Source organism: Adiantum capillus-veneris, chromosome 2 (genome assembly GCF_014529385.1).
Source record: "Adiantum capillus-veneris isolate H3 chromosome 2, ASM1452938v2, whole genome shotgun sequence".
NCBI lineage: Eukaryota > Viridiplantae > Streptophyta > Polypodiopsida > Polypodiales > Pteridaceae > Adiantum > Adiantum capillus-veneris.
In genome coordinates, this window is record NC_140932.1 from 107,215,217 (window position 1) to 107,359,395 (window position 144,179).

Genomic DNA, 144,179 nt, shown 5'->3' on the forward strand with positions numbered 1-144,179 from the left:
AAATTTACCATTCCCAAATGTGACTCTAGTATTACTAGCTTGTAAATGTGTACAGCATTATAGATGAGCACCATCTCAAGAAAATTCCAATAAAAACTTATTACTCTTCGACGATCCAATGAGCCAAACATTCAAAAAAGTAATCTAGATTAGCATCCAAATTTTATTGTATTGTTCCTTGTCGAGCTTAGATTTATTTTCCCCAAGGGGATAAATGCATCAATCTCAAGGTCAAGAACAGGTGTGTCATGTAGCCAATACTAGTTTTATCTTTATCAAAAGCTTGAAATTACTCACTTAAAGGAAGGCAACCTAAAATACCAGAATCTAGGTTTTTCCATATGAAGTATATTGTGAACATTCTTCTGAGTCATAAATGACATAGCAAATAGTTTCTCATTACTATAGATTCAACACTTTAGGAAAAATGAAAGGTAGTAAAGACTTAATGACCCTACCGATTCCAGAGACATTATGGTTTTTTAGATTAGAGAACAGTTCAAAGCCTCTCAATAGAATAAGTAACAAGAATAGAGCCATCTTAATAGCAAAAGACCATGCTAATCAGCCTGAGGAAGTGGTTGAAAACTTAGTTCAAGTTAGGAGAACAAAATCATGCCCTTCAATCAATAACAAAAAAACAATTACTTAGTATAATCAAAGAGAAAAGTTAATCACAAAAACATAGTCAATATCTTAGGACCAACAAAGCGGGAAAGTGAGTAATCAAAAAACCAGGTCAAAAGCATCTATCAAAACTATACAGGGCTCAGTTATGAGTAAGCCATAGGTATTTCTTAGGAACCAATTGAATACTCAGTAATAGAAAAAATAAGTTAAAAGCTAGTAAGAGGCAAACAAGCAGCTTTGGAGGATTATATCAACTTGGTTTTACATAAATGAGGGATAAAAATAAAAGCCACTTATGTCAGCAGATTTCAATGTAAGTCTTTAGTCAATAAAAGATTTTATGAGCACTAAGATCAAGCAGTGACCCTATCTATCAAAAACCAGTGAATTGTTAAAGCCATATTAGCAAGACGAATTAAAACATGAAAATACATGAAGATTCCACTGAGGTAATCAATCCATAAGTAGTGACTAGGATGTCTGGAGTAATTCAACTAAAGTGGGTAAGTAAATGATCAAGAACCAGTATGAGGCAACTACCAAAACCTAAGCAAGGCCCTTATGCTAGCATAGAAGTATCTCAAGGCTAGAATCCACCAGATTTCTTATCACGAGTTGAGTCTTAAATCACATACCAAAAAGAGGCATCAAAGCATCCATAGCCAATGAGAAAATCCAAAGATGCTCGAATTTTTTTTAACAAAATTCAATTAGAGATAAGAGCCAACATGGGTGTATATCCTCAAGGTACAAAATATCAAAATATCAGCAAAAAATAAGAGCCTCGGCAAAATCATCAAGGCTTAGAATATAAGTTGGGATTGTTATGTTGTTATAGTGCCGCTATGAGCAACTACCCAAGAGAGGGTTTGGTCGATAGCTCACCACACATTCATAAGAAGAATGAGTTTCCATCATACCCATACTGCTACTTATAGTGTGGTCTACCTATCCACATTGGTCCACTCGCTCAGGCACTACGCTCAGGCGGCCTCCCCTACTGCTTCATCGTCTAAGTCTCTCCGCTTAACTAGTACCTCCTAGTACACTATATGACGTGTTTTTCTATCTCAACACCCTAGAATCCTTTTCAATTCATGCAATACCTTTGGTGGTTCTATCAAGTCAACCAATATCTCTGGAGAAACTATACGTTCTTTAAATCGTAAACTGATTTGTTCAATTTACTGACGTGGAAGACAGGGTGAACTTGAGAACTCTCCGATAAATCAAGTTTATATGCAACATCCCCAATCTTTTTAGTAATTTAAAGGGGGTCCCATAGTATCTAGGAGAAAGTTTGTCGCGCTTACTCGTTTTCATGGGTTTCGACTTTGCAGGAACGTTTAGGAATACAAGGTCACCTTCTACAAAGGTAACTTTTCTTCATCCTTTATCAACATATGTCTTAGCACGATCGTGTGCAATGTAGATGCGTTCCTTTTCTGCTTTCAATATATCATTCATAGCTTTAAGGAAATCCTTGATGGATTGAATCTTCTCCTTCTCTAGGCCTACAACCATAAGAGATCCTGGATGGAAACCATACATCGACATGAATGGTGTAAATCCAATTGCTACATATTTGAAATTGTTATAAGAAAATTCCAAAATGGGTAAGTACTCTTCCCATTTACATTGCTTCTTACTTACATAAGAACACAACATGTACTCTAGGATTTGGTTAGCACTTTCGGTACCATTTGACTACGACGATCTACTATACTCATACTCATAGTAGTATCCACGTTTTTAAAGGCTTCCCTCCAAAAATGACTATTGATCTTCCTATCTCTATATGACACTATATCTGTAGGTAGGCCATATAGCTTGTAGAGATGTTCAATAAAGAGTTTTGCCAACTCTGATATTTTAACTGCTTTCTTTGTGGCAATAAACTTGGTCATTTTGGTTAACACTAGGTTTGTATTTGAACATTCAAGTGTCCAATTTTTCTACCAAGTTTGGGAATTTTTTTGTGAAGCTACAAAAGAGATTTTGACCCATTTCTTCTACCATAGGCAGATTATGAGGCAAAAAACATGAGAGATTTTTCTCCATGCCCAATTACTTTCTATATTCAAAGATGAATCATAAGTTCTAATTTGAAAATATCATTGATTGAGTTGTTTTGTCAAAAATCTCTTAAAAATGCTTATAACTTCTTGTAGCTTTTATGTTTTAAATGTGTGTAAATGTGATTTGGTAGATATTAACATTACCAAACAAAGTATTAATATTCAAAGCTTAGTTTCTAAGCCCATTGCAAGTTATTTAAAAAACATTGTAATTGAAAAATGTTGACATAGAGGCAAAATTTGGCCTTCCAAAGGCCCCCTATTAAACTTGAGCATACTTTAGTGAAATTTTATGGTTGAAATTGAGTATATAGGTTAAAACCAAGAAACTACATACTTTTTGGGATTTCAAACTCACATAAATCTTGGTATTTTGATTCCTTTCTTAATTTTATAGTGTTCAAAATTTCTTGAAAATATAAAATTCTCCTTGACAACCAAAATGTAAGGATTTTAGTGTCTCAATTGTGTTCATCAAATGTATTCTGATGTATTTGGTTGACATTCAAGAGAAATTTTGAGTTTATTAGCAATTATATCGTTCATTTCTTGAAAATTATAAATGAAAGTGCAGTTTTGAAATCGTGAAATAATCCACTATTTGTAACCAGGGATTTAAAATTCACGTAATCACTCAAAATGACATTAGAGTGAACATCTAATTGCTAAGGTGAATCTTTTGTTAACGTTGACAAATTCATGCATTTATACTATTGGATGAAGGGGGAAGAAACCAATTTTGAAAAACTCCAATTTATGTGGTTGTTAACATTAATTAACACTTTGTGATCACGTAAAATTTTTGAGTGATCACGCAAATATTAAATCCATGTTAGATTGTAACTTATAAAAACATTCAAACTTACTGTCGTATGTGCCAAGAAGATAGAGTAAGTGTATGTAGGCTTATAAAAACAAAAATTTGCATCAAAAACATGTTTTTCGATTGTATAAAAATGAATGCACAAAATGTAATGCCGAACCCTCACAACTTCACATTATTAGAAAAACCATCATATGAATTTCCTTGTGCGTGAAACTTATAGAAGTGTGTAGCAAAACTAAAAAATAATGGATCTAGTCATTTTTTTCTAAGCCTATGTGTCTAGTTCTTTCAAAATAGTGACTGCAATGTTATGCGGGTACTCTTTAATATGTGTGTGTGTGTGTGTGTGTGTGTGTGTGTGTGTGTGTGTGTGTGTGTGTGTGTTGCATGCATCTTTGTGTGTGTGTGAGAGAGACAGAGAGATAGACACACACACACACACACACACAAATATTTTGTAATGCACTTTCTAGCCAAGGCTTTTTTTGGAGAATGGTCCTTTAAATAAAACCTAATTTGTACTAAAATCGTTGTATGCTTCTCCGGGTCGTAGATCACTCTCATGCGAGCTATCAATCTAAAATTTCTTTAGTTCACCTATCGTGTAGATCCTGAGGTTTTCAATGTGCCAAATCTAGGAATTTGACATTTTTATGTCATGCATTTTTTTTGCTAGCCTCTCAATCATAGTTGACTATCCAAGCATATATAGTGCAGATTCCATGCTAGCAAATGTTTGGGGCATGTTAAATGCCACATTCAGCAATCTACAAAGTGGGCACACTTGATCTTGCACTCACCCAACATGCCCAAGATGGACATGCAATTTATTATCCCTCCACCTTATAGGAAACATGAACTTTTGTGCTCTATCAAGGGCATCTTATTTGAATCTTAACTTGCAATGCAATTCCTTATTCTAGCAATGCTTTACCTCACTATTTCTTTCTCTTCTTGCTTCAAATTCAAGATCATAGCGAGGGAATTATAATTGATCCCCATTTTTGAATGGGGTTTAATGAAATCTAATGCCAAAACCACATAATCATAGAGGATACTTAATTGCCAAGTTTGGAACCAAGATGCAATAGTTTCCTATAGGGTCAGTCCAAGACTTTGGATGACTATGTGTGGGTCTTTAACTTTCTTGTGAACATAAGGGTGACCTACCCATCAAGGTGACCCTTATGAACATAAGTGTGATGTATCCCATTAAAACATCTACACGCTTTCTTCAAGTGGAACAATCAAATATCCCTATGTATTAATCTATCTTGTTTAAGCTACATTAACGTGTAGATGCTCATAGCACTACCTCTTGGCACTTGAGCCTTACTATAAACTATTGGTCTTACTTAGGCACTCTCGTACTTGGAACTACCAATAAGATGAATTATTGGGTCATAAATAGTTGGACATGTAGGAGTAGGTATAACAATATACATTAGTAGGAGTGGGTATACCAATATACATGTGTGTCCTCCTATCACCCATATTCAAATGTGAAAAGTAACTATGGAAGTGATAATTTAGATGGAAAAGTTTCTTAGAATTTTGAAAGAGGACCCATAACTTGGGGCAACCGTAAGTATTCACGTGCCTACTCATCAAAGTATTAAAAGCTAGATGATTTGCCTAAGCTCTCATGTATGTAAAATCTTGTAACCCAAGCCTACCCAAATTCAGCTAGTTTAGAGATTTTTCATTAGACCATACTCTCATTATTCATTTGCAAATATATACACTCATCATTGTTGGAAACTCTTTGTACAATAAGCTTGCAAACATATCCAGAAATTGGCTTTCCCTTAACTTTGTCTTTGGACTACTATGAGTTTACATTGGTGTTTGTGCACTAATGTTTCTAAGAAAAAGATTGGGAAGGTTGGGGTTTCACAAATTTTCACATTGTGCTTCCTCTTCAGCAAAAAAATCCATCTACATAGAAATTGGAGTAGAATTTTTGTTTGACTGTGCTCCTCCTCAAATGGGATCCAATCAAAGATGCACTTTGCCTCAAATTTAGTGGCTCACATGAAATCCAAGAGGTCCTCCTTTGGAGTTGAGGTTTGTTTTGTGCCCTAGATATCTTTTGGGGTTTCACAAATTTTCACATTGTGCTTCCTCTTCAGCAAAAAAATCCATCGACATAGAAATTGGAGTAGAATTTTTGTTTGACTGTGCTCCTCCTCAAATGGGATCCAAGCAAAGATGCACTTTGCCTCAAATTTAGTGGCTCACATGCAATACAAGAGGTCCTCCTTTGGAGTTGAGGTTTGTTTTGTGCCCTAGCTATCTTTTGTACAATTTTTCATTGCTACTAGGCTTTTGCATCCCTCATTTGCACAATTGACTATTTCGGCATGCAGGGAGGGAGGGAGGGGGGGGGCGGGGGGGGCGGGAGGGGGAGGTATATGTATTTATCATGTGGGTTCAATAGAAAGCCATTTTAATTTCCAATATTGTCACATTTTTTTTAATAGAGGGGTATCATTAAAAGAACTTCAAATTTAATAGAAAAAGGATATGTTTAATTGTGAAAAATTCACTAATAAGTGAGTTTTATAATACTCTTAAATTCATATGATATAGTAGTTTTACATAGAGTGAATGCCCCAAGATTTGTGTCTAGATGCATAAGTCTGCCATGAGCATGGCATGTTCATAAAGTAAATTACATGCAGGCTCATTAAATGTAAGGTCCCCATCCTAGTGATTGGGGTGACTTGATAGCTGGCCTTCCTTTATTCTCAAGTTCCATCGACAACAGCTTACTCATATTCAAAGAAGCAAAGATACGAGCAATAGAAGAGAGCAAGTCCTCTATCCTTCACGGTCATGGATGTAAGGGTCATACACCACAAGCTTGGTCAATAAATCAAAGGTTATAATGGGAGTTAATTACTATATGGCTAAAATAAAGTCTCATTTACATACCTAAGATCTATAAACGATGCCTTTTTTCCACGTTTAAGAGGCATGACTGCCATTCATAAAGTCCTAGATGTTACATGAGACTTATCATTAACCAACAAGCAGACCTGTGAAAAATGCCTAACTAATTGGGTCCACCCATCTATAGACATAGTTTCGTTTGAATACTAGTCTCCCACTTTCCACACCGTTCCTTGTGTTTTTTAATTACTACCACATTGTTTTACATGTACAATTAGGGTTTCTTCATTAGTTTTACACATAAGGCTCTTTCATGCAGCCCTTAAATATCACCCAAACAATTCTTTCTCAAACAGGGTATAGTGAAAACAGTCCTACGTTTTAACAAAAAGAATTATCCAATTATATGGGTTTGCCGCTACCCGCATAATTTTTTTGTCTGACCAATAGAGACTTTGCAAAGGTTTTCTTATTCGCTAACCGCAAAGCCGACAATCAAAACTTTCCCTATTGCTAACTACTACGGATACTAGCTCACAGTGAGATGAAAGTGTTGCTAACCATAGCTTATTCTCCGCAAGTCATAGTATTTCTCACTAATTGCGAGCATTATTTGGCAAGAGTATTCCATATCAGTAACTTCTTTTTCTAGGGATAGCTTTCCATAGTGATCAAATAAGTTTACCCTATATCAAAAAATTCTTTTGCTAAACAATTCTTTCAACTTAATTTATGAAAACACATGCTTGTCTCTTGTGATGATAATCACATTCTTGGTCAGTTTAGGACATCTTAGGCTTCTTGTACTAAGGTCACCTTATGAATGAATGATGCAAAAATTGACAATTGACTTACCAAATTAGGAGCGGGTACAACAACAACTTGCTGTTGAGGATGTCCTCCAACAACCTCATTCACTGACACCACAGGTTGAGGATTCACTAGAGGTTCATGCACAACATTGGAGCTTCACTTTCTCTTCCTTGGTGGGGCCATCTCTCTCACGCAGTACACAGAGATGATAAAAGGGTGTATTACTAGAATCAATCACAACCAAATGGTTGTTGTTACAACAAGGAGATGTATTTATAAACCATTCATAAATTAAATATGAATACGACTCTAGTGCAAACTATATGCATCCGTTTATTTAGGATCACTTCCTAGCATGTGCCCACAATAAACCCACATACATGCGTGCTTAGCTAATCCTAGATGTTCCTTCATATGCTTATTTTTCACATGGTTTAGCTTAGGTAGACAAAAAACTCAAGCTTAGCCCCATATTCTTTTGAGGAAATAGACAATAAGGAATTAATTGAAATGGGTGAGAGATATGCTTACGTTTCTTTCTTTAAATTGAAATCCTAGCTTTGGAACCTCAAGATCCACACCATAGGTGAACTAAAGAAATGGAATTAATTGAAATGGATGAGAGATGAATTTATGTTTTTTTTTTAAATCAAATATATTTTTCTAAATCTGTGACAACACTTGAACCTTGTGCAAACATGGAGACATTTATTTCATTTGCCCAACAAATAACAATTTCTATGTTATGTTTCGCACATGGAGCACATCATATAGGTATTTAACTTTTTCATTTTTCATAGATAATGGCATGTCACTTGTATGATAAATAGGATGCATTGTATCATCCCTAGTTTCTACATAACTAGCATGTTGCATTATGCATATTCTTGAACCATTCACCATGATAGGTCATATGGTTCAATGCAACAGAATCCACACACCATACATTATCATCACATGATAATGTTTGATATATATTGCATGACAAACAACCCTTTTTTTGGGTGGATGCATAGTTGTTCTATTGCCTTCTCTTGTTGCCTCTGCTCCATGTATAGTCCATGCATAATATCATGTCCTTCTACATCTCCATCATGAATTTTTGTTGCCATTTTTGTGCATCATTTCTCTGTGACATCCTCGAGGACTGCTAGTGCCTCAATAAATTCCTCTACCATGCAGAGACCTCTACCCATCAATTTGTTACTACTAGTTTTGATGTTGATGTTGTTGTTGGCCTGCCTTGATTACCACAATCACTTCAATATGCACTACGATCTCTGCCTCTTCTTGCGGATGTGTAAAGAGCATGTTCAACGTTATTATGGCCCGACTGGAGAGCTCCATCATCAACGAGACTCTTTTTCTTAACAACTAGCAATGACATTCAAGAAGTTCAAGATGTTCTCTCAAATTCAAATACTAGTCTTGAACTATTTGCAAGCATTTCCAAGACCATGCAAACATGCCTTTGCCTTGTCATCATCATCCATTGTGACACCAATGGATGTAGGGACTCACATAGACGTTTGATCATCAAGGTATAGTCATTCACAGACATATCACCTCGCTTTATAGTGTTCAACTCATCCATGTGTAGTATGTTCCTCACTCTTATATTGTTAATGTTGAATGCAATAAGGTAGATCCATGCTTCCTTGGGGGAATCTATATCCTATATGTGACCAACAATGCTATCTAATACATTGGTAGATAGCCAATACATCACCTTGATAGATCCTTGATGCCGATCCATTAGTGACTTTGTTGCTCAACGATAGCACTGCTCTCTCACAATCTCATGGGTGCTTTATTAGCACCCTTGTTGTAGTCCCAACAGCCTTTGTCCTTCAACTAGTTAGTGATTCTAAACTTCCAAGCATGGAAGTTGTCCTTCGTCCACTTCTCACTAACAACCTACATGTTTCCTTTTGAATTTTCCATTTTTTGCGAAAAAACAAAAATGTGCACAAAACCTATAGTGGTACCAAATAACACAAAGTCTATCATAGACTCGTCCACAGTATGCATACATACACCCCAAAAATTTCTTTTCACCCTTGTACAATAACTAGATTGTTTGTTGCACAACTTGAAATTTTTGCCATGAACTAGAGGTTTACAGAATGAGAATATGCATGCAAGTGCATTCCAACTGAGATTTACAAAATTGCTACATAATGATAATATGCATGCAAGCGCATTCCAACTCAAAAATGAAGCTTGAACCACACCTAAATTTGAAATCTGGCCACAAAAATACAATCCTAAAGACTACATAGAATCTTGGTCCACACAATTTCCCAAAAAAATTGTCAAAATTGAAGATTCTTACCGATGCTTCCCAAGGATCCCAAGGGTGAGTGTCATACGAGCACACACAGAAGAAGGTGGCTACTTCTTGCCCTTGTATGGCTTCATGCGTTTGTCTCTACTCTCTCAAAGGCAACCAGTCTCTGATGCAATGACGAGAAATAAAAGAGAAGAGAGCTCAAGACGTTGTAAGCACACATACATAAAGAGAAGAGAGACACATAGAGATGGAGCCTTCCAAGCTTATTCTTCTTCTTCACTACTAGAATCAAAGATAAGGTCTACAAAGCATAAGTGACATAACATGAAAAAAGGACTTTGTACAAGTCGTCGTAGTGAGTAGCCACTAGTGAGTGAGTGGAGGATAAGCTATCACTCTTGGTAGGTAGAATGAGTCGATGTAGTCCAATTTTCATATCATTGGCAAAGATCCTCATAATAGCTCACATGTTCTAGTGATGAATGATGTGCAACAACAATCAACCAAACATAGAGCTTGATATTTCAACACTCCATGTGTAGAGTCACATGAAATAATCCATATAATCCATCAGAGTCCGAAATCCAATCTTGGGTAAATGAGCCACTAATAAAAAATACATGCGATACTTAAGAGGAAATCAAAACACCATTTTCATTACAAGTGTTTCCAACTTTAGGCTTACCTTTGTTCTCTTTCTTGCCATCATCATGCTTATCTTATTTTCTTTCTTCTTTCACTTTGAAATTCAATCATCTTTCATAATGTGGCCTTTTTTTTGCAACAAAAGAGTTCATCGTCTTTCTTGTCTGGATATGTGCTACTCTCAAGTGACTTCTCCTTTGACGTTATTTCTACCCTATCAATTGTAAGAGTTGTACTTTCCACAATTTTGTAATTAATCATTGGGAGAATGACCACTTTAATGGATTTTGTCACCAAATCATTATTGGAGAAATCTATGAATCTATAAAAGTGAAATGCACAAAGGATTAGGGTTTCTTCTAGACATTTCATGGTGCTAACTTAGAGAGGTGAAGTGAGCTTTTGAGGTAAAGATTCCATTATCTATTTACACCTTCCAAAGGATCTTGCCCCCTCCAAAACTTTCCATCCTTGAGAGATGGTGGCCATTGATAGAAGTTTTTGTTTCCTATCTATCTTTATTGTTTGCAGGTGCATGCTTGACTTTTTCATCACTTTATACATGATGCAAGTTGCAAGGTTTGGGCATGTCCAATAAAGCATAAAGATGGTATCACTCCCAAAATGGTTTTCATTTGTAAAAAATTATTCAAAGAAGAAGCTTAAGTGCTTATAAACTAATAATGGTGGAGAGTATGCCCAACACTTTCCAAATTCTTTGTGATACAAATGGCATTAGGAGAGAGCTTACCACTCCTCACACACCTACCCAAGATAGAGTTGTTGAGAGAATGAATCACATGATTATAGATCAAATTTATAGCATGGTATCTCACACTAAGTTGTCAAATGGCTTTTGGGTTGAGGCTTTTAAGCCCCCAAATCATTTTATCAAGTGATCACCATAGAAGACACTTGATGGTGGCATTCCAAAATAAGCATGGAGTGGATGTAAGCCATCATATAATCATTGCAAGTCTATGGTTGTGAGCCATTTTTTCATGCACCCAAGGAGCTTAGAAAGAAACTATACCCAAAGTCTACAAAGTGCATTTTCATTGGCTATGGAGAAAGTGGTGAAATCGGTTATCACTTGTGGGACCTATTCTCTCATAAGGTCATTCATAGTAGTGCAAACCTTACTGCATTGCAAAGTTCAATGAGAGATTTTAGGCTACCTAAACCAAGCCTAGGCTACATTACGTTGATTGCTTTCAAAGAGTCCTCTTGCTATGATGAGGGTATGTTATGAGATGACAAGCTTAATTGGGATAAGTCGTGCAATTAGAGATGGAGTCTTTGAATAAGAATCACACTTGGGACTTAATATCCATGTAAATGGGTCTACAAGTTGAAGATCACACCAAAGGATGGGAAGCCAATGTAAAAGGCTATATTGGTTGCTAAAGGTTTCAAGCAAAATTAGGGCATAGATTTGCACGAGATTTTCTTCACTTGTCAAAATGACTACCTTGTAGACAGTACTTGCTTTGGTTGCCAAGGAGGACATGGAGTTAGTCCAAATGGATGTTGAGACATCATGCTTACATGATGATCTCCATGAGGACATTTACATGCAATAGCCAAAGGTTTTTGTAAGCACTATAAATTGAAAGGTATTGGCCATAAACTATGTTTCTCTTAGATAATAATATGAGTGTTGTGAGTTTTGATAGGTGGAAGACAATTGTATTTTAAGACCTCATAATGCTACAAATTATTCGTGACCAACATATGGAAATGGATATGAAGATCAAAAGTTTGACTTGAGATTGTTAACATCTTTGCAATAAAAAGCTCCAACTATACCTTTAATGTCTATTGATTTTGTCAAGGAGCGACAAGGGATTATCCATAGCTTTGCCTCCCTCTTCCATGCCACCAGATTGCAAGGAGCTCTCCTAGTGGTGGACATTTTTGAAGGCATAGTTGGTTCAAGCTTCCATCACCAAGAGAAATGCACAAGTTTCTCCTCTTGCCTCAAATTAAAACCCTCATGGCATTTCTTATCAAAATTATAACAATAAAAATGTCAAAAATGCAAGGCACGTGAGTGTGTGCGGAGCACGCATGCGGTGAATGCAAAAAGGAGAAAACACACAACATGTGGTGGAGTGCAGGATGAGAAGAATACTCATCCACTCCTTATTGTTCTATCAAACCAATAAGTGAATTATGCTAGTGGGTGTCCGATGTAGTTGCCCTAAAACCCCAACACACTTACTTTGGAGCACTACGAGTGGTAGGAACATCACCAATAGATTTGAGCTGTCAGTCTAATGCTAGTTGAGGCTACCTCTTTGAGTCTAACTTTTCAATATTCCACCTCTTTGTTTGATAGGTTTCTTGTGCATCTTTGATTCATTGAAGATAACATCCGAGCTTTGAATTACTCATCAAGATTTTTGATGCCAAAGATGGTATCCCATTTCTCCATTGACATAATAACCAATGAAGATGCATTTTGTGTGATTTGGGATTTAGATTTCTGCATAGATCTTTAGGCGCATGTGAGAATGCCTCACACCTATATACACAAAGTTTGTCATAGTTTGGATTCTTGCTAGTCCACATCTCCTGTGGAATCTTGTAATTTGATGGCATACTAGGCAATATGTTGATAATGTAAACCAATGTAAGAACAACCTCTCCAAAAAACTTTTTGGGTAAGTTTTCCATATATAGCATGATGTGACTCACTCCTATATGGTTCTATTTATACCTACACCATTTTGAACAGGTATGTATGGTCCAATGTACTATCATCTAATGCCTCATTCGCTCTAGACATCTTTGAACTCTGTGGAGACATATTCTCCCCCATTGTTAGTGAGTAAAGCCTTAAGATTCTTGCTTTACTGGTTCTCAACCAACACAAGGAGTTTCTAGGAAGTAGCAAAGACTTTGTCTTTCCTCTTGATTAGGTAGGCCCACACCTTCCAAGTAGAGTCATCTATGAGCTTTAGGATATATAGTGCAACATAGGCCCACATAGGTCACTATATACCAAGTCTAGAGGCTCCCTATCTCTTTATCCATGGCATATAAGTAAGCCTAGTTTGCTCATATGGCCTAATTGGCTATGCCACAACTCAGTAGATAGCAACTCGGCTGTGGATATAAAATCCTCTTCTACACACACACATAGAATAGAGTGTTTCGTGCCTTTAACCTCTGAGAATAATAAGGTTTCCCTTCATGATCATCCATGAACCATTCCCAAAGTTTGTCATGTAGCCCAAGTCGTCAAGTTGAGCAATAGGTATAAAACTCTTTGCTAACTTGGGGACATGTCTGGCATTCTTCAGTATGAACTCCATGCCATTTTGCAAAACTAGCTTAATGTCTCCAACATCGTGTATCTCAAGTTTATATGTATATCTTCATAAGTAGAGAACCACTCCCTGTGAGGTATCACATGGAAACTAACTCCATAATCTATGACTTGATCTTGATTAAAGCTGGCATCTTTTGAAACAAGAGCATCTAGGCTAAAATCTAAAGTAAAGACTATAACATTTGAGGGAGGTAGGACCTCGGGCACATCTAGAGTCTTAGGAGACGCTACCATGATGAGCTCCTCAATCTTACCTTTTTCCTTCCCATCATTGTCAAATTCTTATTGTCTTGAGACTTTTTCTCGTCTCTTTGCCATGCACAACAATCTTTCTTTAGATGCCCTTTCTTGTGGCAATGATAGCACTCAACATTGTGCAAAGAACCTCTAGATTTACTACAAGAGTTTTCATAATTCTTGATTTTTGCACGACTATGGGTGTATCCCCTCTATCCTTTGCCACTAGCAACATACACATCACCTTGCTAGTAGGCTCCATAGATTTCCTAGAAATCTCTTCACTAAGCAGATTGAAAACCACGTCATAATAGACCAATTTTCCCTTAGGTGCAGAGTTGCTTATGGCTCTGTAAAAAATGTCCCATGAGGAAGGTAGTGAGCACAACAAGGAGATAGATTGCACCTCTTCATCAAAATCAAGTCCTTGTGATGCAATGTTACAAAAGAACATTAATCAAACAAATAAAAAAATTTGGGCTATACAATTTATAGCAACTATGAAAAAATTTGTAGTTTTGTGGAATTGTAGAAAAAAATCACAAGTAAAAACCAAAATGCAACAAGTGCATTGTAACTAATTATAGGTTTTTTGTGAATGTTTTTGTGACGTCAATTAATTGAAAAGTACTTAAACGCATTTACGTGTTCAAAAACTATGTCACCTAATTTCATGCAAAGATCGAATATCTTCTTCATCGATTAAACCTTGTTACTCCGCTTTTGCTCTTATACGTATTGCACAACTTTTCCCATGAGGTTTTAGCAGTAGCTTCATTGATGATAGTGAATGTACACAAACTTTGTGAGGTGTAGACAAATAGTTGACTTAGCTTTGGCATTAAGCATTTTCCATTGTGCAGTCGTGTAGCCATTTTCCTTTGGGTGCTCAAACAATGGCTCCAATTGACCTTTTTGGATTAACATGTTTCTGAATCTACTCTTTTCATATATAAAAGTGCGTGCCATCAAACTTCATTATGTTGTAAATGTTTTTTTAGAAGAACAGGCCATAGCTATATGACTTGAATATATGGCAAGAAGATGAAGAGACTATGGTGAGAAACTTGGGGAAATTTTGACAAAATATCCTCTGTAACAAGAGTGAAATTCCATAAAACGCATAAACTAAACTCACCGGAAAACTCCAATAGAGTCTCCTCCGCACGAGAACAAACTCTCAACCCAAATAACGTATAAAATCAACCACAGACTAACAAGAAGATAAATTGTGTATAAAACAAGTCAAAACTGATCCAAATAGACCACCAACATGATGTCAAATGCACCTAGCCTTCTCTATACATAGCCTATGGTGAGGCCTTGTAAAAGGGGATCTCCAGTAAACCTATATCACCAAAGGTATTTCAACATTTGAGAATACCCTAGCTCAAAGAAAACCTCCCCATGACCCTACAAAGGCTCAGCCAGCATGACTATAGTGGAGCTCAATAATTACAAACTTTTGATCGAGTTTCAAAAACGATTAGGACTCCAAAATACTAAAATGGCTCCACAAGTGTTATACAAGGGCAATGTTTGCAACTCAACATACAGAAGTGATCAACATGTAAACATGTATCAAGTTGATGCAAGAAGTGTAGGCAAAATACCTGTGGGGATACTTGCTCTCAAAAGAGCACGTATCACTTCAAGTGCTCACAGAAAACACATCTGTCTCAACATAAAAAAATTGCAAACCAATTCAAATTTGCCTTTGTAGACATGTATCCTACAAAATACTTATAAATTTGTGTCTATAATAAGCCAATTAGGATGTATGCATTTAGATCAAAGACTCGAAGTCTCAAATATAAAAATTGACCACAAATGTCATACATCAAATGCTAGACACATATGGCATAACATAACCTCTCTGAAAAATGCAGAGAACCTATAATCCATAGTAATGCATACACAGACTATGCTTCTTGTAAACATGTGAGCTTGCAAAAGAAGCTTGCATGTTAGTGTAGACACCTCGTCAATGGCAAAGTGCCAAATCCGAATGCTAAGAGTTCACCGATGCCAAAAGTTGAAGCCAAAGAGTTGTGCATGCACAAAAACAACACAAATTTGAAAGTAATGCATTCATCGAACAAGTACCAAAAGTTATATGTCAGTGTAGATCCAAAACATCAATGCCAAAACAAACTTGATGTCGATGGTCAAAGTACCTCTATGTGTGCGTATGCGAGCACACTACCAAAGACGATGTCAAAACTTGAACGCCAATGTCGAAGGCTTGCGAGGAGAGCTGATGCCACTCTTGAATAGACCATTATTAAATCTAAATCTGAAGTAGAACGTTAATGAGGGATGTCAAATTGTCAATGCCGATGTCATTGATGTCGATGTTGAAGTGGGAGACGTGTGTGTAGCAGTTCTAAATCTATATATATACGCAAACGAACACTACCTGTTCACAGACCAACAATTATAGAATAATACAATGGATTTGTACATTAATTTAATTGCAGTTGAAAATAAATTATGTACAAGGTAATGAAGATAACATAATATATTGCGGGAAACCGCAATCCCAAAGTCTGGGACATTTTGCTTCACGTTAAGAGATCCGCCATTTGTTAAGTACAGAATGTTTTAATCAAAGAAGGTAGCCCTCACCTGCACCCATAGCCACAAGAAAACAATTCGTTAGCACGTGACTGTACACAGGTGATGCTGGGCATCCCGGTTGTTATCCATGTCACAGTAAAAAAAACACACAGTTCTTAACTTGTATCTTGTTTTTTTAAGAAAAAATGTTCCTTGGATTATTGCCAATCCGATAAGGAAAGTGAAATCCCCATAGAGAAGCTATATAACTGTTTATTTCTCGATTAACTTTATAAAATTTTCCTTGCCCAACCTTAGTTTTAAGTAGTTTTTTAGGAAGATTATCAAAGCTGAAAAGAACTACTTCCTTAATCAGATAAGAGAGAACTTCATTCTATACGCCATCTCGAGCCAAATATCAGTTTATTAAGGACAACCCCTCTTTTGTAATTTGAAGTATAGAAAAATCAAACTTTTGGACCAGTTCCTACTCCAAAAAAATTTATATATATATATATTTATAAAAAAAATTGAGATATCCCAACAACATTTGATTAATTACTGATTTTCAAACTAGAGCCCTTTCTAGTTATATTCACAACCTTTACCAAATAGTACCTCTGTTATTATGTCATGACTGACATACTTTTGTACAAGCCAGTTATAAACCAGATTTCATAGTATAATATCTTAGAAAACTCAGTTCATAGAGCCAACCCAGACAGCTTCCAAGATAGAATAGAAGTAAGAGTAACCAGCCAAGATCAACTTAAGGGAAATTGATGACATTCTTTACATTATCGAGACACTTTTAAACCAATCACCTAGAAACTTTTCTTTGTATATATTGCAAGATAGTAGGCAAAGAAATGTTCATATATATTAGAAAGAGAATATGAAGCAAGCAAAATGATGTCAAGCTTATTTTATTGAATTACTTGGGGTCAAACCAGCCATGGCTAGCAGAAATCTATCGATATGCTCAATCAGTGATTAGCCACAAAAACCTTTCACTAATCTTCCAATCTTGTGATGTAATATGGTAAAAACAAGCGAGTAAGAAAAGCTATTTACCACCATAATAGGGTATGTGATGCCACTAAATACCTACAGAGTGTCAGTCGATATGGAAACACATCTGAAATCAGATTTTAGTGCATTCAAAGTCTCTTTAGACAATTCAAAAAATTAGGTACCTGTACTATGAACTGAATCAGTCTAAGGTCAGCCAATGTACCCAGAGTACTCTGAACTACTAGTATTACAACTTACCCAGGTATCCGACCATTACTTCTCACAGTTTTGAGCTTTTTTTAAATTTTTGTGAATTTCCGGCTCTATTCAAAGACCTGCGATATCATATTCACACGTACATTCCTGCTATCAAGTAGATTTTTTAAAAAAATTAGTATCATCCACCAGATAGCCTTACCTTTTCGTATTAAACATAATGTAGTCCAATACTCAATACAGCCATACATTTAGAAATACTCGAGACCTGGCATTTCTTAGCCGATAGGGTCAAAGTTATCACATCCAAAACAACTGGTTTACAGAACCTGGTTTTTGTTTCCACAATCCGCTTATTTGACGGAACCCTACATCATTAGTCAAAGAGAATCACAACTTCCATCTGTCCTAAAGCAAACATATACTACCACTCACATTTCACCCCATAAACCAGAAAGAGCAGTTTCCAGAACAGGGTTTTTATAAATAAAAAGTCTAATTACTGGTTTTTCAAAGCCTTTCAAAACACTTTCAGCATAGCTTCACAGTATCTTTTGACAGTCTCGAGAGCAAGAAAGACTTTTTGTTAACCTGTAGATTAGGAGACGAAGAAGCCTCCACAATCTCCTTCCCATTCTTTTTCGGCATGTTGAGCAAATAGTAGTAAATAGCTTCTAACTCACACAGTTTAGAATGCACACACAGGTGAACACACTTTTTAGAATGCACACACAGGTGAATACACAGCACAATGCTAAGTGAGTATGAGTACTCACCTTTAAAAGGCTTTTATATTTGTTGATGACTATCAGAAGAAGATACGCCACAAACTCGAACAGGTTACCCACACTCGAGGTCGCCCATACGGGCCATATTCTCAGGGATTGTCCCCAGCTAAAGATCCGGTTGTTCCAGACCAAGTCGCACCACATTTGCTGTTGCATTCACCTGCAAACCAAACCCTAGCACACAGGCGGTGGCATGCAGCAGGAAGCACGAAACTAAATGCAAAGAAGACTTTAAATGCTACTCAATATTCTTATGTGTATACAGCAGAGATATTTTTAAGTTAAATGCAAGGTCAAGTCATATTGTCCCAAGTTACACCCTGGCAACCGATAATAAACCGCTCACACGGTCGATATTCGGTTCGTAAACCCTTACGTGCTTATTGTACCTAGCCCAGGTTGATCATGCACAACCCGTTATCTATTCAACAGAACCCTACAATGAGCTTATGTCATACAGCTATTCACTAGGGTAAAGTATACATGCCCCGATCTTAACAGTGTGAGTTACTCTACTTAGAGACGACAATTTTAGGTAATCATTTATTATTTCCAATTTTGTCTCGAAGTCATAAGGTGGGTCTATAAAAGACAGATGACATTTTTACACAACCAAGTCCATAGTATCAGTATGGAGTAACATTCCCGAGTTTAAGATATCAGTTTATTTGCTCCTCAGGTGTATCTATCCTATTATGGCTTACAATCAAGAACCGGTTTTTGCCATAGCAATAGCTCATCTTCATCAATCAAGTGAATCTACTCGGAGAGCAACTTCACTCCGTTATGAACTTCATCTATTCCCGCAATTAGAAACCTCTATTTCCCAAACTAAATGGTGGACATATCAGGACCGAGTGACTCGTGTGACCCTTTGGGGTTGCGAGCATTTTAGGAACAATATCAGATTGGCGATGGTAACTGAGGCTCTAGGCCTAGGGCCACAATATTATTACATAGAACATTCACTGAAGCTAGGTTTTTCTGAGCGGTTATACCTGCTAGCCCAGTTCCTACCACCTCATAAGATTTTTTTGTATCGTAGTTATGGTCATCCACTAAGAGGATATTTTAACAGTACTCCACGCACCCGGGAGTATGGGGTAGTCTTGGCGACTCGTATCTTACCTTTAGCTGAGCATCCAAACACATGTTTTTACTACGACAACTGTTTGTGTGATCATGTAATGGGTGGCTTAATAGAGATGTAGATGAAGGGATCCCAAAATACTTATCAGTCAGGCTTTTTGTCAAATTTAAGAGATGAGTCAAGTGAAAGACCTCATGTAATTTTGTGTGTGTGTGCACATGTCAAGTACACACACCTTCCAAGGTAGTACACACACACCACTTATCCTTCTCCAAAGCTAAAGAAGAAGCCCAATCTCTCTCTTTCTCTCGAATTGTGTGTGGATCCAAGTGCCAAAGTGGGAGATGTGTGTGTGTGTTTTAAGTACACAAACCTTCCAAGGTTACTTTCTCTCGCACACCCCCTTGTTGCACTATTATTTTTGGCTTCATCACCTTCCAACCCTACCTTGTCTTTTTGTTTGCACTATTGCTTCTTCTAGCTTGCGTCAATTTTTAAAGCTTGTCCTTGCTTTGATTCCGCTAAGTTTCTAGCGTTGCCTTGCTTCTTTACTTCAACAATATGTTTGATTTAGGGTTGCAGGGATGCACACACAACTTGGAGAAGATGAGGAAGTTGAAGGAACACAACAGAGAATATATTTATTAGTGCACAAATAGAAAGAAAAGTAAGCCCTACAGTGATGGACACGTATAAAACATACGAGGGAAAAAACCTTGTAATGAGGGAAAAAGTGCTCCGATTGTGACATAATTAAGCTAGTTTCCTTAATTGTAGCAAAATTATGTTAACAAGAGAGAGTGTTTCATTAAGGAGATTCATTAGGAGCAAAAGAAAAGTGCTTGGTTGGAGTCTATAACAAGAAACAACATAACTTGTTAGCTTTGCATACAAAATAACTTGAAAAAGAGAGACAGATTAAGACCAACAACACTTGAGGACATGATTTACTTGGAGCCGGTCCCCCCTCCAAAAGGACTTTGTATTTTATCTTCTCCCATTCAGAAAGAAACTTGTTTACAATACAATTTTTGTGTTCTTCAAAGCCCAGTTTTGATGCCATGAAGATGGAAAGCTTCATGCACCAAAATTACACATGGTAGGGCCTCAATCCCAAGACCTCAAACACCTTCAAAGGTGGAGAGAGCTATCGGGGAGTGAGGAAAGAGAAGAAGAAGAAGAAGAAGAAGTATTCTTACAAGGGAGAAGTATTGTTCTCACATTAGTTCACTCATAAATCATAGCATAGCATAGTAATGGAGACGAATAAGGAGATGAACATGATTGTAAGCTTGGCACTTGCTTGGATTTGCATTCCATGGTCAAGTGTTGTTGGTGTAGGCTTCTCCACTTCTCTTAGACTTGAGAAGGAGTTTTCACATTGTTAGAATGAACTTTCTTGAGGTGCAAGAGAGAGAGAGAGACCCATTGACCCCCCATTCTTGGCATGCTTAAAGGCTATTAAACCTTACTGTGGCCTAGCCAATGAAGGGCTCACTTCATTTCAAGCAAGTGTCCTTTATTTCCTCTTTGAGAAGAGAGCTTAATTCTTTAGTTAAATAAAGCTAAATTCTCATTAAATCTCAAGGTAGGCTACCCAATAGGATCAAAGCTTGCTCATGGGGAACTCTATTCTTATTGGTTCTCTTTGTAGGCTATGCAGTGAGATCTAAGCTTGTTCAAGGAATGCTTAATTCTCGTTGTTTCTTCAAGATGAATATCCAATAGGACCAGGCTTGCTTGGGGGAAACATAACTAGGTGCTTGACATGTGTCATTTATACCTTAAGTGAAAGGGGTGAGTTCTAAAGTGTGTGTGTGTGTGTGTGTGTGTGTGTCTTCTCTCTCATCTCCCTACAAGAGGGGCTCATCCTATGCAAGTGGGAGGTGCAATGTGGCCACTTGAAGGTCCATAGCAACCTTAGAGATCATATTGAATGGTCTAAAATACCTAGAGCTGGCAATAGACTTCCCCATTAATCCTAAGCCCAATGGAATCTAGCACTACCCTTTGGAGGCTTAATGAAGCTTACCTTAAGGCCATTCAAATCTATATCGAGCTCACAATGGTCTTTGATAGACTATTTCTCCTCTTGGACCCCTATTGAAATAAGTCCAGTAGCACATATTAATATTTTAACTCCTGCTTTCTTTATCTTTCCATGTTAAATGGCTAGTTTAATATAAGAAAATCAATCTGGGAAAGTTAGATATTAGATTTTATGGCACCTATGGTCCTAATTGTGTTCACACACATCACTACCACATATATAGTAACAAATCCCCCCTCTGGGGGTGATGCAATGAACAAGATCTAACACATAGTGTATAGGAAGTGCCATGGCCTAAGAACATGATCAATCCACAAAGGGAAGCAAATGTGTTGACTATGATTGTGGCAGTGTCCCGTCCAACACCCAAATCAACCATAAGGCGTCTGAGTCATACACACTCAGCCATAGCTATGAGAACTGCCCTGTACTCAGCTTCACAACTGGAACTGGCTACAATAGTTGCTTCTTGCTGAACAATGATATGCATGAACTATCGAGCATGAAACAAGAACCAATTGTGGACACTCATGCATCATAACAACCAACCCGATTTGAGTCCAAAGAAGCATGCAAAATTTATAGCAATGATCCCCCCTTGGGATAACAACCAAAGATGTAAAGTGCCACTCGAGTAGCGAAATATCCTTTTAACAGCTTGCCAATTCTTAGACCTCGGGCTATGCATTAACCTTCTAACGTGTGAGAGTGCAAGGAGAATATCCATCCACATATTGCATACATAAATAAGGCATCCATAAAGAGTGACATTAGCAAGATCTCCAGCATCATAAAGACTTAGGTTTAAACATGTTTCCATTGGACAAGGAATGGGTTTGCAATCCTCAAGTCCAAACTTACATAGTAGTGTTTCTTGTCCTTTCTTGACAAAATCGCAAGGGTACATTACATATACTTCCTCAAATATATCACCATTCAGGAAAGCAATAAAAATGTCTAATTGATGTACATTCCATCCAAAATGAGCTACCAATGCACATAGAAAATGAACAATAGTCATACAAAGAGTGGGAGCAAAAGTCTCTTCATAGTAGTCGATGCCTTTTTGTTGTGCATAACTTTTTGCAACGAGTTTAGTCTTGTAGCGATCAATCTCACCATCCAGCTTACGTTTCAACTTATAGACCCATTGTGTACCAATGGCCTGTTTGTCAAAAGACAAATCACACAAAGTCCGTGTATCATTCTCTATAAGTGCATCATATTCTAATTGCATAGCAGCCATCCAATTTTCGTGATTCATCAAAAGAAAGTGGTTCCTCTTCATCACACAAACTAGAAACAACCAAAGCATAACAATCGGATGCATATGATGCATGGAAAAAACCTGAGCAAGTACCATTAGACATAGGTACATCCAATTTAATGTCTAGCAAAGTATGCACCGGTCTAGCCTCTTCATTCTCAGCCCTTCCACATCAAGTACATCTGCATCAATAATAGGCTGATATGTGACATTTTTGAAAACCCCCATAGGTTGTACATTTGCCTCATTGGAAATTACATTTAAGTTTTCACCACTAAGAAGAGGTAGCAAGATGTCATAAATATCATGTGAGCTTACATTACTACCTCTAGCAAAGGTTGAATAGAATCTTCCAGAAATACATCTCGTGAAACTAAGATACATTTTTGTGTGGATGGTATAACTTGTAACCTTTAATTCTAGGATTTTAACCAACAAAAATGCATTTGAAACCTTATCATCCAACTTTTTGCACTCCCTTTGTGGCACCAAAGCATAAGCTAAACAACCAAAAACATGCATGTGATCAATAGATGGATTCTTATTATGCCATGCTTCATAAGGAGTCATAGACTGCAAGGCTTTGGTAGTACACCTATTAAGTACATAAGTAGCACACATGACAGCCTCAAGCCAACACCATTTTGCTGAGGTGTATATAGCACTATGCATTGGTGTTTTATCCCACGGCTAGCCAGAAATGCATGAAATTCATACACATATACTCCCCCCCTCGATATAAACAGAGGGTGCCCATAGTACATTTAGAGACATTTTTTAGCCATAACCAAAAGTTGTTTGAAACACATGAACACTCTGACTTGGCTTTAAGCGGATACACCCATGCATGCCGGGAGTAATCATCAATGAAAATCATGAAGTACAAGTAATTACCCATGGATAGAGTTTGCATACCACAACTATCACTATGAATAAGTTTCAACCTGCATGTAGCCTCTACTAAACCATCCTTTGAAAACTTTTTATGTTGCATCTTACCCAAAATATAGCCTTCACAAACATGCTTAGAAGGTGCTTCAAGAGACGGCAAAGAAGCAAGCATATCAAATTTCTACAGATGCAGTAAACTTGCAAAATTCAGAAGCCCAAAACGTGCATGCTAAAGTTTGGCATCTGAAATAGCCTTTGAATCCACAACTACATTTGAAAAATTTTGCACTCACTTATCATACAAAGTGAGCTTATATAGCCCACGACACAAAATGCCAAATGCAACAATTTTACCACCAAAATTGAGATCGTGAATTGTACAGCTATCATCCACAAATTTGACAACAAGACCAACTCTTGCGAGTGCAGAAACAAACAAAAGGCTCTTTTTGATCCCTCATACATAAAGTGCATCAACAAGTGCGAAAGAATCGATATTTGCATTAGTTAGTAGAATCTTTCCAACTCAATTGATCGGATAAGAGGCACTGTTGGTACAAGTGATTGTATTCTTGTGGAGGACATCCTTGAAAGAGGTAAATAAGTCACGATGCAAAGTAATGTGCTTTGTAGCACCACTATCAAAGTATCAAACATGTGAATTTGTAGCAACTGACATACATACATCATGGGAAGAAGGATCATAAGTACAGTCTGCACTAAATGCCCACTCTGCATCTACATCAACAACACAATCTCCATTTCCAAAAGATTCTACAATAGTTGCATTTGGTAGTGGATCCAACCACTTTCTTTTGACACTGCTTTATCAAGTGATCATTAGCCTTGTAAAAATGGCTACACATTTTCTTCTTGCCTTTTTCACTAGAATTCCTAGACGAGTTGTTGCCATTAGAAGCATTAGATGTGAGTGATCCGCTATTCACTGAAGAACCATGAGAAGCGGTTGCATTGCTATTACCACCTTTTCTTTGAGTAGCAACAAAAACATGTTCAACTGCATGATGTTTAGCCCTATTCTTTCTTGAAAGTGACTCCTCTAAGAGCAATGTTCATAATGTATCAAACTTGACGACTCAAGGGTTTCCTTGGGTCGTAAGTCTTCAAGTACTAGCAAAAGTCTAGCAACACATCAAAAACAGTCTCCACAAGTGAGTTGTAAAAATTAACTTCGCCTGCAAAAATGATATCCTTGATACCGGCAATAAAAGTGTCCATGTTGTCTTCCTCTTGCATAATCTTTGACTCCAACTCTTTATGCAGCAATGCAAGCCCCATTGTGACTTGCATAAAGACCAACCAGAGTATTCCAATCTTATTTTGTTGGTTTTGTTGAGTGAATGTGAGGAGTAATAGTGCGCTTCACAGATAATGCAACCAATGCATGAGTCTACACATCTCTAACACCCCAACGAGATTGCTCAGTTGTAGACAAAACAACTCTAGCAATAATAGACCTGCTAGAACCTCCAATGTCCTCAACATAGCTTGCATTTATAGAAGGTGAATGCACATCAATACCCTGTACAACATTCCGAATTCCCTTTGATACAAGAACATGCGTTATCATGTGAGCCCACATTGGGTAGTTGTCCCCATCCAATTTGTCCTCAACAACAAACATCTTGAAAACATATGTGGTGTTGTCAGCCATGGCGAGTGGCTGCACCTGATGTGAAAACTACTTCAAAAGAGGAAAAATGAAGTAGGACTAGCATGTGTTATGTAACACATCCTGAAGAGGGTTGTAAGGGACCGAGTCTGCAACAAATTGCACTGACAAAAAAATTTGCACAAAAGGGTGAAATTGCATGCGTAGTACTACCTCTAACGGAAACAAAGGCCGAAATGAGCTCGAATAAAAATTCTAAGTACACCTAGATCTATGAGATACCCTAAAGTATTACTCGACCTACTAACACTCACGAAATCTCACCCAATTCAAAGAACATGAGCAAGAGAGTGTTGGCAACGCTAGAAAATATGCCCAAGAGGACATTGTTGGATTTAGGGTTACAAGGATGCACACACAACTTGAAGAAGACGATGAAGCTCAAGGCACACAATAGATAATATATTGCTAATTGCACAAATAGAAAGATAAGTTAGCCCTAGAGTGATGGGCGTATATGCAATGCATGGGGGGGGGGGGGGGGGGGGGGGGGGGGGGGAACCTCCTAGTGAGGGGAAAAGTGCCCAGGTGGTCCTAAGCGTGTTCACACATATCACTACCACATATATGGTAACACAATGTCTGTTTGCAATCTTGATTTAGTGCCACCTTATGGATTTGATTTGATTGCATTTACTTGTGGAGTAATAAGTGATGCCTTCAAAAACCTCAAGCTTTCTATTGTGGCAAACTACCAAGCTGCTTTTCTAAGATTGAAACTGCATTATTTTCCAAGCTTTACCTCAATGTTGCTTCAAGGCTTGAATGCACTTGCACATGATTCCAAAAGCCCCCCCTTTGCTTCCTCATATGCAAATCTGAGAACGTAGCTCCTTGTTTTCACGCACACAATCAAGATACCCAAGCTCTAATAGCAGTTGTAGAGTGGTTGTGCATGATACATGTGTGTGGTGTGAGAAGAGGAGAGAGATAGGGTTTGGGGTGGAGCTATGAGAGACTTACTGTTTCTCACACCTTATTCTTCATTATATGCAAGAATGAATTAATGGGTTAGCATCAAGAGTTAGCAAGTGTAGGAGGCATGCCCGTGTTGGCCTTTACCCCAACACATGCACCATTTGAGGATACCCCTCCACAAGTGCTGCCTGAAATAACTCAAGACATGGCTCAACATGAAGACATATCAATCAGAGTCTCAATGACTAGCACTCCAATGCTTAAGGAGTTAGATAAAGCAAAACAAAAGCAAAAAATGCAACATAAAAGCATTGCAGAAGAAATAGAGTTGGAGACGAAAAAAATGGCTCAAACACCTACTAGAATTATAGAGGAAGCTTTTAATTTCCTTTCCATTTAGAGCTAAAAGTCAAGGGACTGCAATGCAAAGAGATCAAGAGATTGAAGAAATGGAAAGGGCAAGGCTTCCAAGGACCACCATTCAAGAAGTGAGCAATAGATGTTGAAGCCAGAAAAGTAAGGCCATTCTCCATTGGCACATGTCCCATAATCAAAAGAGTACTTTCCTATGCTCAACTTGAGTTGGTATAACCTAGTCCCATCCAGCCACAAATATTCAGCAACCCAAAGAGCTTGAGAAGTTCTTTTTTACTTTTAGCATGACTAAAGATGTAGTTGACCTAGGACTAGCTAGAGCAACCAAGTTAATCAATGAGAGCTTCCAACATTGGATGTGGATTTAAGAGAGAGGTCACCAACAAAGAGAGCTATTAAGATTAGCAGTAAACAAGTATATCAACAAGGTAGCCTTGCTATCCACTCAAAAGGAGATGGCTATCATTCAAAACGAAAAGCTTCAACTGAGAGAAAGATGGAAAGAAGCTCGTTAAAACTTTATTGAGGAAAACTTGGAAGGGTGAACAATATTGAAGAACGATAGAAGCAAATAACAATCGACATCGTGTATCGCGTTTGAATCCCCTCCTATTGCTCAGAAAAGACAAGTGGTAGAGGCAACCAAAATGGGAGATACAACGAAAGATCTAGCCTCTACCCACTAGAAGATGATGCACTTTGCCTGCCCATGAAAATTCTTCGGAATAAAACCAATAGACAGTGGGAAGATTGTGAAATTGAGCACACCACTCCTACCTACGGCGACTCGAGCGTGGAGATTTACGGGCTCCCTGATAACGCAACTAAATGTTCACTAAAGAGTTCACAGATGGGCAACCACACTAGCGAACGGATTGTTTCAAGAGATTTCTTGAATTTGAAAGGATCTACTATGACTCTTCAAGGGAACAAAGGGGTGGACTCCATCTATTGCCCCACTCCACACAAATACACTTAGGATGAAATGTAAGTCTTGAGAAGGAAATTGGGCATTCAACTGAAAATTTCCCCAAGTTCCCTTATTTTCTTCCGGACAATATGTTGGTACGAGGAATGGCTCTTGGATGTTGCTACAGATATGATGAGAATGTATAGTAATGCCGGTGTTTGTTGTATAGCTCATGATGAAGTCATTGCATCTACTTACAAGGCTTATTAAGGATGGCAATGAACTCACCTTGATGCACCCCATGAAGTACAAATTAAGTGTAGCATGGCATGGACTTCGAGCCAAATGATCTTTTTCTAGAAGAACGCATTGTGTAGGGCTTTTTTTTGCAAGGGCATAGTTCTTCCCTAGGAATTATCTCCTGCCATTTAAGAAACGGTGCAAACGAGTTTCTTCCAATACTTTGGTTCTCATGCTAGAGATTCCATGCCTATGCATCACCTGGAAGCACTATGGCAATCAATGATCACTTTACCCATAGCGGAAGGGAAATGAAGCTTGCAAGTGCTATTATGATGAAATCCATCGAGCCTTGGTGGCCCTTGAAGTTCAAAGTATACCCCTTGCCCAAGTCCATACAGATTTATCTCAAAAGATTCAAAGCCACTTGAAGCACAAAGCTCACATGGGCTGTTTGGTGTGTCGACTAAACTGTCTTCAAAGCCAACTGCTGTTGAGACCCAATCCAACAAAAAGCCAAAGATGTTAGCCATACCACCACCTCCTCCACCCAAAGTGACCTCAAACCCCAATCGTTGGTCCATTCCCACTTCCACAGCCAACACTAGAACCAAAAACCGAAACAAGCTCCAAAAGGAGGACTCGCAAGCACAAGGTTCAAGACACTTCACCTCCACTGTAAGGACTGATGACATCAGAGGATGGAGTGCCGACTCAAGGGAGAGTTGTGTATCCGTGAGTGCACACCTGCTAGAAGTGTATGTCAAAGCTATGGAATGGTGACAAAAAATTAAAGTGAGAACCAAAGAGGAGAAGAAAGACTCAAGAGGAACAATAGAGGACCAAGGAGAGCCACCAATTTTGTATCATTTTGCCCATAAAGCCACTATGTGGTTGTACTCAATTTACCCCTATTTATTGAGGACCCATGTAATTTGGAATATGTAACGTCCATTTTTTGGCGTAAATAGCCTTAGGAGATGATCATGAAGCTTGGAGATTTTTTCTGTAGTCAATGGCGCTCATAGAGCCCAAAAATTATGTGTGGGGACAATAATCAACCGATTTTGGCTGGTCTAATGTGAACCCTAATATGAGAAATAGCCTTTTTTGCTTCATTTTGAGGGTTCCAAATTTGAGGAGCTAGTTAGATGAAGTTTGTAAGCTTTGAGAATGCCAAGGAGGTCCATAACTTCTATATCCTCATAAGGGATCTATCTGCCTATATTCTTCTCCTCCCATAGACTCCTTCATGCATGACTGTTGAGCTTTTGAATAGAACCAATGCTTTTTCCTATTTTCGCTTTGTGCAGTTGTGTTTGAAGTTACTAATCAAGATTGCATGCAAATTTGAGTGCTTGATCCTTGTGTTGTGCTCTTTGAATCACCAATCGTGCTCTCTAGGTTGTGCGTTCAAATAAGTGTAGAGTAGGTGGCATGATTGGTGCTTCATTCTTTTCACACACATCATCTTCTTGGTGCGCACACATGGAGTAGCTATATCACTCAATGTTGCATTGAGTAAAAGTTCATTAAGCATTTGAGCTATTGAGCATTGCACAAGTAGGAAAGGGCAACCATATAGTTCCAAGTAAGTAGGTCAATGAGTAGAAATGGTAGAGCTTGTTTACACACTTTACATCTTTCGAGACCACCAATGTAGTGGTGTGTAGATAGCTTCTGCGCTTTACGCTAAACTAAGCTTCCTTGTTTTCCGGATTGACATATTTAGTTGGTTAGTGTGCACGCTATACTACCATGGCCGTACACTCACAAAGTCCAATAGGCATGCCCTTGACATCAATGTACACATGGAAAGTTTTCCATTTACCCTACAAGCTATGTTAATGTGCTAACTAATGTCAATTGTGTGCATAGGTGTTTCGAATCGATAATTCCACCGAAGGGTAGAGGCAATTAGCAAGAGACGCAAGTGATGTTATCACAAAAGTGTAGCAATTTCACCACAAAGATGTTGGGGTATAGGCGCGTGTGCCTTGCCCAGCCGCCCAGAGTCTGGGCGCCCACTGACTTGTATACCTTATACATAGCATAAGTGTATAGGGGGCTGCTCACTCTTTTGAGTCTCCCCACCCACATCGTGTGTGTGTCTCCTTCTCTCTCTCTCACTCTCCGTCTGTGGTGCTCCCCGATCCCCTTCAATTGGTATCAGAGCTTATGCATGTATGTTGAGTGTAGTTTGATGCGCATTGATTGCTCGTTGTATTGAGCTTGCAGGACAATGGTTATTTTGTGTTGATAGCCATTGTGCGTCGAAACTCTGGCGAAATTTTCCCAGGAGTTTTATGCGCATCATTTATGCGATCTAGGTAGAGATTGCGGGTTGCACTCAGCATTTGCGTGCGGTGTTCTCTGCAAGTGGGAGATTTGTGTGTGTGTATGCATCGATACCGCACAGTGTGGGCTTGGTGATTAGCTCACAGATTGTAGTGTACATTAGGCGTCGATGTTTCAGGCGTTTGAGACAACGGAGGCGACAGATGCGTGATGTAGATTTGGGCACGATAGATGCTAGTGAGATCAGTACGGTGGTTACTGAGTATGCTTGTGACGGCGATGTCACATTTACATCTATCTTGTCTTCAGACGATCTTATGTCTACGGATTGCATATCGGATTGCACATTGTCTTCACATTGGTTACTAGATTCAGATGCTACTTTCCATGTCATGTCGCATCGTGAGTGGTTTAGCACGTTTTCTAGTGGGAGACTTGGTTCTGTGCACATGGCTGATGGTGCTGTGTATGACATTGAGGGTACAGGAGACGTATGTTTGTCCTTGCCCAGTGGTATGAGATTTACCCTGCGTCATGTGCGTTATGTGCCAGATCTGAGACGGGATTTGATCTCAGTCAGACAGTTACGGGATAGTGGATGTCAGATTTCGCTACGAGAGCGAGATTTTGTGATGCATTTGGGTTCGCTAGTGATTGCGAGAGGTGCCAGGAGTGGTACAGGTTACCCATTGCATGTGGATCACGCGAGAGACGGTGTTGTCTCTGTGATCATGCAGCCAGGTAGAGAGCGAGAGAGCAAGCGAGTCTCTTTTGCTCATGGGTTGCAGGGTACTTTGCATGGAGTGCAGAGTAGTGAGTTCGTTGTGCACACAGTTGGGGCACGACTTGAGCAGTCACACAGAGAGGTGACAGAGTCAGACATGCATGCTTTGCTAGTGACTGAGCAAAGCAGAGAGTCAGTTGTGCGAGATACTTCTATGCAGGATAGACAGGTAGAGCGGTCTTGCTCTAGTGAGTCACGACAGGAGGACGTTGTGCAAGAGTCTATGCATACGGAGTTAGAGCATGAGAGCTCTAGTGAGTCACAACAGATTGAGTGGTCATGTTTGCAGTGGATGATTGCAGAGGAGGCTGAGATGTCAGCGATTATGCATTCATTCCTTTCTATGCTCGACAGTGAGCATGGGGATATAGTTGTGCAGGATATGTCTTTCAGCAGACACCTAGAGCAGCTGGTTTGCTATGAGGTTGCACGACAGGTTGATGCGTCTTTTGTGGACAGTCAGGAGATGCATGTGGCTGACACGCCTTGTCAGTCAGAGATGCCTATTGCCAGGGAGATGCTCCGTAGAGCTAGCAGGGCCCGCTAGCATTGCATTGGCATTCGGTGGTCTCATGTATGAGATGTTGATCTTGAGACCGGATATCGCAGCTGCAGTGGGAGCATTTGCAGTTGGGGTTGTCAGTCGTTTGTTGACTGATGATGGCATAGTGCACGAGGGAGATATGCAGGTATTGCGTACATACTTGCAGTACGTGTGCGGTACGTTTGGTGGTGTATGGACTTACACAGGAGCAGGACAACCGGATGCACACGATCACAGCCAGCCAGTGGGCATCGGTTGAGAGTGGTTTTCTCTCGCCTTTTGTAGTCTTTAGACTAGGTTCTCTTGCTTAAAGGCACAATCGCCTTTAAGTGGGAGGTTGTTGGGGTATAGGCGCGTGTGCCTTGCCTGGCCGCCCAGAGTTTGGGCGCCCACTGACTTGTATACCTTATACATAGCATAAGTGTATAGGGGGCTGCTCACTCTTTTGAGTCTCCCCACCCACATCGTGTGTGTGTCTCCTTCTCTCTCGCTCACTCTTCGTCTGTGGTGCTCCCCGATCCCCTTCAAAAGAGTGCAGTAGATCCACTCGCCGAGAGTGAACATATAATGTAGAGGAGCCAATAAGTGGAGTGACTTTGCTAGCAAGTTGTGGACTCTCCCCCAATATAGGAACACTCTTTGACTAGCATTTTAGTGAGACTTACGCGATCAAAAGGCTAGCCCTTACAATCAAGCGGTTTGATTGAACATGCCGATGGTTCAAACCTTTGTAGAAGCCATGGGTGAAATGGAGCCCAATTTTGTTGTTCATGGTTATGAAAATCATGCAATAACCTTTTAGAAGCATTTTGTTTCTTTTGGCCCATGGAGAGTCTCCTAAATGGAGCCTAAATTTGTTACTCATGGTTATGAAAATAATGCCATAATCTTTTCTACGTAGCTTCGAGAATCAACACCAATGTCAACAGAATGCTCTCGACATGGATTCCAACAAGCTCACCATAGCCAAACATTTTACAATGATGAGACGGATACATACGTCCACATTTCGTCGTTATCCAAATTTTTGTCCCTCTACAAGATGCATCTATAGTTTCTTTGTCTCTTTGAGGGTTGTAGAGCATGGAAGTGTCCCATATATTATTCAAGGAAGTTCCATGAGAGAACACAGCCATACAATTTGCATAAAATTACTCTATACCCAAACATTCTCTGCCCATCCCGATTCCTCACCCCCTCCTTTTCTCTTTGATATCTTTTGCTTTATGGATACCTATATGTCTCCCTTTCCTTTTAGACCTAGACTAGATACCTCTAACGGTGAAGCTTGAGACTTGAAAGGTATTCTCTCTCTCTCTCTCTCTATAGCAAAGTCCACTAACTATTGAAATTTGAGCTTCTCTCACCATCTCAAGCCAAAATCACCTCCTAGTAGCCTACACCCAGAACCCACCTCGCCATAACCACTCACATTGTCCCCTCCTCAATGTGTATTTTGCACCTTCCTCCTCCCCCTCTTTCTGATAACATGTGGCCATGCACATACAATGTCACACATGCATGCATACCCTCTCTCTAATTATACACACACAAACACGTTATTGCCAGTCCCTTGCATCATACTCTCGCTCTACAGTGTACTACTCACCGAGACGCAAGATTCTTTTTTACCCAAGAGGTTTTTCACACATCCGCACACACATTCTCTCTCTATATCTTTCATCACTCTCCTGCTTGAATTTGCTCTCTCTCTCTTCCTCTTGCTGTCCCGCTCTTTCTCTCTCTTATCAATTTCGTATTGCTAGACAGTAATGCGAGAGTAGCTGGTTTGTTTCTTTCCATCGAAACCATCTCATGTTTCTGTAATACATTCTCTCTCTCTCTCTCTCTCCCCCCCCCCCCCCGCGCCCCTACCTTGCGTCCTACTGCCGCCTCTTGCATTTCGGCTACGCAGCTCCCGTCCCCTGCCTCGTTGGAGGAGCTGCAGCAGGATTCGCCATTCTTTCTTCGGAGATCATAGACAACATATTGTTGTTCTCCTTTTTCCAGCTTCTGCGTAATGCCACTCCTGCAGTGGGGCGGCCTCTCTCCCTTTCTTCCAGGGAGGCTTCTTTGCTCTGTTTCAACGGAGTTTTATTCGAGGCTCTTCACTCTGCTTTTTATGGCTTTCTAACCCCTCAAGCACTTTGGGTACGTTATTTAGAGCCCAAATTTTGCACTCCTCTCAGGCAAGCTAGCTGAAGAACCTTAAACTCATTTGAAACCTACCGAAGCAGGAATTCTTGAACCCTTCTGAGAATACATTTCTTTGATGGTGAGCTTCTCATGGTGCTCTACGCCTTACAGTTTTCAAGCTGAAGCAGACGATCAACTTCAGCCTCCATCAGCACCATTCTAAAAAACAGGGGCTTCTCTCTAGCTAGACTACACTCTTGCAACAACGGGGACCTAACTGCTGTTGTGCGCACCTTGACCAAAACGAAATCACTCTCAAGATCCCATTTTTTGGAACAAAAGTAGCATCCAAGGTACTAAGTGGGCACTAACTCATCAGGTTCTTACAATGGCCGCCAAAGTTGAGGAAATTTCCCACCCTCCTGCAGAGCAGCTCCTCGGATTCGAGTACTGCATCGACTCAAATCCACCATGGCGTATGCTCTCCTGTCTATCAACATTGCACCAGTCCAGAAATCCTTGTCATGTGTTTGGACAGATCCTTTGTACAGATTCATTATAATGCAATGTGTGATCCCTCATAGCACCTTAATGATTGTCTAATGCTCTAATGCTCGCGGATATGGACACTCCCTAAAGAATTTCCACTTGTTATAAGCTTGCATTTGTAATTTATGGAGAACGTGTCATCCTATATCTTAGATTCTGCGTAATTTTGCATAATTAGTTTGGGTTTATATACTTTTGGGTCTTGTTTATCATTCTGATTTTGGCTTGGTAACCATCTTTGATTTCCATTCTTCAGTGGTTTTTACACACTTGCTGTAGCTTAGGCTCTTAATCGTTGCTCATTGTTGTGTTAATACTTAGTCTGGATGCAATTGATACGAATGCTCTTGTAGGAGCTCAGTCTCTTGATGTGGAGGTACATTCAATGTTCTCTTACCGTAGGTTGTCCACTCTTTCATTTTTGCAGCGGAGGCCATTCTTCTTGGCTTCCAGCATTACATATTAATGCTTGGTACGACAGTTATGATACCCACTCTGCTCGTACCTCAGATGGGAGGAACTGATGTATGCGACCTCTGTTCTTATGAAGTTATTTTTGTACAATGCATAGATACGACATCTCTGCTACTATACAGGTGCTAACTTTGTTTATTGTTTTCTTGAGGACTTCTAGGGGGACAAAGTTCGTGTGATCCAGACTTTATTGTTTGTAGCGGGTATAAACACACTACTGCAAACGTTATTTGGCACACGACTACCAGCAGTCATTGGTGGCTCTTATGCTTTCCTTATACCTATCATGACAATCATTAATTCAGAATCATTGCAAAGGATCAACGACAATGAGGAGGTATGACGCTTCTAAAAGAATGCTTTCTGGTATCTTGGACCTTTTGCAATTTGAGTTTCTGATGATTGTTTGTCAACATATGTTGTATCTTGGGCTCCTTGAGCAGAGATTCTTGCGGACAATGAGAGCGATACAAGGTGCTTTGATTGCTTCGTCAAGTCTACAAATAATTCTTGGCTACAGCGGGTTATGGGGAATCTTTTCACGGTGCGTGAAGTTATTTACATCTCTTTCCCTGGATTGAGTTTATGATTCATAAAGATGGAAGCTGTGCTCGCTGGTTGTTATGTGCATGTGAAGGGGCTCCTGGAACATGATTTACTGATAATTATTTTGTGAATGTGCGCAAGTGCACATACTTATTGCTAACTACTGTATATGGTATATATTTGAACTGAGCAGTTTTCTCAGCCCACTGGGGGCAGCACCATCGATTGCGCTGGTTGGCCTTGGTCTTTTCGAGTTAGGCTTTCCAGGGGTATGTGTCTTTTTTCGCTTTGCATTCATTATGCTGAATTAAATCGATGCCTTGGAATCCTTTTTTAAGCATTTACTTGAGCTTGATTATGTGTGAATGCTCATGCCCTATATTTGTCAAATTTGCATGTGTATGGAAAACGGTGCAGATGGTGCTGTAAGGAGAAGTATGTAAACTGTGTGCACGTATGGTGAACATACTGTGTGATGAGCATACATGCTACACTTGAGGTCCCTTGATAGAAAAATTTATTGGACAAGATTGATGCTTGGGGTGAATAGATATTCCCCTTAAGGATAAGCGCACAACACTCAGAGAGGCTGTTTTTACCTTTGACTATTCGAGTGTCTTGTACATGCCTCTTCTCCAGAGTTCCCAGCATATTTTTGACGTTGGTTAGATGCCTTTCTCGCTTACCTCTGCCTTCATTACGCTTATGCTGAAGAAGGGAGATCACACTGCTTCGTCAGTGGCGTCCCATCACTCTCCTTTCTTCAATGTCGAATATTTTTGCTTGTATAATCAGTGCTAGCCTCTGGACTTTCTTACAGATTTGATATGTGCATCTCAGATGGGTTTTGTGCCGGATTGATGCACGTTCTAAACAACGTCTTCTCATTTTATGAGGGAGTGGTATATGCTAGACAGCCAGGATGGTCTTTGGCAATCCTCCTCGACTGTGAGAAGGCGTATGACAAAGTGGACTGAACTTTTTGGAGGGCACTTTACATATAATGGGCTTTTCAGCATGATGGATTCGTGGTGTTTGAGCATTATACCCATCTGGCAGTAATGCGTTTACGAGTGGGGAGTCTTTTGTGTTTTAAACGAGCGGGGAGTCTTTTGTGTTTTCATGATCGTAGGGTTGTCCTCGTTTCCAAACCCATTCTTGTTCTTTGCTGAGACCATGTCCTCTTATTTGAGATGCATGCTCTACAAATTAGAGTACTCAGTTTGCCCCTCCCAGAGGTTGATTAGGAGTATGCGGGTGATACTATCCTTTTGTTGAGTAATCCTTGCCAGTCTTGGATTCTTTGCGCCAGTCCTTAGTCAGATTTCGTGTGGCTAGTGGTGCTCTCATCAATTGGAGCAAGTCGCATGGGACTGCATTGGAGTGCAGGATGAGTACCAGTGGGGGCAAGCAGATGCTTTTTGTTGGCTCGCATCAAGGCAGACATATTGAAATTTGGGCTTTCACATTGGGATTGATGTCTCTCCTCATCATCAGTTTTGGCCAGGGTTGTGTAGTTTATTGGTTGCAAGATGCATCATTAGGCATCGTCACATTTGTCATTGGCAGATCGTGCTTTGGTGGCCAACCAGGTGCTTTTGGCTACAGCTTGGCTCATAGCTTCATGTTGGATTCTACATTCAAAGAGTATTTCCAGACTGCATTGTCTCATCAGGAATTTCCTTATTGGAGGTTTAAATATCTCGTAGGTCATACTGACAATTCTATTAGAGCGCATATTGAAGAGCATAACCACAAAAAGAACTAGAGATGGAGTCATGTAGCCAAGTGCATTCTTTGGGGTTTTGTTTTTCAACTTTTTTGACAGGAGAATTGGGTTGGGCAATTCACTCAAGGGGTATTTAAGAAATCCCAGCCCCCATCGTAGTTATTATATGATGATGCATTGCCAAGTGCGTTGGTTCGGTGGACCTCTCTCTTTGTGTGTGCTGTTCTAGTTCTTTTGTACCCAGACATGGTATCGGATTCATTATTTTGTATCGGATTCATTATTTTGTAACAGATTGGTCTCATAGTTCATTTTGGCCTTTTGAAGACGTTAATATAACATTTCATTTCATTTCATTTCTCTCTCTCTCTCTCTCTCTCTCTCTCTCTCTCTCTCTCTCTCTCTCTCTCTCTCTCTCTCTGCGCTTCAACATCGTATACTTTGATATGGTAGAAGAGTTCGAGTGCGAATGGGAGGGCCAACAAGGAGGAAAAGCTTGTTGTGTAGCCAACACAAAGGAGGATTATCCAATGGTGAGAGAACAACCGGAAAACGCAAGGAGCATAGGAACAAACATTGCATAGCATGTGTGCGTTCGTGTCTTATGTTACACCTGCGTGGTTCACCTTCTGGAGTTGCCAAGCGCATTTCTCTTGCTAGGTGTTGAATTTGGGCTGTCTATCAATCTTTCATTATACTCCTCCCTCTTAGCCCTTGTTCCGACACGATGAAGGCAGACTCTTTACCTCTTGGTTACTACAGTCACTTCCCACGAGACTTCGATGCCAATGGCTCCATCGTGTTGAATGCTAGCGACAAGCTTATTGGAGATAGCTGTGCTCAATGGATTTGCGGTTGTGGTTTCTACGTTAAGGCCCATGGGACATTGTTGATGGCTTTGAGACAAGACTCGTGCTGTCCAACAACAATAGGTGGACTTGACTTGAGGATAACAAGTTTCTTCAATCTTGCGTCGACTGAGATGTGAGTAATGCGAAGGCCATGTCTGCCATTGTTTAGGTAATCACGAAGGAATCTTTCCCGTGGTACAGACTTTGAAAATTGTCGGTGTGCTCAAAGCTTGGAGATATGTTTGATCAAGGCTCTTCGATGTGAGTGGTTATCCTTCTTGGGTAGTTACTTTCACTCTTTGAAGCGTTGACTTCCATGTAGTCAATTTTTATGAAGACAAAGGTTATCCATGATCAAGTCTCGACTATGGATAGTGCATTGACTAGTACTCAGTTAGTTGCTGATGATCTCAACTCTTTTCTCAACTAGGAGGAAGTTGTCTTACTTTGCCAAGGCTAGGTTCAAAAGTGATGAGTTGGCACATGTTACATTGCAAACTAACAAAGATGTCCTAAGCCACATGAGTGGGAGAGAGGGGCAAGTGGTGCTCCCAATACTTGAATTGGACGAAGTTCAAGTCATCGGTGTTTGGACCTGTGTGTTAGGAGTTCAAAGCTCATTGCATCTTCTAGGAACCAACGTGACATATACCAAACACTATGGATGTTATGCACACAATCCATTGTTGTTGGTGAGCTTATGGACAAGAACATGCTTGTACTTTAGTTGGGAGTAGGCCCTAGTGAGCATGTTGCGGCCCCAAGGATCCTTTGTCCACAATATATAGCTCCAATTTTAGATAGATAGATAAATAGATAGAGAGAGAGAGAGAGAGAGAGAGAGAGAGAGAGAGAGAGAGAGAGAGAGAGAGAGAGAGAGAGAGAGAGAGAGAGAGCATATTTTTTTCGCTTGATTTCATTGGTTTCTTTATTTCTTTGTTTTCTTTCACTGTGTTCCTTGTCTTCCTTGACTTCTTGTGTTTTTCGCATTGTGTTGTTTTGGGTTTGCTGTTGTTGGCTCGTTGCTTTGCTTATGCTCGTTCTACCAGGTCTCTACAACAGGTTTGCGAAAGGCTTTTTCCTTTTAACTGCTGGTGGCTTTTGATGGTTCAGGTTTTTGATTTACAGTAGCAGAGTATTCTTTTGGTGGAAGTGCCTATCTTTCAGGGGTTGCTATCCTCTTAGCTTGCCAAGGCACTTTTTCCTCTCTTTAGGAGAGTTTTTGTTGTTAGATTTACACCACTCTATTGCTTCAGTCATGTCTAGGGCATACATGTACGGCTAGTATGTCTCACCCAACGCATTGTCCGACCGCCCACTTCTGGGCCGGTTGCCCACCTTGTATGGGCACCCTATATTTATTTTTCCTTGCTGGGTTGTGAGGCATCTTCTCTGCATTGCCCTACCTCCCCTTCGGCACCTATTTATGGGGCGGGGGGTACCCACTTCCACAGATCACAGATCTCATCTGGTTATTGTATTAAGGGTCTTCTGCGTTGGTAGTCAGTGGGGGGCTAATTGCCCCCTCTTCACCATCTCTCTCTCTCTCTCTCTCTCTCTCTCTCTCTCTCTCTCTCTCTCTCTCTCTCTCTCTCTCTCTCGCGCTCGCACACGCGCACTCACATTGTATCAATAGCTTCAGGCTCTCCATGGTCCGGGCGCACCTTTTGCATCGGGTACTCCTCTCAAGGCGAAGATCAGCCAGCGATCCAGCTTCTGAGGCCTAGCGCTAGCACTTCTACAGCATTTTATCGTGAAAAGTGCAGATTTTCAGCCTAGCGTTTTTCACCGGGCAGTGTTGTTGCAGATCAGGCTAGCATTTTTGGCTCTGCGTCGCAGGTCTGCATCTTCTACCAAAGGCACCCCCCTTTGCAACAATTCGCACTAGATCTGCCTAGCGTTTTTAGGCCAGATCTGCCTTTTTTGGTACAACTTTCATTTTTGTAACCTTGCTGCGTTTTTCAGTGGTTGCTTCGTTTTCTGAAAATGCTAAGCCCTTGCACCGTGCGGGAGCGGCCTACACTTGTCTGGACTCTATTCCCTCGCCTGGACCCTACAGATCTGTCGGGAGCGTATGAGCACGTGAAAAATCGCTTTACAACAGCGTTTCATCACCTCGCAGTTGCGTTTTGGATAGAGAGCAGCCTCTTGGCTTTTGTTTTTAAAGAGGATGAAGTTACCTCCTGCTAGGACACCATCTTGTGGTGGTCCATGCGATCTCTCAGTGACTGTTGCAGTACACGGTATTTTCGACATCGGCTTGATCATCTACGGGCGTACGATCCTTGGGAGATCCATTCATTCGAGCCATCGTTCGGCGGTTGCGCACTCCAAAGGGGTGATGACTTGTGGTCTGTTATGGACACACCTATGCACTCATCAGAGGAGTTCTGTCACGTGACAAATCCAACCCTATGTGTCCGTGGACAAGCTACAACACGACAAGGGTTTAGTCAGTCCAGTCAGTCTAGATTTAGAAGTGATCTGGCACTTTTGTGAGTCTATTCGTAGACCGTGCATGTCCAGTCACTTAGTGTAGATGCATATCCTCTGGTTGCACATAGCATGATCATAAGCATTCCCATCAGGATCCATCAAAATCCATTAGGGAAATTTTCCAGTGCATTTAGCCTATTTTCCCTATTTTTGACATTTTTCACTTATTATTTTTAAGTGACTTTTGTTGGAAAGTAGGTAGGGCAAATTGAGTAAGTTTGTATATAAGCAAACCTAGACTAGCACTAAATGGCAGAAGAGGCAAAGGGAGCCAAGCTCAGTAGGCAACTTCTCAAGCAAGACACTTGGTGGATTTTCCTCCAAGCAAGGACCTTCTCTTCCCTAGCGTTTTCACATCTAGCATCATCGCTAGGAGTTCCCTCAACTAGCGTTTTTGCAATAGGTAGTCACCGCAAGCAATCCCCATGCCTGGCGTTTTTCCTCATGCATAGCATTTTCAGTTTCAGCATCTCCGGCAAAGCTGCAACACATCAGCGTTTTCAGCCATTGCCATCGCGACAGAACCCCCCATGCCTAACGTTTTTGATCCTAGCAAAAGCAGCTCCAGTTTTCAGCCTCTGGACATTTTCAGTAGGTGATTTTCAGCCATAAAAGACCATCAATTTTTTAGCCCTAAGACCTACAGAAGTTCAGCGACAAAGACCTACATAATCAGCCCCAAAACCAGCCTTTTGGATTGTAGTAGATTTCAGCCCATAGCGTTTTGGGACAGCAGATAAAAGATTGCAGATTTCAGCCCTTAGATCGGTGTCGCCATCCCCGTCGTCATTGTCGACATAGCCTATACTTGCATCAGTCACATGCATTCAGTTTGTACCAGTTTGTGCAATCATAAGTAGACCACTCTCGCCGACGAGAGTGGGGCCTTCGGAGGAGGGTTTTACGTCGTCTCTGGTGTCGTATCTCTCTTCTCTCTCTGTCTCTCAGTCTCATACACTTGCACGCACAGTGTCCACTCACTTTGTTCGTGATCATAGCACTCTCTCATTAAGAACGGCAGGCTCTCCCTTCCGTAAGAACAAAAAGGAACCTTGAGCATAGTTCGGAGCACTCATCTTGAGCAAAGTTCAAACATACATTTCGCTGCACCTTACAAGTTCACTCGAGATATAGCCATGCTCATGGCATATTGGATTCCGACATTCATAGAGAAGACACCACTATCTTTGGTGGATAGACACTTACCACTTGATCTCGACACGTCAGATCACTTGCTTACATAGGAGCATCTACATAGACTTAAGGAGAGGATCTTGGATCTCTTCTTGGACAGGTTTATTGCTTGGATCTACAGATTGGAGTGGGACTTCAGTGCTTTGGTCTCTCTTGGAGAGTTTACCCACGAGATGCGGGAGATCAGTCATCATTCCGCGACTACATCCGGAGTCACCCAGAGCTTGGCTTGGATGGTAGTGCAGTTACTCTTCTACACTCCCGATCATTTGGATTGCTACCTTCAGAGTTGCTTACACTCACCCGCGGTAACCTTACACTAGACTTATCCCTTGATCTGCGCAGTAGGCCACTCCCAGCTCATTCACATTGAGAGCCACACCAAGATGCAGTTTGGTGGCATTGTTGGTGTGGATTCTGTTTTGGTTGACACCGGAGGATTGGAGGCAGGAGATACATGCAAGACGGCACAGAGAGATTGGTTTGGCCTTTCCTCTTCTCAAAGATCTTCACAGCGCAAACTGCTTAGTATGGCTTCCCTTCTTCATACAAGATGATTACGGTACAGACAGCTTGGTCTGACCAGACCCTTTACAATGCAAAGTGGTGAGTCTTCCTTTTCCCTCATCTTGGATTACCCTACCTACTGATAGGACACCATCCAACTTCTACAGTGCAGACTGTTTAATCTGGCTTTCCTTGATTCGGAGGACGTTTACGACGCAAATTGCTACATCTGGCCTTCCTGGAGTTTTACACAGCTTAGTCACTTGGCCACATTGGGCTGCAGGTTTATGCATTGACAGGCTTTCGGTCATTCTCATGACGGTTCCTGGGCTTTCTCGATTTTGTCCAGACGGTTTGACTACAAACACCACATATCCTATTGGGCAGGACACTTGCATGTCTATTGGCACTTCTTTTACGACAAAAAGTTGTTTTCACACTCAGTTCGGGACCTTCACGCAGTACCTTCACATTGCATTAGCGGAGTACAACAGTTCGCTACACTGCTCGTGACGGCACTTTACCATGGAGATTTCTTGGCGGTTGGGACACCTCAGGCAGTGGACGTTGTAGTAGACATCTTCATCATTTACCTCACATGTTCGGCTTCACGCGGTTTGTTTAGCATCAGGTGTTGAGAGGGGGTGCTAGATTTACGCCACTCTGCTGCTACACTCAGGTCTAGGGCATACATGTACGTCTAGTATGTCTTTGGGCTGGCCACCCATTGCATTGTCCGGCCGCCCACCTTGTATGGGCACCCTATATTTATTTTTCTTTGCTAGGTGGTGCGGGACATTTTCTCTGCATTGCCCTACCTCCCCTTGGGCACCTATTTATGGGGCCAGGGGGGTTAACTTCCACAGATCATAGATCTCATCTTGTTATTGTATTGAGGGTCTTCTGCTTTGGTAGTCAGTGGGGGGCTCATCGCCCCCCCCCCCCCCCCCCCCCCCCCCCCCCCCCCCCCGGCTCTCTCTCTCTCTCTCTCTCTCTCTCTCTCTCTCTCTCTCGCTTCTGCACACGCGCGCACTCACATTTTTACCCTGGCTTTCAATTTTCTACAGTTTTCCATGTGGCTAGTTATATCCAGTTTTCACAGTTTTCAGATTGTCGCCTTCGGGCTTGCTTTTTAATAAGTGATGTACTTTGCCCTCAGAATTGGCACCATTTGCACATTCCAAGGGTTTTCCAAGTGATAGAAACCAGCCTTTTTCTGAGAGAGAGAGAGAGAGAGAGAGAGAGAGAGAGAGAGAGAGAGCTCGTTTTTCAGGTGGCCAAGTGTATAGAAATTGGGCTGTTGGAGCTGATTCTCATGGTCTTTATTGCTCTGGTAAGTAGGACCTAAATCTATTCGGTTAAGCAGCGTACAGATGGTTTGCAATCATGTACTATGATTTAAAATAATTTTTTGCTTGTTAGTCTATTCATGAACTTCCATAACAGACCGTGAGGAAAACAACTTGATAATATTTTGAGAAAAACAACATTTGTATACATGTTCCTTGTTGGATTGTCAATGTTTAAAGCTCTCTTCAAATCAATCAGCCAGTTCACATCTACATACAGCTCTTAAGTAGATGTTAAATAAATTTTCTGTTTGCCTGTATTAGACTCTTTAACAGTTTCTTCAGAACTTCTTGTTTGCAGTATCTCAGTCAATTCAGAGTGGCACATAAGCCGTTATTTGAGAGATTTCCGATTCTTCTGTCAGTGGTGGTTATTTGGGCATTCGCCTACCTTCTTACTCTTAGTGGAGCCTATAGACATGTTTCACACAAAACCAAGGTGCATTGCCGAACCGACCAAGCTGATTTGATATCCACCGCACCATGGTAAGCTAGCACCTTGCACTTTCACTACAGCTTGCAATGTTTTGTGATAGTCACTGCTTTTATCCTAAAAACTTGGCATACGTGTCGGCAATGGTAATTATGTCTCCACCAGTTTGGCTCTTAAGGGATTAATTTATGTTTTATTCAACCTTAGGTGCTGTCAGTTGCCTTGCTATTGAAATTTTGTCCATTGTCTGTGCGGTTGTTTCATCTTCTATGTGGTGTGTCATACAGGATAAAGATTCCCTACCCTTTACAATGGGGAGCTCCCTCGTTTGATGCGGGTCATACCTTTGCCATGATGGCGTCAGTTTTCGTCTCACTTGTGGAGGTAGTTTTCCCATATGAGAATTATCTGTACAACTGAACACTTTTTCAAGTGCCTGCATGACTGCATGCAAAGATATTCTTTTCCACTTTGAAAGCTGAAGGCAAGTGAATTGTCCTTACCATGCCACTTGTGGTTGCATTTCAGTCAACAGGAGCCTTCCTTGCTGTGTCTCGACTTGCCAGTGCAACACCACCGCCTGCTTTTGTCTTGAGCCGCGGCATCGGCTGGCAGGTAAAGTACTTCATGTTGTTTTCTCTTTATATATACGTAGGGTTTGTAATGGCCAGATTTTGTTCGTGATATGACATGCACTAATGGTTTCTAAGACCCCATAGGAAATAATCCATGTATCTCTGAAACATGAATGATTCTCCCTCTGCTCGCTAGGTGGTACACTTTATTTGCTCTGATCATCTTTTGAGAGTTGTTCCAGGGTGTCGGGATTTTGCTTGATGGATTGTTTGGAACCTCAACTGGCTCTACAGTATCCGTGTAAGTGTTCTGAAGCTCTTTGTTGTGAATTGTTTGCGTGTTCGCTTGCCCCATTTTGATGGTTTCAGGATTGCTTCTCGCATCTCAGTGAAAATACAGGGCTTCTAGGAATCACGCGTGTTGGAAGTCGCAGAGTTTTACAAATTGCTGCGGGTTTCATGATATTCTTCTCTATTCTAGGTCAGATCTGCTATCAAGTGTACTACTTAAGATGGTTAAGTGACTGGATGGTAATCATTCTCTTTGTTTTAACGAAACGATGCTGATAAGACCAGAGAGCAACACTGTTTGTTGTAGGTGCTGCCCCAATTCATTTCAATTGTAGAATTCTTTAGAAGTGAATGACCAACTTTTTGAAACCTTAGAGGAAAAATACTTTGCAAAATGTAAGTCTTCTCAAGAAAATAGATGGGCTCAAGTGGAAAGTCAAGAGTGTAAAGGATGTGGAAGTTAAGAGTATAGAGGAGATGAAGGTGAAAACATGAAAAGTCAAAGAGGAGATGAAATGAGAAGTCTCAATAGCCTATAAAAGGAAAATCTTACACGCCATAAACCTTTTCATTTACATTTCTCTCCCCTCCTCTCTCTCTCTCTCTCTCTCTCTCTCTCTCTCTCTCTCTCTCAGATATTTACATTCCTAAGGTGTTTGGTGTGATTTAAATGTAAGCCATTGGGTAGAGGGTATCATCTAACAAGTTAATTTATTTTTCAAGAATAGAGCCATTAGTAGCCTAGTATATAGTATAAATTCTTCACTTTTTAATTTTGTGTTTTTTGCAGGCAAATTTGGTGCCTTTTTTGCGTCAATACCTTTTCCAATATTTGCAGCCATCTACTGTGTACTTTTTGGTATCGTAGGTAAGAATCATTTCTTCTTGTTTTGGCGACTTTGTATGATTTATATTCTTAGATTCAACTTCACCCTCAATAAGCTACATGACAAGTCAAGGGCTATTGTATCTCTTGTCAAATTGGTGGTACTTGTTGGTTGTTTTCATATGTTATGTGATGAATTACATTCGATACAATTCTAGAAGGCATGTGAGCAAACCAATCGTATAGGTTGTAAGAGGACTTGCTTGTGAAGGGCCTTGTTGGTTTGAGCAATAGTTTGTCAATTACCTGAGCAATGTTGTATTCCCTCCCTTTGGCATAACAGATTAGCCAAGGGCATCGGAAGTCATAGGAATGTGCAAAATGTAAAAATACTTTGCAGACCATGTAACAAAGGGGCGAAGCCCTATTAGGTTCTTCAACAATGGGAAAGCAATAAGCTAAAGCAAGGAAAGGCAATATACCACCAATTTAAGAGGGATGTTGTCGAGCGAAAAGCTTTGAAAGTAGGGCGGCATTGTAAAAGTTGTTGTCACAAAATGTGATGACATGGCTGCCCATGTGTACACACACCTGCATGGACAAGCCGGGGAAATGCAGACAGGCTGAAAAGCTGACGTGGCAGCTTTCGTGTTTTGCGGCGTGACTTCCGGGCTGACTCGTGGCTGGTTGTATGGACGTCCGTGTTTTGCGGAAGCAGGGAGAAAAAGCAAGCGGCAGCTTTTGGACATTGCTTTTTCCTACGCAAGAGATGGGAGAGAGAGAGAAGCTCTTGCTTTATTTTTGGGGCTCAAGAGAGAGAGAGAGAGAGAGAGAGAGAGAGAGAGAGAGAGAGAGAGAGAGCTTGAGAGAGAAATCTCTTCTGCTTTATTTTATGAAGAGCTTTTGATTTTCAGCTTTTGGGCTCTGCTTTTAGCATCCCTTGTAATCTTTGAATAAGCGGGTAGGCCTCTCACAACTCAGAGCATCTGGACGCAGAGTCTGAGAGTGAGCGCCTGCCTACACTCTTGTACTTTGAACACAGATTAATACAAAAAGAAATGCCGAAAGGGGCGCCAGTCTTTGGGGCCAATATCTCTAGGCATGGAACTCCGCCTGCCCAGTGTCGAATCAATTGTGAACTGTGAACTGTTTTGAAGTGATTATTTGAGCTGTCGTGGTAGATTCTCGACTTGGAGTGTCCTTTTCTACCCGCTTCTTCATTTAAGAAGATCTCGTTTAAAGAACAGATTGAGCGGTTTACCTTGGGACTTCCTAACGAGATCCGAGATCACTGCTTAGAGTAAAAGTCAGATTCTATTCAAGAATTGATGAGTCATGCGACACGGGGCTTTGCCATACACTCAGGCAATTTGACCTACCCCACATATGAGATCATAACGCAGAAAACAGAACAGACTTCTAAAAATGAAAGTAGAAGGAAGAAGAGCCCCCAAGATCAGAAAGATAAGGATGCACGACCCCGGCTCACTCCTCGGGAGAGAGCCAACTACATCAAAGAGGGGAAGTGTTTGGATGCGAGGAACAAGGACACATCTCCGTGAAGTGCCCTGAAAAGGCATAGAAAGAACAAGATAAAGACATGCGAGAGAGTTCAAAAGCAGCTGAGGAACGTGGACGGAAAGGCAAGATGAAAGCAGGACTGGTTCCAGATTGCATGGGTACTGACCCAAGCACGATTGATGAGAGTACAGAACTTTGCTGAGCTTGGAGCAAAGTGAAAGATCAAGAAGCCCTAATTTTCTTTGATGGAGGAGCCAAGGCCAACTTCATTTCACGTGAATTGGCGGCTCGGCTCGAGATTACACCTGATCAGATGGGACCACAAGCAGAGGTAGTTCTAGCGGCACCCGGCAAGGACGTGCCATTATACTTGTCATTGGCAAACTTTGGTTGCATAATGCCCTTGGAAGGTTGTGATGTTCTCTTGGGAGTCCCTTGGTACCATAAGAACAATGCCGTGGTCGACTATCAAGCAAAGAAAGCGACACTTACCACAGAAAAGGGCCAAATCATTGTGCTTGATGTAAAGCTTAAGGGCGAGTCTGTCCCTATTGTATCGGCTTCGGCCGTTTCAAAATTAATGCAATCCAGTCTGTTTGTTTGCTTGATCTTTTTGAAAGAGTTGAATGATGATCATAGGACAAATATGTCTGATCTAGAAAAAGAACGCCAAGATTTTCTCCACACTCATGTTGATTGCTTTTTTGAGGGCTTGCCAGGCGAGTTACCACCAGCTTGTCCTGAGGATCATACCATTGATCTGATACCTGGAAGCACACCACCGAACCGGCCACCTCACCGTGTGAGCCAAGCTCAAAATGAAGAAATTATGAACCACGTGAAAGACCTCTTGGAAAAGGGTCTTATCTAGTCGAGTACTTCACCTTACTGCTCTCCGGTGTTGTTAGTTTTGAAGAAAGACGGATCTTGGAGAATGTGCATTGACTATAGAGCTCTCAACAAAATCACCATCAAGAATGGATTTCCGATTCCTAGGATCGATGATATTCTAGACCGACTACATGGATCCTCTTGTTTCAGCAGGATTGATTTGAAGAGTGGATATCATCAGATCCGAATCGCGTCGGGGGTTACCGCTGTTCGCAGATTTCAGCATCTGCGTTTTCAGTGCATCATCGTCGCGTCGTCATGATCGCCATCCTCGCTGACATAGAGTCAGAATTCAGCAGTTAGAAGATTTGCAGATTTCAGTCCCTAGCGTTTTCAGATTTCAGCCCGTCTCGTCATCATCATCATTGTTGTCAACATCGTCGGCAAGTCCATTGCATCTAGACCATTGTACCAGATTTGTGCAATCAATAGTATAGACCTCTCTCGCCATAGAGGGTGGGGTCCTTGGGGGAGGGTTTGACAACATTCTGGTGTTGTATTCTCTTCTCTTCTCTGTGTGTGTGTGTGTGTGTGTGTGTCTCAGTCTCAACACCTTCATTCACAGTGTCATTCACTTTGTTTGTGATCACTTGCACTCTCTCATTAAAGGAACGGAAGGCTCTCCCTTCCGTAAGTAAAAGGAACCCTTGAGCACAATTCGGAGCACTCATCTTGAGCAAAGTTCAACATTCACTTTCGCTTCACCTTACATCTCTATTAGACTGATGCCCTATACTTGGAAGATTCACAATGCATTTCATGCGAGTCTATTGAAGCCTTTTAAAGGCGATGTGCACGATGATGGGAGCCAAATGAGCAACCCGAAGTGGAGGAAAGCAAGGAGATACTCGTTCCAGAACAGATATTGGCATATAAAGACAGAAAAATAAAAGGTAAAGTGATTAGGCGGTTCTTGGTTAAGTTCAAGAACTATCTTGCATTGGATGCGAAGTGGATGGAGGAGGAGGACCTAGCAAATACTCCTCAGATTTTGAAATTTTACCTTGAAGCATTCGGTTTAGCATAGTCTACTCCGATAGAATCCCGATTTCAGCAAGGGTGAATCTAGTGCAGCAGGTTTGCACAAAAGGGGAGTCACTCCGCTCCTTTGTCAACGGATTACCCCGATTTTGGAATAGAGTCACTGATGTCCCCTTTGGGTTTTAGAGATACTAAAGGGCTGAATAGTATTCTGCTGTATGACTTTATAACTGGAACTCCCGAAAATGAAAATGATTGATTTGCACTTGAATTGTTTGAGTGCATGAACTAAAAGACGAAATGACTACAGCATTTCGGTCTCATAAATCTCTATAGACATGATTGCAATAAGGATTAGTTAATCGGGCATCCGTGAGGTCCCGAATGGATCTAGATGCGATTACTAAATACCTTACCGATTGATCATGGGCTGAGATTTGGAATGAATTTGTATGTGATTGGTCATGTGATGTCTTGTGATGTCCGGTGATGTGACTGTCGTCTTGTACAAGTGCTAGATGTGTTGTGTCTAGTGCGTCGGTACTAACAGTCAGTGTCTATTAAGACAGTTTATGGCCTCTGTCTTTTTTGCAGGCGTTATCGAGGGCAATTACAATTCTTTCAAGAGGGGGATATGTCACAAATTGGTGACGTGGCTGGCCCTTGGACACACATTGTAACAGACTTGGACACTCCAAGTCAAGAATCAACCGCGATAGCACCAAATAACCACTTCAAAACAATTCACGGATCACAATAGATTTGCACTGGCCCGGCGGAGTTCCGTTCCTAGAGATATTGGCTCCAAAGACTGGCGCCCCTTTCGGTATTTCTTTTTATATTAATCAGATCAAAGTACAAGAGAGTGGCTAGGGTTTCACTCTCAGACTCTGCGTCCAAATGCTCTGAGAAGTGAAGCCCTCACCACTTATTTAAAGGTTACAAGGGATGCCCAAAAGCAGAGCCCCAAAAGCTTCAAAATCAAAAGCTCTGAAAGCCCAAAAGCATCTGCTCTTTCTCTCTCTCTTTGAGAGTCCCAAAGGAAAAGCAAAAAGGCTTTTTCTCTCTCTCTTTTTAAGAGTCTCACTGAAAGCAAAAGCATCCTCTCTCTTTCTCAATTGCGTAGGCCAGAACGCTGCTTTTCTTCAGCGCAGATTCCGTCGCAAATCACGGAATTCTGTACTGCTGTTGCCACGTGGCACCCCCGGCAGAAATTAGCGTTTGCTGACAGAAATTAGGGTTTCAGCCAGAATTTAGGGTTTGCTGCAAATTAGAGTTCTTGGCAGTTTTTAGAGTTTGCAGGGATTTTAGGGTTTCAGTCTGAAATTAGGGTTTGTCCGTAGCCACGTCATCACTTTGTGACATACCCCCCTCTTGAAAGCATTGTAATCGATTGCGATTACGCCTGCAAAACCGACAAAAGCCATAAACCGTCTTAGCAAACACTGACTGTTAGTACCTACGTACTAGAAACACACATCTAGCACATGTACCAAATCGACAGTCACATCACACGACATCACAAGACATCACATGACATTCAACATTCATTCGAATCTTAGACCATGATTTATCGGCAATGTAGCTAGCAATCACATCTAGGTCCAATCGGGACCTCACCGATGTCCGATTGACTAACCCCTATTGCAACCATGTCTATTCGAGATCAATCAGACCAAAATGCTGCAGTCATTTTGGCTATCAGTTCCTGCACTCAAAAGAAGTCAAGAACAAATCAGTATCATTATCAGGAATTCTATTTCATAAAGTCATACAGCAAAATACTGTCAGCTCTCTGTATCCCTGAAGCTCAAAGAGACATCAGTGACTCTAGTATCTAAATCCAGGCATTTGTTGACAAAGGAGTGGAGTGACTCCTCTCTTGTGCATCCCACTGCACTAGATCTCCGGCCAAGCTGAATTCTAGGTTCCGTTTGGAGTAGACTATGCTAAACCAAAAGCATCGAGGTAAAGTTTCACAATCCGAGGAGTATCTGCTAGGTCCTCCTCCTCCATCCACTTCGCATCAAGTGCACGATAATTCTTGGACTTAACCAAGAACCGCCTTCGGACTTTACCCTTATTCTTCGTATCCTAATGTGCCAAAATCTGTTCAGGAACAATGATCTCCTCGTTTTCTTCCACTTCGGGTTGCTCATCAGGCTCCCCATCATCAGGCACATCACCTTTAAAAGGTTTCAAGAGACTCACATGAAATGCATTGTGAATCCTCCAAGTATCTGGCAGTTTCAATCGGAAGGAGACATCATTATCTTTTCAGTAATCTGGAAAGGGCTGTAGTATTGCATACTAAGCTTTGGAAAAAGCCTCTCCTTTCCCTTTTTCTTTTGTAGGCGTGCCTTCTCAAAACGTAATAGCAACCAATCATCCTCCTTCAATTTCATGTCGTGACGATGGCGATCCGTTGCCTTTTTCTATCGTTCTTGAGACTTCTGCAAAGTCTTGCGAACCTTGGCAAAAGCCGTATCCAGATCTGGCGTATATTTATCTGCTTCAAAGATCTTATGTCACAAAGTGATGACGTGGCGGACAGCAAAAACCCTAATTTCTGCCAAAAACCCTAAAATTCCTGCAAACCCTAATTTTTGCCAAAAACCCTAAATTCCGGAAATTGCGGAGGCGGATTATTATTTTTTTTAAAATTTTTTTTGGAAAATGATGAGCAACGCGAATTTTGCTTTTGCTTTTTAAAAAAAAAAAAAAAAGAAAAGACTCTCTAAGAGAGAGAGAACTGATGCTTTTGATTTTAAAAGCTTTTGGGGCTCTGCTTTTGGGCATCCCTTGTAACCTTTAAATTAGTGGTGAGGGCCTCACTTCTCAGAGCATCTGGACGCAGAGTCTGAGAGTGAAACCCTAACCGCTCTCTTGTACTTTGATGATTGATTAATATAAAAAGAAATACCGAAAGGGGCGCCAGTCTTTGGGGCCAATATCTCTAGGCACGGAACTCCGCCGGGCCAGTGCAAATCTATTGTGATCTATGAATTGTTTTGAAGTGGTTATTTGGTGCTGTCGCGGTTGATTCTTGACTTGGAGTGTCCAAGTTTGTTACAGTGGTATCAGAGCACGGCCGATTTCTCTTCTACGGGAAATCCGATCCCCGAATTTTTTTTCCGCAGCACCTATTGCTTCAGGCAATGATCAGTCGACTCCCTCTGCATTTGGAGATGCAGGCTGGGATCACAACGAAGATTCAGGCAGAGAGTATGGCCCGCCTTGGCCTACTTAGGCGAAGCGGCGAGAGATAGAGCGTCGCCAGTTGATCGGCGATGTAATAAAGATACTCAATTTTGCCAACGATCCGAAGATGGCAAAATATATGAACCAGACCTCTTTGGAAGAGGTACAGATGGAGTGGCAGAGAACCACAACATCACTCCCGAAACCCGCTCTCAAGAAACCTTCTGCCTCCAAGAAATATACGGAGAAGGAACTGGAGAACGTGGTTGATGCACGGATTGCTCAGCTTTTTGACACGCAAAAGAAAGCCAAAAAGCACGGCAAAAAGCAGAAGAAAGGCACTGACTTCCCGGGATATTTGGATCGTCGGTCGACATTTGACAAGGCAAAGAAATTGAAGAAGGGCGTCAAGTTTGAAGACCTACCCAGTTCTTCTTCTTCTTCTTCTTCTTCTGACAGTTCTTCTAGCTCCTCGGATTCGAGCGAAGAAGACATGAAAAGCAAAAAGCGAAGCAAGAAACAAAGCTTTAGAAAGGGCAAGAAAAAGGCAAAGAAGGCTAAATCTCGCCCAGAGACTGACAGTTCTATTGAGGACTCGTCTACAGAACGCTCAAGTTCCGATGACGGAAAGTTTTATGCGAACAAGAAGAATTTTTACAAAGCCAACCAGTATGACTTTCTCGAAGATAAAAGCAAGAAAGTCCGATAGTTTAAGGAAGGTGGCCACTCGATCAAGTTTGATACTTTTCAGGAGACTCAGATGCTTCGAAGGCTGTGTCTTTGACATCGCTTTCGCGGGAGGACGCTATTCAGAGCACTCCAAGATTCGGAGAGCTGCCTCTTACTCTAAGGGGAATGCTCGCACTTGGTGGTCCACGCTTCTATTAAGCAAGACTGTGCCAGTTACATGACTGAAATTTAAGAAGCTTTTTATTTCTTCTTGGTTGCCGCAAGAATATAACGAGATGTACGAGCTACTTGGAACTATCTTCGGATGACCAAGAAAGATACAATCAATGCTTATTGTGAAAGATTCTGGAGCTCTTTTCTACCCGCCTCTTCATTCAAGAAGATCGTTCAGAGAACAGATTGAGCGGTTTACCTTGGGTCTACCTACAGAGATCCGAGATCACTGCTTGGAACAGAAGTCAGCTTCTATTCAGGAGTTGATGAGTCATGCGAAGCGGGGCGTTGTCATTCACTCTGGCAGTCTGACCTACCCCACAGATGAGGCCATGACACAACGAGCCGAACAGACTTCTGGGAATGAAAGTAGAAAGAAAAAGAGCAACCCAAAGAAAAATGATGCACGACCCAAGCTTACTCCTGAGGAGAGAGAGCTCGCTTCATCAGAGAGGGGAAGTGCTTTGGATGCGGGGAACATGGACATATCTCCACGAAGTGTCCTAAAAAGGCACAGAAAGAACAGAATGATAAAGACGACGACGGGTCTGAGAGTTTGAGAGCAGCTGAGGAATGTGGCAGAAAAGGCAGATAGAAAAGCAGAACTGGTACCACATGGCGTGGGACCTGCACCGAATCTAATGAATGAAAGTACAAACTTTGCCGCTTTCGGGGCAAAGTCAAGGATCAGGAAGCTCTTTTGAAGGAGCCAAGGCCAACTTCTTTTCACTTGGAATTGGCGGCTCGATTTGGAACTACGCCCGACAGATTGACGCCACAGGCGGAGGTAGTTCCACTGGCACCCGGATGGGATGTTGCCATTACACCGAGCATTGGCAAACTTTGTTTGCAATGACAGGGGTGTTCAGGGCATGCGAGTGACGTTCTACTCGGGATCCCTTGGTACCACAAGAACTACGCCGTGGTTGACTACCGGGCCGAGAAAGCGACTTTGATAAATGAAGGGCTTAGAGATTGTACTTGATGAACTTCAGTTTTCTTACTCATTCTTTTGGGAGAACTGAACGATGGATAAAGGTTGAATATGTTTTGACCTGAAGAAAAGAACGCCAAGATTTTTTTTCTCCACGCTCATGCCGATTGCTTTTGAGAGGGTCTGAAGATCATACCATTGATCTGATATCTGGAAGCACGCCACCAAATCGGCCACCTTATCGTGTGAGCCGAGTACAGAATGAAAAGATTATGAACTCAGTGAAAGACCTCTTGGAAAAGGGTCTTGTCCAGCCTAGTACTTCACCGTATTGCTCTCCAGTGTTGTTGGTTTTGAAGAAAGACGGATCTTGGAGAATGTGCATCGATTATAGCACTCTCAACGAAATCACCATCAAGAACAGATTTCCGATTCCTAGGATGGATGATATACTCGACAGGTTACAGGGATCCTCGTGCTTTAGCAGGATTGACTTGAAGAGTGGATATCATCAGATCAGGATAGCGCAAGGAGATGTCTACAAGACAGCTTTTCGGACGACTTTTGAGTTATTTGAGTTTTTGGTGATGCCTTTTGGCTTAACCAATGCTCCTGCGACATTTAACCGGATGATGGACAGGATTTTTCGAGAGTACAGGCTATTTGTTGGCACTTTCTTTGACGACATCATTGTTTTCTCCAAGAATGAGGCACAACACAGAGATCATCTGCTTCAAGTCTTTCAGGCATTACAAGATCACACATTAGTGATTAATGCTAAGAAAAGTGAATTTTTCCTACCAGAGATACACTTTTTGGGACACATTGTGTCAGCAGCACAGCAGGAGTGCAAATGGACCCGGCCAAGATAGAGACTATCCGTGATTGGCCCGATTTGAGGAATGTCCATGAAGTTAGAAGCTTCTTGGGACTGTGTTCGTACTACAGGCGGTTCATACGAAAGTTTGCATAGGTTGCTTCCCCTTTGCATACCTTGACTCAGAAAGGAGTACCTTTTTCGTGGGGACCCACAGAGGTGACTGCCTTTCAGACATTGAAAGAGAAATTCACTACAGGACCAGATTTGACTTTGCCGGACTTGCAGAAGTCATTTGAAGTATATTGTGATGCTTGTGGTCGTAGTCTGGATAGCTTACGAGAGCCGTTTGTTCTCTAGGCTGGAGATGACAGCACAGATCTATGGAAAAGAGCTTTTGGCGGTTATCCACGCTCTTACTTAGTGGCGGCATTACCTACTCGGAGCGGATTTTACTATCTTTACAGACCATTAGAGTTTGCGCTACTTCTTGTCACAGAAGCAGCTTTCGGAAAAGCAGATGCGGTGGGTGAACATCTTGTCACAGTTCCACTTCCAGATTGTCCATGTGCAGGGACAGAAGAATGTGGTGGCAGATGCTTTGTCTCGAAAACCGTTGGTTCTGGCTATTTCCGCGATACATCATAGGAGCTTCGAGGATATGGTCGATCAGTGTGCCACAGATACAGATTTTGCAGATATTTTCACACGGATACGGGATGGGGAGACAGTAGCTGGATACTCCCTTCGGGAAGGCTACTTGATGAAAAAGACTATGTTGTGCGTTACACGGCCGTTGAGGGAAAAGGTTATGACTGATTGCCACTGTCCATCTTTTACGGGTCACCGCGGCATTGCTACCACCATGAAAGGGGTAGAGAGAGATTTCTTTTGGCGGAGACTGAAGAAAGATGTGGAAGAGTTTGTGCGCAGTTGCTTGGTATGCCAAAAGGTCAAGTTTGACAGGCATAAGGCACAGGGATTGTTACAGCCTTTACCCATACCCACCCGCCCCTGGGAAAATATTGAAATGGATTTCATTTTTTTGATCTCCCGAGAATACAGAATGATCACGATGATTTTCCGATTACATGGCACGCCTGAGACGATTGTCTCCGACAGAGACCCCAGATTTATGAGTTTGTTTTGGAAGGCAATTTGGAAGAACATTGGCACGCGGTTGCAGTTCTCGTCATCGTTCCACTTGCAGACTGACGGGCAATCTGAGATTGCCAATTCAGTGATTTTAGATTTATTGAAGTCTTGTATCTCGCATCAGAAGACTCAATGGGAAAAGAACTTACCTTTGGTGGAATTTGCCTACAATAACACGATACACTCTTCGACGGGGAAGACGCCATGAGAGATTGTTGAAACTGCTGCGAAGGTTCCATCCTTCTTGAGCACGAAAGATCAGAAATTTGAAGCGGATGAATATTGGCGAGATTTGGATACGGCTTTTGCCAAGGTTCGCGAGACTTTGCAGGAGTCTCAAGAACGACAGAAAAAGGCAGCGGATCGCCATCGTCGCGACTTGAAACTGAAGGAGGATGATTGGGTGCTCTTACTTTTGAGAAGGCACGCCTAAGAAAGAAAAAAGGAAAGAAGAGGCTTTTTCCAAAGCTTAGTATGTGATACTAAGGACCTTTCCAGATTACAGAAAAGATGAATGATATCTCCTTCCGATTGAAACTGCGAGATACTTGGAGGATTCACAATGCATTGCATGTGAGTCTCTTGAAACCTGTTAAGGTGATGTGCCTGATGATGGGGAGCCTGATGAGCAACCCAAAGTGGAAGAAAACGAGGAGATCCTTGTTCCTGAACAGATTTTGGCACATAATGATACGAAGAAAGGTAAAGTCTGAAGGCGGTTCTTGGTTAAGTTCAAGAACTTTCCTGCATTTGATGCGAAGTGGGTGGAGGAGGAGGACCTAGCAGATACTCCTCGGATTGTGAAACTTTACCTCGATGTTTTGGTTTAGCATAGTCTACTCCAAACGGAACCCAGAACTCAGCTTGGCCGAAGATATGGTGCAGTGGGATGCACAAGAGGGGAGTTACTCCACTCCTTTGTCAACAGATGCCTCGATTTTGATACTAAAGTCACTGATGTCTCTTTGAGCTTCAAGGATACTGAGAGTTGACAGTATTCTGCTGGATGACTTTATGAAATGGAATTCCTGATAATGATACTGATTTGTTCTTGACTTCTTGTGAGTGCAGGAACTGATAGCCGAAATGACTGCAGCATTTTGGTCTGATTGATCTCGAATAGACATGGTTGCAATAGGGGTTAGTCAATCGGACATCGATGAGGTCCCGATTGGACCTAGATGTGATTGCTAGCTACATTGTCGATAAATCATGGTCTAAGATCCGAATGAATGTTGAATGTCATGTGATGTCCTGTGATGTCCTGTGATGTGACTGTCGATTTTGTACATGTGCTAGATGTGTGTTCCTAGTACGTAGGTACTAACAGTCAGTGTCTGCTAAGACGATTTATGGCTTTTGTCGGTTTTGCAGGCGTAATCGCGGTCGATTACAATGCTTTCAAGAGGGGGGTATGTCACAAAGTGATGACGTGGCGGATAGCAGAAACCCTAATTTTTGCCAGAAACCCTAAAATTCCTGCAAACCCTAATTTTTGCCAAAAACCCTAAATTCCGGAAATCGTGGAGGCGGATTATTAATTTTTTTTTTTTTTTTTTGGAAAATGATGAGCAACGCGAATTTTGCTTTTGCTTTTTTTTTTTTATAAAAAAAAAGAAAAGACTCTCTAAGTGAGAGAGAACTGATGCTTTTGATTTTAAAAGCTTTTGGGGCTCTGCTTTTGGGCATCCCTTGTAACCTTTAAATTAGTGGTGAGGGCCTCACTTCTCAGAGCATTTGGACGCAGAGTCTGAGAGTGAAACCCTAACCGCTCTCTTGTACTTTGATGATTGATTAATATAAAAAGAAATACAGAAAGGGGCGCCAGTCTTTGGGGCCAATATCTCTAGGCACGGAACTCCGCCGGGCCAGTGCAAATCTATTGTGATCTGTGAATTGTTTTGAAGTGGTTATTTGGTGTTGTCGCGGTTGATTCTTGACTTGGAGTGTCCAAGTTTGTTAAATTTTTTTTTTTTAATAATCCGCCTCTGCGATTTCCGGAATTTAGGGTTTTTGGCAAAAATTAGGGTTTGCAAGAATTTTAGGGTTTCTGGCAGAAATTAGGGTTTCTGTTGTCCGCCACGTCATCACTTTGTGACATCTTATCTTTCGTGCTCAAGAAGGGTGGAACCTTCGCAACACCTTCAACAATCTCAAATGGCGCCTTCCCCGTCGAAGAGTGTATCGTGTTATTATAGGCAAATTCCACCAAAGGTAAATATCTTTCCCATTGAGTCTTCTGATCTGAGATATATGACTTCAATAAATCTACTGTTGGGTTAAAGGCCTAAATAACCCCTTTTTGTACATTTTTATACTTTGTCCAGGTTCAATATGAACCTGGACACATTTTTTAAAGGTCACTTATAATAAAAGTGGAAAAACCCAAAACTCAATTATTGAGTTTTCCCCAAATACGTGAGCTCTCTCTCTCTCCCTCTTCTTCTGCTAGCGCTTCCTCTCCTGTTGGTTTTCGCCACCCCTCTCTGCACATACAATGCACTTCCTCGCGTGCTGTTTCACTTGCACACACCGTCGCGCGCTCAACATCTACAACCACTGAATTGGCAATCTTGGATTGCCCGTCAGTCCGTGGGTGGAACGATTACGAGAACTGCAACCGCGTGCCAATGTTCTCCCAAATTGCCTTCCAAAACAAACTCGTAAAGTTGAGGTCTCTGTCGGAGACAATCGTCTCAGGCATGCCATGTAATCTGAAAATCTGGGCCACAAATAGTCTCGCTAAGTGATCCGGCTTGACTATTTTCTTCACTGGAATGAAATGAGCCTGTTTGCTAAATCTGTCAATAACAATCCAGATACCATCGTGGCCACTCTGTGTTCTCGGGAGATAAAAAATGAAATCCATCGCTATACTTTCCCAAGGGCGGGTGGGTATGGGTAAAGGCTGTAACAATCCCTGTGCCTTATGCCTGTAAAACTTGACCTTCTAGCATACCAAGCAACTGCGCACAAACTCTTCCACATCCTTCTTGAGTCTCGGCCAAAAAAAGTATCTCTCTACCCCTTTCATGGTGGTAGCAATGCCGCGGTGACCTGTAAAAGGGATCAATATGTCATGCCTAGTAAAAGGGATCACATAACGATGCTGACTAAAATACAAGAAACCGTCACGAATGAAACACTCGAACACTGCGTGCGTGTCAATCATGCGAACACATAATACTTCCTGTGAGGGTTCTTTGGACCAAGGCTCGAGAGCCAAGATCGCTTCTTCGGGATCTATCGAATCTTCTTGTGGGGGATCTGTGGACCTCAACTCGAAAACCAAGATCGATTCTTGGTGATGGATCGAATCTACAACAAGGTTAGCTTCTCTAGAAAAAGCATCAACTAACACATCATCTTTGTGAACAATCACATCCTCTTCATGCAAATCATCATGCTTGTCATTGTCATCCAAATCATTATCCATCAAATCATCATGCTTCTCATAATCATGCAAATCCTGTGTGTCATGCTGTGGAGAAAAAGAGATTGAGAGAATCTCCTTATTCCGAATCCTTTCAACCTTGTCCTGCATATTAGCAATGAGAGATGGAGAATGAACAATGTCCTCTCCATGAATGACAATGGGAGAATCACTTTTGGCATTGAGAGTGAAGATGTTAGTCGTCCAATCAATGAGAGGGTTATTATCACGAAACCATCGAATGCCCAAAATCATATCACATCCTGAGAGAGGAGAAACAACAAATCTCTAGTGAAGGCAGCTTTTTGAATTGCAAACAACACATCAAGGCATTCCTCCGTGATGAGAGCGTCCATATCGGAAAGAAAGCCAGAGACTTCCATAGGAGATCTCGGACTAACTTCGAGGCGGGCTCTCTCAACAAGAGAGGGACTGATCTCATCATGCATACTACCTGGGTCAAACAATATGACAAAACGTTGCCTCGATGTATGACCATAACATTTAATGAGAGAATCATCAATGGGAGGGTCTTGAGAAACTTTGGGCACATCCGTGTTATCATTCATTGCATTGATAGATGTAGTGGGTGCTGTGGGTTCTTTAGATTCATTCGATTCAAGCTTAGGACATGCTCTTTTTATGTGACCCTTAATGTGACAATGAAAACAAGGACCTTCCTTAGAATAAGTGCTTTGTTCTTCCGACGTGATGTATCCTCCTACAATTCCTTGTGCTACCTTTTCATCTGAGTAAGCTTAGGTTTAGCAGTTGTGTTAGCCTTACCCTTAGATTCATTGGAAGAATTATTTGATGAGAGACTGTTGGAAGATTGGTTAGAAGAGTTATCATTCTTACCGTTCTGAGGGTTCTGAGAAGTTTGCGAGGTACTTGTGGAAGTCTTGTTCTCCTTAGGCTTTCCCTTGTTGTGCTTCATCTCCTGTGCGAGAGCAATCGCTACCGCCTTGTTGAGATCGATTGGATCAAATACCTCGACATCGTACTTGATATACTCGTCCAATCCAAAGAGAAAAGCCTCTTTGCGCTCATCATCCGACATGCGTAGTTGGGTACCTAGCTGCAAAACACGATTAGAAAAAGACATAACCGGCATACCATTTTGCTTGAGAGTGCGTCAATCGTCCTTCAATCGTGCAAGGTACTGAGGTGGCATAAACCGTACCTTGAGCTTGTCTTGGAAATGAGCCCAACTAAAAGAGGGGGGCGTGAAATCATCGGCTGCCTCTAGGTGCGCGGCTAGCTGTGCCTCTTGCTATGCGTGGTACCAATTGATGGCATCACCAGCAAGGTACATAGCTGCCGTCAAAACTTTGCTATTTCTTGTCTTCTTAGTTGTCGCAAAATAAGCATTAAATTGATGCAACCAAGAATGAATAACCGTAGCTTCCATCTTACCGTCATACGTATCGAAAGTCAACTTTTCTGTAACTTGATGGTTGGAATCCGCATCGTGGCTTGCGCCACTTGACGAACTCCCACGATCTTTGGGTGGTTCGGTCTTCGAGGCTAGGACTTGGGAAATAAATTCTTGATTACGAATTTCCCTTTGAGCTTCTCGCTCGGCATCCCTTTCTGCTTTGCGTTCATTTCGTTCATCGCGCTCGCGTTCGAGAGCAAGTCGATTTTCTTCTTGCATTGCGGCAAGTTTTGCGTTTCTTTCATCGCGCTCACGTTCTTGAGCAAGGCGATTTGCTTCTTGTCTATCCATCATGGCCATCATTTGCTTGACCATTTCCTCCATAGGGTTTGGTGCACTTGGTGGCGTAGATGGTGAAGGGGGAGGGTTTAAGAAATCATCTCCAGGTGGGGATGAGTCTTCGTCTCCTCTCTCATGCTCATCATCTGTATGCGAAGTATCCATTCCGCTTCGAGTGACGACCATGCACTATGATCTGGGGTCTTAAGCTCGCGAGGAACTTGGGTCTTGAGGATCTTGAGGTTTTTGAGGTCCTTGATTCGTGAGAATCTTGGGTTCTTGAGGTTCTTGAGGTTTGAGGGTCTTGGGTTCTTGGGGTTTTCTTTCGCTTGCAAATCGCGTTGAGAAGGATCTTCTCTTCACCCGAGTTCTACTCCTTTCTGCGGGCGGGCCTTGGCGGCCTTGCACTCACACCAAGGTTGCTTTTTCCCACCTCACGTCGATTGGCCGGCCGCTAAGTGCACGGTCCGCTCTCAATGAGTGAAAAGAGACACAAGGGGAGGTTGGACAAGCCCTTCTTTCTTGGGATTCCTGTCACTCTTCAACAAAACATGATTAGGAATCGCCACGCCCAAGTAAACTTGGGTTCGTGCGACCGCAACAAGCAAAAAAAATTCTTGTGGTTCTTTCCTTGAGTAATGCAGAACACTTCCAAAGCTCTGATACCAATGTAAGGTGCAGCGGAATGAATGTTGTATTTTCTCAAGATTAGCGATCTTTATTGCTCAAGGTTCCTTTTAGTTCTTAGGGAAAGAGAGAGCTTTCCGTCTTATGGAGAGTGCTATGATCACGAACAAAGTGAGTGGATATTGTGCGTGCAAGTGAATGAGACTGAGAGAAGAAGAGAGAAGAGATACAACACCCGAGAGGTTGTAAAACCCTCCTCCGAAGGCCCCACTCTCGTCGGCGAGAGTGGTCTACTTTGATTGCACAAAGGTGTACAATGTGTATGCAATGGATTGATGCAATGGGACTATGCCGACGACGACGACGGTGATGACGAGGATGACTTGATGGCTGAAAACTGAGATCTTCTAACTGCTGTTTTTCAGGGCTGTTTCGGTGGCTGAAAATGACTGTTTTGGCTGCGTTTTTATGGCTGAAAATGGGAGAACATCTGCAACCGACTTGGGGGAGTTTTGCTACTGTGTCATAGGGCTGAAACTGTGTGGATCTGATGTGGGTTAGGGCTGAAAACCAAAACGCTGGCTGAATCTATCCTTTGCCAAAACGCTAGGTTGATCTGCATCTGCAATCCCAAAACGCTGATGTATCTGATGCATTCGAGGCTGATCTGACTCTGCAAAGCAAAAACGCTGATGTGCCTGATGATGCTCTTCTGAATTCAATGCTAAAAAACGCTGAATCTGCTGCTGTTGCTGGCGTTAGTTAATGGCTGAAATCGCTGATGAGGATTAGGAGAAAAATGCTAGGCCTTGATACTTTTTGGCGAGGGTGGTTGGGTAAGGAAACGCCAGGAAGCTGGGGGGAATGGCGATGGCTTGCTATGAAGAAAACGCCAAGTCTGCTAGAGAGGGTGATCCCAAAAACGCTAGAGGGTCCGAGTGTCTGAGGGGGTATTGCTGAGAAGTTACCTGTTGAGCGGGAAGCTCTTGCTGCCTCTTCTGCCAGAAAGTGCTAACTTGGGTTTGCTTATATATTAACTTAGCAAAATTGCCCTACCTACTTTTGTTGGAAAGTCACTTAAAAATAATAAGTGAAAATAACCAAAAATAGGAAAATAGGCTAAATGCATTGGAAAATTCCCCTAGTTGATGCTAATGGATTTTGATGGGAATTCCGATGATCATGCTGTGTGCAACCGGAGGATATGCATCTAAGCTAAGTGACTGGGATGCACGGTCTACGAATAGACTCACAAAAGTGCCAGATCACTGCTAATCTAATTGACTCGACTGACGGGAACCCTGCTATGGTGTAGCTTGTCCACGGACACATAGGGTTGGATGTGTCACATGACACCACTGCATCTGCTTTTCCGAAAGCTGCTTCTCTGACAAGAAGTAGCGCAAACTCTGATGGTTTGTAAAGACAGTAAAATGCGCTCCGAGTAGGTAATGCCGCCACTGAGTAAGAGCATGGATAACCGCCAAAAGCTCTTTCTCATAAATCTGTGCTGTCATCTCCGGCCTAGAGAACAAACGACTCTCGTAAGCTATGACATGGTCTTCTTGCATCAAGACCGCACCCAGACACGACCACAAGCATCACAATATACTTCAAATGACTTTTGCAAGTCCCGCAAAGTCAAAATAGGTCCTATAGTCAATTTCTCTTTCAATGTTTGAAAGGCAGTCACCTTTGTGGGTCCCCACAAGAAAGGTACTCCTTTCTGTGTCAAGATATAGGGGAAGGAACCTCTGCAAACTTTTGTATGAAACGTCTATAGTACGAACATAGTCCCAAGAAGCTTCTAACTTCATGGACATTCCTCAAATCGGGCCAATCACGGATAGTCTCTATCTTGGTCGAGTCCATTTGCACTCCTGCTGCTGACACAATGTCTCCCGAAAAGTGTATCTCGGGTAGGAAAAATTCACTTTTCTTTGCATTAATCACTAACTTGTGATCTCGTAATGCTTGAAAGACCTGAAGCAGATGATCTCTGTGTTCTACCTCATTCTTGGAGAAAACAATGATGTCGTCAAAGAAAGTGCCAACAAATAGCCTGTACTCTCGAAAAATCCTGTCCATCATCCGGTTAAATGTCGCAGGAGCATTGGTTAAGCCAAAAGGCATCACCAAAAACTCAAATAACCCAAAAGCCATCTGAAAAGCTGTCTTGTAGACGTCTCCCGGCGCTATCCTGATCTGATGATATCCACTCTTCAAGTCAATCCTGCTAAAGCACGAGGATCCCTGTAACTTGTCGAGTATATCATCGATCCTAGGAATCGGAAATCTGTTCTTGATGGTGATTTTGTTGAGAGCTCTATAATCAATGCACATTCTCCAAGATCCGTCTTTCTTCAAATCCAACAACAGTGGAGGGTAGTACGGTGAAGTACCAGGCTGGACAAGACCCTTTTGCAAGAGGTCTTTCACTTGGTTCATAATCTCTTCATTCTGTGCTCGGCTCACACGGTAGGGTGGCCGGTTCGGTGGTGTACTTCCAAGTATCAGATCAATGGTATGATCTTCCGGACGAGCAGGTGGTAACTCACCTGGCAGGCCTTCTGAGAAGCAATTGGCGCGAGTGTAGAAAATCTTGGCGTTCTTTATCAAGTTTAGACATATTTGTCCTATCATCATCACTCAACTCTTTCATAAAGATCGAGTAAACAAACAGACTGGATTTCATTAATTTTGAAATGGCCGAAGCTAATACAATAGGGACAGACTCGCCCTTCAGTTTAATATCAAGTACAATTGTTCTGTCCTTTTCTGTTGTCAAAGTCGCTTTTCTCGCCCAATAATCGGCCACGGCGTTGTTCTTGTGGTACCAGGGAATCCCTAAGAGAACATCACAACCCTCCAAAGGCATTATGAAGAAGTCCTTATGCCCCAAATACCCTTGACAATGCAACCGAAGTTTGCCAATGACAAGTGTAATGGCTACGTCCTTGCCGGGTGCCGCTAGAACTACCTCTGCAAGTGGTCCCATCCGATCAGGAGTAATCTCGAGCCGCGCCGCCAATTCCAGTGAAATGAAGTTGGCCTTGTCTCTTCTATCAAAGAAAGTCAGGGCCTCTTGATCTTTCACTTTGCTCCAAGCTCGGCAAAGTTCTGTACTCTCATCCATGGTGTCGGGATCAGTACCCACACAATCTGAAACCAGTCCTGTTTTCATCTTGCCTTTTCGTACGCGGTCCTTAGCTGCCCTCGAACTCTCAAGCCTTTCGTCGTCCTTGTCATTTCGTTCGTTCTGTGCCTTTTTAGGGCACTTCGCGGAGATATGTCCCAGTTCCCCGCATCCAAAGCACTTCCCCTCCCTGAGGAGTAAGCTTGGGTCGTGCATCCTTTCTCTTTGGGTTGCTCTTTCTCTTTCTACTTTCATTCCCAGAAGTCTGTCTGGGTCGTTTTGTCGTGACCTCATCTGTGGGGTAAGTTAGACTGCCATAGCGAATTGCAAAGCCTGGCTTCGCATGACTCATCAACTTCTGAATAGAAGTTGACTTCTGTTCCAAGCAGTGATCTCGGATCTCTGTAGGTAGACCCAAGGTAAACCACTCAATCTGTTCTCTGAACGAGATCTTCTTGAATGAAGAGGCGGGTAGAAAAGAGCTCTAGAATCTTTCACAGTAAGAATTCACTGTATCGCTCTTGGTCATCCAGAGATGGTTCCAAGCAGCTCGTATATCTCGTTCAAACTCTTGAGTCAACCAAGAAGAAATAAAAAGCCTCTTGAATTTCAGCCATGTAACTGGCACAGTCTTGCTTAATAGAAGCGTGGACCACCAAGTGCGAGCATTCCCCTTAAAATAAGAGGCAGCTCTCCGAATCTTGGAGTGCTCTGAATAGTGTCCTCCCGCGAAAGCGATGTCAAACTGTTGTATAAAAGACAAAGCCTTCAAAGCATCGGAGTATCCCAAAAAAGTATCAAACTTGAGTGCTTGGCCACCTTCCTTAAACTCTCGGACTTTCTTGCTTTTATCTTCGAGAAAGTCATACTGGTTGGCTTTGTAAAAATTCTTCTTGTTCGCATAAAAGTTTCCATTGTCAAAGTCTGAATTGTCCGTAGACGAGTCCTCTGTAGAAGTGTCACTCACTGGGCGAGACTTAGACTTCTTTGCCTTTTTCTTGCCCTTTTCGAAGCATTGTTTCTTGCTTCGCTTTTTGCTTTTTCTGTCTTCTTTGCTCGAGTTTGAAGAGCTAGAAGAACTGTCAGAAGAAGAAGAAGAAAAACTAGGTAAGCCTTCAAACTTGACACGCTTCTTCAGTTTCTTTGCCTTGTCGAATGTCGACCGACGACCCAAATATCCCGGGAAGTCAGTGCCTTTCTTCTGCTTTTTGTCTTTCTTTTGTATGTCGAAAAGCTGAGCAATCCGTGCATCAACCACGTTCTCGAGTTCCTTCTCCGTATATTTCTTGGAGGCAGAAGGTTTCTTGAGAGCGGGTTTCGGGAGTTGTGTTGTGGTTCTCTGCCACTCCGTCTGTACCTCTTCCAAAGAGGTCTGGTTCATATATTTTGCCATCTTCGGGTCCCTGGCAAAATTAAGCATCATCTTTGTTGCATCATCAATCAATTTACGACGCTCCATCTCTCGCTGCTCCGCCGGAGTAGGCCCAGGCGGGCCATACTCTGTGCCAGAATCTTCGTTGTGATCCCTGTCCGCATCTCCAGATGCAGAGGGAGTCGACTTATCATTGCCTGAAGCCATAGGTGCCGTGGAAAAAAAATTCGGGGATCGGATTTCCCGTAGAAGAGAAATCACCCGTGCTTTGATATTACTGTAACAGACTTGTACATTCCAAGTCAAGAATCAACCGCGACAGCACCAAATAACCACTTCAAAACAATTCACAGATCACAATAGATTTGCACTGGCCCGACGGAGTTCTGTGCCTAGAGATATTGGCTCCAAAGATTGGCGCCCCTTTCGGTATTTCTTTTTATATTAATCAGATCAAAGTACAAGAGAGTGGCTAGGGTTTCACTCTCAGACTCTGCGTCCAGATGCTCTGAGAAGTGAAGCCCTCACCACTTATTTAAAGGTTATAAGGGATGCCCAAAAGCAGAGCCCCAGAAGATTCAAAATCAAAAGCTCTGAAAGCCCAAAAGCAGAGTCCCAAAGAAAAAGCAAAAAGGCCTTTTCTCTCTCTCTCTCTCTCTCTCTCTCGCTCTCTCTCTCTCTCTCTCTCTCTCTCTCTCTCTCTCTCTCTCTCTCTCTTTTAAAGAGTTTCACTGAAAGCAAAAGCATCCTCTCTCTTTCTCAATTGCGTAGGCCAGAAAGCTGCTTTTCTTCAACGCAGATTCCGTCGCAAATCACGGAATTCCGTACTGCTGCTGCCACGTGGCACCCCTGGCAGAAATTAGGATTTGCTGACATAAATTAGAGTTTGCTGCAAATTAGGGTTTCTGGCAGTTTTTAGGGTTTGCAGGGATTTTAGGGTTTTAGCCTGAAATTAGGGTTTGTCCGTAGCCACGTCATCACTTTGTGACACACACCTTGTTGGCACAGCCTCGGAAAACACGTGGATAGGCTGACGTGGCAGTGTCGCACAGATTTTCGCAAAATCCGCCTACTGTTGACGTGGCAAGGTCTCCGGAAAACGCACTGAGTTGCTGACGCGGCCGTACATACGGATTTTCGAAAATTATGTTGGCCAATTTTTGGGCATAATCCTTTTGAGTTGAGAAACTTTTGAGTTTGAGATTTTTGGTGCTCTTCTTTTGGGCATCCCTTGTAACAATAAATAAGTCTTTTGGGCCTCATTACTCAGAACATCTGGAAGCAGAGTCTGAGTGTGAGTTCCCGCGGACTCTCTTGTACTTTGCACACAGATTAATATAAAAAGAAATGCTGAAAGGGGCGCCAGTCTTTGGGGACCAATACCTCTTGGCACGGAACTGTGTTGGGCCGTGTCGTCTTTTGTGAACTGTTTTGAAGTGAATCTTTGTTGCGTCGCGGTAGAATCTAGACTTGGGGTGGCCAAGTTTGTTACAATTGGGCCACTCGGCGAGAATTTGTAAGTTGGTGAGGACTTCATCTTCTTCTGCTTTTGCTTTTGCTAGGGTTTCCCTTGAGCCGAGATTCGCAGGTTGGCTACGGTTAGGGACTAGGGAGTCCTAACCCTTTGGGTCTTTAGTGACGCGACACTTGAGTAGTTTGTGACGAGGCAAATGGACCAAATTACCCACGTGGTTGCTGGGCACTCTCTTCGAGATTTGTATGCTACAGATTTTCCTCTAGATTGGTGCAATTAAGGTAATTTCGCGTGCTTGGTACGAGAAGCCGTATCTTGTGCAGGCAAGCTAGTCATTTTCAATTCTTTGACTGATCCAAACTACAGTATAGCAGAGGCACTTTATGTTCCAAACATGGCCTTCAACCTACTCTCTGTGGCTAGCCTGGATTCCTAGGGGGCACATACAACCTTTCTTTCCCATGGAGTAGGATCTTTTTCATTATATCATGCGAAATTTAGTCGCTTGGACTATGAAGAGCTATAGAAGGCAGCTAGGGAGTCTTGTGTGAACAAATTGCCCAACATTTGCTCTCAGTCACGCGTTTGCATCTCTTGTCAGTTGGACAAGCAACACACAGAGGCCTTTCTAAAGGAGGCCCAGAATCATGCTTTGAAGCCACTTGCTCTCGTTCATGCTGATCTATGTGGTCTCCTTCCGTCAATGGATCGTTGTTCATGTTGATGCTTGTGGATGACTTTAGCAAGTACATTTGGGTTTACTTCATGAAGATCAAGTGGGAGGTTTTACCTACTTAACAGACTATAGATAATAGGACTATGGTTAAGAGAGAAGGTTCTCAAGGTTGTTACTCTTTGCATAGACAAAGGAGGTGAGGTCACTTCCAAGGAGCTTGCACAATTGTGCAAGTCAGAGGGCATTCATTGCTAGTTGACTACTATTTACACTCCATTGCAGAATGAAGGTGTCGAGTAGAAGCACGGGACGATCGTAGAGATGGCTTGAGCTATCCTTATGCATGCTTTGTTTGGTAAACTTCTAGGTGGAAAGGTACATAGTGTACGGTACGGATTCAATACATATTTTTGTATTTACAAGTATATTTTAAGGTACACCATTTTTCAGAAACATATTTTACACATTTTTATAAACACATCAATCATGTATCTATTACACAATGACCTCAATGCATAGATTAGCACTAAATAGTGAACACTAGCACAAGACAAGGCCCTTCAACCATTTAATGGTACCATTTTGCATATTGCACTATATAGTGAACACTAGCACACGACAAGACTTTTCAACCATCCACGGTACCATTTTGCATATTGCTTCAGAATTCATATGAATACTGAATAGTGTTGAATTACAACCATCGAATGATCAATGACATAAATTGCAAGGCTCAAGAAACACACTATTGAAAACTGCAATGGTGCAAACTAGAAGCAAACAATAAATACTCGATAGATAAATCTAAATCATTCTTCATCTTCATCCGGAGATTCGAGATAGTGAACAGTGGGCAACACCTGTCGACAACCTAGAGTCTACTACCTAATACTAGTACATTTTCCAAACCTTAGTTTATTTTACCTCCATCAATTGATTGGCAAGAGACTATGAAGTCTTTTTTTTTTAATCTTATTTGTATCATATATAGCTAATCCTATGAGGAGTGATTGTCCTAGTTTGATGATATTGTCATCATCATCATAGTCGGACATTGTACTACTCAAGAGACCTATTGTCCCCCCCCGTTAAAGTTAAGGCATCTCAAGTGAATTGCCCAATGTGATCCCATTATTTAGTTGGGCTTTTAGGTATTTAGTTTACTTTTGTCAAAGTCTTGGTAGGGCAATTTGCTAAGGTAACTATATAAGTACACCTTGTCCCCTTATCATCAATTCATTGCCAAGGTTGGTTGGTTCAACTCTCTCTCTCTCTCTCTCTCTCTCTCTCTCTCTCTCTCTCTCTCTCTCTCTCTCTCTCTCTCTCTCTCTCTCGTATTCTCCCCATTGCTCTACGCTTCCGCATCGTCGACTTTGACATGGTATTAGAGCTAAAGGCTCCGTAACCTTGGGCGAAAACAAGCATTCGTGCGTGGAGAAGAGGAAAAGAAGAAGAAAATATCTTGCAACGTTTTAGGGCTTTATCGGTAGCGTTTTAGAACGCTCTCGGAAAGGGCATCTTTGACTTACGTTTTGGTAGCTCCGGGAGCTGTGCGTGAAAGCATCTTAAAACGCAAGGCAAAAAGGTAGGCGGACAGTCTCTATCGCAGCATTCTAAAATGCTAAAGCCAAAAGAGGTGACAATAGTCTAGTCGTCGGCATTTTGAAACGCCGATAGAGCAAGTCGCAAATTTCTCACCTAGGCTTTGCAGCGTTCTGAGACACACCCTGTTAGCCAATGGTGTCCATCAACAGCGTTCTAGAATGCTTCAGATATTGCGGCAGTTTTGAGAGGCAGCATTTGCGGTGGACCTATTGTTGCGTGCATCTTGAAATACTACATGGATATGGCCTTGCTCTACTGCGTTTTGAAATGCCATGGTCGAGGCCTTCTTTGGAGTGCTTTGGAGCAAGCATTCGATAGCGTTTTGAAGCACGTGGCATGGACAAGTCCCAAAGGTGAAGGGAAGGACAAAGCCAATAGATGTTCCCACGGAGCCATGACATCAATGAAGATGAGTCAAAACCAAGACCTGGCTATGGAAGGTGGATTGATCAGTTCCCAGTTAGCGGCCTATGCGAGGGCGTAGTTCTCAAGGAAATTGAAAAATTGTTTGGCTCGGGATTGTGAAGCCAAAAGCAAATGGACGAGTTCGCTAGAGGACAGAGGCAAAGGCAAGCTGGACAGAGATAACGGTGATACAAAATTGACATAAGAGATCGGCATGGCACATGTGGCGGCGGCTAGTGGCCACGATGCCAGATTTCTAGTCAGAAGGCGGTTGCCGCCACTCGCTTCAGCCAGAGAGAGGCTTGTGAGTGGCAGAGAGGGGCAAGTAGTGCTCCCTACAATTAATTTGGACCTTATGTTGGAGTTCAAGTTATCGGTGTTTGAACTTGTGGGCCGGAGTTCAAGGCACATGCATCTGGTAGGGAACCAATCATACATATCTAAAATACTATGGATGAGTGCACCAATCCATTGTTGCTGGTTGGATTATGGACATGATGTGTTTCAAAGTTCATTATCTAAGAGTATTTGGACGTGATATGTGCACAGTTCACGAATGGGTATTCTTGAATGTAGTGTGGTCTACATTTCAATTTTTAACAAGGCAACCGATGCTCAAGATGGCAGTCTTCTAAGGTACAAAGTTGAGGATGGCATAACCAAGATGTATCTAGTAGATTGATCAACTATTGGGGTGTCCATGGTAGGTTCTTCATCGACTGGGTCTCACTATTTATGTCCACTATGAGCTGCAGAGAGGGTGTTAAAGTAAAGGCATCTCAAGTGAACTGCCCAATGTGATCCCATTATTTATTTTGGTTTTTAGGTATTTATTTTACTTATTTGTCAAAGTCTGGGTAGGGTAATTTGCTAAGGTGACTATATAAGTACACCTTGCCCCATTGTATTATCATCAATTCATTCCCAAGGTTGGTTAGTTCAGCAGTATCTCTCTCTCTCTCTCTCTCTCTCTCTCTCTCTCTCTCTCTCTCGTGTATTCTCCCCATTGCTCTATGCTTCCGCAAGGTTGGTTTGTGAGGACTCAGGCAAGGCCCAAGGCTGAGAATGGGGACCATGGTGATGTAAACTTAGTAACAAAAACAAAATATTCACAGGACTCTCTCTCTCTCTCTCTCTCTCTCTCTCTCTCTCTCTCTCTCTAGCTCGCGTAATTGCCCATTCACTGAAAATATTCCTATTGCTGACATTTGCTACCCTGCATTTGATAATGTTACAAGTTAGTTTATTGTTTGACAGTAGTATGTATGCAGGAGTTTGTATGATTGAAATGAATGCAATTATTTTGCAAAAAGCCCATCTCATGGGATTCCTTTCTTTGTGCAGCTGCCACAGGAATTTCGTTCCTCCAGTTTACGAATTTGAATTCATTGCGGTCATTATTTATTGTGGGAGTCTCTTTGTTTTTGGGTCTGTCTATACCCCAATACTTCAATGAATACACAGCAACGGCTGGTTATGGGCCTGTTCGCTCCGGTGCTAGATGGGTAAGGGTTTTTGTCCTTCCCTTGAGCATTCTGTCTGATTCCCCCAAGAATTTGCACCAATCATTTGATTAACTAAATATATATATATAATGTTCAAGCCCTAGATACCTTGGTGTGACGTAAGACCTTTTTCATATGTATCACTTTTGCAGTTCGATGACATCTTGGATGTTCTCTTCTCTTCGGAAGCAACTGTGGCATTGATTGTGGCGGTTCTTCTAGATTGTTCTTATCAAGTGAGAAAGTCGAAAATTGATCGGGGCATGCCTTGGTGGGCAAGGTTTCGAACATTCAAAGGCGACATTCGCAGTGAAGAGTTCTACTCGCTGCCATTTAACCTCCACAAATTTTTCCCGCCAACCTAACACTCCAAATACCAAAATGATTGCAGTGTAGAGTTAGCTCCTCGACTCAATTTTTTGCCAACAAGGCTGTCTTGACATGATGTGCCACCTGTTGGGCCAATATACAATGCACACACAGACACCCATCGGTGCATTTGGAGAGAGATAAGCCTTGGTGCTCGGTACATGTTGACTTCTTGAAGGAAAAAAGTCATGCACATTCTTCATTATCAGTACCGCCCACGTACCATCCTACTCACTACTCCTATCGATTCTTGGTGGTATTCCCTTGTATCTCTCTCGACAAGTGTGCACATGCTTCCAATGATAAGCCGTTCACCTGGTTCATTGTAACATTTCTTCGTGAAATCATCATTGAGAAGGGTGTTGATGAAGAGAATAAAGTTCTTGAATGTTACTTACTGGTCTATGTGCTTGTTGAACTCAAATAATATATTTTCTTTTGGTGATGTTGCATGTGACCGACATGTTAAGCTTTTTTTTTCTACAAGCTCTACGCCAAATATTTTCTACACGTATTATGGCAATGTTAAAAACCCACTATGCCATGCTGGTGTAAGTAGGGATGTCCTAGTATTTAGTCAGCACTAGCATGATGTTTTGATGGGTTATGCTGTCTTGTGGACAATTAGTCTTTATCTAATGCAAGGTAGTTGGCTGAATAGTACAGGGATATGGGGAATGTCATTTAGTCAATGGATATGCTTAAAGTGGTTTGCGTGTGCATGCATTATAAGCACAGAATAGCTATGATACTAGATCATCTTTGACCTCTTCGGAACTGAGGAATAAATTTGGGTCTTTTTTTAGCCCAACCGCTATTTTTAAATGGCTTTTAAGGAAATTTATGTCTAAGAATTAGCCAAGAAATCATTGGAAACTGTCAGTTTTGTTGCTAATTTCCAAAGATTCGATCCTGAATCATATATTTGTAGGTTTATGGGTAAGATATATTTCCCAATCCATCTACACACCAATTCTTGACGAGGTACGGATTTTTACCGTGCTGGGTACTCTTGGCATCTCTGTCAGTTTTCTTGCCGTCATTCACAAGAGAAAACATCCATGTTTTGTTATGCTTGTAAAAACTCTTGCAAAGTGGTCTGATTCACAACAAGTACCGTCTTGGGAAGCATTCTGACACTAGGATATCCCCTGTGCTGGTTGAAAAGTTTGAATTCAGGAACTACCAAGGTAAAGTGGATGACGACATACAATTTACTTAGAATGCATGGTGTGTGCTTTGCTAAAGGTTCTGTTTGTCTCGTTCTGGCCACTTGAAATGCCATCACAGTATATTGACAAAGAGAGCGATAGAGGTGTACAGTTAACAGGCACTTGGTTTCCCTGATTGCATTATGTGGATGATATTGTTTTCATTGCTGACTCGCCTGAGAGGCTACCAAGAAATTTAGATGCATTACGGAGCTATACACAGAAAAGAGATTTGTCTATGAACCTTGGCCAGACTAAGATAATGGTATTTAACACCACAGCATAGTGGGGGAGGGCATTGGCACCAATATTTACTTATGGTCAGGAATTGGTGGAGTATGTAGTGCACATATTTGGGAGTCATTTTTACCATGATCTTCGAGGAAAGCTGCAGTCACAATGTTCCATGTCATTCTCTCAAAAAAAAGCTCCTAAACAAAGAGCAGCTAAAAACAGAATGCAAGGCTATGACAAGTGATGGTAGCATGGAAGCAGCCGGGGCTTGGGCCACTGTCCTCTCACTGGAGTTGAAAGCGTAGGCAGCTAAAAACAAGCAACAGTAGCGGAGAAGCAGCCTCGGCCCTCTCACTGGATTCGTGAGACTCATGCCCTAAAATGCCTCTGTTGTTGTTGACTACAATGCTCCTGTATGAGATTGCAAGATAAGTTCAACATGGTTGTGGCATGTAATCTTTGGGATCTTCTAAGCAGATGTGAGTCGAAGACCTTTTCTCAAATGCAGTCACCTATGCATACACCTTCAAGCCATGTGGCATTGCCCAACATGTTGACATGACTGAGAGAATTCCAGATGCTGTTGCAAAGTGTTTTTGTCGTATGCAACAAGAGAGCACCTCCCCAACTGCAATCACTTTTGCTAATGTGCTCAGTGCATGTATTCATTCAAGTCTAGTGGATGATGGCTGAATGTTTTTTGATATCATAAGGGAAAAGTATGGCAATATGATGAGGAGCACCTCAATTGCATGCTCGATCTTTTTGGGTTTGCAAGGCATACGGACAAAGCTAGGGGAGAAATGAAAACAATGCCATTATCTGATTGTCATTTGGTTTGCCGTGCTTGAGCTAAAGAAAGCTTGTCCGTTGCTATTGAGTACGACATTCCTGTCCAGGATGTCGTCTCTTGGAGTGTACTGAATGCAAAACAAGTCCAACATGCTTGTGGCAAAAAAGCTTTGGGCTCTTTTGGTAGATGCAAAGCGAAGATTTTTTTTTTCGAAATGCAATCACCTTTGTATGCACTTTGAAGGCTTGTGGCATTGCGCAAGATGTTGGCATGGGCGAGAGAATTCGGGAGAGCGAGCGGAAGAGAGCCTGTCTGTTGCTGTTGACTACGACATCCGTGTACAGGATGTCATCTCTTGGAGCATGCTGATTGCAAGATAAGTCCAACATGGTTCTGGCAAGGAATCTTTGGGCCATTCTGAGAAGATGCTAATCAAAAGACCTTTTCTCAGATGCAATCACCTATGCACGCACCTTGAAGGCATGTAGCATTGCCCAAAATGTTGATATGTGAGCGAATTCAGGATGAGATTCCGAGTTGAGGGCTATTGCAGAACCATGTCTTGCTTTGGATTGCTTTGGTTGACTTGTATGCCAAAGCACAGAAAGTTCTTGCTCTGGGGCTTTTGAGCAGATGGGAATTGAAGACAACCTTTCTTCAAATGCAATCACCTATGCGGCATACAGCTGGCCAAGAGTAGGAGGCAACAAGGTGGAGGCATGAGCACTTTGTAGCCTTTGTGCAACGATCATCATTGTAAGACCTGACACGAAAGTCAAGTATATGACAGATGGAATGCTTCTAAAAGAAATGCTTGTGGATAGCCATCTCTCAACGGATTCTATTATGGTGCTTGATGAAGTGCATGAAAGAACAATATACACCGATTTCTTCTTTGGGCTGCTCAATAACCTAGGAAGGCTACAAAAAGATCTGCGGCTTATAGTCACCTTAGCTACACTCGACATTTACAAGTTTTCTGGGTACTTTTTTGGATGAACTGTTTTCACTATTCCAGGAAGAATGTTTCCTCTCGAGACTCTGTCTGCGAAGCAACCAGTGAGTGGCTATGTAGATGATGTACTTATTACTGTTATGCAGATACATTTAGTGAACCAGTAGGTGATATCCTTCTCTTTTTAATAGGACAGGAAGAAATTGATACAACATGCCAGATCTTGTATGAGAGAGAAGGGGTTGGGACCCAATGTTCCAGAGCTGATTATACTCCCATTTTATTGTGCCCTTCACGCACAACAATTTGGAGCCACGAACATGCGGCAAGACCAGCAAGCAGTGAGCTTGCAGCCACACATATGCAACAGAGGAAAGGCCAAGATGCTTTAAGTTTTCTCCTGATGAGGAGTGAGGCCTTCTCTCCACATGGGTGCACAAGATGTAAAATGTTCTTGATGAGCTTACTGCTCCGCATGCGGTCTCTCAAGTGCATGCTATGACCTCCGGAGTAATTGACAAGGAGGGGCAAAATCGAAGGGTCAATGACGACTGCTCATGCTTGCCAAAGGCTATGCTATGTTTGGACAAATTAACATAGGATTGCAATTAATCCATGACGAGACTGTGATGCAGGGTAAAGCAAGGTGTTGACCATGCTATGAGCAAAACTTGGTACAACTAGACCGTTCATTGCCATAATACTTGCTACTCTTGACTGCGATCAGAACCAGATAGGTGCTAAAAAAGAGACGTGTTGTGCTCTTTGCTAGGTGCAAAGTGTCCTAGACTAGCTCCTCCTTGCAACATTTTCCCCTAGAATGCACTAATTGCAGGATATACGCAAGATGGTCAAGGCCAACTCCAAATCGCAAGGTCGATTACAGGACAAGAACAATGTAAAATCAGAAGATTGCAGTTGAAGGGGCTGATCTAGCAAATTACTCATTGAAGGATATGATTCTCCTGTCTGAGTCATCTTGTGCCAAGAGAATCAAAGAGTTGGAACCTGCTACCCAAGACACAATATCTGTATCCACATATCATTTTACAGTAGGATCATTGTGACACCACTTTTTTTGAAAACTTTTGAAGGTAATGAATTCCTCTTGATGCATTGCCCCTCGAGGGTGTAATGTGCAACAATGTGCAGTTGTAAATACATGATATGTGTATAGTTTCTCCCTACTTCCTTCCCCGCGTTGATGGTGAAGAAAAAACAGGTGACTCTCCTATAATCAACAAACATGACCAACTTTGGAGGAGATGCATATTGTAACCCTTCAACACTGGAGGAGGAATACGGAGGAAGGGCATGTTTCCTATGGTTTATAATAGCTTGGTGAAGACGATGCCACCTCCCTACTTTACTTACATATGGTTTTTCCTTCTTTTTAGAGCATGTGATCACATAGTGCATCGACACGATCTTATGAACTCATGTCTATAATCTTTTTACTGCCACAACATCTATTGACGTCTAAGTTTTTATTCTTGCAAGGGTTGGTGGATGATTGATAACTTGTATATATACCACTTTGGGATCAATTCTCGACTCAAAATACAGGTACATTGCAGCATACTCAATGGTGATTTACTTCATGAAAGTGACTTATTGAATCGTTCTCTACGAGATAGTTATGGCACACTAGTTACATGTCCCTCTTTCTCTATAAGAGGCAATAGCTTCAAGACTCCCATGAGGATATGCAACCCTTCCTGTGCTTGTGGTTCAGTTTTCGGAGCCCCACACTAAGCTATGGTTGTTTGATACCTAGGTGACATCCACTTGTATGGGGTACAGATTGGGGGACCTAGTTTAGAGTATCGTAGTCTGTCTCCATGTGATAATGCGATAAAGTTTGGTTTGTAGGACAGCAATCGGGGCTAACCCCCTGTTGAAGGCATCATCCTACTCACTTGAGCTTGTTAACCCACCTAATATCTACTTGGGTCTTAGGGTCGTCTAGCTCTAAATTAACAGGCAGTGTTGGCATGATCGCCCCACCTTCTACATATTTTATGCCAAGTTCCCAAATGGGTAGCTACTTCAGACTGAAATCTGTTGAATCATTCCCAAATCTTTTGCTATGCGAGTCTCTGATTTTTTGCATTTTTGTGTATGCGTGGTTGAGGGTGCCCTGTGATCACAGTCTTCCCTTGTAGCGGTGCTTTTTGGCACAGTCGAGGGTCGAAGATTGTCCTCATAAAACTTGAAGGAGTATCACAAGAAGATTAAGAAATTTTCTCATGTAGGAAAACGGAGTCTTTCTCGGTGTTTTTCATACAATGCATAACATCATGAGCTTCTGCTCGAGAGGCACCGCATACCTAGCTAGGTACAGGCGCCTCCCTCATAGAAGCTCATGATGTTGAGGTAAGTCAAATGTGGGAAATATTGTGAGAATTTGTCCAAAACTTCTTGTGTATAATGCTACTAGTCTCAAACCATGAACTCTCTCTCTCTCTCTCTCTCTCTCTCTCTCTCTCTCTCTCTCTAGAGCCAATAAAAAAAAGCTCTTTAGTGTTTGAGAGCTAGAGCAAGAATGCCACACAACTGAAAATGTTCCCCTAAAGACATAGAAGGGAAACGAGCTCCAAGAAGCCCCACTATATGATCCAACAAATTGCAAAAGGCAATACGATTTCATAATAGATGATGAATTGTGTCAATAGACGCACCATAAATGTAACAAAGAGAGGGTGCACATGGCGCGTTGCTAGAAAAGACCAACTAGAAGAACTACAAGCAAGCAGAGCCATAGAAAAATTGACATTTTAAGGGCATCTTACTGTTTTGTATAGTCTCGAGTCATTTCTTCTAATAAGACAAAGGCTTATGTATTTTCCAAATGCTATTTGCATAATCATGAACCCGTGGTCTAAGAAAGAGGAAAGTGTAAACTAAATGTGGCAAAATTTGAGGTAGAGACAAAGGACCACCAGCTGGGTGGCCGATATAGGCTTCAATCCACCAGTCTTTCAGACTCATCTAGAGGAGGAATAGGCTCAAAAGGTACCAACAAATTTTGAATCTTTTGGATGATAAGGATCACTTAGGCCAATTTAGCACAAGCATCTACAAAAGATAGCCCTTAACCTCTATCATCCAATATATGATCAATGTAGTATACACCTTTGCAAGGAAATAAGCCCTCCTACGCTCCTAAATAGCCATTGGTTCAGGAAAAACTGTGCTCCAATGAATACTTTCCAAACCAAACAAATAAAAAACATTAATCAATCGTGGAGTCCAATGAAAAAATGATATACAATCAACTTTGTGAAAAGTGGAGAATCCCATTGTGAAATCGTCCAAGTGCCAAAAGATGTTGAAGACATCTTAATGCACATATGTGCTAATACAATAGCCCAAGGCTGTTTTTGAAGTACAAACTCGAGTAGCAAAGAGGTCTCTCGTGCCAATGCATGAAATTGTATGTTAATATTATTCAAACCACTAGGCTATTTCAAAGAACAAAGCCTCTTGACAGACATAAGATGAAGGCCCTTTTTAGCATGCTTAGTTTTCCAAAGTAATATCCATGGCCGAAGACATAAAACTATCTATGTCAACTTTTCTCTACATTATCAATGGCCAAAAAATTTGAATATATGCCATAACAATAGCTTGTACAATCATTAAACTGCCATAAAAACTAATATCTAATTCTCCCAAATGATTTTCTCATGTTAAACCGATCATTTAATATGGGGAAGGACAAGGGGAGTAAAAGATAGAATATTGGTAAGGCTTCCAGACCGGGCTCTGTTAGGGATCCAAAGGAGGGAAAATAGAGATCCAAGGGGGACAGTCTGCAAAAGAGCAATGTGCTTCAATGGGGCTTCAAAGACCTAAGGTTTCAACTCCATTAAGACTTCCATAGGCTAAGGTTCCAAAACTTCAATTGAAAGTCCAAATGGTCAAAGCTGGAAAAATTCGATGGTGGAGGGAAGACTCAAAAGTCTTCCCACATCCCTATCAAGGAGGGGGAGCCCTAACAATAGGGGATGAGAGAGAAACACACCCACACACACTCCCAAGCTCTCCCCAAAGGGAAGAATGGACACATGGCAGGCTCCTAGGCCAGTTGCCCCCAATTTCCCCTCAAATCCTATTGGATGGCCATAGAGGTGGACCAATGAGAATTAGGCTAGAGTAAAATTAGTTTAATCAATTTAAAAATGCTTGATAAAAGAACCAATAAAAATTAAGCTCCCTAGAAGACTATTGGACAGTCTACCAAGGGGTCCAATGAGCATCCAACGGCCCAATGGCTTGCCTGATTTCTATTGGCCAGAAGATTAAAAGGTCCAATGAGAGTTTTAATGAATTATTTCATTACCTAAAGCTCTCACAAAAGGGGAAAGGGGGACACATGTCAGAAGGCTATCAATTATGCTTCTAATTTGTGATTGGCTAAGCTCTACAGGGACCAATGGGAAGCCAGCATGAGTAAATTGCAAGAGGGGTCAACCAAGAAGAGAGAGAAGGCTACATTTTAGTCTAACACATTGCTATACACACAGACACAACTCATGTGTGCAAGAAGAACCCCATCTCCTTCTCCAAGCATTGAGAGGTAAAGGCCTACACCAACAACTCTTGGCTATGGAATGCAAATCCAACCAAGAGCCAAGGTTCAATGCATGCTCATCTCCTCTCCCATGCTAATTATTAAGCTAAGCTATGCTATTAGAGTGATTATGTGAGGAGAATACTTCTTTCTCCTAAGATACATCTTCTTCCTCTCAATCTATCCTCATTCCTTGCTAGCTCTCACCATTCTTGAAGGTGTGTGAGGTCTTGGGACTGAGGCTAGGGACACTAGGTGTGTTTTTCAAGAATAATATGGTGCACGAAGCTTCCATCTTCATTGCACCAACTATTTTTGTCAAGGAACACAAAGATTTTATTGTACAAAAGTTTCCTTTGATGGGATAAGCTATAATACAAAGCCTTTATGGAGGGGAGACCAGCTCCATGTAAATCCGGTTCTCAACTGAAGTCAATTGTTCTATTTCTCTCTCTTTTCAAGTATTTTCAATGCCAAATTAGCTAGGTGTAAATTGCTATGTTGTTTTCTCAAATTAAGTACTCTCTCTATGCTCATTAGGAACTTGTTCTTAATGAAATGCTCACTATGTTATCAATTTCCGCTACACACAAGTTACTAGTGCATCAAATGTGACATTGGTATCAGAGCTATTGGTTTCTCTTTTCTTGCTCAAGAAGAGAGGTCCTCAAGCTTGCTACAAATGGTTGGTGTTATTAATTGCAAAAGAGTAAGTAGAATAGCTTGCCTATGTCTTAACCATTATTGAGCTATTAGAAGCTTGAGAGGAATCGGTGCTGTCTTGGCTTTGTTGAACCCTCTCTTCTATTCCTTGCAATTAATAATATTGGAGCCACAAGTATAGATGCTTGCGTGCTTATCTTTGACGGTAAAGAGGAGTAGCAACCAGGGCTTGAAGTGCCAAAGTACAAGTAAAAATTTACACTAAAATTTGGTAGTATGGCTGACAAGGGAAAAGAGATTGAAATGAATGTTGATAGCTTTGATTTTGCTAATGAAAGAGCAACTAGTGATGCCCCTATGCTTGTAAACTATCTTGTTTCTAGGCTTCAACAAGCCTTGGGCAACCCATACCTCCAAGGAGAAGTGCTACAACAATTGCGCACCCATGGTATTCTCCAAAATCCCCACCATGAAGAGAGAGTATCTAGGAAAGCTCTTGGTGAGACTTCCAAAAGAGGAATCTCTCCGATAAGGGAAGAAGAGGAGGATCCGTACGAAGGGCTCAAAAACTTACTACTTGATGAGGCATCTCCCTCTCAAAGGAGAACCCAAGTTTCAACGGTAGAGCCCGCACCGAAAGAACGAGAAAGAAGTGAGTCTCTTGCCACCTCAACGGAGATGGCTCCACGAAGACGGAGGGCATAACGCTCTCCAACACCCCCTAACGGAGAAGACCATCGCATACTTCTCTACACCATAATTCAAAGAGGGAAGAGAGAAAACAAGAGAAGAAAAACGCGAGAAAGAGATCACCCTCTTCTCCATCTTCTTCATTCTCTTCCTCTTCTGAAGAAAGTGATGGTGCAGACAAGGAGGAACAAGGGAAGAAAAAGGCGAGAAAGAGGTCACCCTCTTCTCCATCCTCCTCATACTCTTCCTCTTCTGAAGAAAGTGATGGTGCAGCTCTCGAACCACCTAAAACAAGAGGCCATAGGAAATCCTATGCCGCCTGGAAGAGGTCGTCCAAGCTCAAAAAGTTCAACGAGGGAGGAAAGAACATCTCTTTCCTTACCTACAATGGCACTTTTGGTGCTACGGACAAAGTCTTAGCCTTTATCCAACAATTCGATGCGGCATTTGGATATGAGGGCTTCATGGAGTTCTCTAAGCTACGTCATGTAGCCATGCATTTCAAAAGTCGACCAGGCAATGGTGGTCTAGCCTACAAGCAAACGGTGAAGCTCCACGAACATGGAAAGCTTTAAGAGCTTCCATCATGAAGCAGTTTTTGGCTACCGATGCCAAAGACAAAGTACTCACCGAATGGAGAAGGTTGAAGCTCTCTCCCTAGGAATCTATCCACAAATATGTAGACAAGTTTTGGGATTACATCTCAAAGCCACTGTCTTCAAAAAGATGGATTTTGGAGAGCAAAAACAACAATTTTGTGCGGGCTTAACTGAGGATATGCCGGAGTATGTTAACTTCCAAAGGCCACACACAATATTTGTGGTCATACATCATACCATGGTGTCTTCAAGAATCAACTTCCAACAAGGGGCTTAGAGAAATATTAAGCCCACGGAAAACAAGGACCGTAACGAGCCTAAGCAGAAGGACAACGTCCAAAAGTCTCCCAAAGGCAACACCAACAACAACAAAGCTAAGGAGAAGGGAGTTTATAAAGGCAGAAATAAACTCTCTCGTGAAGAGCTAAAGCGTTATCATAAAGATAACCGTTGTTTCAAGTGCGGGGAGCAAGGGCATGCCTATCGTGCTTGTCCCTACAAGAATACACGTAATGAGCCTCCTAGAGCTACCTTGGTTGAAATTCAAGAAGAGGATGCTCATCACAAAGGATCTCCTCTATGCCATGCTTGGGAAAGGTAAGAGAACATGATGCTTTCATTCTCTTTGACCTTGGTTCTACTCACAATTTCATATCCATAGAGTTGGCCACCAAGCTAGTCATCCAAGCCTATGAGATGGGAGATGTCCTACCGACCAATGGTGCTTTCAAGGGGAAAGAAGCCTCAGTCACTCCCTTAATTGGGAAATTGAGGCTCCATGTCCAAAGCTATGTGGACAAGGAGGATTTATTCATCTCTCCTCTCAAGCATGAGGATGTAATCCTAGGGGCACCATGGTTTGATCGCATGGCTGCCAATGTTAGATTCCGTGAAAGAAAAATCTACTTTAGGTTCATGGAAAAAGATATGTACATAGATGCTAAGGAGTTGGGTAGTACGATACCCATTGTACATAAGCAAGCTTTCAATAAGTCAATAAAGAGCTCTATTTTTGTGTACATGATTTTTGTTAAAGATTCTCAAAATGAGCCTAATGTTTTAGCAAAAGAAGATATAACCAATCAAAAGAAATTAGAGTTATCCACGTTTCTCAAGGGATTCCAAGATGTTTTCATTGACGACATCTCTTGTGAACTACCTCCCAAACGAGGGGATGACGACCATGCAATTGAACTTCTTCCAAGAAGCACTGCCTAATAAACCTTCTTATCGAGTTTCCCAAGCTCAACAAGAGGAGATTATGCGGCAAGTGCATGAGTTGGTTGAGAAAGGCATGGTTAGACCTAGCTCATCTCCATTTTGTTCACCAATGTTATTAGTGCAAAAGAAAGATGCCATATATCATATGTGTGTTGACTATAGAGCACTAAATAGGATCACTATCAAGAATTGGTTTCCCATTCCACGGGTAGAAGACCTATTTGATAAGCTACAGGGGTCGACCTACTTTAGTAGGATTGACCTAAAAAGTGGCGGCTACCATCAAATAAGCTACAGGGGTCAATCCTACTTCAGTAGGATTGACCTAAAAAGTGGCTACCATCAAATAAGGATAGTTGATCAAGACAGTGTAAAGATCACATTTCACACTACGTTTGGTCTTTACGAGTACATTGTCATGCCTTTTGGCTTGACCAATGCACCAACCACATTTAACCGTCTGATGGAGAAGCTATTTAGGTCTCACCGAACCTTTACTGGAGTGCTCTTTGATGATATAATCATCTACTCTAATTCACTAGACGAACACAAGAAACACCTCCAGGTAATATTTCAAGTTTTACAAGAGAATAAACTTTATATTAATCGAAAGAAAAGTGAATTTTTCTTACAAGAGTTTCAATATTTAGGTCACATTATCTCTCAAGATGGCATCCAAATGGATCCATCAAAGCTAGAGGTAATAAAAGGATGGCCTAATCCAAGGAATCTGCATGAACTAAGAAGCTTTATAGGTATGTGTGCATACTATAGACGCTTCATAGAAAAGTTCTCACAAATCACGGGAGCATTACATGACCTAACAAAGAAAAACGTATATGGTCAACCAAGGAGAACAATGCTTTCAAAAATCTTATCTCTCAACCTGTGCTTACACTGCCGCACCTCTCAAAGCCATTGAGGTCCAATGCGACGCTTGTGGTGATTTCCTTGGAGCTGTTTTGCTCCAAGAAGGGCACACCATAGCCTATGAATGTCGAAGGCTTGAACCTGTTCAACAAGCTCTAGGCATATATGAGAAGGAACTGTTAGAAATTCTTCATGCTCTAGATTCGTGGAAGCACTATTTACTGGGGAGTCCTTTCATTCTGCGAACGGATCACCAAAGCCTTAAGTACTTCATGACGTAGACCAAGCTCTCCGACAAACATATGAGGTGGGAAAATTTCCTTTGGAAATTTCATTTTCATATTGCTCACATTGCTGGCAAGCATAATCAAGTGGCCGATGCACTCTCAAGACCATCGAGGGTGAATGCGGTATTCATAGCAACTCACAATGATCTATTTTCTATAATTGATGAGTACGCTATCGATCCCAGTTTTAGTGATGTGATTTCAAGCCTTGCACTAGGGAAGAAGGAAGAACCATTTACCGTACAAGATGGTTATCTTTTTTATGGCAATAGACTATGCGTTACTAACTCAGTACATGAGAAAGTAATGTATGAATCTCATGCTCCTCCTTATGCGGGGCATAGAGGGATTTAGTCTACCCTAAAAGGGATAGAAACATATTTCTATATGAAAGCAAACATACAAGAGTATGTTTCAAAATGTGTGGTATGCCAAAAGACGAAGTTTGATAGAGGGAAGCAACCTGGATTGCTTCAACCTTTGCCAATCCCTAATTCACCATGGAAGAGCATATCCATGGATTTTATCTTTGGATTGCCCAAGTCTATCCATGGGAATACAATATGGACGATAGTAGATAGGTTTAGCAAACAAGCACATTTCATACCTATCAAAAAGACTATCAAGGCCCATCAAATGGCAACCCTCTTTATATCATAAATCTTCAAATACCATGGCTTGCCAATGTCTATAGTGTTGGATAGAGATCCTAGAATGACCATTAATTTTTGGAAGGGTCTCTTTGAGAATTTAGGTTCAAGGCTAAACTTCACTTTGGCCTATCATCCCCAAATGGATGGCCAAAGTGAAATAGATAACCTAAAAAGTCTTGATCTACTAAAAGCCTATGTTACAGAAGTAATCAAAAGTCCCAATGGGAAAAGTACTTACCCTTAGTGGAACATGCTTACAATAAAACTGTACATACTTCCATGGGAAAATCACCTTTTGAGGTGATAGAGGGAAGATAAAAAAGTCTTCTGTTACTCAAGGTACATAGGAAGATCTTCGCTGCAGATGAATATAGCCGAGGCGTGCAAGAATCTTTTCAAAAGATTGAAGATGCTATATCCATCTCTCAGCAAAGGCAAAAGACTACTATTGATAAGCAAAGAAGAGCCCTTGCATTTAAACAAAATGACTGGGTCTTGCTTAAGTTTCCCAAGGCTTGATTAAGGCACACGACATGCAAGAATCCTACGGGACATCAAAAGTACTATGCTAAGTTAGCAAAAAGGTACTATGGTCCCTTTCAGGTTCTTATGCAAATTAATGAGATGACCTATCAACTCAAGTTGCCCAACCATTGGCTCATACACAATGCTTTCCACGTGAGCCTACTAAAGCCTTACAAAGGAGAGACACCTCAAGAAGCAATTATTGAAGACCCACTAGAGATCAAGGACTAAGAAGCGGTGCTGCAACCCAAGTCCATTCGGACATGAAGACAAGGTATTGAGAGGCGGTAAGACTATCCGACGATATCTTATCAAGTTTAAAAATTATCCTTTGAAGATGCTAGATGGATGCAAGGCATACAATTAAAGGATAACCTAAACCTTGTCAATGCTTACAATTATTCCCTAGAGTAAGCAAATGTAAGAATGTTTAAATGAACAAAGTGTTTTGTCTTATAAGACTCTCTTTTTCTTTATTGTGCACAAATGTTAATAAGTATGCATGCTTAGGATCATGTTTACGGAGATGACGTCTCCTGAACACCAAGTAGAGCTTATCACGCTACTATGGAAGATTGATACAGACTAAAGTGCAGACATGCTTGTGGCAGCTAAGGCTCTCAAGCACCAAATGGACTAGTCATCCATTCTGGAACGGTGTTGTAGGGTAAAATAGGGATCCTCTACCTGCTAGCAAATGGACTGATGACTAGGCTTTATCTTCTCTACCTCATAGTCGAGGATGTCTATGATTACAAGAGAGAGGTAATGTCCTAAAAACTAATATCTAATTCTCCCAAATGATTTTCTCATGTTAAACTGATCGTTTAATATGGGGAGGTACCAGGGGAGTAAAAGCTAGAATATTGGTAAGGCTGCCAGACCGGCCTCTGTTAAGGATCCAAAGGAAAAAATAGGGATCCAAAGGGGGACAATCTGCAAAAGAGAAATGTGCTTCAATGGGGCTTAAAAGACCTAAGGTTCAGCTCCATTAAGACTTCCATAGGCTAAGGTTCCAAAACTTTAATTGGAAAGTCCAAATGGTCAAAGATGAGAAAATTGGATGGTGGAGGGAAGACTCAAAAGTCTTCCCACATCCATCCCTATCAAGGAGGGGGCGAGCCCTAAGAGTACGGGATGAGAGAGAAACACACACACACACACACACACACACACACACACACACACACACACACACACACACACACACACTCCCAAGCTCTCCCCAAAGGGAAGAATGGACACATGGCAGGCTCCTAGGCCAGTTGCCCCAAAATTTTCCTCAAATCCTATTGGATGGCCTTAAAGATGGACCAATGAGAATTAGGCTAGAGTTAAATTAGTATAATCAATTTAAAAATGCTTGATAAAAGAACCAATAGAAATTAAGCTTCCTAGAAGACTATTGGACAATCTACTGTTAGCATCAAGCTAACCTGGGTACCATTTTTTGGAGCTCTCTTTGTAAAAAAATTTATTATTTTGATGAATCGGGAATATTGTAACTCCTATTTTTCGTATAAACTTTGTAATTGATGAGCCGGGGCTACAAGATTTCAGATTGTATCAACCTGTCTTTAGTTAGAGCTCCTAGATTATTAGTTTTGACCACCAAAAATCTTGGCTAAGGTATAAAAGCCAATTTTTGTAAGCTATTATTAAGTTTTGGATAATAAAATACACAGCGTGAGCTAACGGCGCTCACTTCTCTCCTTCTCATGCTTCCTACTCTCTTCTCGGTTGTCACATTGCAATCGCGTTTGTTGCGTTGCAACCGCAGGTAAGAGCTCTACGCATTGATGTGAGCATTTCACGATATTTCGTAGCTTTTGGCATCGCCTACCCATGGCCTAATTTCATCATAAGTAGGAATTTACACTTCAAAATAAAAAACTAAGCATAGACGGGGTATTGGGGCATCATTGCTAAGCAATTAGATACATTCTGGGTCGCAACGACTAGGTCAAAAATCCAATGCTGTTAATAATCGTGATTTTTGCACTTGACCTAAAGTAGGATTTGAGACCATAAGCATATGTGCTTAGGTCTTATAAACATTTCTTAGAAGTTTCATTACGTTTAGATGTCATTTGATGCTGTAACGGATGTGATTTGTTTGTCGATGAGCGATTGGCTTTTGGTGATTTTAGTCACTTGAGTGTAGCCTGAGTTAGATGCAAGTTGTTTGTTGTTTTCCAAGAGATTGAGAACCTCTTGTAGCCTCTATGCACTAGTCGAGTCAGCTTCGTCCCATGGATTGACAATTTAATCGTGGTTCTCGCTACATCTGTAATAAGATATGAGTGAGGTTAGACACCCGTCCCGCATTTGGCTCCCTTGCCGGGGATTGAAGAGACCTAAACTAGAAAAAAACATGAGCATTATGTAAAGTTATCCTTTAACTCCTCTAGGATCTTCTAGAGTAAAAACTTTCTTTTAAACCGCATAGCTTAAGATTGTCGTCTTTTGCTGTGTAGAGGTAACTTGGAAGTAATCGTACTTTGCCAAGTGCCTTTAGGATTGTAGGATTAGATTAGGATTTTGAGAATGATTGATCAAGGCTCAGAAAACCATAAAAAACAAGAAAACCAGTGTTTGTGGACACTTTCCACAACCCATTGCAGTAGAACCTAGGAGTAGGGTAAGTAGAATCCGATGTGGATCTCAAGACATTGCTCTCTCCCAAAGAATCGATTGTGAGTTGTTATGTGAAGTTGTAGAATTTCAGGTCTACGGCTAGAAATAGCACCAGAAGACTGTCAACCACTCAATCCGGCTGGAGAGTATGCTTAAAAGTTGTATGAACCAGTGGGTAAGCTCAAGGACACATTGAGGTAAAAATTTCAAGAGTTCGCAAAAAATCAGATTATTTACTTTTTCTTGATATTTTAGGCCATATTAAGTTTTGACTTGACTCAGAGGCTTAAAATAACTCATGAAAAGACTGTCTAGTGAAAAAGTACAAAAAAATGTTCATTTTAGGTCTAAAGTAAATAATTGCAATTATTTACTTTCCGCTCAAAACTGACCAAGGTTGATACCAAAGACTCTATGCATGTGTACAAACAACTCTTGTAAAGGACCATAGAATTTGGATCACCAAATTGACCAAAAACTGGGTAAAAATTAAAGTCTGTACTGACTTTCGGGAACTTGAGTGTAAATTGGAAATTTTTTTGTTCAAACTCAATGAAACTTGATTCATAAGCTTATATTGATGTAATAGACATGTGTACATGCTCACTTGACAAAAAAGATGCAAAAATTTATCAGAAATAAATAATCTTGATTATGTACATTTGTCCCATTTTTCAACTTTTTTGATCAAGTTAGCACACCACTAGCTTTACCATGTTGTATTAAGCCCACAAACTAAAGTTGGTGAGATTTGGATCACTGGATTGAAAATTGTGGCCAAATTTGTAAAGTCAGTCTGCAGATACAAAACTGATGAACATTTGAACAAAAATTGTCCAAACTTGATGAAACCTAGCTAGGGAGCTTAAGTTGAGATACTTAACAGATCTGTGTCAAGATCGGGACAAAAACTTGCAAAAAAATAGATGGAGTAAATAATCATAATTATTTACATCTGCTACAAAAATTGATAATCTTGCACATTTGCGTATACCACAAGGTCAAGCATATCAACTACACCACACAAAACAACTTTGGTGAAATTTGGATCACAAAAGTGAGACTTACACCAGATTCTTGAAACCGAGTCTGCGGACACAAAATAGTTGATAAACTTGAGCAAATTTTGTTCGAACTTAGTGAAAATTGTCTAGGGACTTTAACATGTTGTATACTTGGCAAATCAAGCCAAAAAATGTAAAAAACCAAGAAAAGTAAATAATCACGGTTATTTACTACTGCTACACAGAGACACCATTTTTGACTTTTGAAATTGTACAATGTTAGACCAACATAATACAAGGCCACCGGGAAATTTTGGGTTCAATCGGATCCAAATTGGTACATGTTCACTCAGTTTTCAGGTTGCAGATTAGTCATTTGGATTTTTGCAAAAGTGGAATCTGAAAGTCTCAACTGTTGACTCACTTAGCTTGATTTGAAGTGATACACATAGACGAGTCACAATAGTTAGCAAGAAGTGTATAGTCTTTATGAAAGAATAGCTAACTTGATCAAAATTGATACAGGAATCAGGTTATAGACAAGGAATTGACAGCTTGACAGAAGTTGCAATCAAGTCAAGAGGAAGAAATTGACAACAAGTCAATCCGACGGTAAGTACTCTATCCAGGGCTTCACAAGTCTTTATGAACCTTAGATTTGGTCCTATACTAGGAAACCAAGGCATATTTGGAGAAACCTCCAGTAGAGTATCCACGGAAGAAAGTGTGAATCAAGGCAATCCCTTGCACACTATCCTTAAAGAACTCTTAGACACTTTTTCAGAATCAACATATGAAATGTCTTTCTATTTGACTCACTCAGAAATCGGAATGATAGTGCATTATAAGCATATACTCTCTTTTTATAAGACTAATCGTCATGGAGCTCAGGTTTACCTGGATCCTAATGAAGAGTACGCTATTCACATTGATGACCATGGTTTTGAGTTTGAAGAGGAAATCAGGGCAAACAAACAAGGAAAAATGTACATGGATAGAAACGGAATTCAATATTTACAAGTTGAAAACCCTGACGTGATAGACAAGTGGGGATTAGAGGCAAATAGTATAATTCTAGATATGGCAGCAAAAGAAGGACCACCAACTTTAGAATTCAGGGGATATATACACAATGTATATGGTTGGTTTCATAAAATCAATCAAGGCAAGCCCTTGGAAAGCAGAAAATCACTCGAAGGCTACAAAGCGTCAAATTTGACATACGAAGTCAAACTGACTCTAAATGGGCCGAAATTGGATGAGTTGCTTCAGGACTATGTAGCGGACAAGTCTATAGCCTCAAAAGTGACTAACCAACTCCACGGGCCATGTAGTCACAAACCGGTGACTTCAGAGTCAACAAAGCACGAAATGATGCCGGCAAGACAAAACTTTATCAAATTCAATTTAGGACTTGTTTTAGGTGTATAGAATATGTTTAGGTCAAAATTTTCAAGTTTTGTAAAAAAAAGTTGACTGTTGTAAATAATCATGATTATTTACTTTTGCAATATTTTGGCTTGAAAATGGTACCATCACCTCACCTATCACTTGTACACCCACTTATTACATGCCACATTTTAAGTATGAGCCAAAATGATCAAGGATAACTTGGAAAATTGTCAAAAAATGCAAAGAAGTCCTTTTAAACCAATTTTTGAGTTATCGATCACATTTTTGATCCAAATCACCTCATATCTCATACAGAGGGTCTACATCATGCCTAGAACCAAATTGCACCAAAAACTGTCCATTTTGATGAAAAAGGCGAATATGGGGGAAAATTGGAACTCGGCCTTCATGGGACCAAGGCACATGATGTCCTAAGCCCACTAACAAGTTTGAACAAATTTGGAGCTCAAAATCTCAAAATTCTTTTATATCTACTGTTTCAGAGACTGAAAGCCTACATCTGGCACCATTCTCACCCTGTGCACTCAAATGAGCCCACACTTCACTCAGAGTCTCTAATTAATATATATTTCAAGCCCATGATGCCAAAATTGCAAAATGTTGAAAAAATTCATCAGCTGTAAATAATCCTCATTATTTACTTTTGTTGCAAATTTTTGCATGGATTTTATGATTTTGATCTTTACATGTTTTTATGCATCTATGCATGTTCAAAATTGATTTGAAGCAAATTGGACTCAATTTGTCAGCAATTCAGACATTTCAGAGCGAAATATGATAATTTTTCTAACTTTGGCACTCTATTCACTTAACAGGAGCAATGCAAGCTATGGAGAAGGCCAAGAAGAGGGTTACTCAAAAAGAGAAGTTGCAAGAGATGCCACCCCATCAACTGGACTGACCCCAGTTCAGTAAAGACAACCAAGGTAACATATTTGTCAAAGAACAGCTTGAGGAGAACAACACAACGGTTTTCACAGGCAAATTTAAAAGCAAAGAAGGACATCAGGTAGAACTACAACTTCTGCCAAAAGAGGTCTATGATGTCGCGGCAAAGCCCAAAATGAAAGAAGCTAACAGAAGGCTTGGACTCAGAGAATCCTACGACCAAGAACCATGTGGTGTAGATTTTCAGAAAGCCTATGAGCTTTTGTCTACAATAAAAGAAGACGGAATAGCCCAGATTACTGACCAGCAAGGGAAGAAGGTAGAAGTGGTAATTACGAAAGAAATAGTGGCCGAGGCTCTCAAATTGCCGACCGAAGGGATGACCATGAGGGCTAGAGACAGAAAAATAGCAGGAAATTTCACCAAAGAGACTGCTGCGGCAACATTGTGGTTGATCTAATCTAGAAGCAAGTGGAAGAACCAACACGATTATATCACCAACACTTCCACTTTCTAGCCAAAAGACCGCCAAGGTACACAACACCCAATTATGCAGTTGCGACTACCTTCACACAAGTGTTGAAGTCGACAACTAGGCAACCCATTGATCATGCACATTATGTGCTATCCACGCTGAAGGGTACCAAGAAAGAGGGCAAGATAACCTATATGGGAGCACTTGAGGTACTCACAAGAATAGCATACCATGCTGTCGGCATGGCAGACAATTTTCCGCCTGCCCCAGATTAGAACACATGGATTGTGTTGGCACATCTATCTCCAAGAACCACCCACCCGTCAAAGAGAGTTTACAAATCTGATGAAGAGTATGCAGAAAGCTCTCATGAGGCACATAACAACAAAAGCTTAGACAATGAAGAGAAGAGAGACAAAAGAGAGGAGATGAAGAAGAAGTTAGTGACTGCACATCATGAAGAACCTCAACAGAAAAAGGCGAGGCTTGAAAGGGAAAAACAAACCTACGAAAGAAGCCTCCAAGATGCAGGAGAGGACCCGACAAAGTGGGTACCAAAAGAGATAAAGGGACCTAGAACAAAGAACCCTGCAAGGCAAGAGGCATAGGATCCCATTGATTTTTTGAAAAGAATGTATGCAGAGGCAGAAGCCCTCAAACTAAAAGAAGCTCAAGAGGTTGAGAGAAAAGCTAGAGAAGAGGCAACATAACAAGGAGAGACACAACACGATCAAGAAGAGATGTCTCCTAAACCTAGCTCTCCTGCTATGGAACAACAATACCACCCCATGCCAATCCCTCCACCTTCACCAACACTTAGACCCACTAAGGGAGAGCCAAGGGAAAGGAGATTGAACCAAAAGAAGCAGTAGGATCTGAATAATAGGCAGCAACTACTTCAGAGAAATCCAAAGCAAAAGAGCCAAAACCGCAAAGAACAACAAGTCCTGAACCACAAGAAATTGCTAGTTTTGAGCAACCAAAGACACAAGAACCAAAAACCACACTGTCTACAACCGCCCAAAAGGAAATGGCGGAGGCATCCACAAAGCCTCAAGAAGATAAAGTAGTAGAGGCAACCACACAGCCACAAATAGAGGTAGAAGCCCCGCAGCAACCAATAACTGCTACATCCCCACCCAAGGAGCCACAAGAGACTGCTGAAACATCTAGGCAGCCCACAGAACCTGAAGACTGGCAGACAAATGATGAAGCAATTCTCCAAGTAAATGAATATGCCAAGCAAATGCAGAAAATAACAGAAAAATGCGAACAACCGCACTTAGTCGTAGTGCTAAGGCTAGAGAGCTGGAGATGGTTATCGACGCTCTCCAACAAGAGCTAGAGGACAGAATGAATGTCATCACGGACTTGCAAAGACAAATCCGAGAGCTCAGAGCTGAAGCTAAACAAGACCAGCTAGCAAAAGAGAAACAACAAAAGAAAATGGAGGAATTAGGTGAACTTCTCACGAAGTTAGCAGATGCGTGTAAGACCAAAGACGAACAACTGGCAAAGGTTACCAACGAACTCTTAACTACAACTCTATCAATTCAAAAGATCCAAGTGCAGCTCGACGTAGCAAATGCTTCACTGCAATATTCAGAGCAAAGGATCAACGATCAGGCAACCTTCTTACGACAAATAAGAGAAAATCCCGCATTTGCCTCCATCAAAGGTACAAACGAAGTGTATAAACACCGGAAAAGAAGAATAAAGATCTCGAGCTTGAGCTTAAGCTAGAGAAGTCACAACGTAGAGACCTTGCATTAATGTGGGTACAAAGAGAAGAAGAGTTGCTCAAGGAGATATCAAAGCTGAGGAGAGTTAATCAGCTACCACAAGACGGACATCAAGAGACGTAGGAAGAAGAAGGTACATCAAAACAACCCCACGTTGAAGTTCCCTCAGTCTCTTTTGTTGAGATGGAAACACAGCCGGCAGGAGGGCTAGGTGGAGGCGAAGAATTTCAGGTACCAATAACAGATGCCGATCAAGTGCCAATGGTCTAGCTGTAAAAAGCTGAAGAAGATGCACTTAAGGAGCAGGTTGCTCAAGAGACGGATGAGCAATGGAAAGCAGCAATGGATTGGGAGTTGAGAGTTCTCCATTTAATTAATGTTACTCAACTCACTCCCAACCAAATCAATGCACAATGGCATCAAAAATCACTACCATATCCCTTGATCAAGGTAGAGCTGCTACAGGTTAAGGAACGACTATATAAAGACATGCAAGTAGAAGGCGCAGATGAAGTCCACCCCAAGTGGAGAAAGATTTGGCTGAACAAGAATCCGAGATACTTGATTCTGTTCACAAGAGCACCTGTAGCACTTCAAAGAGACCCAAATTTTTGTCCTGTACCAAGAGTGTTAGAAGCTGGACACACCCCACGGCATCTAACTACTCGGCGGATTATTATTTTTTGTAATTAGTCATTCATTGAGGAAAACCCGATTTTTCACCTTGTAAATATTGGGACTTACAGAAGTTTCCAGATTGTATCCCAGTTTTGATAGTTAGAAGGAATAGATGGATGATTTTGGAACTTTAGGGTTTGAGAAGTTGTAAGGTATATATATCACTTTTTGACCTTAATGAAGGACCTTTTGTCATTTTAAACAAGTTTAAGTTTGTGAGTGAGCGTACTGTGTACGTGAGAGAGAGTGTGAGCTTTGTCTTGACGCTACGTGTGCTACGGTGGTCGGAATCGAGTGCGAAGAAGTGCAGCGTGTTGCCCCCGACTAGAGCTACGAGCCGATACCAACATTGCGCGCATACGGCTTCGGGAGCTTCTTCTACGAGCTTCATCGGTTGTTTGGGTGAGCATACGTTGTCCGATTTTGCATTGCAGCATATCCACACGTTCACATTGAGTAGAACCACACATTAGGCACTTCAGATTTTGCAAACGAAGACCTGCAGATTTCGGCCAGACATCCTACGTGTTTCTACATCGGGTGTTTTGGGTCGTGACTTTGGTTCACAGACCTTAGGGAGAGTGGCCTATAGGTATTCGTAGGGTCTCCTTCAAGTTCTGTGGTGTTTCGGAAGTGTTTGATAGGTGTTCGGCTCTAGCAAGCGTTGTAGGAAGCATATTCTTTTGTTCTCTTGAAGACTGTGACTTAGACAATTGGTAGGGGCCTCTGTAGGAACTAGTTAGGAGTCGGTCGAGTGTAAGTTGACACCTTATGCTTGCTTCCACGCGCCTGTGGGTCGAGCTTCGTCCTTAGCTGACATTACTTGTTAGGTGAGTTCTCGCTGTGCTGACGTCCGTCGCGGCGTATCCGTCCAACATTGGCGCCGCTGCTGGGGACGAAAACCTTAGGTAGGTGACCGAGACTAATCCTTGAGGATTGGGATTTTTGGCTTGCTAAGAGTCTCGCTTTACATTTAGATAGGATCAGAGGGTGGAGGACTCTCTAGGTCTTAGAGGGAGTCTAGGAAGTGTGTGTCTGGCCTAGATCCTTTGACTGAGGTAGAGGAGGTACACTTAGGAAGTTTTTTAGTTAGTAGTCGAGTTCTAGAGTAGGAACAGGGAGTGGGAGAAGCGGTGTGAAGAGAGCTTGAGAGTCCGGAGAGGCCAAAAGGCAACCAAAAACACCAATTATCACCATTTCTTCATGGTAGGTAGGAGTAGAGTAAGTAGAACATCATGATTCAGATCTAGAGCATTTCATGCATGTATACTTGTTTGGTAGAATCATTACAAGTTTGTAAAAGACGCAAAAGTGTGGTTGAAAGCCTAATCGAAGTCCAAAGAATACTGTGAGTGTTTTTGATAGGCCTAAAGAGCATCAGCAACATTCCTGTCAGGAAAAACTTTAATTTTAAGCCATGAGACATCCTACGCGTAGTATGTCTACAGGCCACCAATCTGGGAGGAATTTTGGAATTTTGAGGTGACCAGTGTGTTCTGAAGGTAGGGTTTACCCTAATTTCAAATGCAAAGGGGAAATTTGGCCATCTCTTGACAGGATAAGGCCAGATAGACTGAAACTGCTAGACATCCTACCCAATTAGTGCAAAAGCATCAACTTGAAACCAAAACCTTAAGATGGCTGCATGAGTGTGCCTTGCATGATATATTGAGTGACTGAAAGGGTCTTCACCTCATTCGGGTAAGAAAATTGGGTTCAAAGTGGACTTTAGCACTTTTGACTGAAAGAAGAAAAACAGCAGAAGTTTGAGACTTTTGACATCCAAACTGAGATCTAAGCATACCACTAGGATACTGACATCAGGGGGAAGCTGTGGAACAAATCTGGGGTCAAGCAGGCCAAAAAGACATTCTACGCGTAGGATGTCTACTGAGTGATTTAGGACTCCAAACTGAAATTTGAGTATACCAAGATGATCAGCAGCTCAATAAGAGCTGAAGTCTTGAGTTTAAAGCCATTTTGAAGAAAAAGACATTCTACACGTAGTATGTCTAATGCAAGAAAGTGAAACCATAATTGGACTTTGAGCTTTCTCATGGGTTATATAGCCTAAGGCAATCCTGCTAGTCAATTTTGGTCCAATTTGGAGTTGATTAGACTGATCAACACCATCATCAGGCTGGCATAACAGATTTCTGACTCATTGACCAGCTTCTAGAAGTCCAAATCAAAAAGTAAAAACAGCTGTAAGCTCAGCACAACGAGGGGAAAATACAGTGCAAAAATCCAGGCTAAATGCAGCATGAGACATCCTACGCGTAGGATGTCTATTGGGGCATTCTGGAGAGAAAATTTGACTTGGCCTAGATAGTGAGGTTCTATTTGGCTTAAGGGCTCTAGAACTTCTTTCAGAGGTAAAATTGGATCGTGATTGCCCATTTGACAAAGCAAATACTGAATTCAAGCTTTTTCATGTAAATTGGCCAACATCAAGGAAGGGTACTGTTTCAGATTAGCAACCTAATCAGGAACATCAACAGTGTATAGAATACAATAGTGGTTGAGATTAACTCTCCAGTTATACCAATCATTACTAAGATCACCTCCAAAAGATAAATGCGTTGATCCAATTGCCGAAATTAAAACTCTTGTGTACAGGTATATTCAGCAACAAAGCAAGACGTTATGCAGAAACTGATCCATTGCCAGGTTAGTGGTTGAACTTGTGATAAGTTGCATTGATAAGTTTGATGAATTTAAGATCAGGAAGATACATTGTTAGAGACCGGAAAGTGGCAAGTGACTAAGTTAGCGTAGTGTCCACTGAAGAGAGTGTAACTCAGGCAAGGTTAGATCCGCTAGCACCGATTATTGAGGAAGGTAGTGATACTAACACGTTGTCAGACAAATCTTTCTTCATGATGGGGAGCCAACAGCCAGGAAGTTTCGCCTATGAGGGACCTATGCGAGGAGGAAGTACCTCCTAAAATCCTTCGAATGATTCCAGGCTTACTGTGATCTTCTTGGAGGGAACAAACTCAAGAGGAGCCCTAGTCTATTCTGACTGTCGAGGTCACAAGTGCATTTGTATTGAAGAGAGGCCAGCACAAAGATTGGAGATAATCCACGTGTATGATGATGGAGATAGATTCCGAGACGAAAAGGAAAACCACTATTTAATAGTTAGCAACCCTGAAGATTACAACAGATATGGAGACAACGTGGCTAAAGGGAAAATGATTTCAGAAACTCAAGAGCCTCCACCAAACATTGATCGGCATGGAGCTATTTTCATGTACGATAAGAAAACAATCAGGGTTCCAACTTATAACGAGAATGTGGGAATCTACAAACACGAGAGCGAGGGTATTGTCTCTTACTTTCGCAGTAAAGAACCATACGTAGACGAACTAAGCAAAGACAAAGTTCTTTACTTATTCTCTTATGAAACTGCTACGGGGAAGGGCATAGTTTTTGTTGATAGATATGGGCGAGAATACCAACGTATTCTCCCAGAGGAAGTAGAAAGAGCAACAGGTCCAGGAGCATCAGCATATGCCCCTGAGGAAATGCCGAGAGCCGTCCACACCCCAAGCAAGTCAACGAATCCATTCTCAGATGAGTATGACGCTACATCACATTCCCCCAGACCGCGAGCATTCAACAACCAAGACCAACCAGTAAACCAGCCATCATTGCAGGCATGGCTTAGACAAAGTGCGACAATGGAACCAGACAGAAACCGAGAGGGTTATCCAGTGGCTCGAGGGCTCAGGGATTTGCAAGAACCACCACACTATTCAAGGTATCAAGCAGAGAGTAAGCCAAAGACACAAGGGTCGACCGAACTTGGAGGACCACCCATCGAACGAGTTCGAAGAGAAGGACCACCTCCGGTGAGAACCTTTAGAAATTATGACTTAGGAGCACCGTTGGACGAGGAACCAGCCTATTACAGAAGGCCTGAGGAGGAGTATAGACTTGGAAGGGGTGATCCCATGATGAGGTTTGTAGACCATCGCAGAATTAGACCTTCTCAAGTGCAAAAATGGGTAAACAGAAAATACACAGGAAACAGAGACCCAAGAGATCATGTAGCAGCCTTTGTACGTGTGATTAGAGCTGAAGAGGTGTTAGACTTTCCTACCCAATTCGCAGGGTTTGGACTAACCCTAGAGGATGATGCTGCAACTTGGTTTGACTCTGTAGAGCGTAGAGACTTTGAGTTGATGGAGGAAGTGTTTGACGAGTTTATTGAGGAATTCTCTCAAAGGGGAATAGCTCATAATACTGTCTCACAAATCCATAAATTCAAACAAAAAGATGGAGAATCTGTACGGAAGGCAGCCCTAAGACTAAAGAGATATGTTAAGTTCTGTCCTGTTGAAGAACTGCCAACTCAGTCCAGACTTATGCTGATATTCATCCAAGGACTAAGGAATGCAGATCTCCAAAAAGACTTACATATGAAGAGGAGCACTACGTTGAATGAGTTGACCAAGGAAGCCTTGTACCTTGTGGACAATTGTGCGGTTTACAAAGAAGGGGAGTTCAAGGACCTTGATGACGATTCATCTTCACAGCAAAGTGGGAGCAAGTCCTCCAAGACAACACTGAAAGGAGAAATAGCGGTAAACCAAGAACAGCTTGTAGACGAAGTGCTAAAAAAGATCAGCTTGTACGCCAAACCCCAAGCTAAACCGCCCAAGTGGTGTGCTATTGAACAAAAATGGACAAACCATGGGACCGAGGAATGTTACTATAACAAGGGATATGTGAGGGAGAGACCTTATGCTCCCCAAGCTCCTGTAGCTTCCCCTCAAGTTCCACCTATGCCTAAACATCAAGCAGGCAACTTGCCAGAACCTGTAGGTGTAGAGAGACCACAACCGGTGTTGGGGCAACAACCACCCCTACCAGGATTACGACCAGTTGGTGTAAGATACATCGCAACGGTAACTGAACCAGAAGAAAAGGCTTTGGTGCCTATGCATGCATACTATGAGGATCCCGATGGATATGCGGCAAACCCTATCTATTATCCATCGGAGGAACCCTCGACACCAGATCCATGGAGCATGATGGGGAATCAAGGACCTCCAACTGCTATACAGGCCGCAGGAGAAGGAAGATATAACTTAGATGAACGAACATTGTTGTTCATAGCCAATGGAGGCATGGGTGGACAGAGATAGACTTACCAGCAACGGGGGGCTCAAGGAGCACCTCAACAACCCAAGGGCCCCTGTTACAAGTGTGGCGGAGACCACTGGCTGAGAGACTGTCCCCATGATGAAATCATTAGAGTCAATGCGTATTGCCCAGAATGTGGAATTACTCATTTGATTCCCGATTGCCCTAAAAACCCGAGTAAAGGAGCAAAAACCACCTTGAACCTGTTGGAAATAGTACCTTCTAGTGGAGTATCAGAAAGTGAAACAGTCATACCTATTCAGGTGGTGACACGGGCCCAAGCCCAAAGAAGGACGAATGAACCCATAATAGAAGAACCAAAGACGGATGCCCAAAGTTTAGAAACGAAAAATCCGAGAAGCACTTGGAAGGCAAGAAAGGCGCGTAGGAAAGCCAGGAAAGAACGAGAGCAAACCGCCCTATCCGATGAGTTGAAACATACAAAGAACAGGTTGGAGCGGTTAGAAGATCTAGCCAACTTAAGCTCACACACCACAGCAGCCATAGCACCAAAGGAAATAGCTGAGCCCAAAAGTGCAGGATCAGGAGGATCTGTGCTAGCAGACAAAGTAAACGAGCAGCTGGATGCGCTTCTAAGAGCTTATGAAGCTCGGCTTTAAAAAAACCAGACCCAGGAGCAAAGATGGATGACATATCCACATGCGGAAATAGAAAAACAAAGGTTGGATATGTGTAAAAAGATGATCGAGACGGCTCAATCATTGATGGAAGACCCGTTGGGAAAACCGGCAAATTGCCATGATGTGCCAGTTCCAACCCCTAGCTAACCAACAATAGAGAAACATGAGGAAACAAAGGAAAGACTCACTAATGAATATGAGTCCAGAGGAGAGCCTATCATAGTGCCCAATACCACCGAAGGGGCAAGTGACGGGGTCCGTCCTAGAATATCGGCAGAGATGGGAAAGGACGGTAATGGTCTAGATGATCTGTGGAAGCAAATCAGAGAGGCCAACGAGGCTAATAGAATGAATGACCACATGAATAGCACGAGAAAAGGAAAGAATGTGATCCTACCTCCTATTGAAGAATTTGAGGCAAGATCACAAATAAACTTTGAGGTGCATTCACAAGGGGGAGACCAAGGATCTATTAGTTCGGGACACAGCCAACCAGACTCTTTGAGAACTTTACCCTCTTACCTAGGAGAATACGAAGCTAAGTTGAAAGTGAGGGCATCTCAAAGATTTTCTTCTAACAAGGTGATGGACTCACAAGGATTGATTGAGCTGTTAGCCACCCCGGTGGCATGCACAATCACGTTAGCAGAACTCCTAAAGCTAAGGCCAAACATGTGGACCACAGTAGGAAAATGCCTGGAAAAATTTGGAGTAAAAGACCCCACCTTGAAACTACAAGAAGGAATCAGGGAGTTGGACAGGCCTAATCTAAACACTAGGCCGGTACCATTGAATAAGGTTGGAGAATATTGTGAGGGAGAAGACGGAAACACAACGCTACCTATAGAATTCCAAGGAGTGGTTTCCAAAGCTATTCTTGACAGTGGAGCGGGAGTTGCTATCGCCACGAAGGAAGTCTGGAAAAAATGGGGAAAACCAGCTCTGAGGGGTACCCGAATGAAGCTGCAGTTGGCACATGGTTTCATGGAGAAGCCTCTCGGACTCTTGGAAAAGGTAATTGTCACTTCGTTCCGGATTGAGTATGAGCATACATTTGCAATAGTCGATTTCGACAAAAAGAACAATTATGAGATAATCTTGGGACGACCATTCATGCGACAACTGAAGATGGTCCAAGATTGGGGTTATGACCACATATACCTCAGACATGGCGAGACGAAAACTAAAACACACTTGAAAGACCATAGTTACAAGGATGTAAACCAAACACCTGTGGAAGAGTTTGATTTGGCTACAATAGCAGGATCAGAACTACCAGCATGGTTGGGCCAACCAAAAGAGCTATGGATGTGCGGAGCTTCACATTGTGGAAGCTTAAGGAAAGAGGATTGCATCTTAGAAAGAGCAATTGAAGACAAAGAGTATATTCCGGAGCCATTCCCTGAAGATGCCTTGGATCCTCTAGAATGGGAACACATACTGGCAACGTTAGATGTATGTACCATTACCGACAGTCCAACAACAAAATTTTGCGATAAGGACGGTTACGATGTGCTACCCTATTACATGGTAAGCGTGATGAAAGAAAAAGAGACGGTAGCACCTCCAGAACAAGAAGAGTTTTACAACTCTTCTGAGCAAGTGGAAGTAAATGATGAGACAGATAATGAGTGTTCGGACACCTCCAGTGAGCGTGGGAATGAAGCAGAGAATATCAAGTTTTATGATTTTGCTAATCAACACCCTAGACGCCAAGAACGCTATAGGAACAAAAGAGCCGAAAATAAAGTGAGACAGAACTTGATGCCCAGGATAAAAGGAAAAACTCACTATTTGATGCTTGTAAAAGCAGAGGATTGTGTGAAAGATCAAATATCAGGAAAATTCTCAGAAAATCGAAAAGAACGAACGCGAGAACAAGCGAATCGGGAAAGAAAAGCTCGGGCTCAAACAAAATCACAAAAATCTGAAAAAACAAAAAAAGAACCAACAAAATACCAAGAGTGGACCAAACTAGAGCGTAAATAGAAATACCAAGAACTGAAACGGTCTTTGAGGGAGATCTGGACCACTGAAGAGGATAGTGATGGTAAAGGGGAGTCAGAAAAGGGCAACATGAACGTACCACCTCACTATAGGAAATTTACTATCGAGGAAAGAAAAATCATCTTGACACCACCAATCAGGGAGAGAACCAACCAAGAATCTTACGACGGGCCTAAAAACGCAAAAAGAATAGACCTCGCAGAACCAGGTGAAAACCCTCAGCCGGTGTATATAGCTAATGATTTAGAGCCTGAGGAGGAAGCACATCTTACACAACTTCTAACGAAATATAAAGATGTGTTTGCTTGGTCCTATAAAGACCTTAAAGGAGTTGATCCATTAATATGCCAACATACAATTCCTTTAAAATCAGATGCAAAACCTAGCAAACAACGTCCTTATACATATAATGACACATTTGCCAAACGAATCAAAGAAGAGATTGATAAGTTGATGGACGCAGAGTTCATCTATGAAATTGAACATACAGAATAACAAGGGAGGATCAACACAAAACAACTTTTTCCACAGAATGGGGGATTTATGCATATCGAGTTATGCCATTTGGCCTAACAAATGCACCAGCCACTTTCCAGAGGTTAATGACTCACGCTTTCAAGGAATACCTAAGAATATTCTTAGAAATTTACATGGATGACCTATGTGTACACTCTCTTCTGCGAGAAGAACATATTGACCATTTGCAAAAAGTCTTTGAAAAGTGCTTAACATATCGAATCTGTCTAAACTCGGAAAAGTGTGTATTTATGGTTAAGCAAGGACGAATCTTAGGACACATTGTCTCAAGAAACGGCATAACCACAGACCTGGACAAAGTCAAAGTCATTGTAGACCTACCCAGGCCTACTAATGCAAAAGAAGTGCAATCCTTCATGGGGCACTGTGGATATTATCGAAGATTCATATACATGTATGCGGTTATCGCACAACCTTTGTATCGTTTGCTAGTCAATTTCGAATGGACCAATGAGTGTGAGACTTCATTCCAAAGGCTGAAAGAAAACCTTATATCCGCACCTGTGCTAAAGGCACCAGATTGGGACAAGATATTCCATGTGCACATTGATGCTTCGGCATATGTCATTGGTAGCATTCTAGCTCAACCTGGAGACGGAACAATGGATTTTCCAGTTTGCTATGCGAGCCGACAGTTAAACAGTGCAGAAAAGAACTACACAACCACCGAAAGGGAAGGGTTAGGAATGATTTATGCTGTGAAGAAATTTCGGCATTATTTGCTTGCAAACAAATTTGTGTTCTTCACGGATCATCAAGTTTTTTTATACCTAGTAAATAAACCTTGCAATACAGGGAGAATCGTACGTTGGTTTATTATATTGCTAGAATTTGACTTCACAGTGGTGGTAAAAAAGGGGAAAACTCATCTGCGAGCTGATCATCTTTCAAGAATACACAACGGGGAAGCCCCTCAAGGGGTAGATGATGACATACCAGATGCTTATCTTTTCAACATCGAAATGGTACCCAAATGGTCTCAGGAAATAGTTAGCATTCTATCCTTTGGAAGTGAGTTTGATAATATAGGATGTAGAAACAAACATCGAACAATTCTACAAACAAAAAACTTCCAGTTGATAGCAGGACGGCTATATCATCTTGAATCTGACCTAATCCTACGATTATGTATAAATCCGGAAGAATTCAAGTGCTACCTGGAAGAGGCTCATGTCCAGGGTTGTGCATTTCATTGTTCAAAAGTGAAAACACACCAAAGACGGAAACAATTAGGAGTTTATTGGCCAACTATGTATGCGGATACACATTCTTACGTTACCAATTGTACAGTATGTAGTGCCAAGCGACCAGTGGATCACGCAACATTGTTTTGGGTGAACATAGCACCTGCATGGAGTCAATATATCATTGACTTTCTAACCACCAGGACGTTCCCTAAGAACACTACAAGAGCACGGGAGAAAGCTATAGAGCTGGAAGCTCGTGACTTTCAGTTAATTGGAAATCAACTCTATAAGCGGGGCAAGGACAACCAACTTCGAATCTGTGCAAGTGAAAGCGAATACCTGCTGATTCTAGAACATGCACATAGCGGAGTAAGTGGAGGCCGTTTTTCGGGCGATAAGACGGCAAAAATTGTCTTAACTGCAGGAATCTGGTGGCCTACATTGCACATGGATGCCGAAGAGTTTGTCAAACGTTGTGATGCATGTCAACGCACCAAGGTACCAATCAAAAGAGATGAGATGCCATTAAGGCCAATGATGGGGGCAAGGGCATTTGCAAAGTGGGGGATTGATTTTGTGGGACCTATATCACCCCCTGCATATCGCACCCATACCCAATATATCATTGTGGCTACGGATTATCTCACAAAGTGGGTCGAAGCCAAAGCAACACAAAAAGTTGATGCACGCACCACGGCTCAATTTTTGTATGAGAATGTTTTTGTACGTTACGGGTTACCGATAGAAATTGTCAGTGACCGTGGAACACACTTCCTCAATGAAGCCATTGAATATCTACTAGAGGATTTCATGGTCATACATCGAAAATCAGCACCATACCATCCACAGGCCAATGGGCAAGCGGAGGCCACAAATAAAACACTATGCACGGTCCTCACTAAAATAGTGTCACATTCAAGGACCGACTGGGATCAGCAGCTACACTCAACACTATGGGCATACAGGGTAGCTTACAAAACCTCAATAGGAACAACACCATACAACATGGTGTTTGGGCTAAATGCTATACTACCCATAGAGTTTTTAATCCCAACTCTACGCGTAGCAACAAACTTGGAATGGATAGGGCATGAACTCTCTTCAAGAATTAATGATCTTGAAAAGCTAGATAAACGCCGCTTATGAGCGGTCGCTTCGATCTATGCTAAAAAGAGAAGGCAAAAGGAGTTTTTTGATAAATATGTGCGTACCAAAGAGTTTAAAACAGGAGATTACGTACTTGTTTATACATTGAAGCAACATGGCAAGAAACTGAAAAAGCGAGGGATGGGACCATTTGTGATTCATGATCTATCACAAAGTGGGGCCGTCAAGCTTGCTACATTAGCAGGTAAAGAAATGCCAAACTGGATTAGTGGGTGTCGACTAAGGAGATATCACCTTCCACTCACACAGGAGATGCTCCAACAAATTCATCAAGGAAAGCAAAGAATGAAAGAAAAAGAGAGAGTACGGGAGGAAGCTCAAACCGAAGCACAAGAACGCATTGCAAAAAGACGGCTTCTGCGACAACAACAACAAAGTAAACCACCATTGAGAATCAATGCCATTCGACTCATGAACTTGGAAGAAGACACAGTCGAGCCAATAATTATAGTCAAGGTGGGCAATGATCAAGTTGAATCACCAGCCTTGCTCGATTCGGGTGCTCAAGCAAATTTGATCTCTTACGGATTATACCAATAGCTCCAAGCCGCAGATCAACTTCATCCTACTCCCCAAGTGCTGGAAAGTAGCACATCACATCCATTGAAAACATTAGGGTGGATTATATTGCATATACAGTTACATCAATATATTTACCCACACAAATTCTATGTGGTGACAGATGAAAGCACACAACAACCAATGCTGCTAGGGCAACCTTGGCAAAAAGCATACAATGTCCAAATAGACTGGAAAGCACATGCAGTCAAAATCCAGCACGAAAACGAACAGCAGGTGGTAGCTTTTGCTCAAAAGGAACATCCGGATCAAATGCAAGCCATGCAATCACTAGAAACAAATACCAAAGAACAAATACCCTCAATGATCAACACGAAACCTGAGACCAACTACCAGCTAACGACCAACCATGCTCATCACAGACAGCTGAAATCACCGACTACACTGCAAAAATCTAGACTACCACAACAAGGTAAACAAGTATGGATGCGGAAGGATAGAAACCCCATGAGGGGGAAAACACAATGTGACAACCGAATTCTAACAAAGCAGATGGTGCAACCAAAAACCAAGGTAACCAAGCAGATATGGATTCCAAAGAAAATGCTTAGCCAAAACCCTCATGTCACTCACATTTGGATACCAAAGCAAAAGACAAAGCAAATACCTATGGTACAAGCAACGATGGAAAGTAGACATCTACAGGTCAACCGGGCAAACAAATATAAGTGGGTGCCGATGACAAACCAACAAGGGGAAAAGTTGGCCGCACCACACTACCAATGGAAAGCCAAGGCCATACGGCCCATAGCTATCACATCCTCCAAAATAGCTACGACACTATCACATAGTGTCGGCAACGCAGTTGCCTCTGACCAAAAAGACCATTAAACAAAGAGCAGTAGAGTTACAGCTGCTACTTGCCAAGAAAACAGGAAACCTCGACGGCGAATGCCAATAAGCATCTTGCTTATTCCCTTCTCTTACACAACATTAATTTTTCCATGCATTGACCGAGTATGCATAAAATAGGGCCACATTAATCGGCCACGCATTAGCACGACTTTTTCAACCTATGAACGGCACATACTCCGAGGCGAAACCTTGTCGTCCGGGAGGACTCCGACTAGGAGGGGGGGAGGCATTCTCAATGCGGAACCAATAACAGAAATAGCAAATAAGGGCACAATTTTCGACTATTTTCAGGGTTGACGTTTGATTGCGAAATTTTCTGGAGTAACCCAAGTATATATGCCCTTATACAGCATGAAGCTACAGGAATATGGGGCCAAACGCCAAATTAAGCCCATAGGTGTGTGTATATATGTAGAAATAGCCATTTTTCAGGCAAAATATTAGTAAAACAGAGAAATCTGGCCACAAAAATTGCATGAGAGTGTATATAATGTGTTGCGGTGATGTTTGTGATCTATTATGAATTATGGGGATTTTTTGGGTTTGATTTGCTATTTTCCTTTTAATTTTGCTAATTTTTGGCAGAAAAACTTCAAAAATACAAAAAGCAGGTGAAAAACAGTCGTAATGAAAAACAAAAAATATGGGGATGACCAGTGACTAAAGAACAACCTACGGTACAGTGGGGGTGCAATTATGAGACTGAAGCGGAAAGTGTGTTTTGGCAAGGTTTTGGCCGAAATGACAAATTTTTGGTAAACAGAGCAAATGGAGTCCAAATCAAGAATTTTTTGAGCCTAAACCGCATCTTGTAGAAAGATAGGAGCACATGTCAAATTTCATGAAAACTGGTTCAGGGACCTCCATTATAAGAAATTTTCACCCCATTTTTAGCTCATTCTCTCTATTGACCTTGTGGAGAGAGCTTCTGCCACCTAGAGCGGATCGACCTTCCAGCAGCTTCTACGACGCGCACGTCTACCCGACCAGCTCCAGACATGAGAGGTAGGCTCACCACCTTGAGCTTTTCGCGCATGTTTGTCATTCTGTCGCGAAACTAGCGTAGAGGTCACACACAAAGCGAGCGGTAGAGACCTACAAGTAGAAATGACGGCCTAACGGCTAACCCGAAAGCAACAAGACTTCATCAGCAGCTTACCCTAGTCTAGGAGACCCTTCCTGGATAGCCAATGGCAGTGGGAAAACATCGAGAAAAACCCTAATTCCGAGAAACCCGCAAGAGGCCGCCAAATGGGAAATCGGCGAAACGACGATCAAATGCTACCAAAATTTACGGGTAGGAGCATATCGACATGCTCGACAAGTCCATATGACCCGCATGACCAAAAAGTGACCCAAAGCGGCACTAAACCTTAAAAACGACATCAGACAGACAAAGCGTCAAAATGCACTTGTGACCAAACCGCAAGTCCGTTTGCCACCAAACTTCACGAGCGGCTTTCCTAGACCATCAACAACCAAGTCCTATGGTGGTGGACCACCACAAATCATCAAAGGTATGTAAACGCCTCCACGGGTGCTTCTAGAGCGACAAATTGCCAAATGGAGCTCCGATGAAGCCAAAGTCGACAAAAATCATACAGCAAGGATCCCCAAAGGATTTGGAAGCTATGAAGACCAACATCGAGGAATTTCATCGCCAAAAAGCACTCCAAAAGTTAGAAAACGGCTCAGAGGCTCCGAAGTCCACACAGGGAGTTTTTACTTACCCAATTGACTTTTTTGTTGAAATTAGGCTTAAAAGGGACTTAGGGGAGCAAAGGGCAAGCACTGGGAGCACTAACAAGAGAAAAATCACCAAGAGACATCCTACGCGTAGGATGTCTCAAGGGCAATTCTTGGCACAAAACCCAACAATTCTTACCATGCACATGTTCTGAATGACATTCACAAGCCCTACACCAAATTTCATCACCTTTGGAAGAGATTGGACCTCATATGCATGGAAAAACGCAAAGATAGGGCTTGTGAATGACATTCACAAGCCCTACACCAAATTTCATCACCTTTGGAAGAGATTGGACCTCATATGCATGGAAAAACACAAAGATAGGGCATAAAGGCACTAAAGGGCCATTAACCTACCAAATATTTTCCAAATCTCATGAAATTTGCACAACACATTCACATACACATCAGCTAACTTTCTGTGTGGTCTGGGAGCAAAAATGAAGAAAAAGACATCCTACGCGTAGGATGTCTAATGGACCTTTTGGGCATGAAGGAGAAGTTTTGTGATTTCAGAAGTAATAACCTCATCAACAAGAGCCCATATGTCAAGCTTGAAGCCCTTCTAATCACTTTTGACCCCCAACACCTTCAAGATACATTTATTGAGCCCAAAAACACCTCATAGAGCCCTACAGGCATCAAATATTATCCAAATACAAATCCAAGAACATGGCTATGTTCCACAGGTCAAGGACAACCCACTGATCAAGTTTCATGCAGTTCTGAAGAAAAAGACATCCTACGCGTAGGATGTCTTATGCTTAGATTTAGACTTCTGTGCAAGAAATGACATCATAGGAGCTAATACCATGATGCATTGAGCCCATATACCAAGTTTCAACCCATTTGGACATCAATTGCTTCCCATGATGGACAATCTACCAAAATTGTGACTTAAAGCCTAAATCAGCCCAAAAATCCACTTTTTGACATCCAAATTCAAATCCAAGCTTATAACCATGTTCCATGAGCCTTACACTACCTACAAGTCAAGTATGAACCACTCTGAAGATGTCTAGATGGATTTTTTTTTGTCAAATTTGCACTGTGAGCACATGCACAGCTTCACAAGTTCCTTTTGAGCTATGATTTCAATTTTCAAGTCATTTGGATAAGTAAAACTCAGTTTAGCAGCTGATATGAAAAAAAAAAAAACGCTAAACTTTGGATTGCTGAGTACAACAGGGTCTATGGCAGCCTCGAAGTCACCGGCAAAGAAGAAGAGAATGACAATCAAAGACTATCTGGACGAGGTGGAACCATTTGTCATTCCATAGGGAACATTAAAGCCTACAAGCACCTGGATACAGGAAGATCTACTAGAGTCAAACGACCTAAAAATCTACCAAGGAGTATTCAAGGACAATGACGGAAATATAATAGAGCTGCCAATGCTGCCAAGGGAGCTCAATGAATTTGTCCGGAGCAAAATGGCCGACTACTTGGAGAAAATTGACCTCCCAGCAGGGGTGGACGTCAAAAGAGTATGGGAGTTTGTGACCAACATTAGAGAAGATGGAGTGGCCAAGGTGATGGATTTGCATGGCAGACCCAACACAAAGATCATTATTACGGAAAGGGTTGTCGCCCATGCACTAGATCTCTCCAATCAGGGAGACAATGTGACAAAGAGAAGGGATGAAGTAAAGGTGTACAAAGAGAAAAAGGCTAATTACACTTTTGAAGACATCGCCAACCCAAAGGTGGCGATCATGAGCCAATTGTACAACCAATACTTCCACATGTGCACGAAGAGGCCGCAAAAGTACAGGATGCCGCCAGGTGCAATTGCCACAACCTTTACTTGGGCTATGACGAAGGGCACCCCAAAGATAATCAATTATGCAGCATACATACAAGACAGCCTGGTAAAGATTGGAAACAAAAATCCAACCTACATAGTGCCAGGAGAGATGATAACCAAGGTAGTTTATGCAGCACTACATGCCAAGGGAAGGTGGCCTGACCCCCCATCTCAGAATGACTGGCTAAGGATAAAGGAAGACAAAGAAGACGAGCCACAATGAGCACCAAGGGTGGCTACAAGGTTGAAGAGACGACTGGAGCCAGTGGAAGAAGAGCAACCTGAGCAGAAGAAAGGCAAAAAAGAATTTGCTCAAGTGCCAGCCAAAGAGACTTGATCACAAAAAGCGGCTAGACTCGAGAGGCTAATGGAGAGTTTCCGAGCAGAAAGAGCCCTCAAGGGCGATCTAAACGAATTATGGAATCCATCCCTTGAGTCGATGTCCGGATCCTCAAGAAGAGTGCAGATGGACTGCTTCGAAGACTATATCAAGAATTTCGAGATTCTTGATGCTGCGGCGGAAAACATTCCACACATCCCTTTCACCGAGGAAGAAGTGGAGCAAATACGGAAAACGTTGCTAGATGAATAAGAAAACAAGGAAAGAGAAAGAAAGACGAAAGCATATAGGGATTTCAAGGGCAAACCTATAGCGTTACCAGGTAGCCCTAAACCTAGCCCACCACCATCACCACCTCCTAGCAGCCCTCCTCCAGAAGATCAGAAGGCTGGAGAAAAGCAAGAAGAACACCAGGATGAAGAGCAAGAGCACAGGACAGAATCTCAACACAAAGAAGAAGCCAAGCCTGCATCTGAACAAAAAAAGCTCGAGGAAGAATACTATGCATTTTTGGAGCTGCTAGCTGCAGGCTATTCAAAGGAAGAAGCCGCCACAGGCGCATTCAACTTGGCAAGGACACGAAGTGAAGAACAGCTGCCAGGCATCCGGCTAGTTGAACTTAAGGAGATTGCTACCGACACGGTAGACCTGCACCCGCCCTCGAATGATTGGGATGTGGTGATGACAATGCTAGCTGGAATAAGGGCACAATCTGTGGCATCAGACGAAGAGTTGATAACTCTAAGAGCCACTGAAGTAAAGACCAAAATGGAAAGAGATCTACTGCAGGCAAAAAGCCAAGGACACAAAGAAAGAGAAGCTGACCTCCAGGCCAGCCTAGCCACTGCTCTACAAAACTGCCAAACAAAGGAAGAAGCAAATGAGGCAGCGACAAAGAAATTGCAAGCAGCTGAAGAGGAGTGCCTGCAACTCAGCAAGTCATTGCGAGATGCAGAAAAAGAAAGGGATAATCTGACACTCCAACTAGCAGAAGAAACAAAAGAAGTAGAGGCCTTGAGGAATGCTAAGGAGAAGGCGGAAATAGAACAAGAAGCAAGCCTGGATGAAGTCCTTGAGCTCAAGGACCAATCAAAAGTCAAAGATCAAACCATCCAGAGGCTGAGAGCATCACCTGCGCGAGTTAGAGCTACAAGCTCAACTCAAATTATTTCGGAGAGTCAAATGTATGAAGAGCAAATGCAAGAACTCCAAAAGCAGTTGACTCTCGAGAAGAAGTAGAGGGTGATCATGGCTGAAGGTTCTATTGCAATGCAAACCAGATTGGAGGATAGCCAAAAGGCCCTACAAGAAGAATTGACGAGCATCAAGATAAAGCTCGAGGAGGTAGAAAAAGTAAATGCTGAACTCAATGACCTCGTCGTGACTATGGGCGACGAAGCAGAAGCGGAGAAGCAGACACTCCTCACGCAAATAGAGGAGTTGAAAAGCCGACAACAAGAAGAACCAGAGAGCTCAGGGCCAGCTGCCAATGAGGGGATCGACCTCGACAATGTGTCGGATCCTGTGGACACACCCATGCCAGAGGAAAGCATAGCAGGCTCCTCTCAAGAGCCCCAGGATCTAACACAAGAAGAAGAGGAAAAATTGCGGAAAGCAATAGAGGCAGAGCTCAGAGAGAGCACCAAAGAGGCCTTGGAATGGGAACAGAGGGTTTTCAAATCAATGACAATTCACAAAATCGACGCCAGCAATCTCAAGCGTGAATGGATACAACCCTCTCTCCCATATCCATTGCTTAAATATGAAGCGGCAACAATAAACCAGCGGATCAGAGAAGAACCAACGGTCCCTCTCTACAACGAGGACACCTCGAGGCCAGAAGGAGTAAGGTTGATAGTAGATTCTCAGCCCAAGTGGAGGAAAGCTTGGCTTACCAAGTACCCGCAGTACCTAATACACTTGGTAGAGGCACCTAAACACATCAGGGACAATATCAGCTTCTGCCCTCTACCAAGGGTTAGGACGTGGAAAGCACACGAAATCTTGCAGAGAACCCAACCCACTTGGCTGAACTACCCAAAGCTGCCAAGCATGAAGGCAGGTGAGAGAATAAGTGTACAATACATGGTGAAAACCCTAACGGGCGCCATAAAGTTGTTCACTGGCTCACCTGACCTTACATGCATCATGATGAGAAAGATCTGCAGGACCATCCTAGCAGTGTTTAAAACCTTCAAGCCAGGACAGGTGACTGACAGCATATTCTTCTTCCAGGACACATACAGATGTGCGTATGAGATGTCAGGTCAACCTTCCAAGGAGGTGATACATGCATTATATCAAAGAATCATGTTTCTCCCATCTTATCACCTCCAGGCGTTTGAAGAAGCTTTCTACACGGGATTCTTTACCATGCATACAGACATCTTTGGGCCAACAATGCTGAATCTACATGCACGGTACGAATCGCTACTAAAGATGCGGGAGACCATAAGGTGAAGCAAAAAGATCAAGGCCATGTCGGGGATGACATGAACAAGGAGGGGGGGGATGTTAGAAGCTGGACACACCCCACGGCATCTAACTACTCGGCGGATTATTATTTTTTGTAATTAGTCATTCATTGAGGAAAACCCGGTTTTTCACCTTGTAAATATTGGGACTTACAGAAGTTTCCAGATTGTATCCCAGTTTTGATAGTTAGAAGGAGTAGATGGATGATTTTGGAACTTTAGGGTTTGAGAAGTTGTAAGGTATATATATCACTTTTTGACCTTAATGAAGGACCTTTTGTCATTTTAAACAAGTTTAAGTTTGTGAGTGAGCGTACTGTGTACGTGAGAGAGAGTGTGAGCTTTGTCTTGACGCTACGTGTGCTACGGTGGTCGAAATCGAGTGCGGAGAAGTGCAGCATGTTGCCCCCGACTAGAGCTACGAGCCGATACCAACATTGCGCGCATACGGTCCGGCTTTCGGGAGCTTCTTCTACGAGCTTCATCGGTTGTTTGGGTGAGCATACGTTGTCCGATTTTTCATTGCAGCATATCCACACGTTCACATTGAGTAGAACCACACATTAGGCACTTCAGATTTTGGAAACGAAGACCTGCAGATTTCGGCCAGACATCCTACGTGTTTCTGCACCGGGTGTTTTGGGTCATGACTTTGGTTCACAGACCTTAGGGAGAGTGGCCTATAGGTATTCGTAGGGTCTCCTTCAAGTTCTGTGGTGTTTCGGAAGTGTTTGATAGGTGTTCGGCTCTAGCAAGCGTTGTAGGAAGCATATTCTTTTGTTCTCTTGAAGACTGTGACTTAGAAAATTGGTAGGGGCCTCTGTAGGAACTAGTTTGGAGTCGGTCGAGTGTAAGTTGACACCTTATGCTTGCTTCCACGCGCCTGCGGGTCGAGCTTCGTCCTTAGCTGACATTACTTGTTAGGTGAGTTCTCGCTGTGCTAACGTCCGTCGCGGCGTATCCGTCCAACAAAGAGTAAGGACATGGAAAGCACATGAGGCAATGACAAAGAAGCGGCCTCCATGGCTGAATTATCCTAGATTGCCAGCTCCAGAAAAGGGAACGCCGACAGAGGAATAACCAGCGCCATGGAATTCTTCAAAAGTCTCCCTGATCTCTCATGTGCTATGATGTACAAAATTTCCCGAATGCTGCTCACATGCATTGAAGCCTTTCACGAGCCAGAGCAAGCAGGAGCACCGTGGATATCGTTCCTTGGGGGCAAAAAGGGTCTATGCTACGACCTAAGCAGCCAACCTTTCGAAGAAGTCCTTTTGGCTTCTATGCCCGCTGCATGTCCTTGCCATCTCATAATATGTTGGCGTTTGAGGAAGCATTCTACACAAGTTTTTTCACTTGGCGAACGAAGATTTCTGGGCCAATGATCAACAACCTAAAACTTCCAGATTCATAGGCTACTCCAGCATCGAGCTCAAGAACAGAGTCACCATGCAATTTTTGCAGGTTTCAGACAAAGAAAGAAAGATCAGATATGAGAAAGCTTTACATGCACTTAAAGACCACCTCGCTAGCCGTCAACCCAAAGATTATTTCAACCCATAAAGCTGTGTCAAGGGACGAGACAGGCGAGGAGGGGGGGAATGTTAGCTGCAAGCTAACCCAGATACCATTTTTCGAAGCTCTTTTTGTAAAAACATTTATTATTTTGATGAATTGGAAATATTGTAACTCCTATTTTTCGGATAGACTTTGTAATTGATGAGCCGGGGCTACAAGCTTCCAAATTGTATCAACCTGTCTTTAGTTAGAGCTCCCATATTATTAGTTTTGACCACCAAAAACCTTAGCTAAGGTATAAAAGCCAATTTTTGTAAGTTATTATTAAGTTTTGGATAATGAAATACACAGCATGAGCTAGCGACACTCACTTCTCTCCTCACGCTTCCTACTCCCTCCCCGGTTGTCAGATTGTAGTCGCGTCTGTTGCCTTGCAACTGCAGGCAAGAGCTCTACGCATTGATGTAAGCATTTCACGATATTTTGTAGCTTTTGGCATCTCCTACATGCGGCCTAATTTCATGATAAGTAGAAATTTACACTTCAAAATAAAAAACTAAGCATAGGCGGGGTATTGGGGCATCATTGCTAAGCATTTAGATGCATTATGGGTCAAAAATGACCAGGTCAAAAATTCACTGGTGTTAATAATCACGATTTTTGCACTTGACCTAAAGTAGGATTTGAGACCATAAGCATGTGTGCTTAGGTCTTATAAGCATGTCCTAGAAGTTTCGTTACGTTTGGATGTCATTTTGATGCTGTAACGGATGTGATTTGTTTGCCGATGAGCGATTGGCTTTTGGTGACTTCAGTCACTTGAGTGTAGCCTGAGTTAGATGCAAGTTGTTTACTGTTTTCCAAGAGATTGAGAGCCTCTTGTAGCCTCTATGCACTAGTCGAGTCAGCTTCGTCCCATGGATTGACATTTTAATCGTGGTTCTCGCTACATCTGCAATACGATAGGAGTGAGATTAGACTCTTGTCCCACATCTACCAAGGGGTCCAATGAGCATCCAACAATCCAATGGCTTGCCTGATTTCTATTGGCCAGAAGACTAAAAGGTCCAATGAGAGTTTTAATAAATTATTTAATTACCTAAAGCTCTCACAAAAGGGGAAAGGGAGACACATGTCATAAGGCTATCAATTATGCTTCTAATTTGTGATTGGGTAAACTCTGCAGGGACCAATGGGAAGCCACCATGAGGAAATTGCAAGAGGGGTTGACCAAGAAGAGAGAGAAGGCTCCATTTTAGTCTAACACATTTCTACACACACATACACAACTCATGTGTGCAAGAAGAACTCCATCTCCTTCTCCAAGCATTGAGAAGTAGAGGCCTACACCAACAACTCCTGGCTATGGAATGCAAATTCACCAACAGCCAAGCTTCAATGCATGCTCATCGCCTCTACCATGCTAATTACAAAGCTAAGCTAAGCTATTATAGTGATTATGTGAGGAGAATACTTCTTTCTCATAAGATACATCTTCTTTCTCTCAATCTATCATCATTCCTTGCTAGCTCTCACCATTTTTGAAGGTGTGTGAGGTCTTGGTACTGAGGCTAGGGACACTAGGTGTGTTTTTCAAGAATAATTTGGTGCATGAAGCTTCCATCTTCATTGCACCAACTAGCTTTAATGTCAAGGAACACAAAGATTGTATTGTACAAAAGTCACCTTTGATGGGAGAAGCCATAATACAAAGCCTTTATGGAGGGGGGACTGGCTCCATGTAAATCCGGTCCTCAACTGTTGTCAAAAGTTCTATTTCTCTCTTTTTTCAAGTATTGTCAATGCCAAATTAGCTAGGTGTAAATTGCTATGTTGTTTTCTCAAATTAAGTACTCTCTCTATGCTCATTAGGAACTTGTTCTTAATGAAATGCTCACTATGTTATCAATTTCCGCTACACACAAGTTACTAGTGCATTAAGTGTTACAAAACAAACATGAAGTGGAAAGTGCTTAGTAATCAAGCTTTGATTTAGCCTTTGCATCACGCATTGAGTGATTTGCTAACATGACCTACCTATTGGGTATCCCAAATGTTTGAACACATGTGTCTGCAGAGGAATTTCACCTAGCCAAATCAAACTATGCCAAGGGTGAGCATTAATGGCTAAAAGTTTGGATTTTTAAAAAAATTAACATAAAGGTCAACAACCTACCCAAACAATTCCAGTGCCTCCACTCCATACATCTGATTGCACATTGTGTGGTATACATAAGGAATCATCAACATAAGCTTGAAGGCCCTTACTAGCATGCTTAGTTTTCCAAAACTATATTCATGGCCTCAGACATAAAACTATCTATGCCAACTTTCCTCCACATTATCAATGGCAAAAAGAATTGAATATTTGCATTAACAATAGCTTGTACAATTTGTGAACAAACATGTAGCGACCGTGTGGAAAGTTTTCAGTAATTAAGCTTTTGATTTAGCCTTTGCATCACCCATTGAGTCATTCAATGACATGAGCTACCTATTGGGTATCCCAAATGTTTGACCACATGTGCATGTGGAGAAATTCTACCTCGCCAAATCAAACTATGCCAAGGTTGTGCATTAATGTTTGGAATTTTGAAAAACAACATAAAGGTCAACAACTTGCCCAAACAATTCTAGTGCCTCCATTAACCTCTATACATCCGATTCCACATTGTGTGGTATACAAAAAGAGTCATCAACATAAGCCTGAGCTACGAATGATTTACCATTTGGTAATTGAAAAACATGTAGTGCAGTAGAAATCAATAAATGATCCAAATATGTAAGCAAATGATTAGTAGCGAGAACATAAAGTAAGGCACTCAAAGGGAAACCCTTGCCTAAGAGATCTTTGTAAATTCCAATTAACAGTAAACAAGGAACGAAGTATCCAATAAACATCACTATCACTGTAAAGCCAATACACTATGCACTGCAATCTCAATCCAAAGTCTAACTATGCCATAGTCATGGCAATATAATCCTAGTTACTAATAGTATCAAAGTATTTCTCAATATCAACTTGAAGCACAATAACATCCTATTTAGTGTATTTGGCATATTCCATGCAAATATATGCATTAGTCACTATTATCATTAATCTGCCTACGAGGAAGGAAACCATACCGAGCATGATGTAATTCATAACATAAGGAATCCTTAATTCTATTAGCCAATATCTTAGTAACCAATTTATAAATAATTGGCATCAGAGTGACATGATACCAATCCAAAAATGATTCACATGGCTGCTTGGGGGAATCCTTGCTTCCAAAAGACTAACATACATTCATCTTCCCATGCTTTATTGATCATAAACAAAGTTAGATTTTCCAAAAAGGGTCAGAAAACAATACAAAATTCCAATGTCAAAGCATCCTAACAAGGGGATTTCCATTTTCCCAAATGCAAGGCTTTCTTTATCTCCTCTTCTTGTGACATGATATGCCATAGCATCCTTGAGAGAGATAATAGGTTGCCCATATTACAAAATCTCACAACGAGCCTCCAAAACATTTGAAGACACATTCAAAATAGTGGAAAAAAGAGAAGAGATAAGTAGAGTCAGCCAATGCTTGCATGAATTTGGACCATTTTTCATCCAAATATTTCCTTTGGCTGCTTGCAAACTTAAAAAAAACTGTTTAGAGGAGCACCCTTTATCAACCTAGTAAGGCCTCATAATCCAAGGTTCACTTTCAATCATAAGGCATTAAAACATATGTGAACCAGATTGGATCGATGGTACTTTAGTGCTTCAGGATGGTCATTTGATGATCATGTATCCAAATTGTGGATTACGGACTAGGGGAGATCATGCAATCTAGCAAGTGAAGCAAGTATGTGAATCTCACTATGAATGCTAACAGAGGCGTCTTTCATAGAGTGAGCAAGATTTATTGTTGCAAGCATAGAATGATAATTATGGTTAATTACCAACATAAAGTGCAAAAATCGACGACTCGCTCTTGTCAAAAGAAAATATGGTGCCATAAATCCAACATGTCCAAATCACATACCAACTTATCCCACGCAAATCGTTTGGCTCCAGGCGTTGGCTCCAGGCGTATGCATGCGACCCATAGAGTTGAACTCTGGAAATGGAACATTATTGAAATCACCATATAGGAAAGAATTATATATGTAGCCCAATGATAAAAAAGAAGTTGCCTCCATCTCTCTGGTTGGTCGAACAAGAGTGATATTTTCCTAAGTTAGCAATAAAAATAACAAATCATCGACTATAATCTTTATAATCATCAATTTAGGTTGTAATTTAATCAATCTTACATATTTTTCCCTCCAGGATGCTTTGCCTCCCGAGCCATAGTGCGTGGGAGTTTGTCTGGTGCGAGCTTCATGTTGTTGTCTGTAGGATGAGCCCATCGTAGCTTGATCGCTCTTTTATTTCATTGCCCACTTCCACTGAGTATCTTCCATGTTACCACCATGATAGCTCCTGCCTGGATCTCTAACGTGGTTGGCTGTCGCGCGTCGTACCACAGGACTGCTTGTTTTTCAAAAATGTTTTTATGCAGCCCTATGTGGATACTTATCTCCACTTTCATATATGTACAAAAATTGTGTTTTCCTTGACAAAGAGGTAGGATGGCATCCCAACCATCTTTTGTGTGTCGGTGTGTGTGTGTGTGTGAGAGAGAGAGAGAGAGAGAGAGAGGGAGGGAGGGAGATCATTTCACTTGCAAAATCTCCTTTGTGACATAGGAGATGATTCCCAGAAGAGGATTAAAGAGAGAAGTTTCAAGACCTAATCATATCCAAGATAAGGCATTTGTGACATGAGATAAGCCTTGCCTACATGCAAAAGATGTATTGACTTATCCCTTACCTATCACATGTAGATAGTGTCATGGAAAGATAGGAATAACATCAAAAATGTGTTGGAAATGTGTTCTCCTTATAGAAGTCAAATGGTTTGCATGACTTCCTTTTCTCCAAGATTTAAAAGCGTTGAAGTTAAAAGATCAATCAAACAAGGATGCCCTCTTGCCTTGTTGTTGTTCGCCATTGGCTCACATACTTTGGTTTCTATGCTCGAAGCTAATGCTATGAGAAGGGAGATCCAAGGCCTAACAACACTAGCTCCTGAAGTTATCGCGTATGACTCCCTCCTCTTCTTGAAAGCTTTCCCCCAAGTAGTCTGGAAGGCTCTAGAGATTGTGCAAACATTTGCGATTGCCTCAGGTTTGAAGTGCAATATTGAGAGGTTGAGGTTGATCTCTCTATCTGAAAATGACTCATTTGACCCATCCTTCTAGATAGAAGAGATTGTCTCAAAAGGAAAGATCATATGTAAGCCCCCTAAGGGTGGAAATAACACACATGCAAAGATTACAGCGGGTCATAGAAAAGGTTAGGAGAAAAATTACAAGGTGGGAGGATGTGCTGCGTCCCTTCTTGAGCCAGGTTAAAGTGATCAACTCCTACATGATCCCTTACATTGTCTTCACTAGCCCGCTCCTCAAAATATCCAAATGGAGCTGGAAAGAGTTCTTGAAACCGGTGGAAAGGTTTTTATGGAGAAATAACACCAAAGCCTCGGTGCCTTGATAGTGGACAAAATGGGAGTCAATCGCTAGACCAGTGGAACAAGGTGGTAAAGGGATCCTCAACCCTATTGTTCATGCTGAGGCCCACTGTGCCAAGTTTTTGGTCTTGATTACAAAACAAGATCAAACATGGGCTATTATGGCCAATGATATGGTGGACCGGCAAAGATCTACTCTAAAGGTGAGTGGTGGAAAGGGATAGAGGTTCATGACAAACTCTTGGCCCCTCAATGGACCAACTTGAGATTGGGTGGCACAATGAATAAGCTTGAGCACAAGTGCAATAGAGAAACTGAGGCATTGGAGTGGAAAGAGATAACAAGATACTTCCAAAACTCCATAACCCCATGGCTCTCTAAAGCTGTTGGCATACTATTGAACCCTTATTGGAGTTTGATTGCTAAAAAGGTGAATACCAAGGGATTGGTGGGTGGCGATTGCAAAGAACAGTTGGAATCCATAGTGGCCTCTATCAATGAAAATATTTTTATGAAAGGTGCTATGGGGGGGGCCTTGCTGACATGAAACAAGATCCTAGCTCGCGGTATCGGCTCTGATAGGTGCTCGGTTTGCAAAACGGCTAGTGAGGACCTGGCCCACTTATTCAAGGAGTGCTAGGGGATTAGAGGTCTGGCTAGTAAGATATGCACATGGATCCAAAGGACTTGAAAGATAGGGTTTCACTCTGTTCTCCACGAGTGATTTGCTCCTAGGTGGGAAAGGGAGGAAAATCCAAGCACTTCTTGTATGTACTCAAGTTGTTAGATTCTTCTTGTTCCACCATATTTGGAAGGCAAGGACTACCAAGTGTTCAATAAGGATCTCTCTATTGCCAACTTCTTGGAGATTATCCAAGAAAGTAGGAAACTATTGTTGTGATTGGAAAAAGAAAGAATTCAGACGAGTCAAATAAGCTAGCTCATGTCGTCAAAACCACATGTGGCCTTTCGACCATGTTTTGCCTTGGTGTTAGGCTATGGTATATGTTATGATGGATGCAAGGTTGTGGCTCCTTGTGAAAGCATGGTCATCTGTCTCTTGTGAGATTTTTTTGACCATGGATCAATTTGAGCATAGTGCTTGTGTAATGGTTTCTTCTTATTAATACAGCCTCTCATATATTGTGAGATTTGAAATAAATAAATAAATAAAAGCATTGCGCTTTACCTAAGTTTATCACTCTCAAAGGACACTTCAAGGTTTCACACAATTAAATTTACTTTTTCTTTTCATTTTTGACTCAGCTACCAAGTATTCAGACGTTTTCCAATCTTCTATGAAAGTACATGTGTATGAATTGTGAAGGACCCATTAGATTTTGGGAATGTTTCTTGGATCATTTAGGTAACTTTTCACACCATTGTAGATAGGTCCTATAATATATTGAGTTTCGCTCTCAATTTGATTCAGAAATTTTTTTAAAAATTACTTGAAATTGGTGGGTGAATAGTGTATTTTAAGGGTCTTTTTGTGTGTGTGTGTGTGTGTGAGAGAGAGAGAGAGAGAGAGAGAGAGAGAGAGAGAGAGAGTACTTCCATGTGTGTGGGCCCACTATCAATGTATGAAGCATATAGCTGTCTCTATGATGTTTATCATGGGTGCAAGGTGGGCTCTATGTGTAAGGGCTCCATTGTGAAGCTAACATATAGCGCATGCGTGCGCGCGGGCGTGCGCACGCGTGTGTGTGTGTGTGTGTGTGTGTGTGAGAGAGAGAGAGAGAGAGAGAGAGAGAGAGAGAGAGAGGGAGAATAAGAAGAGAAGTTTTTACTTGGTTCACCTATGAGGGTCTTTTAAACTTGGTTCCTCTTTCAAATTCCGTCAAAAGAAAAATACCATGGCATGAAATAAGCACCTTAAAAAATCATGCAATACCATGTGGTTAGTAGGTACTCTCCAACAACTACAATTGCTAGTGTCGTAAGTAACACTGTATGTCAAGCTATCCACATAGTACCCTTGCTTGGTGCTTGAGACTAATTGTCATTGACTATTCTCAACATAATGATGATTTAAAGTAGGCATGGATTTTTAGAAAGCTCCATCACATTTTTGTTCTATGCATTATGTATAATTTGACATTGAATGCACTTATTTAAAAGGACCCGGGGCAATAGCCTATGCTCACCTTGAAAGCATGTGAGAAATTGGTAGTAGTGATGATCCAATTTTTTTTGGATAATGTCTCGATGACACCATCAAAGTGCATTATGGACAACAACTTGTTGGTTGATTTTTAAACAAGAGAGGGGTAAGTCTAAAGAAAGTTTGCTTTGTAGTCTTGATATAAAGCGTTTTCAATTTATTGAAAGGTACAAGGACTATTTCACTGATACTCTTCCGGATAAGCTATCTCCGCAACGTCCAAAAGATCATCCCATTGATCTCATACCAGGTAGCTCTCCTTCTAACCAATCCCCCTACCGAGTAAGTCTTGCTCAGAAAGAGAAAATTTTGAAGCAAGTCAAAGAGATTCTAGAGAAAGGTCTAGTACATCCAAGTACTTCTCTCTATTGCTCTTCAGTTCTAGTGGTGCAGAAGAAAGATGGCATATTCCAAATGTGCATAGATTACCGATCTCTAAACAAGATCACAATCAAGAATTGCTTTCCAATGACTCAAATTGATGAAATTCTTGATAAGTGACAAGGTACAAGAATCTTTAGCTGCATAGACGTAAAGAGTGGGTATCATTAGATATGCATAGTCTATGAGGATGTGCATAAGACCACTTTTCACACAACCTTTGGAATTTATGAATTTTGGATCATGCCTTTCAACTTAATCAATGCTCCTACCACATTCAATCAAATGATGGATTGCATCTTCAGCCCATACCGAACCTTTCTTCAATGACGTGGTTATCTTCACACAACCTTTGGAATTTTTTAATTTTGCATCATTCCTTTCAACTTAGCCAATGCTAGTACCACATTCAATCAAATGATGGATTGTGTCTTCAGCCCATACCAAACCTTTCTTCAATGACATACTTTTCTTCTCTTGATCGGAAGAGGAGCATTGGAAACACTTGGATATAGTGTTTTAGGAATTGCGTAAGCATGAATTGCATATCAATGCAAAGAAAAGTGGGTTCCTTCTCATAGAGATTTACTACCTAGTCCATATAGTCTCTCAGAACAAGGTGATCATGGATACAATCCCACTCCTTGGTTTATAAAGAAATATGGAAGCTTATCAAATGAATTTTCTTAAGGTATGGAGAAGTCTCACTACCAAAAAAGAACCAAGTTTTTCAAGCACTTTGACATGGTGAAGGAGCTCAAAAATCTAATAGCTAGCTTGATATATTTGAATGACTTTACAAACAAGTGTTGCACAGGACAAGATCACGAAAAGCCAAATTTTCTAAGAAATTTTTGATACTACTACGATTGTACAAAGGGGTATGCAATGGTCTTTCTCTCTATCACCTGTACAATGGTGTCCATCATCCAAATATTAATTCAATAGCCTTGATATAATACTCTACAATGCTTACACAACTCTTCAAGCACATTCAATAAGAATTTTCTCCTTGAAAGCTTTTTTTCAAAAAGCAATATTGTCTCTATGGCAAAATAGCATACAAAATTAGGCTCCGATTGACATTATTTTCGTGCCAGATCGACATCATTTAGCAACCATAACATTTTATATTAGAGTGTTATCCCTATGAAAATCCAGTAAGTGTGAGTACGGTTTCCTCTTTCAGTGAAGAACATGGTTTTGTAGTTGGGGGCAATATGGGTGGTGTAATGTATGAAGCGTGACCCACCGAATTTCTCCCAAGCCGTAACACATTGGCGTTGTAGAAAAGCTTCATTCATTCGGGAGTGAATTGAAGCATCATGTAGCAAGTGTAATGCATCTCATCTCCCAAACCACTTCTTTATGTCTTGCATCCATCCCGTGCTCAAGATCTTGCTTTTATGCGTCTTTTGAAATTTTTTGCTTACTTCCCATGCAATTGTAGGAAGTCGATGTGTGGGGTTTTGACGCATCTTTATCATGTACTCCAGAACCCTTTCCATGCCCATAACCTCAATTGGAAGAGATCCCGACTCAAGAAGTAGGAGCATATATGGTGTTTGTGTCTTAACTTGGAGAAAGCTTGAAAACGCTTTTGGACATTCTCAAACTCTTTCCAAGTAGACTTTGAGATGCTCCCACCCCACACTTCAACTCCATAAAGAAGAAGCGATGTCACCAATGCATAAAAAAGATACTTCTTGAGAACCCAATACTTGATGTTTCCCGCACTACACTTGTTCTCAAATGCATAATATTCCCGCTTCGAAACGACACATAGCACAATATTCATGCCACTTGTGATTGGACGGAACCTCAAGGCCAAGGTACTTAAAGCTCTCAACAACTTCAAGTGTCTCATTGTTGTACACAATGCATGGCTTCTCCTTATGGTTGGATTTCACAAGCATAACCTTTGTTTTGGATTCATTTACAATCAGCCCACCATGCAAGCAAAAGTTCTCAAGGACAACCATAAGCTTTTGTGCATCTTCTAAAGTGTGTGCTAGAAGCACTACATCATCCGCATACAACAAATCATGATTACTGCATTGCAAATAGTGACCTCGTTAATGCCTTCTTCTTGTATAAAGTCAAGTACCATTTGTTACAATTGATCGATGCATAGACCAAAGAGAGTTGGTGACAACGGACATCCTTGTTTAACCCCAATAGCGCTTACAATTTTTTTTGAAATTTCTCTTCCCATGCGTAATTGACAAATCACCTTCTCATAGATTTGAGAAACCGCAAGCATAAACTCACTTGTCACTTGAAGCTCTTCCATCCTTCTCCACAAATTGTTACGTGGAATCATATCAAAGGACTTCTTAAAGTCCACAAAACAACAATACAATCGCTTGCCTTTTAATTGACTTTCCTCCATGAAAACACAAAGAGTGACAAGATGATCAATGGTGCTATGGCATAGACAAAAATCTGCTTGTCCCTTTGCACGCTTGTCATTATCTTCAGCCCAATCACTCAATTTCATCTCCATTATGCACCCAAATAACTTTTCCATAAGAGACCCAATCATTATAGTTCGGTAGTTGCTTACATTCTTTACATCCCCTCCTTCATGCAAAGGCTTAACCCAATTAGTACTCCAATCATAAGGTATACCATGTTGAAGTGCAAGGTTGAACATATCACACATCCACTCATGGGTAAAATCTCTCATCCATTTGATCATCTCCGGCTTGATACTTTGAAGATCTCCCGCTTTGCGAGTGGCCAAATTTTCAAGCCTACCGCATACATCTTCAACAGTAAAAAAAGAGGGCATACATGGGAGTGAACCATAAAATGACATTTTTTCAGCATTTGCTTGCTCATATAATTGCCTGCAATGTGTGTACATATCCACAAGACTTAAGTTACCAAAATTCTCAACCCGCTTGCCTCTCAAGTTTCTCCAAAATCTTCCACATGCATGCGCCTTTTCTTGGACTTGAAAAAGTTGTTTCTTTACTTCCCATCTTCTTTTCTTCTTTTGAATCAATGCCCTGCATGTATGCAACTAACTTTGATAGTTTTCTTTGTCCATAGCTGTATCAAGCTTTATCAAGGACTTTCGAGCATCTTGACACTCTTTATCAAACCACCTTTTGCGTGATCTATATTTGTTGATACCATGGAGATGCTTTATAGCAAAGTATTCTTCGGCACAAGAGAAAATAGCTTTCTTGAAAGCTTCCCAATTAGTTTCCAATGGTGCATCATATTGAAGCTTTGTCATCCATAATTTTTTCTCAATCATTTTAATGTACATTGGTGCCCATTTGAAATCCATACATATTGAAAATTTCTCTTTCCTTTGGCTAAGATTATCATACTTAGTTGCTTCTCCACATGACACGTCAGATTGAGACATAAAATGGCTTTGGAGAGTAGCATATAGTCAATCACATTGTCCCCATTATGTCTCCTACATGTAAATCCATTGGTTCCACTCCACAAAGGTACACCATTGGTAATGAGCATACCCGTGCTATTACACCTGTGTAAAAGTAACTTTCCATGATCCGGCTCTTTCTCATCCATTGAAGTATGATCGTACAAGTGAACTTCCTCCAACTCCCTTGAAATGTATGGCATATCAAATTGTTGAGTATCATGTTTTGCAATGTTTTTGTGCAAGAATTCATAGCCGCAAATACAATAGCATCACCTTCACCTTTGAGAATCATGATGAGGAATGTAGCAACCGGCTACAAAAATGGGTGCTCTTTTTGGTGTCATAATTTTTTCAACCATACATAACGTTTCTACTTGTCATATTTCACAATTGATACAAAAACCATACATAACGTTTGTACTTGTCATATTTCACAATTGATACAAAATCCAATCCTTTTTTAACCATACATCCTACCCTTGTCCACTTCGTTGCTTGAGATTCTTTGACCACATCAATGAATGTACATTGTAATCCTCCAAGCCGTTAATCCTTTGTGTATCATGCTCCCAAGTTTCAACAAGAAGTATAACATCGGCTTTGCTTGTTAGTTCATCAATGCCAACCCCCGCATTCCATGGGTATCCATTAAAATGCAAAAAGAATTTTTTCAATTGTAACTCGGTCTCATAGGTCACGTATCCCTTTTTGCTCGAGAAACTTGCCTCTTCCTTGTGCACATTTTCTTCATGAGAGATCTCCTTGTTGTTCTTACTCTTTTCCTTATATGCCTTGCGACACATATTTTGCTGCTTAATAGTGCAATCTTCACATACAAAACATTTTGTATCCCTCATATAGATCCAACTATTATCAAGCATAATCTTTCACTTGGTCTCATTCGGCATAGTGTATACAATTGGCCGTTCTCTCGAGCGAGGAGCTCCTTGCTTCCCCACTCTATTTGCTCCATAGACCATAACTCCGGACATGCCAAAGTGAGTTTTGAAGAAATCTTTGATAACAATGGCAAGAGAAGGAGGTGTCTCTAACTTCTCTTCGGGAATTCCACAAATAACAATGTTCTCAATATTCTCAACATTCTTTGTTTGAACCATAGCTTGCATGAATGAGGAATTAGAAACCACATTGCTACCACATACATCATCCCAAGACTTGTTTGTGCATACATTTTTCATGTCGGGTCATGCTCTACTTTGCTCATCCGCTCCTTCAAAGAATTCAAGTCCACAAGAGAGCGTTTACATTCCTTGACTTGCTCTTCAAGTTGCATCAAAGATGTTGTTTGCATCTCAAGTGTCCTCTTGAGTTCTCATTCTCAACCAGAAGTACCCTTAGTGTGCCATTCTCCATTGCAAGTGCTCGTAAGTCTTTGCCTTGTTTGGTTACGGTCTCTTGCAATGATACCAAGTATGCCATGATCATGGTTTCCAACATCGTTGGTAGGGTGGTTGTGTTTCTATCTCCACACTTAGAAGATTTTGGATCATTTTCCACAATGGTTGTGGACCTTGTTGAAGAAGAAGAATCCTTGCAAGTGCCGGAAGACATTGTATGTAAAATAAGAGATGATAGTCAATTTTCTTGAACCTGTTCACTTCGAAAATGCTGCTACAGAAATGCCTTCAATAACTCTAAAAATTTCTATCCTTACACCAATGCGTAGAGAGATTGGTGCTCTTCGATTGAGGCTATAGATCACCCAAATTGGAGTTTGGACGAAGAAGTTATGATCAAAAGAGTGGACTGATGTCTACTAGGTCAAAAAACGGTTGCGTTTTTTGTTGGGAGAGAGAGAGAGAGAGAGAGAGAGAGAGAGAGAGAGAGAGAGAGAGAGAGAGAGAGAGAGAGAGAGAGAGAGAGAGAGAAAGAGAGAGAGAGAGAGAGGATGTAGTAATTGGGTTGCAATGACACAATTAGGTCCACGTGAAATAGGCTATGAGGAAGGACAGAATGAGAGAAAGGTTAGTGTTGCAAGCTTCAACAATCAACTTGTACATTGATTTGTTAATGTGTGCTACTTGTACAACCTTCTCTAGTTGGCCATAGGTGAGTGGTTTTGTACCTCCACCAATGACATTTCTACAACAATCATATCCAAGCACTGGTTCTCAAGAACAAAAGATGAAGGCAAGAGGTTGATTAAGTGGCGATGGCCATAGCTTGTATGTTGTCTTTAATTTAATAGTCAACTATTCCAGCCCACTCCCCAACAAATTATGCTCCTTGACACTCACCTTCATGGCTTCTCCCCTTGCTTTTTTGTATGTAGCTTTCCCTGCACTACATTTAAAGAGAACTTGTGTTACTTTTAGCAAGCCTACCACTAGCCGGATAGTTTACATGCTCTTAACAATACCATGGTTTTTTCAAGAATTGCTTGCTACTACCTGTCTCCTAATCTCCTCTTCCAAAAATTGTATCATCCAAGTGTAACAGATTGGTGAACTCATTTCTCTCTTAACTGACATTGATAGATCTTTGAGGTCTCTTGGATTGAACAATGGAAAAACATCTCCTCTCTTCTATCGAATTGTTTTTCTCCTTCCTCCATATAAGACTTTAGTTGTTCGTCCTTGTGAGAGCTAGAAGGAGACAAAAGTAAAGAAGGCCACAAAAAGAAATAGTTGACAGAGAAAGAGAGATGCCCAACTTCTTTGGTGGCAAACGCTTGTGCATTGAACGCCTGAGTATTGAAGGGCATACTATGTGAATGCAACAAGAGGCCTCTAGGCTCCCCAAACCCCTCACAAAATGTGACACTCACCCCACAAATTCTGTACGCCCTTCATCTGCATAAGTTGCTTATTCCACTGCAAACTCTATCTCTTGCTTATCCACTCAACTTCTACAAGCACCCATTATCAACCTTATAAAGGTCTCTAGATAGGAGCTTCCACTCCCATCCAACAGAGAGAGAGAGAGAGAGAGAGAGAGAGAGAGAGAGAGAGAGAGAGAGAGAGAGAGAGAGAGAGAGAGAGAGAGAGAGAGAGAGAGAGAGAGAGAGAGAGAGAGAGAGAGAGCGGAACAAAAGTAGTAGCTTGGGCCAGACATGACCTACTTGTTGGCCAAGATGATTCCATGGAGCTCGTGATGTTGAGGGCCCAGGAACCCACATCTGCTAGCATCTCTTTTGCTCATCCTTTCCATTTTCCATAGAAGCAAGAAAACATTCCATCACTCTCTTTCCCCTTCTCTCAGACGTGCGGGAGGGGGGGGGCTCCGGCTCTACCTGACGCCTCTTCCACATTGCAATGCTTTCAACGTACCTTTAACCTTCTCAATTTGTGATTGCAACATCTGCTTCCCCTGAGCCTTACTTAGAAGGCATGACACTTCCACCTTTTCTCTATTTCCTGGCATGTGAGCAATTTGTGTTATCTGCAGTGCAAGTCGTAGCTAGCCATGGAGGGCATAGTGACCAACTTTATGGAAGTGGATTAAATTAGGTCATCTACCCTTTGCCCCAACAATCTTCTTTGCTACCCTAACTATGCAAAGCCTGCTCAAGAGTGCTAATTTCAGTTTTTGTTTTAAGCAAGGTAGGCATCACCCATATAGTCTTCATGTATGCGAAGGTGCACAACTTTGCTTTAGCCTCTTTGCTTCCCATGCTCTAAGTAAGGTGATTTGACTGTGCGCACTACAATTGTACCATAGTTTTCCTTCAGCTCCCTCTTTGCTTGTTCAAGTCCCCCTCATATGAGGCTCTCCCCCCCCCCCCCCCCCCCCCCCCCCCCCCCCCCCCCCCAAAAAAAAAAAAAAAAAAAAAACCTGGCAAGACCTTGACGTGAAGCTGCTTTATCTCCCCAATCGAGCTTGCGATTAGAGTGCTAATTTTGAATTGTTGTCGCTTCATCAAGTGACTTTTTTGGCAGTTTGAACAACCACGTGATAGGAATAGCTTGCACAGGTGAGATCCAGCACACAGAGGCAACAAAGGCCACGTGAGGGTATGAAAATTCCATGCATGTTTTCTCACATAGCAAGCGTTTCCTTTATGCAAGATGGCCCCTTTCTTTTTAGTCAACTTCACTCCTTCCCCGTTTGTGCCATGTGGATTTGCTTGAAACCAGCTCTCCATAATAGAGTAGAATAGATTAGATAGAGATGTGGCTTTCTCATAGTATTAAAGTGATAACTATAGCCCTAGACTTTATCTATCACATGTTACTATTTAATTATTTATTGGACTGTTTTCAAATACCATTTGAAATAGTGTGAATGGGCTTGTGTCAAAGATCATAACCTTAATTCTCCTATTGAATTTTTAAAGAGAGATGAAAAAGATTGAAATTTGGTGGGCTGGTGGTGTGCTTGGAGCATGGCATGCATCGGTGGGCAGGGACTTCTCCATGGTGGCTCTTCAAGCAACTTCTGAGGTGATGGGGACAATGGGCCCCACCCTTGCTTCAAATAGTGTGAATGGGCTTGTGTCAAAGATCATAACCTTAATTCTCCTATTCACACTATTTCAAATACCATTTGAAATAGTGTGAATGGGCTTGTGTCAAAGATCATAACCTTAATTCTCCTATTGAATTTTTAAAGAGAGATGAAAAAGATTGAAATTTGGTGGGCTGGTGGTGTGCTTGGAGCATGGCATGCATCGGTGGGCAGGGACTTCTCCATGGTGGCTCTTCAAGCAACTTCTGAGGTGATGGGGACAATGGGCCCCACCCTTGCTTCAAATTTACTCTTGGTATGCTCTTGGGTCGTTTTGGTTATGGTTCTGGTTATGGTTCTCTGGAATTAGTTGAGGCTTGACTCCCTTGTTCGGGTACTTAATGTTAATGACTGTTTTGTTATGGTATGTGCTATGGTATGGCCTTCTTGATACCTTAACTTGTCAGTGAGCAGGGTCTTTACTTATAATTTTTTTGGTTGTGCTTAATACTACACCACTCACATATTTTGAGATTTTCAAATGCTCTAGGTCAGGTTTGCTTTGGTGGAGCAGTTAAAGTAAATCTGGGGTAGAAGGGACTAGCTTCACATAGTCCATATTTATGATAGATTTTTGACCGATTGAAGGATGAGGCGACTACCAAAATATTGCATTGTATCACTGCTACTTTCCCTTAGATATTTTTAGTATGCATTCCTCGCCTAGGGAAAATCTTAGATTCAACATTTTGTAAATTATCTCTTCTAGAAGTTTAATTTTGGAGACATATCTGACTATGCCTCTTGCAGGCTCTTTCCTTGTATCAAGTTTTGGATCTACCAATGGAGCCTCTTTCAAGGGCATCTCTTTTGGTGGTAAGATGCATAGAAGATTCTGAGGCGTGAACTCTTATTGTGGAATCCTCTAGTAACCCTAATGCCTCCCTGGTTCACACAATTTTCTTTGACAAATGGGTCAAAACTTTGGCTGTTTTGGTTAAAACAATAAGGAATGTATCTTGGTTATTACCGACATTATTGCTAATATCCCGACTATCTCAAGATCTAATAAAGAAGATTTGTCTAAGTTCTCTTCGGATGGTGCTGAACTTGCTAATCTCCTCAGGAAGTAATGTGGGCTCAACCCGAGCTTTGTCACGGCCCCGTCTCATAAAGAAGATTTGTCTAAGTTCTTTTCGGATGGTGCTGAACTTGCGAATCTCCTCAAGAAATAATGTGGGCTCAACACAAGCTTTGCCACGGCCCCGACTGTTCCAATTCCCCCTCCTACCAACAGTCTGTTTTGTAGAGATGCTGCTGCTACTGAAGCCGTTAAAGAGTTTCAAATAGATTTATGTTCTCTTTGTGAGACATCGCTCTTGGAATTGGTACCTAATGTGTCTAGAAAATTTCCTTTTCTACCTATATGACAGGTGGAGGTTGAATCTTTGGGGGTGGAACATAAGCTTTGTTTACTCCCTAATAAAGGTTTTCTGGCACCCATGTCAATAGAGACATGGGTATTTTGGCAAATCTACTAGAGACATGTCAATAGAGACATGGGTTTTCTGGCACCCATGTCAATAGAGACATGGGTATTTTGGCAAATCTACTAGCGGCTACAATGGAGGATTCTCAGCTAAAAGTACTTAAAGGAGTGCAATGTTTGGACAAGGGTGAGCTGATTAAAGCCCCGTTGAACATAAACTTTTTGGGCTCTAAGAAATGTGGCTCTAATGCAGGTCTTTATGTGAGAACCAAAGGTCTCATGGAATTCAGTAAAAACAATACTGATTACTTTACTGAATTGTTCTAGAATATTTATAGACTCTATCTCAAGTGTGCTTGCATATTTCTTAATCCCAAAGCTTCTTGTGAGTCAAGCATTATATGGTTCGATCATGCTGTTTGGTTTGCTCTCAACAATTTGGAATCTATACTCCCAGAGAAGCCTACCTCCTTTCATCTTATTCTCATCTGCTCTTGGTTAGGAGGACATGTTAAGGAGTTGGTGTTGGAACAAATTTCTTTCATACAGTTCCATACCTTTATGGTAGACATGCTCAAAGATCTCAGGGTAAATGAACCTCAGATGCTCTACTACTTATGGTTCTTACAAAGGGATTAAAACAATTATGGGTCTTCTGAAGCCTAACTTTGGAGATGACGAGTCCCCTTCACAAAAAATACCCAACACACTTTTAACTCACTTTTAACTCCTAACTCCTCTTTTACTTTCTTTCTTACCCCCTATCTTCAGCCGACTCTAGTTTTGGAAAAGGCAAATCTAGAATCTTTACAAGAGGAAGGGGTCATGGGTTTCCTATCAAACATCTTTTGGAAATGTGACTTTGCAGGTAGCTATCAATGAGATTGGGAGGCGTTATTTTACCAAGCAAGACAGGGGATTGTAGTGGAATTTTCATTATTTGTCATTTCATTAATAGAATTGTGGATTTTTTCTCACCTAGATCAATTTTTGTTGAATGATTTGATTTGGTATATGGTAATCACTCTGCAATTGATAATGTTGTGTTTGGATGGGAATATTCTGATTCTATTAAAGGTTTCGTGTACTCTAATGAATTTTTGAGACATGAACCTAATACGGGGTGTAAATGTGAGGATTTTACCTCATACTGCAAGGAATCCGGAAATTTGGGATCACATGTTTGTACGACAAACCTAACTATTATCTTTGAGGTTTTCTTGGAATGGGTCTGAATCACATACATATGGAGCCTTTAAATCCTCGGATGGCACTGACTGCACTACATGATTATCTGGTCGACTCGGTCTTAAAGCTCTAATTAGAGCAATAGATCCTACTGGATCTTACTAAAAAGGGTAAGAAGTCTTTTTTCAAAAGGTTAGTCTTTTGCCAGTTAAATGGCTTAGCATGGAAACAACTTGGGTCACTCCAAAAATTTTGCAAGACTGCCATGATCTGACTCATGATTGGTTTATACTCATCCTCGATAAGGCTGCAAACACTACCACTATTACCTGTAAGAACCTTGTATATGAAGCTACCTAGGTAAGGCTGGAATTAATTTGAAAAAGTGAGTGAATCACTAGCGAATGTTGCTTTGGTATTGATAAAGGATCTGAACAATTTGGGATACAAAGAAAGGTCAAGTAAGCTTCTTGTTTTGCTCTCTACTTTTAAAAAACACAAACAAAAGTTTCGTTGGATTTTAGATGCATCGAATGGAATTTTTACTTGTGTTACAAAGGATGTTACCACCTGCCTTAATCTAGTCATGATAGAGGTTTGCAATCTTTGTGCTTAATGAAGAGCAAACCTTAAAAGATTCAGTGGAATTGATTGTTGTACATTTTGGCTTGCTAAGAATTCACCAAAGGTTTTTATCAACCTACCTACATAAATTTATTGCATCTTCACTGCTGCTGATATTACACAATGTTATGAACACATTCCTCTCTCAGGTGATGACGGTCTTCTGGGAGTGCTAGCATATCAACCTGGCTTTTGCTAACAAAAGGACACAATGATATGAAAATATCTCACTAATTAAAACGCCTAGTTGGGTTCAAACATCAACTAAAAAGCCATCACTAATCTTTGACAAAGTAAGTCTAATTATGTTTATTAAATGGATTTTGCAAAATTGCTTTGTTCAATTAGGGCCAAATTGTTATATACAAAAGATGGGCATACCTATGTGATTCTCCTGCTCATACATAATGTGTAATCTATACTTATTATTTTTTGAATACAAATGGTTGTGTTAAAAAATGACGCACTATGAAGAGGCCAAACGACTTTCGGTCTTCAATAACACGTTTAGATTCATGAATGATTTAGTGTTAACAATCCAACCTTTTAAGACTACCTTGAAGATATTTACCCACCATGCCTCATGATAGAACCGACCTCACTAGATGATTTGTTTCTTGACGATAAACAATTGTTAGAAAAACCTGCTTTTTGAATATGGAAACTCTACTTCACTCAACCTTTATTGGACAATATACTACACCCTTCTTCTGGAAGCGAGATAATTTGATGCTTAATCCTGGTGAGTTCGCTAAGAGGAAAAGTAACAGACCTGTAAATAATGCACTTAATACCTGCTTAGGTATTTTGTCTCTTATTATATACCCGTCTTCAAATGACTTTTCTTCCTTTGAAGAAATTAACAAACTAATAGAAAAGTTTTGTAATAATGGATTTCTCAGGAAAGAACTTCTAATATGTCTAGTTAAATCTATTCACTTAAATGACTGGCTAGGTGCTAGAATTAACCCTGATTTACTTTGCAATCTATTGAGGTAGTAGGCCCATACTATTAGGTATGTGCCTGGGTATGGGTGGGCGCGCGCACGCGCGCACACACACACACACACACACACACACACACACACACACACACACACACACACACACACACACACACACACACACACACACACACACACACACACACACACACACACACACACACACTCACTTGGTAAAAACTGAGTTGCTACCCAGTGCTGTACAACTACTGGGGTGAAGTTTGTTCTTTTTACCAACTTTTGGGGCTACCCTATGGATACTACCCCCTAATCTATCTCTTAACTTATACTTTGGTCTCTTGAGTATTTTGGGTGGCTTTCGAGTTCATTAACTCTGCTTGGTTTCTATCAAAACCGTCGCGGCTATCATATTGCATCGCAGCCCGGATCTCCTTGGGGATTGCCTCTGTTGTTGAATCTTACACTCAGTCTGTCTCTAAACCAGGAAGCTATCACATTAAGGAGTGCATTAGATGATCCTCCTTGGTGCTTCAAGACCATATATAAAGAGGTGAGGGATCTTCTGCTCCCTCACTTAGACTTTGTTGTTTTTTCTTGAGAAAAAGCGAGAGGAAGGAATGGTGCTGTTGATTCATCTCTTGAAAAACATAATGCAAGACACTCGGTGCCTCACAGGTAGGACTGTTTTAAATCTCATAGCTTTTGTTAAGTAGATGGCATCGAATCTTTCATATGGTAATTGAACAGTAGTTGGATCTGGTTCTTCCATTTAACAAAGCTGGGCTGGTATAACTTATCTTTACAAGTGGGCCTTCTTTCTACATGGTGCTGATTGTATATATTCACTCTAGTTTTTTGGTAGCTACTGTGCTAGAATATGGCATCAAATTTATCATATATAAACTATTTGGATTTGTTTACAATCTGATGGTGAGTATAAAGGCTAAATGTCTGGTGGTGGTGCTGGTTATGCATAGATTTTCTGGTAACTAGAATACTGTCATTTTTTGATAGTTGTAGTTGTAACTATCATTGGATTTTTACCTATCTTGGCTCCTGGGAGACTATTGTGAGTGTACTTCTGCTCACTAGCTCCACATTTCCTTCAAAATTACAGGTGGTCTAGAAATCTATTGCTCTATTGAGAATGATGATAGGTTTTTTTACTTTGGCATAGTGAAAGAATATGATTATTTTCTTGTTGGCTTCCAATCTTGCTCACTGAATGTAGAAATCTGTTAAAATTTTTGCCCACTGACTAGTAAACTCTATTGCTTGGTTATTGGCCACCAACTGGTTTTTTGGTCTTGGATTTCTGGTATAATCCTGGTTTTTTTCTAAACAAAATCCTACTCTCTTGGGTATGGTTAGGAATAGCCAGATCTAGCTCTGGTGCTGACTTACAATTCTACTTAGATTTCTGGCTTAAAACTGGCCTTCTACAATACATCTAGTAAGGATCTGTACAGATGGGGCTTTCTTTTTGCTTAGCACTGATTACTTATACTCACTCTAGGTCTTTGGTTGCTTGGCATAAAAATGACACCAGTTTGTTAAGGGAACTACAAAATGGTACACTGGTTTTGGCTGCCATTTTCTGGTACAATTGTATCCACATCAGTATAGGATGTTGTTTGGCTTCTTTACCTGGTACTTACAGATCCTCTGCTATTTTGCTGGAGTATGACATCGAATAATATTTTAATATATATATATATATATATGTATGTATACATATCTATATATATATATATATATATATATATATATATATATATATATATATACATACATATATATATATATATATATATATATATATATATATATACATACATACATATATATATATATATATATATATATATATATATATATATATACATACATATATATATATATATATATATATATATATATATATATATATATATATATGGTGAGTATAAGGGCTGATTACCTGGTGGTAGTGCTGGTTATACATAGCTTTTCTGGCTACTAAAATGCTGTCATATTCTGTTAAATCTAGTAAAAAAATTACAAAAATGGAGATCTCGCCCGATCTAATTGATTTTACACAGACTATACAGATGTTAGTTGGGTCTGGTTTGAAACTATACAGATCTGGTCTGTTAAAATGTTTTTTACAATTGGAGAATGATAGGGCTCTTTTTTACTTTGCTGCCTTAGGTTGTTATGGTAGGTGAAGAATTATGTTATAACTTACAAAAACTTTACCTAATGCTTGGTTAGCTGGCATAGATCTTGTTCTTCACTTTACCTGAAGCTAAATATATAAATTCAATCTTTTTGCTCTGACTTAATGGAACCATCAAGATGCCAGGATTTGCTCTGGTCCAGGTTTGACAAAATTGTGCTGGGTAAACTTGGAGAGTTAACCCAACTGTTACTGATGATTATTTTGTTTTTTATACCGAAGTTTATGATGTTAGATAGACATGCCTATTACTTTTTGCGCAGGATTAGTGTTTTACATTACACTCTTCTGGTCTTTACCAAGTCTCAGGATAGGGATTGCTTGGTCAAAGTTAATCCTTTGTGTTTCTAGCTTTGAAAGGCTTGGCATCAGATTACTTTTTAAGGACGAAATTACTTAACCATGCTTTGCTTGCAAAAGTTTTTTTTCAATAATATGGATTAGTCGGCATTTAAAAAAAAAGAGAAACTAATAGATATATAAATGTGTAACTCTAAAACATGATGGAGACTTTTTAATATGCAGGACAATAGCTAGTCTAAAACTTTTTAAGTTTGACATGGATAACAACTGATAGATTCCTTGAAGCCTGCCATATGTAGCCAAGTCTAACATATCTGTTGTCTTGACTATATGGATGCATGTGAGAATTCTATCTTGGCTTAAAGAGGTTTAGCTGCTACTGCAGTCCGACTTTGGAAGCATTTTAATGATGCAATTGGGATAGTTTTTGATACCTTTGTACAAATTCCTTTGGAATGATACTTCATTCTTACTATATTGTACAATTTTGATTCAAAGACTAAACTATTTCTATACTTATCTTTGCCTTGACATCTTTAGCCAGTGGTCTTTTTGAACATCTTGTTCAATTGGTGTGTTATCTATATAGTTTAGTAGCTACACACACACACACTTGACAAAGGATAAAATGGAAACTTTGTCCTTGTATTCTTATAATAAGCACAATAATTTTCTCACTTGGCACACACCTAAGCGTGACCTAATTATTTGGAAGTATCGGTTTGCCCTAGCCCGAATGTAGTGCCCTCATAATAGCACACTGGTAAGTTTTGGATCCTTTTTATAGTAACTATTGGAAATACCTTGGGTTTAAACTTAAGGTTACCTTGTGGCTAGGATAAACTTGGGTAAAGGTTTTTTTGCCAATTCACTTTGAATCAATAGATTATACTTGCAGTTACATGCATAATACCTTTCAACGACATTGCTGCAAGTGGAAGAGCGCATCCGACTATAGCTGGGTGCAAACGCTGGCATATCACATGGCTTCATTCATACCAACCACGGAACGACTACCTACCTGGGAGAAAATGCGGGCTGGTTTGGAATTTGATGTAGGGATTGTGCATGTATGGGAATGTGAGTCACTGCATTACTTAAACAACTCTATTTTAAAGGTGAGGTTTTACCCTCACTTAGCAGGCCTATATATTTTCAGTCTGAAGTTTGTGTTGTGCTGCATTTGTACTGTGAGTGGCTATACTTTGTGTGGGTTATGCTATGGATAAGGGGAAGGATAAGCAACAGACATTGGAGGTTCAATCTCTGGCTTCTTCTTAGGTGGGGTTTTCTACTAGATGTGAAGATGTTGAGGTTGTTACTTAATACACGATGAAGAGATGAGACGGTTGTTTTTGTCTGCATATAAGTAGCTATGTGCTTGTGGCATGGATATGCTTGAGAAGTTGGGTGCCTTATCTAGTCGAAAATGGTTGTTCACATTAGGGAGTTCGTAGTTGCCCATAAATACAGGAGGAGGGTGGAGCCTCATTTGACCAAATGTTCTTGTTGGGATTCTGTTGGTTGAATGCTGGCTTGAGTAATTGGGTTTTGCACTCGTTTTGCATGTACCGACATGGCACTAGTTAACCAGGTGATGTAAGCTATCATACATCTTTCATGTCGGATATGCGAAAGAATTCTTTTTGTTTCATGTACATAGCTTGTCTTTTTGAATTTCCCTATTCTCCTGAGTATTATCCTTACTGGTGGTTGCTTTGGTATGGTATGCTATTGTAGGCCAGTAATTGGCTCCCACTTAAGCTGGTATGTATTAACCTAATTACTGATAACTATTACTCCCTTTTACTCTAGCTGAGAATTCACTTAGATTTGTGCGAAGGGTTCACTTGACTTTATTAAAGATGAACATTTTGTCAATGTATTGCTGAGGTTTTGCAAATCTTGTGTACTCCAATTACCATGGGTTGAGATGCTTGCCAGTTTTTGTTGACATGGTCCAACTGTAAATACATTTGTCTGACACTTGGTGGATGTAGGCTACAGAAAACAAAACTTTGGTATAATGTTTGATATTGGTTTTACAAAAGCCTAATGCAATTCGGCTAACTGGTGGTATTTTGGACCAAGGGAAAGGTATGGATAATGTGATATGGTCTAGTTTGATACCTACACTTATGAGTATTCAATGGGATAACTTAATTTCTTGGTAGGACTTCCTTCTAAGTAGAAATTACGGAGTTCATGCCTATTGAGCTGTCTTTGGTGAGTATCTGACTGATCTGGTTGAGATGGCTTTGGTGAGTGCTTGGCTGAAGACGCTTTCTAGATATTGTACCGAATAGAAATAGTTTATGCATGATACCTTGTAGAAATGCAGTATATTTCCAAGTAGAGAAATATGGCTGCCTTCCTGTGCAACCTCCTCTTGGAATAATACTCCCAAAATATGCTTTATTACTATGTATTTTTCATGTGATTGCTGCACGATAAATGGGTCATATACATGGACTTGGTCTGATATATATCTGAAGACGCATGAGTGGTTGCTTAGTCTCTGGTACTCTATTACTACAAGTGGTCAGAGGGAGCCGTATCAAAGAATGTACATGACCAGCCTGAGTGAGTGATATGTTTATGTAAAAGCTTGATATTCGATTGATCCTTATGTGAGGTCTGTTACACTATGATTCTCCGTTGAATGTGTCCTACTTAAGCATGCATGATGAATGCATATATCATAAATTAGTTGCTGGTATACGAGAGATCATCCTTAAGACAACTTGTCTCAAGACACCTCCGACTCCTTGGTATATTTTGATGAATAATGATGGCTTTTTAGCCATGGATAAGTCGGTTACCCCCATGAACGATGACTTTCTACTCCATGTCATGTCTTGATGTTTCTACATAAGTTAAGATACCGTTTCTATCCTAGGGGAAGCCGCTTGGTTGTATGGGCAACTGATTTGGTGTATGGGCACCCTGAACCTTGGGTGGGGGTTTATCCACCCTAGATTGGGAACACGGAATGGGTGCCGTTTTTTCACCCTTAGGTGGTCTTGAGACAAGAAGAGTACTGGTCATGGTTATTATGGTCAATGTTATGATTGACAGTACAATGTCTTAAGTTTAAAGATGCATGTTTGCTAAAAGAATGCTTTTTAATGTTGTCTATAATTTTTTTCACCGTTAGGTGGTCTTGAGACAAGAAGAGTACTGCTCATGGTTATTATGGTCAATGTTATGATTGACAGTACCATGTCTTAAGTTTAAAGATGTATGTTTGCTAAAAGAGTGCTTTTTAATGTTGTCTTTAATACTTGATTGAAGAAATTACTGTGACGGAAAGTTAAAAGAACCCACTATTTTAAATGTCAAAACAATGTGATAGTAATTAGAAAACAAAAGAATCATGTGTGAGTGCGGGGTGGTAAGTGGGGATTGACTAAGGTTGTCAATCATGGATGGATGGACCTGATTAGTCAGGTAACTATCCATCCCTGTGCACTAAACACGTTTAGAAAACTTCTTCACTTGGAAGAGGAGTCCACCAGCGGCGGCTGTGCTCTCATATCTGTTAGGAGGAAAAAAGTGCTGGTTGAGGATACCGTAGCCCAACTTGTGAAAGTTATAGGACCAAAATAGTTTTTTATTTTTAATATGTTATCTCGTTTCCGCTGCAAGACAGGAATAGGTCTTCTTTTAGGGCTATAGACCCAAGCCATTGTCAATGGTAAAGGTCTATTCCGTTGGATTTTTCTTGTTTAAAGACTCTAATTTTTATTAGGCCTAGAGACCTATCAAGGACCCCATCCCAATTTTGGTGTCGGCGGGTTGGGGATCTCTCATAGCTATTGCAAGCATGTCATTACTTAGCCCTAATCATCTTTCATGGTAGATTATCAAGGTCTACTAGGTGCTTGAGAGGCTAACCTCGTGCTGCAAGCATGATTCATGATATGCATACACATTAAACTTATGAACATTTTTAAAATCTCTTAAGAGTAAAAAACAAAATAAAATTCTTTGGAAAACGTACTTGTTCATACCTCGCTCTTACACTGGACAAGAATCATTGTAAGTCTTTACAAGGTTTACATTATCCTTTAGTTGGATGTCTTGCATCCACCTTGCATCTTCAAAAGAATAGTTCTTAAATTTGAAAAGATATCATTGGATAGTCTTGCCACTTCTTAAAACCTTGTCTTCATGTTGTAGAATTCTCTCTGGATGCAAGATCTCTTCATCATGACTTTCAAATTTGGGTGGTTCATCAATTATTGGTTCTATGGGTGGTTCGCCCTTACAAGGTTTTAAAATGATCCATGGCATTATGATGAATAAGCCAAATGCTAGGTAATCTGAACTTGTAAGACGATGTATTAATAATTTCATCAATTATTAATAATATCTAATAATTTCAAATGAGTAATAATATCTTTTTGCTTACTTAGCCTAATATTTTTGGTGATCCATTGGGTATCCTTGTGTTCCCTTGCCTGTAGTATGGCTTAGGTGTGCTTAGGGAAACTTGAGATTTGAGACTAGAAGGAGTCAAAGAATCCACTCTCCGCACATCCCTTGTCTTCATATAGACATCCTCAAGCCATTAAAATTGGCCAATGGCCTCTAGCCCTTGTCTTGACATTACTCCCCCCTTGGAAAAGGGTTTTCATCCTCAAAAATAAAAGTGAGAAATTTCTTCTGAAGAAAACTAATGTTTTTCCAAGTGGCACCTTCTTCAGGTATGTCTTTCCACTTGACTAATGCTTGTTAATGGACATGATGATGTGTATGTAGATAATGATAGTCATGAATATGCTTAGGTTTATGCAACTAGGTTGAAGGTTCAATGAAATCAAGCAAAATATGCTAATCAATAACATTTTCTACCTTATGTAAGAGTTTATGTAAATGACTTACATCAAATACCGGGGATGAATACAAGAGTGTGTATGTAATGAGAGTTTGTGTAGATCATGATAGTCAAGAATATGCTCAGGTTTATGCTCGGGGGGTTCACCATGTGTAAAACTACCATATCACATGCGTTCAAGACATGTTTGTAAAACCCCTTATCTATGAATTTTGTTAAGAATATATAGTACCCTTTTCTTTTAAAATCTGTAAGTTTTCTTCAAATTTGAAAAAATAATGCCCTTTTGTATATATATTTTTGTAATTTTCAAGAACTTTAATTACCCTTCTGTTGAACTCACGTGATAGGTTGGCATTTTTATTGGGTGACCTCCCCGAGGGTTTATGAAACTAGTTTGAAGGTTCAATGAAATCAACCAAAATATGCTAATCAATAATATTTCTTCCTTATGTAAGAGTTTATGTAAATGACTTACATGAAATACGGGGGATGAATACAAGAGTGTGTAGATAATGAGAGTTTGTAGTCCATATCACCAACTTGCTTGCGTATCTTAAACGAGTTTGTAGTCCATATCACCAACTTGCTTGCGTACCTCGGAGATAATTTAGATATTGGGCTAGTCTTCAGACTTTTTGAATGCTCTGGCACACACAAAAATACCTCTTCCCCTTACATGAAAGTAACTTGCCAACATTTCTCATCATCATCCTTTTTATATTGATCATGTGCCACTTGTCAACCATTTTCAAGAATCGGTTTCAACATGTCCATGTGGTCTTGGAGGAAATCCTTGAAGGACTAAAACCAGTTGTCACATGCTTAGCACTATTGTAGGCAAACTCAAGAATACGAAGATAATATTTCCAATCAGATTTCTTTTGCCTAACGTATCTCATAGCATATCCTCTAGCACTTGGTTGACCCATACAACCTATATAGATTGTCAACAAATAACTTGGCTAACTGTAGAGGTTTAATTGTGGACTTGGTTGGAATAAACTTACCAATTTTATTCAACCAATTTAAGACCACCCATACTAAGCCACGACCTCATACAATGGTTGGTAAACCCACAATGAAGTCCATAGAGATACTTTCCCAGTTACCATTAGGAATTTTCAATGGAGGCAAGAGACCTCTTGCTTTCAGACTCTCTTCTTTATTCACTTGACATTTTTGGCAATGAAAGAGATAGTCTTTGTTGTCGAGCAGATTCGTTACTCCTAGTTGCTAGCAAAGTGAGAACTAGGCCATCAAAAAAAATGTCAACCAAGGATGGAGCTTGACCCGTAGGCGCATGGAAACAAATAGATGGGTGTCAATCATCTACGTGGCCTTCTATGGACAATCACTAACAAGGAAAACCACCTCAAAGCACACTATGTGTCCACAAAATCTATCTAACCTACGATGGCTACACTCTTCAAAACAAGACCTAACGTTGTTGAATCGTCATGAAACGCAAGGGATGACATCTACACACCTAAAGGACACTACCCTAAAATCTCTAACCCAACTCACTACCTATAACACTTCATGCAAAAATTGCGTATGAAGACATACCAAAAATTATAGGTCATCGATTCTCAATGTGTTTAAGCCTAATGCGTATTTCTACTTTCCGTGAATGCAATGACATATAGAAATCTCTAATCGGATGCAGGGTTAGAGGGAAAACTCACCTCGAAGCTCGTGGGAGAGTTCTTCGCGAAGAGACCAAAACCATGCAAGGTTGTCATCGACACATAGCTCTCACCGTTGCTAACACGAGGGTGAAGATGCCTTACAATGTAGCATTCGTAGCACGTGTAGAGAGTAGAAGAAGATCACTCCCTCTCTCACAAAAAACTCGCAACACACTTAGTTGAGCTCAAAAGTTGATTAATTCAAAAAGTTGCTCTTAGGCTTACAAGAATTGGCTTTTATACCTAAGCCTTGGAGGTTCTAACTTATCAAAATCATCTCCTATGTTCTACCATGGGTTAAGCTAATCCGCCTATTTAGTATTTTACAATCTAGAAACTTAATCAAGTCTCAAAAAATAATTACATTGAGTTTGATGGAATAAATAATACAAAATTGAGCTTTTCTTGTTTTCAATGGTTCACACTCCCCCCCGCTGCATCCATGTTGTCCCTGACATGACGGGTCTTTGCCTTTTAGATCCTATTTTCCTTATGTCCCGATGTAACAGTCTACAACCATTTGCATCAATGGAAACCTTGTGGCTTTAGCAACTTTAAGTATGATTCATATCTAATGTTTCCCACGGTGACTGTAGGGCATACGTGAAAAATCCGGTGTAGAAGGCTTCTTCAAAGGCTTGCATGTTCAATAACTTGGCATGAACATCAGCCTTTTATAAAACAAATGTAACACCTCTGGGGATGGCTATTTTGACAAATCATATATCATTTTGGTGATAGTGTCGCCTGTTGATAG

General features: G+C 41.2%; 1 protein-coding gene across 1 annotated transcript; it reads left to right on the forward strand.

Annotated features, from left to right (window-relative positions):
• Positions 1–33,093: 33,093 nt before the first annotated feature.
• LOC147463351 (nucleobase-ascorbate transporter 2-like) lies at positions 33,094–72,467 on the forward strand. The gene is made up of 14 exons (XM_086488259.1): positions 33,094–34,003; positions 34,504–34,601; positions 34,711–34,887; positions 34,994–35,094; positions 35,290–35,365; positions 43,147–43,206; positions 43,524–43,708; positions 43,943–44,039; positions 44,184–44,270; positions 44,473–44,531; positions 44,620–44,711; positions 45,312–45,389; positions 71,540–71,700; positions 71,853–72,467. The coding sequence occupies exons 1-14, from the start codon at positions 33,916–33,918 to the stop codon at positions 72,063–72,065; spliced, it is 1,572 nt and encodes a 523-aa protein (XP_086344385.1). The 5' UTR covers positions 33,094–33,915; the 3' UTR covers positions 72,066–72,467.
• The last annotated feature ends 71,712 nt before the right edge of the window (positions 72,468–144,179 follow it).

What these genes read in the sequence shown, in the direction of transcription:
- LOC147463351 (XM_086488259.1), top strand. Translation starts at nt 33,916, where the DNA reads ATGGCCGCCAAAGTTGAGGAAATTTCCCACCCTCCTGCAGAGCAGCTC. An exon ending in CGACTCAAATCCACCATGGC is followed by an intron (nt 34,004 to 34,503) that starts GTATGCTCTCCT and finishes TCATTTTTGCAG; the next exon opens with CGGAGGCCATTCTTCTTGGC. An exon ending in TTTTCGTCTCACTTGTGGAG is followed by an intron (nt 44,040 to 44,183) that starts GTAGTTTTCCCA and finishes GTTGCATTTCAG; the next exon opens with TCAACAGGAGCCTTCCTTGC.